The following is a 144,179-nucleotide window of genomic DNA, read 5'->3' as shown; positions in this document are numbered from 1 at the left end:
GCACCATGTGATTACACAGAGACTGCACCATGTGATTACAAAGAGACTGCACCATGTGATTACACACAGACTGCAGCATGTGATTACACAGTGACTGCACCAGCTGATTACACAGTGACTGCACCAGGTGATTACACCGAGACTGCGTCATGTGATTACACAGAGACTGCACCATGTGATTACACAGTGATACTGCACTATCTCATTAAACAGAGACTGCACCATGTGATTACACAGATTCTGCACCATGTGATTTCACAGGGAGACTGCACCATGTGATTACATAGAGACTGCACCATTTGTTTAGACAGAGAGACTGCACCATGTGATTACACAGGGATACTGCACCATGTGATTACACAGATACTGCACCATGTGATTACACAGAGACTGCACCATGTGATTACACAGGGAGACTGCACCATGTTATTACACAGGGAGACTGCACCATGTTATTACACAGAGAGACTGCACCATGTCATTACACAGGGAGACTGCACCATGTGATTACACAGAGACTGCACCATGTGATTACACAGAGACTGTATCATTTGATTATACATAGACTGCACCATGTGATTACATAGAGGCTGCACCATGTAATTACATAGAGACGGCACCATGTGATTACACAGAGACTGCACCATGTGATTACACAGAGAGACTGCACCATATGATTACATAGAGAGACTGCAGCATGTGATTACATAGAGACTGCACCATGTGATTACATAGAGTCTGCTTCATGTGATTACACAGAGAGACTGCAGCATGTGATTACATAGAGTCTGCTTCATGTGATTACACAGAGAGACTGCAGCATGTGTTTACATAGAGACTGCACCATGTGATTACACAGAGACTGCACCATGTGATTACACAGAGAGACTGCATCATGTGATTACACAGAGTGACTCCACCATGTGATTAAACAGAGAGACTGCATCATGTGATTACACAGAGACTGCAATATTATTTGTACACAGAGACTGCACCATGAAATTACACAGAGATTGCACCATGTGATTACACAGAGACTAAACCATGCGATTACACTGAGACTGCACCATGTGATTACACAGAGACTAAACCATGTGATTACACTGAGACTGCACCATGTGATTACACCGAGAGACTGCACAATGTGATTACACAGAGACTGCACCATGTGATTACAGAGAGAGACTGCACCATGTGATTTCAAAGAGACTGCACCATGTGATTACACAGAGACTGCACCATGTGATTACACAGAGATTGCACCATGTGATTACACAGAGAGACTGCACCATGTGTTTACACAGAGAGACTGCACCATGTGATTACACAGAGAGACTGCACCATGTTATTACACAGAGAGACTGCACCATGTGTTTACACAGAGGGACTGCAACATGTGATTAAACAGAGAGACTGCACCATGAGATTACAAAGAGACTGAACCATGTGATTACACAGAGACTGCACCATGTGATTAGACAGAGATACTGCACCATGTGATTACATAGAGACTGCACCATTTGTTTAAACAGAGAGACTGCACCATGCGATTACAAAGAGACTGCACCATGTGATTACACAGAGACTGCACCATGTGATTACACAGTGATACTGCACTATCTCATTAAACAGAGACTGCACCATGTGATTACACAGATTCTGCACCATGTGATTTCACAGGGAGACTGCACCATGTGATTACATAGAGACTGCACCATTTGTTTAGACAGAGAGACTGCACCATGTGATTACACAGGGATACTGCACCATGTGATTACACAGATACTGCACCATGTGATTACACAGAGACTGCACCATGTGATTACACAGGGAGACTGCACCATGTTATTACACAGGGAGACTGCACCATGTTATTACACAGAGAGACTGCACCATGTCATTACACAGGGAGACTGCACCATGTGATTACACAGAGACTGCACCATGTGATTACACAGAGACTGTATCATTTGATTATACATAGACTGCACCATGTGATTACATAGAGTCTGCTTCATGTGATTACACAGAGAGACTGCAGCATGTGTTTACATAGACACTGCACCATGTGATTACACAGAGACTGCACCATGTGATTACACAGAGAGACTGCATCATGTGATTACACAGAGTGACTCCACCATGTGATTAAACAGAGAGACTGCATCATGTGATTACACAGAGACTGCAATATTATTTGTACACAGAGACTGCACCATGAAATTACACAGAGACTGCACCTTGTGATTTCACAGATAGACTGCACCATGTGATTACACAGAGATTGCACCATGTGATTACACAGAGACTGCATCACGTGATTACACAGAGACTTCACCATGTGATTACACACAGATTGCACCATGTGATTATTCAGAGGGACTGCACCATATGATTAGACAGGGAGACTGCATCAATTGATTGCACAGAGACTGCAGCATGTGATTCCACAGAGAATGCACCATGTGATTAGACATATACTGCACCATGTGATTACCCAGAGACTGCACTATCTGATTACAAATAGGGTCTGCACCATGTGATTATGCAGAGATTGTATCATGTGATTATTCAGAGAGACTGCACCATGTGATTACACAGAGAGACTGCAACATGTGATTACACTGGGACTGCACCATGTGATTACAAAGAGACTGAACCATGTGATTACACACTGACTGCACCATGTGATTACACAGAGACTGCACCATGTGATTACACAGATAATGCACCATGTGGTTACACAGAGACTGCACCATGTGATTACACAGTGAGACTGCACCATGTGATTACACAGAGAGACTAAACCACGTGAATGCAAAGGGAGTTTAAATCAAGTGATTACACAGGGAGACTAAACCATGTGATTACACAGATACTGCACCATGTGATTACACAGAGACTACACCATGTCATTACACAGCTACTGCACCATGTGATTACACGTAGACTGCACCATGTGATTACACAGAGACTGCAGCATGTGATTACACAGAGAGACTGCACCATGTAATTACATAGATACTGCACCATGTGATTACACAGAGACTGCACCATGTGATTACACAGAAACTGCACCATGTGATTACACAGAGACTGGACTATGTGATTACACAGATACTGCACCATGTGATTACACAGTCTGCACCATGTGATTAGACAGACACTGCACGATTTGTTTACACAGGGAGACTGCACCATGTGATTACACAGAGAGACTGCACCATGTGATTGCACAGAGACTGCATCATGTGATAACACACAGAAACTGCACCATGTGATTACACAGATACTGCACCATGTGATTACATGGAGACTGCACCATGTGATTATTCAGTGAAACTGCACCATGTGATTACATAGAGACTGCACCATGTGATTACATGGAGACTGCACCATGTGATTATTCAGGGAAACTGCACCATGTGATTACATGGAGCCTGCACCAGGTGATTAAATAGAGACTGCATCATGTGATTACACAGAGAGACTGCACCATGTGATTACATAGAGAGACTGCACCATGTGATTACATAGAGAGACTGCACCATGTGATTATGCAGGGACTGCATCATGTGATTACACAGAGAGACTGCACCAGGTGATTAAACAGAGAGACTGCACCAAGTGATTACCTAGAGACTGCACCATGTGATTACACAGAGACTGTACCATGTGATTACACAAAGACTGCACCATGTGATTACACAGAGACTGTACCATGTGATTACACAGAGACTGAACCATGTGATTATACAGAGACTGCACCATGTGATTACACAGAGACTGCACCATGTGATTACACAGAGACTTCACCATGTGATTACACATAGACTGCACCATGTGATTACACGGAAAGAGTGCACCATGTAATTACACAGATAATGCACATGTGATTACACAGAGAGACTGCACCATATGATTACACAGATAATGCACCATGTGATTACACATAGACTGCACCATGTGATTACACAGAGGAACTGCACCATGTGATTTCACTGATACTGCACCATGTGATTACACAGAGACTTCACCGTGTGATTACATGGAGACTACACCATGTGATTACACAGATACTGCACCATGTGATTACACAGAGACTGCACCAGGTGATTACACAGAGACTGCATCATGTGATTACACAGAGTGACTGCACCATGTGATAACACAGAGACTGCACCATGTGATTACACAGAGAGTCTGCACCATGTGATTACACAGAGACTGCGCCATGTGATTATACAGAGAGACTGCATCATGTGATTACACAGAGACTGCACCATGTGATTATACAGAGAGACTGCACCATGTGATTACACAGAGACTGCACCATTTGATTACACAGGGAGACTGCACCATGTGATTACACAGAGAGACTGCAACATGTGATTACACAGAGACTGCACCATCTGATTACACAGAGACTGCACCATCTGATTACACAGAGACTGCACCAGGTGATTACACAGAGAGTGCACCATCTGATTGCACAGAAACTGCAACATGTGATTACACAGAGAGACTGCACCATGTGATTACACAGGGAGACTGAACCATGTGAATTGAAAGGGAGATAAAATCAAGTGATTGCAAAGAGACACTGCACCATTTGATTATTCAGGGAAACTGCACCATGTGATTACACAGAGACTGCAACATGTGATTACACAGATACTGCATCATGTGATTACACAGAGACTGCACCATGTGCTAACACAGAGACTGCACCATGTGATTACACAGAGACTGCACCATGTGATTATACAGAGACTGCACCATGTGATTACACAGAGACTGCACCATGTGATTACACAGAGACTGCACCAGGTGATTACACAGATACTGCATCATGTGATTACACAGAGACTGCACCATGTGATTACACAGAGACTGCACCATGTGCTAACACAGAGACTGCACCATGTGATTACACAGAGACTGCACCATGTGATTACACAGAGACTGCACCAGGTGATTACACAGATACTGCATCATGTGATTACACAGAGACTGCACCATGTGCTAACACAGAGACTGCACCATGTGATGACACAGATACTGCATCATTTGTTTACACAGAGACTGCACCATGTGATTACACAGAGACTGCACCATGTGATTACACAAATAATGCACCATGTGATTATTCAGAGAGAATGCAACATGTGAATACACAGAGAATGCACCATGTGATTAGACATATACTGCACCATGTGATTACACAGAGAGACTGCACCATGTGATTACAAAGAGATTGCACCATGTGATTATTCAGAGAGACTGCACCATGTGATTACGCAGAGACTGCACCATGTGATTACACAGAGACTGCACAATGTGATTACACAGAGACGGCATCATGTGATTACACAGAGACTGCACAATGTGATTACACAGAGACTGCACCATATGTTTCGACAGAGAGACTGCACCATGTGATTACACAGAGAGACTGCACCATGTGATTAGACAGGGAGACTGCACCAAGATATTACAACGAGACTGCACCATGTGATTACACAGAGACGGCACCATGTGATTACACAAAGACTCCACAATGTGATTACACAGAGACTGCACCGTATGATTAGACAGAGTTGCACAATGTGATTACACAGAGACGGCACCATGTGATTACACAGAGACTGCACCATGTGATTACACAAAGACTTCACCGTGTGATTACACAGAGAGACTGCACCATGTGATTACACTGGGAGACTGCACCATGTGATTACACAGGGAGACTGCACCATGTGATTACACAGAGACGGCACCATGTGATTACACAAAGACTGCACAATGTGATTACACAGAGCCTGCACCGTGTGATTAGACAGAGACTGCACAATGTGATTACACAGAGACTGCACCATGTGATTACACAGAGACTGCACGATGTGATTACACAAAGACTTCACCGTGTGATTACACAAAGAGACTGCACCATGTGATTACACTGGGAAACTGCACCATGTGATTACACAGGGAGACTGCACCATGTGATTACACAGAGATTGCACCATCTGATTACACAGGGAGACTGCACCATGTGATTACACAGAGACTGCATTGTGTGATTATCCAGAGACGGCACCATGTGATTGCAAAGAGACGGCACCATGTGATTATACAGGGAGACTGCTCCATGAGATTACGCGGAGACTGCACCATGTGATTACACAGAGAAACTGCAACGTGATTACACAGAGTCTGCACCATGTGATTACACAGAGACAGCACCATGTGATTATTCAGAGACTGCACCATGTTTTTAAACAGAGAGACTGGACCATGCGATTACACATAGAGACTGCACCATGTAATTACAGTGAGCGACTGCACCATGTGATTACACAGAGACTGCACCATGTGATTACACAGTGAGACTGCACCATGTGATTACACAATGAGACAGCACCATGTGATTTTGCAGGGAGACTGCACCATGTGATTACACAGAGAGACTGCACCATGTGATTACACAGTGAGACTGCACCATGTGATTACACAATGAGACAGCACCATGTGATTTCGCAGGGAGACTGCACCATGTGATTACACAGAGAGACTGCACCATGTGATTACACAGTGAGACTGCACCATGTGATTACACAGAGACGGCACCAAGTGATTACACAGCGACTGCACCATGTGATTACACAGAGGCTGCACCATGTGATTACACAGAGAGACTGCACCATGTGATTACACAGAGACTGCAACAAGTGGTTACACAGAGACTACACCATGTGATTACACAGAGACTGCACCATGTGATTACACAGTGAGACTGCACCATGTGATTACTCAATGAGACAGTACCATGTGATTTCGCAGGGAGACTGCACCATATGATTACACAGAGACTGCACCATGTGATTTCACAGAGAGACTTCACCGCGTGATTACACAGAGAGACTGCACCAAGTGATTACACAGAGACTGCACCATGTGATTACACAGAGACTGCACCGCGTGATTACACAGAGACTGCACCGCGTGATTACAATGAGAGACTGCACCCTATGATTGTACTGATACTGCACCATGTGATTACACAGTGACTGAACCATGTGATTACACAGAGACTGCACCATGTGATTACACCGGGAGACTGCACCATTTGATTACACGGAGACTGCACCATTTGATTACACAGGGAGACTGCACCATGTGATTACACAGAGACTGCAACATGTGATTGCACAGAGAGACTGCACCATGTGATTACACAGAGACTGCACCATCTGATTACACAGAGACTGCAACATGTGATTACACAGAGACTGCACCATGTGATTACACAGAGACTGCACCATGTGCTAACACAGAGACTGCACCATGTGATTACACAGAGACTGCACCATGTGATTACACAGAGACTGCACCAGGTGATTACACAGATACTGCATCATGTGATTACACAGAGACTGCACCATGTGCTAACACAGAGACTGCACCATGTGATGACACAGATACTGCATCATTTGTTTACACAGAGACTGCACCATGTGATTACACAGAGACTGCACCATGTGATTACACAAATAATGCACCATGTGATTATTCAGAGAGAATGCAACATGTGAATACACAGAGAATGCGCCATGTGATTAGACATATACTGCACCATGTGATTACACAGAGAGACTGCACCATGTGATTACAAAGAGATTGCACCATGTGATTATTCAGAGAGACTGCACCATGTGATTACGCAGAGACTGCACCATGTGATTACACAGAGACTGCACAATGTGATTACACAGAGACGGCATCATGTGATTACACAGAGACTGCACAATGTGATTACACAGAGACTGCACCATATGTTTCGACAGAGAGACTGCACCATGTGATTACACAGAGAGACTGCACCATGTGATTAGACAGGGAGACTGCACCAAGATATTACAACGAGACTGCACCATGTGATTACACAGAGACGGCACCATGTGATTACACAAAGACTCCACAATGTGATTACACAGAGACTGCACCGTATGATTAGACAGAGTTGCACAATGTGATTACACAGAGACGGCACCATGTGATTACACAGAGACTGCACCATGTGATTACACAAAGACTTCACCGTGTGATTACACAGAGAGACTGCACCATGTGATTACACTGGGAGACTGCACCATGTGATTACACAGGGAGACTGCACCATGTGATTACACAGAGACGGCACCATGTGATTACACAAAGACTGCACAATGTGATTACACAGAGCCTGCACCGTGTGATTAGACAGAGACTGCACAATGTGATTACACAGAGACTGCACCATGTGATTACACAGAGACTGCACGATGTGATTACACAAAGACTTCACCGTGTGATTACACAAAGAGACTGCACCATGTGATTACACTGGGAAACTGCACCATGTGATTACACAGGGAGACTGCACCATGTGATTACACAGAGATTGCACCATCTGATTACACAGGGAGACTGCACCATGTGATTACACAGAGACTGCATTGTGTGATTATCCAGAGACGGCACCATGTGATTGCAAAGAGACGGCACCATGTGATTATACAGGGAGACTGCTCCATGAGATTACGCGGAGACTGCACCATGTGATTACACAGAGAAACTGCAACGTGATTACACAGAGTCTGCACCATGTGATTACACAGAGACAGCACCATGTGATTATTCAGAGACTGCACCATGTTTTTAAACAGAGAGACTGGACCATGCGATTACACATAGAGACTGCACCATGTAATTACAGTGAGCGACTGCACCATGTGATTACACAGAGACTGCACCATGTGATTACACAGTGAGACTGCACCATGTGATTACACAATGAGACAGCACCATGTGATTTTGCAGGGAGACTGCACCATGTGATTACACAGAGAGACTGCACCATGTGATTACACAGTGAGACTGCACCATGTGATTACACAATGAGACAGCACCATGTGATTTCGCAGGGAGACTGCACCATGTGATTACACAGAGAGACTGCACCATGTGATTACACAGTGAGACTGCACCATGTGATTACACAGAGACGGCACCAAGTGATTACACAGCGACTGCACCATGTGATTACACAGAGGCTGCACCATGTGATTACACAGAGAGACTGCACCATGTGATTACACAGAGACTGCAACAAGTGGTTACACAGAGACTACACCATGTGATTACACAGAGACTGCACCATGTGATTACACAGTGAGACTGCACCATGTGATTACTCAATGAGACAGTACCATGTGATTTCGCAGGGAGACTGCACCATATGATTACACAGAGACTGCACCATGTGATTTCACAGAGAGACTTCACCGCGTGATTACACAGAGAGACTGCACCAAGTGATTACACAGAGACTGCACCATGTGATTACACAGAGACTGCACCGCGTGATTACACAGAGACTGCACCGCGTGATTACAATGAGAGACTGCACCCTATGATTGTACTGATACTGCACCATGTGATTACACAGTGTCTGCACCATGTGATTACACAGAGACTGCACCATGTGATTACACCGGGAGACTGCACCATTTGATTACACGGAGACTGCACCATTTGATTACACAGGGAGACTGCACCATGTGATTACACAGAGACTGCAACATGTGATTGCACAGAGAGACTGCACCATGTGATTACACAGAGACTGCACCATCTGATTACACAGAGACTGCAACATGTGATTGCACAGAGAGACTGCACCATGTGATTACACAGAGACTGCACCATGTGATTACACAGAGAGACTGCACCATGTGATTTCACAGAGAGACTGCAGCATGTTTTTAAACAGAGAGACTGCACCATGTGATTGCACAGAAACTGCACCATGTGATTACACAGAGACTGCACCATGTGATTTCGCAGGGAGACTGCACCATGTGATTAAACAGAGATACTGCACTATGTGATTACACAGAGATTGCACCATGTGATTATTCAGAGACTGCACCATGTGATTACACGGAGAGATTGCGACATGTGATTGAACAGAGAAGCTGCACCAGTTGATTACACAGAGACTGCATCATGTGATTAGACAGAGACTGCACCATGTGATTACATAGAGACTGCACCCTGTGATTACACAGGGACTGCATCATGTGATTACACAGAGTGACTGCACCATGTGATTACACAGAGAGACTGCACCATGTGATTAGACAGGGAGACTGCATCATATTATTACACAGAGACTGTGCCATGTGATTTTGCAGGGAGACTGCACCATCAGATTACGAAGAGACTGCAACATGTGATTACACAGATACTGCACCATCTGATTACACAGAGACTGCACCAAGTGATTACACAGAGAATGCACCTGGTGATTACACAGATACTGCACCATCTGATTACACAGAGACTGCACCATGAGATTACACAGAGACTGCACCAGGTGATTACACAGATACTGCACCATGTGATTATACAGCGAATGCACCAGCTGATTACACAGATACTGCACCATCTGATTACACAGAGAATGCACCATGTGATTACACAGAGACTGCACCATGTGATTACACAGGGAGACTGCACCATGTGATTACACAGTGAGACTGCACCATGTGATTTCACAGAGACTGCACCATGTGATTACAAACAGACTGAACCATGTGATTACACAGAGACTGCAGCATGTGATTACACAGAGACTGCACCATGTGATTACACACATATTACACCATGTGATTATTCATAGAGACTGCAGCATGTGATTGCACAGCGACTGCACCATGTGATTACACACAGATTGCTCCATGTGATTAATCAGAGAGACTGCACCATGTGATTACACAGAGACAGCACCATGTGATTACACACAGATTGCACCATGTGATTATTCAGAGAGACTGCACCATGTGATTAGACAAGGAGACTGCATCATGTTATTGCACAGTGACTGCACCATGTGATTTCGCAGGGAGACTGCACCATCTGATTACACAGAGGCTGCACCATCAGATTACACAGCGATTGCACCATGTGATTACACAGTGAGACTGCACCATGTGATTACACAGAGAGAATGCACCATGTGATTGCACTGATACTGCACCATGTGATTACACAGAGACTGCACCTTGTGATTACACAGAGTCTGCGCCATGTGATTACACAGTGAGACTGCACCATGTGATTACACAGAGAGAATGCACCATGTGATTGCACTGATACTGCACCATGTGATTACACAGAGACTGCACCTTGTGATTACACAGAGTCTGCGCCATGTGATTACACAGAGACTGCACCATGTGATTACACAGAGACTGCACCATGTGATTACACAGTGACTGCACCATGTGATTACACTGAGACTGCACCATGTGATTACACAGAGACTGCACCATGTGATTATACAGAGACTGCACCATGTGATTACACAGAGACTGCACCATGTGATTACACAGAGACTGCACCATGTGATTACACAGAGACTGCACCATGTGATTACACAGAGATTGCACCATGTGATTACACAGAGACGGTACCATGTCATTACACAGAGACTGCACCATGTGATTTCACAGAGACTGCACCATGTGATTACACAGAGTGACTGCACCATGTGATTACACAGAGACTGCACCATCTGATTACACAGAGTGACTGCACCATGTGATTACACAGAGAGACCGCACCAGGTTATTACACAGAGAGACTGCACCATGTGATTACACAGAGACTGCCTCATGTGATTACACAGAGAGACTGCACCATGTGAATTCAAAGGGAGATTAAATCAAGTGATTACACAGAGACTGCACCTTGTGATGACACAGATACTGCACCATCTGATTACATAGGGAGACTGCACCATATGATTAAACAGATACTGCACCATGTGACTACACAGAGACTCCAGCATGTGATTACACAGGGAGACTGCACCATGTGATTATTCAGAGAGACTGCACAATGTGCTTACACAGAGTGACTGCACCATGTGATTACAGAGAGACTAAATCACGTGAATTCAAAGGGAGATTAAATCAAGTGGTTCCACAGAGACTGCACCATGTGATTACACAGAGACTGCATCATGTGATTACACAGAGACTGCACCATGTGATTACACAGAGAGACTGCACCATGTGATTACACAGTGAGACTGCACCATGTGATTACACAGAGACAGCACCATGTGATTACACACAGATTGCACCATGTGATTATTCAGAGAGACTGCACCATCTGATTACAACGAGACTGCATCATGTGATTACACAGAGACTGCAGCGTGTGATTACACAGAGACTGCACCATGTGATTACACACTGATTGCACCATGTGATTATTCAGAGAGACTGCAGCATGTGATTACACAGAGACTGCACCATGTGATTACACAGAGACATCACCATGTGATTACACACAGATTGCACCATGTGATTATTCAGAGAGACTGCACCATGTGATAAGACATGGAGACTGCATCATGTTCTTACACAGAGACTGCACCATCTGATTACACAGAGACTGCACCATGTGATTACACAGCGAGAATACACCATGTGATTGCACTGATACAGCACCATGTGATTACACAGGGAGACTGCACCATGTGAATACACAGCGACTGCACCATGTGATTACACAGAGACGGTACCATGTGATTACATAGAGATTGCACCATGTGATTACACAGTGACTACACCATGTGATTACACAGAGACTGCACCATGTGATTACACAGAGGATGCACCATGTGATTACACAGAGACTGCACCATGCGATTACACAGAGAGACTGCACCATGTGATTACACAGAGACTGCCTCATGTGATTACACAGACAGACTGCACCATGTGAATTCAAACGGAGATTAAATCAAATGATTACACCATGTGATTACACAGAGACTGCACCATCTGATTACATAGGGAGACTGCACCATATGATTAAACAGATACTGCAGCATGTGATTATACAGGGAGACTGCACCATGTGACTACACAGAGACTGCACCATGTGATTACACAGAGACTCCACCATGTGATTACAGAGAGACTATACCATGTGAATTCAAAGGGACATTAAATCAAGTGATTGCACAGAGACTGCACCATGTGATTACACAATGACTGCATCATGTGATTACACAGAGAGACTTCACCATGTGATTACACAGAGAGACTGCACCATGTGATTACACAGTGAGACTGCACCATGTGAGTACACAGATAGTCTGCACCATGTGATTACAAAGAGAGACTGCACCATGTGATTACAGAGAGAGACTGCACCATGAGATTACACAGAGACTGCACCATGTGATTACACAGAGACTGCACCATGTGATTTCGCAGGGAGACTGCACCATGTGATTAAACAGAGATACTGCACCATGAAATTACACAGAGATTGCAACATGTGATTACACAGTGACTGCACCATGTGATTACACAGAGATGGTACCATGTGATTACATAGAGATTGCACCATGTGATTACACAGTGACAGCACCATGTGATTACACAGAGACTGCACCATGTGATTACACAGAGGCTGCACCATGTGATTACACAGAGACTGCACCATGCGATTACACAGAGTGACTGCACCATGTGATTACACAGAGACTGCACCATGTGATTACACAGAGACTGCACCAGGTGATTACACAGATACTGCATCATGTGATTACACAGAGACTGCAGCATGTGATTACACAGAGACTGCACCATGTGATTACACAGAGACTGCACCATGTGCTAACACAGAGACTGCACCATGTGATTACACAGAGACTGCACCATGTGATTACACAGAGACTGCACCAGGTGATTACACAGAGACTGCACCATGTGATTACACAGAGACTGCACCATGTGCTAACACAGAGACTGCAGAATGTGATTACACAGAAAGACTGCACCATGTGATTACACAGAGACTGCCTCATGTGATTACACAGACAGACTGCACCATGTGAATTCAAACGGAGATTAAATCAAGTGATTACACCATGTGATTACACAGAGAGTACACCATGTGATTACACAGAGACTGCACCATCTGATTACATAGGGAGACTGCACCATATGATTAAACAGATACTGCAGCATGTGATTATACAGGGAGACTGCACCATGTGACTACACAGAGACTGCAACATGTGATTACACAGAGAGACTGCACCATGTGATTACACAGAGAGACTGCACCATGTGATTACACAGTGAGACTGCACCATGTGAGTACACAGATAGTCTGCACCATGTGATTACAAAGAGAGACTGCACCATGTGATTACAGAGAGAGACTGCACCATGTGATTACACAGTGAGACTGCACCATGTGAGTACACAGATAGTCTGCACCATGTGATTACACAGAGAGACTGCACCATGTGATTACACAGAGAGACTGCACCATCTGATTACACAGAGACTGCATCATGTTATTACACAGTGACTGCACCATGTGATTACACAGAGACTGCACCATCTGATTACAACGAGACTGCATCATGTGATTACACAGAGACTGCAGTGTGTGATTACACAGAGACTGCACCATGTGATTACACAGAGAGACTGCACCATGTGATTACACAGAGACTGCACCATGTGATTACACAGAGACTCCACCATGTCATTACACAGGGAGACTGCACCATGTGATTATGCAGAGAGAATGCACCATGTGTTTACACAGAGACGGCACCAAGTGATTACACAGAGACTGCACCATGTGATTACACAGAGACGGCACCCAGTGATTACACAGAGACTGCACCATGTGATTACACAGAGACTGCAACAAGTGATTACACTGAGACTGCACCATGTGATTACACAGAGACTGCACCATGTGATTACACAGAGACTGCACCATGTGATTACACAGAGACTGCACCATGTGATTACACAGAGACTGCACCGCGTGATTACACAGAGAGACTGCACCATATGATTGTACTGATACTGCACCATGTGATTACACAGTGACTGCACCATGTGATTACACAGAGAGACTGCACCATATGATTGTACTGATACTGCACCATGTGATTACACAGTGACTACACCATGTGATTACACATAGACTGCACCATGTGATTACACCGGGAGACTGCACCATTTGATTACACGGAGACTGCACCATTTGATTACACAGGGAGACTGCACCATGTGATTACACAGTGAGACTGGAACATGTGATTACACAATGACTGCACCATGTGATTAAATAGGGCCTGCACCATGTGATTACACAGAGAGACTGCACCATGTGATTACACAGAGACTGCACCATGTGATTTCACAAAGAGACTGCACAATGTGATTACACAGAGATTGCACCATGTGATTACACAGAGACTAAACCATGTGATTACACTGAAACTGCACCATGTGATTACACAGAGACTAAACCATGTGATTACACTGAGACTGCACCATGTGATTACACCGAGAGACTGCACAATGTGATTACACAGAGACTGCACCATGTGATTACAGAGAGAGACTGCACCATGTGATTTCAAAGAGACTGCACCATGTGATTACACAGAGACTGCACCATGTGATTACACAGAGATTGCACCATGTGATTACACAGAGAGACTGCACCATGTGTTTACACAGAGAGACTGCACCATGTGATTACACAGAGAGACTGCACCATGTTATTACACAGAGAGACTGCACCATGTGTTTACACAGAGGGACTGCAACATGTGATTAAACAGAGAGACTGCACCATGAGATTACAAAGAGACTGAACCATGTGATTACACAGAGTCTGCACCATGTGATTAGACAGAGATACTGCACCATGTGATTACATAGAGACTGCACCATTTGTTTAAACAGAGAGACTGCACCATGCGATTACAAAGAGACTGCACCATGTGATTACACAGAGACTGCACCATGTGATTACAAAGAGACTGCACCATGTGATTACACACAGACTGCAGCATGTGATTACACAGTGACTGCACCAGCTGATTACACAGTGACTGCACCAGGTGATTACACCGAGACTGCGTCATGTGATTACACAGAGACTGCACCATGTGATTTCACAGGGAGACTGCACCATGTGATTACATAGAGACTGCACCATTTGTTTAGACAGAGAGACTGCACCATGTGATTACACAGGGATACTGCACCATGTGATTACACAGATACTGCACCATGTGATTACACAGAGACTGCACCATGTGATTACACAGGGAGACTGCACCATGTTATTACACAGGGAGACTGCACCATGTTATTACACAGAGAGACTGCACCATGTCATTACACAGGGAGACTGCACCATGTGATTACACAGAGACTGCACCATGTGATTACACAGAGACTGTAACATTTGATTATACATAGACTGCACCATGTGATTACATAGAGGCTGCACCATGTAATTACATAGAGACGGCACCATGTGATTACACAGAGACTGCACCATGTGATTACACAGAGAGACTGCACCATATGATTACATAGAGAGACTGCAGCATGTGATTACATAGAGACTGCACCATGTGATTACATAGAGTCTGCTTCATGTGATTACACAGAGAGACTGCAGCATGTGTTTACATAGAGACTGCACCATGTGATTACACAGAGACTGCACCATGTGATTACACAGAGAGACTGCATCATGTGATTACACAGAGTGACTCCACCATGTGATTAAACAGAGAGACTGCATCATGTGATTACACAGAGACTGCAATATTTTTTCTACACAGAGACTGCACCATGAAATTACACAGAGACTGCACCTTGTGATTTCACAGATAGACTGCACCATGTGATTACACAGAGATTGCACCATGTGATTACACAGAGACTGCATCACGTGATTACACAGAGACTTCACCATGTGATTACACACAGATTGCACCATGTGATTATTCAGAGGGACTGCACCATATGATTAGACAGGGAGACTGCATCAAGTGATTGCACAGAGACTGCAGCATGTGATTCCACAGAGAATGCACCATGTGATTAGACATATACTGCACCATGTGATTACCCAGAGACTGCACTATCTGATTACAAATAGGGTCTGCACCATGTGATTACGCAGAGATTGTACCATGTGATTATTCAGAGAGACTGCACCATGTGATTACACGGAGACTGCAACATTTGAGCACACAGCGACTGCACCATGTGATTACACAGAGACTGCACCATGTGATTACATAGAGTCTGCACCATGTGATTAGACAGAGATACTGCACCATGTGATTACACAGTGACTGCAACATGTGATTTCACAGGGAGACTGCACCATGTGATTACATAGAGATTGCACCATGTGATTACACAGTGACTGCACCGTCTGATTACAAAGAGGGTGTGCACCATATGATTACACAGAGACTGCACCATGTGATTACACAGTGACTGCACCATCTGATTACAAAGAGGGTGTGCACCATATGATTACACAGAGACTGCACCATGTGATTACACAGAGAGACTGCACCATGTGATTACACAGAGATTGCACCATGTGATTACACAGTGACTGCACCTTCTGATTACAAAGAAGGTGTTCACCATATGATTACACAGAGACTGCACCATGTCATTACAAAGAAACTACACCATGTGATTACACAGTGACAGCACCTTGTGATTACAAAGAGACTGAACCATGTGATTACACACAGACTGCAGCATGTGATTACACAGTGACTGCACCAGGTAATTACACTTTGACTGCAGCGGGTGATTACACAGTGACTGCAGCAGGTGATTACACAGTGACTGCAGCACGTGATTACACAGTGACTGCACCATGTGATTACACAGTGACTGCACCATGTGATTACGCATATTCTGCACCATGTGATTACATAGAGACTGCACCATTTGTTTAGACAGAGAGACTGCACCATGGGATTAAACAGATACTGCACCATGTGATTACACAAAGATCGCAACATGTGATTATTCAGAGGGACTGCACCATGTGATTATTCAGAGAGATTGCACCACGTTTTAAAACAGAGAGACAGCACCATGTGATTACACAGAGACTGCACGATGTGATTACACAGAGATTGCACCATGTGATTATTCAGAGAGACTGCACCATGTGATTACACAGAGTGACTGCACCATGCGATTACACAGTGAGACTGCAACATGTGATTAAACAGAGAGACTGGACCATGTGATTACACAATGAGACTGCAACATGTGATTAAACAGAGAGACTGCACCATGTGATTACACAGAGACTGCACCATGTAATTACACAGAGAGACTGCAACATGTGATTACACAGAGAGACTGCAACATGTGATTACACAGAGACTGCACCATGTGATTACACAGAGACTGCACCATGTGATTACACACAGTGACTGCATCATGTGATTACACAGAGACGGCACCATGTGATTATACAGAGTGACTGCATCATGTGATTACACAGAAACTGCACCATGTGATTACACAATGACTGCACCATGTGATTAAATAGAGCCTGCACCATGTGATTACACAGAGAGACTGCACCATGTGATTACACAGAGACTGCACCATGTGATTTCACAATGAGACTGCACAATGTGATTATACAGAGATTGCACCATGTGATTACACAGAGACTAAACCATGCGATTACACTGAGACTGCACCATGTGATTACACAGAGACTAAACCATGTGATTACACTGAGACTGCACCATGTGATTACACCGAGAGACTGCACAATGTGATTACACAGAGACTGCACCATGTGATTACAGAGAGAGACTGCACCATGTGATTTCAAAGAGACTGCACCATGTGATTACACAGAGACTGCACCATGTGATTACACAGAGATTGCACCATGTGATTACACAGAGAGACTGCACCATGTGTTTACACAGAGAGACTGCACCATGTGATTACACAGAGAGACTGCACCATGTTATTACACAGAGAGACTGCACCATGTGTTTACACAGAGGGACTGCAACATGTGATTAAACAGAGAGACTGCACCATGAGATTACAAAGAGACTGAACCATGTGATTACACAGAGACTGCACCATGTGATTAGACAGAGATACTGCACCATGTGATTACATAGAGACTGCACCATTTGTTTAAACAGAGAGACTGCAGCATGTGTTTACATAGACACTGCACCATGTGATTACACAGAGACTGCACCATGTGATTACACAGAGAGACTGCATCATGTGATTACACAGAGTGACTCCACCATGTGATTAAACAGAGAGACTGCATCATGTGATTACACAGAGACTGCAATATTATTTGTACACAGAGACTGCACCATGAAATTACACAGAGACTGCACCTTGTGATTTCACAGATAGACTGCACCATGTGATTACACAGAGATTGCACCATGTGATTACACAGAGACTGCATCACGTGATTACACAGAGACTTCACCATGTGATTACACACAGATTGCACCATGTGATTATTCAGAGGGACTGCACCATATGATTAGACAGGGAGACTGCATCAAGTGATTGCACAGAGACTGCAGCATGTGATTCCACAGAGAATGCACCATGTGATTAGACATATACTGCACCATGTGATTACCCAGAGACTGCACTATCTGATTACAAATAGGGTCTGCACCATGTGATTATGCAGAGATTGTATCATGTGATTATTCAGAGAGACTGCACCATGTGATTACACAGAGAGACTGCAACATGTGATTACACTGGGACTGCACCATGTGATTACAAAGAGACTGAACCATGTGATTACACACTGACTGCACCATGTGATTACACAGAGACTGCACCATGTGATTACACAGATAATGCACCATGTGATTACACAGAGACTGCACCATGTGATTACACAGTGAGACTGCACCATGTGATTACACAGAGAGACTAAACCACGTGAATGCAAAGGGAGTTTAAATCAAGTGATTACACAGGGAGACTAAACCATGTGATTACACAGATACTGCACCATGTGATTACACAGAGACTACACCATGTCATTACACAGCTACTGCACCATGTGATTACACGTAGACTGCACCATGTGATTACACAGAGACTGCAGCATGTGATTACACAGAGAGACTGCACCATGTAATTACATAGATACTGCACCATGTGATTACACAGAGACTGCACCATGTGATTACACAGAAACTGCACCATGTGATTACACAGAGACTGGACTATGTGATTACACAGATACTGCACCATGTGATTACACAGTCTGCACCATGTGATTAGACAGACACTGCACGATTTGTTTACACAGGGAGACTGCACCATGTGATTACACAGAGAGACTGCACCATGTGATTGCACAGAGAGTGCATCATGTGATAACACACAGAAACTGCACCATGTGATTACACAGATACTGCACCATGTGATTACATGGAGACTGCACCATGTGATTATTCAGAGAAACTGCACCATGTGATTACATAGAGACTGCACCATGTGATTACATGGAGACTGCACCATGTGATTATTCAGGGAAACTGCACCATGTGATTACATAGAGACTGCATCATGTGATTACACAGAGAGACTGCACCATGTGATTACATAGAGAGACTGCACCATGTGATTACATAGAGAGACTGAACCATGTGATTACGCAGGGACTGCATCATGTGATTACACAGAGAGACTGCACCAGGTGATTAAACAGAGAGACTGCACCAAGTGATTACCTAGAGACTGCACCATGTGATTACACAGAGACTGTACCATGTGATTACACAAAGACTGCACCATGTGATTACACAGAGACTGTACCATGTGATTACACAGAGACTGAACCATGTGATTATACAGAGACTGCACCATGTGATTACACAGAGACTTCACCATGTGATTACACATAGACTGCACCATGTGATTACACAGAGAGTTCACCATGTGATTACACATAGACTGCACCATGTGATTACACGGAAAGAGTGCACCATGTAATTACACAGATAATGCACATGTGATTACACAGAGAGACTGCACCATATGATTACACAGATAATGCACCATGTGATTACACATAGACTGCACCATGTGATTACACAGAGGAACTGCACCATGTGATTTCACTGATACTGCACCATGTGATTACACAGAGACTGCACCATGTGATTACACAGGGAGACTGCACCATGTTATTACACAGGGAGACTGCACCATGTTATTACACAGAGAGACTGCACCATGTCATTACACAGGGAGACTGCACCATGTGATTACACAGAGACTGCACCATGTGATTACACAGAGACTGTAACATTTGATTATACATAGACTGCACCATGTGATTACACAGGGAGACTGCACCATGTTATTACACAGGGAGACTGCACCATGTTATTACACAGAGAGACTGCACCATGTGATTACACAGGGATACTGCACCATGTGATTACACAGATACTGCACCATGTGATTACACAGAGACTGCACCATGTGATTACACAGGGAGACTGCACCATGTTATTACACAGGGAGACTGCACCATGTTATTACACAGAGAGACTGCACCATGTCATTACACAGGGAGACTGCACCATGTGATTACACAGAGACTGCACCATGTGATTACACAGAGACTGTAACATTTGATTATACATAGACTGCACCATGTGATTACATAGAGGCTGCACCATGTAATTACATAGAGACGGCACCATGTGATTACACAGAGACTGCACCATGTGATTACACAGAGAGACTGCACCATATGATTACATAGAGAGACTGCAGCATGTGATTACATAGAGACTGCACCATGTGATTACATAGAGTCTGCTTCATGTGATTACACAGAGAGACTGCAGCATGTGTTTACATAGAGACTGCACCATGTGATTACACAGAGACTGCACCATGTGATTACACAGAGAGACTGCATCATGTGATTACACAGAGTGACTCCACCATGTGATTAAACAGAGAGACTGCATCATGTGATTACACAGAGACTGCAATATTTTTTCTACACAGAGACTGCACCATGAAATTACACAGAGACTGCACCTTGTGATTTCACAGATAGACTGCACCATGTGATTACACAGAGATTGCACCATGTGATTACACAGAGACTGCATCACGTGATTACACAGAGACTTCACCATGTGATTACACACAGATTGCACCATGTGATTATTCAGAGGGACTGCACCATATGATTAGACAGGGAGACTGCATCAAGTGATTGCACAGAGACTGCAGCATGTGATTCCACAGAGAATGCACCATGTGATTAGACATATACTGCACCATGTGATTACCCAGAGACTGCACTATCTGATTACAAATAGGGTCTGCACCATGTGATTACGCAGAGATTGTACCATGTGATTATTCAGAGAGACTGCACCATGTGATTACACGGAGACTGCAACATTTGAGCACACAGCGACTGCACCATGTGATTACACAGAGACTGCACCATGTGATTACATAGAGTCTGCACCATGTGATTAGACAGAGATACTGCACCATGTGATTACACAGTGACTGCAACATGTGATTTCACAGGGAGACTGCACCATGTGATTACATAGAGATTGCACCATGTGATTACACAGTGACTGCACCGTCTGATTACAAAGAGGGTGTGCACCATATGATTACACAGAGACTGCACCATGTGATTACACAGTGACTGCACCATCTGATTACAAAGAGGGTGTGCACCATATGATTACACAGAGACTGCACCATGTGATTACACAGAGAGACTGCACCATGTGATTACACAGAGATTGCACCATGTGATTACACAGTGACTGCACCTTCTGATTACAAAGAAGGTGTTCACCATATGATTACACAGAGACTGCACCATGTCATTACAAAGAAACTACACCATGTGATTACACAGTGACAGCACCTTGTGATTACAAAGAGACTGAACCATGTGATTACACACAGACTGCAGCATGTGATTACACAGTGACTGCACCAGGTAATTACACTTTGACTGCAGCGGGTGATTACACAGTGACTGCAGCAGGTGATTACACAGTGACTGCAGCACGTGATTACACAGTGACTGCACCATGTGATTACACAGTGACTGCACCATGTGATTACGCATATTCTGCACCATGTGATTACATAGAGACTGCACCATTTGTTTAGACAGAGAGACTGCACCATGGGATTAAACAGATACTGCACCATGTGATTACACAAAGATCGCAACATGTGATTATTCAGAGGGACTGCACCATGTGATTATTCAGAGAGATTGCACCACGTTTTAAAACAGAGAGACAGCACCATGTGATTACACAGAGACTGCACGATGTGATTACACAGAGATTGCACCATGTGATTATTCAGAGAGACTGCACCATGTGATTACACAGAGTGACTGCACCATGCGATTACACAGTGAGACTGCAACATGTGATTAAACAGAGAGACTGGACCATGTGATTACACAATGAGACTGCAACATGTGATTAAACAGAGAGACTGCACCATGTGATTACACAGAGACTGCACCATGTAATTACACAGAGAGACTGCAACATGTGATTACACAGAGAGACTGCAACATGTGATTACACAGAGACTGCACCATGTGATTACACAGAGACTGCACCATGTGATTACACACAGTGACTGCATCATGTGATTACACAGAGACGGCACCATGTGATTATACAGAGTGACTGCATCATGTGATTACACAGAAACTGCACCATGTGATTACACAATGACTGCACCATGTGATTAAATAGAGCCTGCACCATGTGATTACACAGAGAGACTGCACCATGTGATTACACAGAGACTGCACCATGTGATTTCACAATGAGACTGCACAATGTGATTATACAGAGATTGCACCATGTGATTACACAGAGACTAAACCATGCGATTACACTGAGACTGCACCATGTGATTACACAGAGACTAAACCATGTGATTACACTGAGACTGCACCATGTGATTACACCGAGAGACTGCACAATGTGATTACACAGAGACTGCACCATGTGATTACAGAGAGAGACTGCACCATGTGATTTCAAAGAGACTGCACCATGTGATTACACAGAGACTGCACCATGTGATTACACAGAGATTGCACCATGTGATTACACAGAGAGACTGCACCATGTGTTTACACAGAGAGACTGCACCATGTGATTACACAGAGAGACTGCACCATGTTATTACACAGAGAGACTGCACCATGTGTTTACACAGAGGGACTGCAACATGTGATTAAACAGAGAGACTGCACCATGAGATTACAAAGAGACTGAACCATGTGATTACACAGAGACTGCACCATGTGATTAGACAGAGATACTGCACCATGTGATTACATAGAGACTGCACCATTTGTTTAAACAGAGAGACTGCAGCATGTGTTTACATAGACACTGCACCATGTGATTACACAGAGACTGCACCATGTGATTACACAGAGAGACTGCATCATGTGATTACACAGAGTGACTCCACCATGTGATTAAACAGAGAGACTGCATCATGTGATTACACAGAGACTGCAATATTATTTGTACACAGAGACTGCACCATGAAATTACACAGAGACTGCACCTTGTGATTTCACAGATAGACTGCACCATGTGATTACACAGAGATTGCACCATGTGATTACACAGAGACTGCATCACGTGATTACACAGAGACTTCACCATGTGATTACACACAGATTGCACCATGTGATTATTCAGAGGGACTGCACCATATGATTAGACAGGGAGACTGCATCAAGTGATTGCACAGAGACTGCAGCATGTGATTCCACAGAGAATGCACCATGTGATTAGACATATACTGCACCATGTGATTACCCAGAGACTGCACTATCTGATTACAAATAGGGTCTGCACCATGTGATTATGCAGAGATTGTATCATGTGATTATTCAGAGAGACTGCACCATGTGATTACACAGAGAGACTGCAACATGTGATTACACTGGGACTGCACCATGTGATTACAAAGAGACTGAACCATGTGATTACACACTGACTGCACCATGTGATTACACAGAGACTGCACCATGTGATTACACAGATAATGCACCATGTGATTACACAGAGACTGCACCATGTGATTACACAGTGAGACTGCACCATGTGATTACACAGAGAGACTAAACCACGTGAATGCAAAGGGAGTTTAAATCAAGTGATTACACAGGGAGACTAAACCATGTGATTACACAGATACTGCACCATGTGATTACACAGAGACTACACCATGTCATTACACAGCTACTGCACCATGTGATTACACGTAGACTGCACCATGTGATTACACAGAGACTGCAGCATGTGATTACACAGAGAGACTGCACCATGTAATTACATAGATACTGCACCATGTGATTACACAGAGACTGCACCATGTGATTACACAGAAACTGCACCATGTGATTACACAGAGACTGGACTATGTGATTACACAGATACTGCACCATGTGATTACACAGTCTGCACCATGTGATTAGACAGACACTGCACGATTTGTTTACACAGGGAGACTGCACCATGTGATTACACAGAGAGACTGCACCATGTGATTGCACAGAGAGTGCATCATGTGATAACACACAGAAACTGCACCATGTGATTACACAGATACTGCACCATGTGATTACATGGAGACTGCACCATGTGATTATTCAGAGAAACTGCACCATGTGATTACATAGAGACTGCACCATGTGATTACATGGAGACTGCACCATGTGATTATTCAGGGAAACTGCACCATGTGATTACATAGAGACTGCATCATGTGATTACACAGAGAGACTGCACCATGTGATTACATAGAGAGACTGCACCATGTGATTACATAGAGAGACTGAACCATGTGATTACGCAGGGACTGCATCATGTGATTACACAGAGAGACTGCACCAGGTGATTAAACAGAGAGACTGCACCAAGTGATTACCTAGAGACTGCACCATGTGATTACACAGAGACTGTACCATGTGATTACACAAAGACTGCACCATGTGATTACACAGAGACTGTACCATGTGATTACACAGAGACTGAACCATGTGATTATACAGAGACTGCACCATGTGATTACACAGAGACTTCACCATGTGATTACACATAGACTGCACCATGTGATTACACAGAGAGTTCACCATGTGATTACACATAGACTGCACCATGTGATTACACGGAAAGAGTGCACCATGTAATTACACAGATAATGCACATGTGATTACACAGAGAGACTGCACCATATGATTACACAGATAATGCACCATGTGATTACACATAGACTGCACCATGTGATTACACAGAGGAACTGCACCATGTGATTTCACTGATACTGCACCATGTGATTACACAGAGACTTCACCGTGTGATTACATGGAGACTACACCATGTGATTACACAGATACTGCACCATGTGATTACACAGAGACTGCACCAGGTGATTACACAGAGACTGCATCATGTGATTACACAGAGTGACTGCACCATGTGATAACACAGAGACTGCACCATGTGATTACACAGAGAGTCTGCACCATGTGATTACACAGAGACTGCGCCATGTGATTATACAGAGAGACTGCATCATGTGATTACACAGAGACTGCACCATGTGATTATACAGAGAGACTGCACCATGTGATTACACAGAGACTGCACCATTTGATTACACAGGGAGACTGCACCATGTGATTACACAGAGAGACTGCAACATGTGATTACACAGAGACTGCACCATCTGATTACACAGAGACTGCACCATCTGATTACACAGAGACTGCACCAGGTGATTACACAGAGAGTGCACCATCTGATTGCACAGAAACTGCAACATGTGATTACACAGAGAGACTGCACCATGTGATTACACAGGGAGACTGAACCATGTGAATTGAAAGGGAGATAAAATCAAGTGATTGCAAAGAGACACTGCACCATTTGATTATTCAGGGAAACTGCACCATGTGATTACACAGAGACTGCAACATGTGATTACACAGATACTGCATCATGTGATTACACAGAGACTGCACCATGTGCTAACACAGAGACTGCACCATGTGATTACACAGAGACTGCACCATGTGATTATACAGAGACTGCACCATGTGATTACACAGAGACTGCACCATGTGATTACACAGAGACTGCACCAGGTGATTACACAGATACTGCATCATGTGATTACACAGAGACTGCACCATGTGATTACACAGAGACTGCACCATGTGATTACACAGAGACTGCACCATGTGCTAACACAGAGACTGCACCATGTGATTACACAGAGACTGCACCATGTGATTACACAGAGACTGCACCAGGTGATTACACAGATACTGTATCATGTGATTACACAGAGACTGCACCATGTGCTAACACAGAGACTGCACCATGTGATGACACAGATACTGCATCATTTGTTTACACAGAGACTGCACCATGTGATTACACAGAGACTGCACCATGTGATTACACAAATAATGCACCATGTGATTATTCAGAGAGAATGCAACATGTGAATACACAGAGAATGCACCATGTGATTAGACATATACTGCACCATGTGATTACACAGAGAGACTGCACCATGTGATTACAAAGAGATTGCACCATGTGATTATTCAGAGAGACTGCACCATGTGATTACGCAGAGACTGCACCATGTGATTACACAGAGACTGCACAATGTGATTACACAGAGACGGCATCATGTGATTACACAGAGACTGCACAATGTGATTACACAGAGACTGCACCATATGTTTCGACAGAGAGACTGCACCATGTGATTACACAGAGAGACTGCACCATGTGATTAGACAGGGAGACTGCACCAAGATATTACAACGAGACTGCACCATGTGATTACACAGAGACGGCACCATGTGATTACACAAAGACTCCACAATGTGATTACACAGAGACTGCACCGTATGATTAGACAGAGTTGCACAATGTGATTACACAGAGACGGCACCATGTGATTACACAGAGACTGCACCATGTGATTACACAAAGACTTCACCGTGTGATTACACAGAGAGACTGCACCATGTGATTACACTGGGAGACTGCACCATGTGATTACACAGGGAGACTGCACCATGTGATTACACAGAGACGGCACCATGTGATTACACAAAGACTGCACAATGTGATTACACAGAGACTGCACCGTGTGATTAGACAGAGACTGCACCGAGATATTACAACGAGACTGCACCATGTGATTACACAGAGACGGCACAATGTGATTACGCAAAGACTGCACAATGTGATTACACAGAGCCTGCACCGTGTGATTAGACAGAGACTGCACAATGTGATTACACAGAGACTGCACCATGTTATTACACAGAGACTGCACGATGTGATTACACAAAGACTTCACCGTGTGATTACACAAAGAGACTGCACCATGTGATTACACTGGGAAACTGCACCATGTGATTACACAGGGAGACTGCACCATGTGATTACACAGAGATTGCACCATCTGATTACACAGGGAGACTGCACCATGTGATTACACAGAGACTGCATTGTGTGATTATCCAGAGACGGCACCATGTGATTGCAAAGAGACGGCACCATGTGATTATACAGGGAGACTGCTCCATGAGATTACGCGGAGACTGCACCATGTGATTACACAGAGAAACTGCAACGTGATTACACAGAGTCTGCACCATGTGATTACACAGAGACAGCACCATGTGATTATTCAGAGACTGCACCATGTTTTTAAACAGAGAGACTGGACCATGCGATTACACATAGAGACTGCACCATGTAATTACAGTGAGCGACTGCACCATGTGATTACACAGAGACTGCACCATGTGATTACACAGTGAGACTGCACCATGTGATTACACAATGAGACAGCACCATGTGATTTTGCAGGGAGACTGCACCATGTGATTACACAGAGAGACTGCACCATGTGATTACACAGTGAGACTGCACCATGTGATTACACAATGAGACAGCACCATGTGATTTTGCAGGGAGACTGCACCATGTGATTACACAGAGAGACTGCACCATGTGATTACACAGTGAGACTGCACCATGTGATTACACAGAGACGGCACCAAGTGATTACACAGCGACTGCACCATGTGATTACACAGAGGCTGCACCGTGTGATTACACAGAGAGACTGCACCATGTGATTACACAGAGACTGCAACAAGTGGTTACACAGAGACTACACCATGTGATTACACAGAGACTGCACCATGTGATTACACAGTGAGACTGCACCATGTGATTACTCAATGAGACAGTACCATGTGATTGCAAAGAGACGGCACCATGTGATTGCAAAGAGACGGCACCATGTGATTATACAGGGAGACTGCTCCATGAGATTACGCGGAGACTGCACCATGTGATTACACAGAGAAACTGCAACGTGATTACACAGAGTCTGCACCATGTGATTACACAGAGACAGCACCATGTGATTATTCAGAGACTGCACCATGTTTTTAAACAGAGAGATTGGACCATGCGATTTCACATAGAGACTGCACCATGTAATTACAGTGAGCGACTGCACCATGTGATTACACAGAGACTGCACCATGTGATTACACAGTGAGACTGCACCATGTGATTACACAATGAGACAGCACCATGTGATTTTGCAGGGAGACTGCACCATGTGATTACACAGAGAGACTGCACCATGTGATTACACAGTGAGACTGCACCATGTGATTACACAATGAGACAGCACCATGTGATTTCGCAGGGAGACTGCACCATGTGATTACACAGAGAGACTGCACCATGTGATTACACAGTGAGACTGCACCATGTGATTACACAGAGACGGCACCAAGTGATTACACAGCGACTGCACCATGTGATTACACAGAGGCTGCACCATGTGATTACACAGAGAGACTGCACCATGTGATTACACAGAGACTGCAACAAGTGGTTACACAGAGACTACACCATGTGATTACACAGAGACTGCACCATGTGATTACACAGTGAGACTGCACCATGTGATTACTCAATGAGACAGTACCATGTGATTTCGCAGGGAGACTGCACCATATGATTACACAGAGACTGCACCATGTGATTTCACAGAGAGACTTCACCGCGTGATTACACAGAGAGACTGCACCAAGTGATTACACAGAGACTGCACCATGTGATTACACAGAGACTGCACCGCGTGATTACACAGAGACTGCACCGCGTGATTACAATGAGAGACTGCACCATATGATTGTACTGATACTGCACCATGTGATTACACAGTGACTGCACCATGTGATTACACAGAGACTGCACCATGTGATTACACCGGGAGACTGCACCATTTGATTACACGGAGACTGCACCATTTGATTACACAGGGAGACTGCACCATGTGATTACACAGAGACTGCAACATGTGATTGCACAGAGAGACTGCACCATGTGATTACACAGAGACTGCACCATCTGATTACACAGAGACTGCAACATGTGATTGCACAGAGAGACTGCACCATGTGATTACACAGAGACTGCACCATGTGATTACACAGAGAGACTGCACCATGTGATTTCACAGAGAGACTGCAGCATGTTTTTAAACAGAGAGACTGCACCATGTGATTGCACAGAAACTGCACCATGTGATTACACAGAGACTGCACCATGTGATTTCGCAGGGAGACTGCACCATGTGATTAAACAGAGATACTGCACTATGTGATTACACAGAGATTGCCCCATGTGATTATTCAGAGACTGCACCATGTGATTACATGGAGAGATTGCGACATGTGATTGAACAGAGAAGCTGCACCAGGTGATTACACAGAGACTGCATCATGTGATTAGACAGAGACTGCACCATGTGATTACATAGAGACTGCACCCTGTGATTACACAGGGACTGCATCATGTGATTACACAGAGTGACTGCACCATGTGATTACACAGAGAGACTGCACCATGTGATTACACAGAGAGACTGCACCATGTGATTAGACAGGGAGACTGCATCATATTATTACACAGAGACTGTGCCATGTGATTTTGCAGGGAGACTGCACCATCAGATTACGAAGAGACTGCAACATGTGATTACACAGATACTGCACCATCTGATTACACAGAGACTGCACCAAGTGATTACACAGAGAATGCACCTGGTGATTACACAGATACTGCACCATCTGATTACACAGAGACTGCACCATGAGATTACACAGAGACTGCACCAGGTGATTACACAGATACTGCACCATGTGATTATACAGCGAATGCACCAGCTGATTACACAGATACTGCACCATCTGATTACACAGAGAATGCACCATGTGATTACACAGAGACTGCACCATGTGATTACACAGGGAGACTGCACCATGTGATTACACAGTGAGACTGCACCATGTGATTTCACAGAGACTGCACCATGTGATTACAAACAGACTGAACCATGTGATTACACAGAGACTGCAGCATGTGATTACACAGAGACTGCACCATGTGATTACACACATATTACACCATGTGATTATTCATAGAGACTGCAGCATGTGATTGCACAGCGACTGCACCATGTGATTACACACAGATTGCTCCATGTGATTAATCAGAGAGACCGCACCATGTGATTACACAGAGACTGCACCATGTGATCACACAGAGACTGCACCATGTCATTTCAACGAGACTGCACCATGTGATTACACAGAGACAGCACCATGTGATTACACACAGATTGCACCATGTGATTATTCAGAGAGACTGCACCATGTGATTAGACAAGGAGACTGCATCATGTTATTGCACAGTGACTGCACCATGTGATTTCGCAGGGAGACTGCACCATCTGATTACACAGAGGCTGCACCATCTGATTACACAGCGATTGCACCATGTGATTACACAGTGAGACTGCACCATGTGATTACACAGAGAGAATGCACCATGTGATTGCACTGATACTGCACCATGTGATTACACAGAGACTGCACCTTGTGATTACACAGAGTCTGCACCATGTGATTACACAGAGAGATTGCACCATGTGATTACACAGAGACGGTACCATGTGATTACACAGTGACTGCACCATGTGATTACACTGAGACTGCACCATGTGATTACACAGAGACTGCACCATGTGATTACACAGGGAGACTGCACCATGTGTTTATTCAGAGAGACTGCACAATGTGCTTACACAGAGTGACTGCACCATGTGATTACAGAGAGACTAAATCACGTGAATTCAAAGGGAGATTAAATCAAGTGGTTCCACAGAGACTGCACCATGTGATTACACAGAGACTGCATCATGTGATTACACAGAGACTGCACCATGTGATTACACAGTGAGACTGCACCATGTGATTACACAGAGACAGCACCATGTGATTACACACAGATTGCACCATGTGATTATTCAGAGAGACTGCACCATCTGATTACAACGAGACTGCATCATGTGATTACACAGAGACTGCAGCGTGTGATTACACAGAGACTGCACCATGTGATTACACACTGATTGCACCATGTGATTATTCAGAGAGACTGCAGCATGTGATTACACAGAGACTGCACCATGTGATTACACAGAGACAGCACCATGTGATTACACACAGATTGCACCATGTGATTATTCAGAGAGACTGCACCATGTGATAAGACATGGAGACTGCATCATGTTCTTACACAGAGACTGCACCATCTGATTACACAGAGACTGCACCATGTGATTACACAGCGAGAATACACCATGTGATTGCACTGATACAGCACCATGTGATTACACAGGGAGACTGCACCATGTGAATACACAGCGACTGCACCATGTGATTACACAGAGACGGTGCCATGTGATTACATAGAGATTGCACCATGTGATTACACAGTGACTGCACCATGTGATTACACAGAGACTGCACCATGTGATTACACAGAGGATGCACCATGCGATTACACAGAGTGACTGCACCATGTGATTACACAGAGACTGCAGAATGTGATTACACAGAGAGACTGCACCATGTGATTACACAGAGACTGCCTCATGTGATTACACAGACAGACTGCACCATGTGAATTCAAACGGAGATTAAATCAAATGATTACACCATGTGATTACACAGAGACTGCAGCATCTGATTACATAGGGAGACTGCACCATATGATTAAACAGATACTGCAGCATGTGATTATACAGGGAGACTGCACCATGTGACTACACAGAGACTGCACCATGTGATTACACAGAGACTCCACCATGTGATTACAGAGAGACTATACCATGTGAATTCAAAGGGACATTAAATCAAGTGATTCCACAGAGACTGCACCATGTGATTACACAATGACTGCATCATGTGATTACACAGAGAGACTTCACCATGTGATTACACAGAGAGACTGCACCATGTGATTACACAGAGAGACTGCACCATGTGATTACACAGTGAGACTGCACCATGTGAGTACACAGAGAGACTGCAGCATGTTTTTAAACAGAGAGACTGCACCATGTGATTGCACAGAAACTGCACCATGTGATTACACAGAGACTGCACCATGTGATTTCGCAGGGAGACTGCACCATGTGATTAAACAGAGATACTGCACTATGTGATTACACAGAGATTGCACCATGTGATTATTCAGAGACTGCACCATGTGATTACACGGAGAGATTGCGACATGTGATTGAACAGAGAAGCTGCACCAGTTGATTACACAGAGACTGCATCATGTGATTAGACAGAGACTGCACCATGTGATTACATAGAGACTGCACCCTGTGATTACACAGGGACTGCATCATGTGATTACACAGAGTGACTGCACCATGTGATTACACAGAGAGACTGCACCATGTGATTAGACAGGGAGACTGCATCATATTATTACACAGAGACTGTGCCATGTGATTTTGCAGGGAGACTGCACCATCAGATTACGAAGAGACTGCAACATGTGATTACACAGATACTGCACCATCTGATTACACAGAGACTGCACCAAGTGATTACACAGAGAATGCACCATGCGATTACACAGAGTGACTGCACCATGTGATTACACAGAGACTGCAGAATGTGATTACACAGAGAGACTGCACCATGTGATTACACAGAGACTGCCTCATGTGATTACACAGACAGACTGCACCATGTGAATTCAAACGGAGATTAAATCAAATGATTACACCATGTGATTACACAGAGACTGCACCATCTGATTACATAGGGAGACTGCACCATATGATTAAACAGATACTGCAGCATGTGATTATACAGGGAGACTGCACCATGTGACTACACAGAGACTGCACCATGTGATTACACAGAGACTCCACCATGTGATTACAGAGAGACTATACCATGTGAATTCAAAGGGACATTAAATCAAGTGATTCCACAGAGACTGCACCATGTGATTACACAATGACTGCATCATGTGATTACACAGAGAGACTTCACCATGTGATTACACAATGAGACTGCACCATGTGAGTACACAGATAGTCTGCACCATGTGATTACAAAGAGAGACTGCACCATGTGATTACAGAGAGAGACTGCACCATGAGATTACACAGAGACTGCACCATGTGATTACACAGAGACTGCACCATGTGATTTCGCAGGGAGACTGCACCATGTGATTAAACAGAGATACTGCACCATGAAATTACACAGAGATTGCAACATGTGATTACACAGTGACTGCACCATGTGATTACACAGAGATGGTACCATGTGATTACATAGAGATTGCACCATGTGATTACACAGTGACAGCACCATGTGATTACACAGAGACTGCACCATGTGATTACACAGAGGCTGCACCATGTGATTACACAGAGACTGCACCATGCGATTACACAGAGTGACTGCACCATGTGATTACACAGAGACTGCACCATGTGATTACACAGAGACTGCACCAGGTGATTACACAGATACTGCATCATGTGATTACACAGAGACTGCAGCATGTGATTACACAGAGACTGCACCATGTGATTACACAGAGACTGCACCATGTGCTAACACAGAGACTGCACCATGTGATGACACAGAGACTGCACCATGTGATTACACAGAGACTGCACCAGGTGATTACACAGAGACTGCACCATGTGATTACACAGAGACTGCACCATGTGCTAACACAGAGACTGCAGAATGTGATTACACAGAAAGACTGCACCATGTGATTACACAGAGACTGCCTCATGTGATTACACAGACAGACTGCACCATGTGAATTCAAACGGAGATTAAATCAAGTGATTACACCATGTGATTACACAGAGAGTACACCATGTGATTACACAGAGACTGCACCATCTGATTACATAGGGAGACTGCACCATATGATTAAACAGATACTGCAGCATGTGATTATACAGGGAGACTGCACCATGTGACTACACAGAGACTGCACCATGTGATTACACAGAGAGACTTCACCATGTGATTACACAGAGAGACTGCACCATGTGATTACACAGAGAGACTGCACCATGTGATTACACAGAGAGACTGCACCATGTGAGTACACAGATAGTCTGCACCATGTGATTACAAAGAGAGACTGCACCATGTGATTACAGAGAGAGACTGCACCATGTGATTACACAGTGAGACTGCACCATGTGAGTACACAGATAGTCTGCACCATGTGATTACACAGAGAGACTGCACCATGTGATTACACAGAGAGACTGCACCATCTGATTACACAGAGACTGCATCATGTTATTACACAGTGACTGCACCATGTGATTACACAGAGACTGCACCATGTGATTTCGCAGGGAGACTGCACCATCTGATTACAACGAGACTGCATCATGTGATTACACAGAGACTGCAGTGTGTGATTACACAGAGACTGCACCATGTGATTACACACAGATTGCACCATGTGATTTCAAAGAGACTGCACCATGTGATTACACAGAGACAGCACCATGTGATTACACAGAGAGACTGCACCATGTGATTACACACAGATTGCACCATGTGATTATTCAGAAAGACTGCACCTTGTGATTATTCAGAGAGACTTCACCATGTGATTAGACATGGAGACTGCATTATGTTATTACACAGTGACTGCACCATGTGATTTTGCAGGGAGACTGCACCATCTGATTACACAGAGACTACACCATGTGATTACACAGAGACTGCACCATGTGATTACACAGAGACTGCACCATGCGATTATTCAGAGAGACTGCACCATGTGATTACACACAGATTGCACCATGTGATTATTCAGAGAGACTGCACCATGTGATTAGACATGGAGACTGCATCATGTTATTACACAGTGACTGCACCATGTGATTTCGCAGGGAGACTGCGCCATCTGATTACACAGAGACTGCACCATCTGATTACACAGAGAGAATGAACCATGTGATTGCACTGATACTGCACCATGTGGTTACACAGGGAGACTGAACCATGTGAATACACAGCGACTGCACCATGTGATTACACAGAGACTGCACCATGTGATTACACAGAGACTCCACCATGTGATTACACAGTGACTGCACCATGTGATTACACAGAAACGGTACCATGTGATTACACAGAGACTGCACCATGTGATTACACAGAGACTGCACCATGTGATTACACAGAGACTGCACCATGTGATTACACAGAGATTGCACCATGTGATTACAAAGAGACGGTACCATGTCATTACACAGTGACTGCACCATATGATTACACAGAGATGGTACTATGTGATTACACAGAGACTGCACCAAGTGATTACACAGAGACTGCACCATGCGATTACACAGAGTGACTGCACCATGGGATTACACATAGAGACCGCACCATGTTATTACACAGAGACTGCACCATGTGATTATACAGAGTGACTGCACCATGTGATGACACAGTGAGACCGCAACAGGTTATTACACAGATACTGCACCCTGTGATTACACAGAGAGACTGCACCATGTGATTACACAGAGACTGCCTCATGTGATTACACAGAGTAACTGCACCATGTGATTACACAGTGAGACTGCACCATGTGATTACACAGAGACGGCACCAAGTGATTACACAGCGACTGCACCATGTGATTACACAGAGGCTGCACCATGTGATTACACAGAGAGACTGCACCATGTGATTACACAGAGACTGCAACAAGTGGTTACACAGAGACTACACCATGTGATTACACAGAGACTGCACCATGTGATTACACAGTGAGACTGCACCATGTGATTACTCAATGAGACAGTACCATGTGATTTCGCAGGGAGACTGCACCATATGATTACACAGAGACTGCACCATGTGATTTCACAGAGAGACTTCACCGCGTGATTACACAGAGAGACTGCACCAAGTGATTACACAGAGACTGCACCATGTGATTACACAGAGACTGCACCGCGTGATTACACAGAGACTGCACCGCGTGATTACAATGAGAGACTGCACCATATGATTGTACTGATACTGCACCATGTGATTACACAGTGACTGCACCATGTGATTACACAGAGACTGCACCATGTGATTACACCGGGAGACTGCACCATTTGATTACACGGAGACTGCACCATTTGATTACACAGGGAGACTGCACCATGTGATTACACAGAGACTGCAACATGTGATTGCACAGAGAGACTGCACCATGTGATTACACAGAGACTGCACCATCTGATTACACAGAGACTGCAACATGTGATTGCACAGAGAGACTGCACCATGTGATTACACAGAGACTGCACCATGTGATTACACAGAGAGACTGCACCATGTGATTTCACAGAGAGACTGCAGCATGTTTTTAAACAGAGAGACTGCACCATGTGATTGCACAGAAACTGCACCATGTGATTACACAGAGACTGCACCATGTGATTTCGCAGGGAGACTGCACCATGTGATTAAACAGAGATACTGCACTATGTGATTACACAGAGATTGCACCATGTGATTATTCAGAGACTGCACCATGTGATTACACGGAGAGATTGCGACATGTGATTGAACAGAGAAGCTGCACCAGGTGATTGCACAGAGACTGCATCATGTGATTAGACAGAGACTGCACCATGTGATTACATAGAGACTGCACCCTGTGATTACACAGGGACTGCATCATGTGATTACACAGAGTGACTGCACCATGTGATTACACAGAGAGACTGCACCATGTGATTACACAGGGAGACTGCACCATGTGATTAGACAGGGAGACTGCATCATATTATTACACAGAGACTGTGCCATGTGATTTTGCAGGGAGACTGCACCATCAGATTACGAAGAGACTGCAACATGTGATTACACAGATACTGCACCATCTGATTACACAGAGACTGCACCAAGTGATTACACAGAGAATGCACCTGGTGATTACACAGATACTGCACCATCTGATTACACAGAGACTGCACCATGAGATTACACAGAGACTGCACCAGGTGATTACACAGATACTGCACCATGTGATTATACAGCGAATGCACCAGCTGATTACACAGATACTGCACCATCTGATTACACAGAGAATGCACCATGTGATTACACAGAGACTGCACCATGTGATTACACAGGGAGACTGCACCATGTGATTACACAGTGAGACTGCACCATGTGATTTCACAGAGACTGCACCATGTGATTACAAACAGACTGAACCATGTGATTACACAGAGACTGCAGCATGTGATTACACAGAGACTGCACCATGTGATTACACACATATTACACCATGTGATTATTCATAGAGACTGCAGCATGTGATTGCACAGCGACTGCACCATGTGATTACACACAAATTGCTCCATGTGATTAATCAGAGAGACTGCACCATGTGATTACACAGAGACTGCACCATGTGATCACACAGAGACTGCACCATGTCATTTCAACGAGACTGCACCATGTGATTACACAGAGACAGCACCATGTGATTACACACAGATTGCACCATGTGATTATTCAGAGAGACTGCACCATGTGATTAGACAAGGAGACTGCATCATGTTATTGCACAGTGACTGCACCATGTGATTTCGCAGGGAGACTGCACCATCTGATTACACAGAGGCTGCACCATCTGATTACACAGCGATTGCACCATGTGATTACACAGTGAGACTGCACCATGTGATTACACAGAGAGAATGCACCATGTGATTGCACTGATACTGCACCATGTGATTACACAGAGACTGCACCTTGTGATTACACAGAGTCTGCACCATGTGATTACACAGAGAGATTGCACCATGTGATTACACAGAGACGGTACCATGTGATTACACAGTGACTGCACCATGTGATTACACTGAGACTGCACCATGTGATTACACAGAGACTGCACCATGTGATTATACAGAGACTGCACCATGTGATTACACAGAGACTGCACCATGTGATTACACAGAGACGGTACCATGTGATTACACAGAGACTGCACCATGTGATTACACAGAGACTGCACCATGTGATTACACAGAGATTGCACCATGTGATTACACAGAGACGGTACCATGTCATTACACAGAGACTGCACCATGTGATTTCACAGAGACTGCACCATGTGATTACACAGAGTGACTGCACCATGTGATTACACAGAGACTGCACCATCTGATTACACAGAGTGACTGCACCATGTGATTACACAGAGAGACCGCACCAGGTTATTACACAGAGAGACTGCACCATGTGATTACACAGAGACTGCCTCATGTGATTACACAGAGAGACTGCACCATGTGAATTCAAAGGGAGATTAAATCAAGTGATTACACAGAGACTGCACCTTGTGATGACACAGATACTGCACCATCTGATTACATAGGGAGACTGCACCATATGATTAAACAGATACTGCACCATGTGACTACACAGAGACTGCACCATGTGATTACACAGAGACTCCAGCATGTGATTACACAGGGAGACTGCACCATGTGATTATTCAGAGAGACTGCACAATGTGCTTACACAGAGTGACTGCACCATGTGATTACAGAGAGACTAAATCACGTGAATTCAAAGGGAGATCAAATCAAGTGGTTCCACAGAGACTGCACCATGTGATTACACAGAGACTGCATCATGTGATTACACAGAGACTGCACCATGTGATTACACAGAGAGACTGCACCATGTGATTACACAGTGAGACTGCACCATGTGATTACACAGAGACAGCACCATGTGATTACACACAGATTGCACCATGTGATTATTCAGAGAGACTGCACCATCTGATTACAACGAGACTGCATCATGTGATTACACAGAGACTGCAGCGTGTGATTACACAGAGACTGCACCATGTGATTACACACTGATTGCACCATGTGATTATTCAGAGAGACTGCAGCATGTGATTACACAGAGACTGCACCATGTGATTACACAGAGACAGCACCATGTGATTACACACAGATTGCACCATGTGATTATTCAGAGAGACTGCACCATGTGATAAGACATGGAGACTGCATCATGTTCTTACACAGAGACTGCACCATCTGATTACACAGAGACTGCACCATGTGATTACACAGCGAGAATACACCATGTGATTGCACTGATACAGCACCATGTGATTACACAGGGAGACTGCACCATGTGAATACACAGCGACTGCACCATGTGATTACACAGAGACGGTGCCATGTGATTACATAGAGATTGCACCATGTGATTACACAGTGACTGCACCATGTGATTACACAGAGACTGCACCATGTGATTACACAGAGGATGCACCATGTGATTACACAGAGACTGCACCATGCGATTACACAGAGTGACTGCACCATGTGATTACACAGAGACTGCCTCATGTGATTACACAGACAGACTGTACCATGTGAATTCAAACGGAGATTAAATCAAATGATTACACCATGTGATTACACAGAGACTGCACCATCTGATTACATAGGGAGACTGCACCATATGATTAAACAGATACTGCAGCATGTGATTATACAGGGAGACTGCACCATGTGACTACACAGAGACTGCACCATGTGATTACACAGAGACTCCACCATGTGATTACAGAGAGACTATACCATGTGAATTCAAAGGGACATTAAATCAAGTGATTCCACAGAGACTGCACCATGTGATTACACAATGACTGCATCATGTGATTACACAGAGAGACTTCACCATGTGATTACACAGAGAGACTGCACCATGTGATTACACAGAGAGACTGCACCATGTGATTACACAGTGAGACTGCACCATGTGAGTACACAGATAGTCTGCACCATGTGATTACAAAGAGAGACTGCACCATGTGATTACAGAGAGAGACTGCACCATGAGATTACACAGAGACTGCACCATGTGATTACACAGAGACTGCACCATGTGATTTCGCAGGGAGACTGCACCGTGTGATTAAACAGAGATACTGCACCATGAAATTACACCGAGATTGCAACATGTGATTACACAGTGACTGCACCATGTGATTACACAGAGATGGTACCATGTGATTACATAGAGATTGCACCATGTGATTACACAGTGACAGCACCATGTGATTACACAGAGACTGCACCATGTGATTACACAGAGGCTGCACCATGTGATTACACAGAGACTGCACCATGCGATTACACAGAGTGACTGCACCATGTGATTACACAGAGACTGCACCATGTGATTACACAGAGACTGCACCAGGTGATTACACAGATACTGCATCATGTGATTACACAGAGACTGCACCATGTGATTACACAGAGACTGCACCATGTGATTACACAGAGACTGCACCATGTGCTAACACAGAGACTGCACCATGTGATGACACAGAGACTGCACCATGTGATTACACAGAGACTGCACCAGGTGATTACACAGAGACTGCACCATGTGATTACACAGAGACTGCACCATGTGCTAACACAGAGACTGCAGAATGTGATTACACAGAAAGACTGCACCATGTGATTACACAGAGACTGCCTCATGTGATTACACAGACAGACTGCACCATGTGAATTCAAACGGAGATTAAATCAAGTGATTACACCATGTGATTACACAGAGAGTACACCATGTGATTACACAGAGACTGCACCATCTGATTACATAGGGAGACTGCACCATATGATTAAACAGATACTGCAGCATGTGATTATACAGGGAGACTGCACCATGTGACTACACAGAGACTGCACCATGTGATTACACAGAGAGACTGCACCATGTGATTACACAGAGAGACTGCACCATGTGATTACACAGTGAGACTGCACCATGTGAGTACACAGATAGTCTGCACCATGTGATTACAAAGAGAGACTGCACCATGTGATTACAGAGAGAGACTGCACCATGTGATTACACAGTGAGACTGCACCATGTGAGTACACAGATAGTCTGCACCATGTGATTACACAGAGAGACTGCACCATGTGATTACACAGAGAGACTGCACCATCTGATTACACAGAGACTGCATCATGTTATTACACAGTGACTGCACCATGTGATTACACAGAGACTGCACCATGTGATTTCGCAGGGAGACTGCACCATCTGATTACAACGAGACTGCATTATGTGATTACACAGAGACTGCAGTGTGTGATTACTCAGAGACTGCACCATGTGATTACACACAGATTGCACCATGTGATTTCAAAGAGACTGCACCATGTGATTACACAGAGACAGCACCATGCGATTACACAGAGAGACTGCACCATGTGATTACACACAGATTGCACCATGTGATTATTCAGAGAGACTGCACCTTGTGATTATTCAGAGAGACTTCACCATGTGATTAGACATGGAGACTGCATTATGTTATTACACAGTGACTGCACCATGTGATTTTGCAGGGAGACTGCACCATCTGATTACACAGAGACTACACCATGTGATTACACAGAGACTGCACCATGTGATTACACAGAGACTGCACCATGCGATTATTCAGAGAGACTGCACCATGTGATTACACACAGATTGCACCATGTGATTATTCAGAGAGACTGCACCATGTGATTAGACATGGAGACTGCATCATGTTATTACACAGTGACTGCACCATGTGATTTCGCAGGGAGACTGCGCCATCTGATTACACAGAGACTGCACCATCTGATTACACAGAGAGAATGAACCATGTGATTGCACTGATACTGCACCATGTGGTTACACAGGGAGACTGAACCATGTGAATACACAGCGACTGCACCATGTGATTACACAGAGACTGCACCATGTGATTACACAGAGACTCCACCATGTGATTACACAGTGACTGCACCATGTGATTACACAGAAACGGTACCATGTGATTACACAGAGACTGCACCATGTGATTACACAGAGACTGCACCATGTAATTACACAGAGACTGCACCATGTGATTACACAGACATTGCACCATGTAATTACAAAGAGACGGTACCATGTCATTACACAGTGACTGCACCATGTGATTACACAGAGATGGTACCATGTGATTACATAGAGATTGCACCATGTGATTACACAGTGACAGCACCATGTGATTACACAGAGACTGCACTATGTGATTACACAGATACTGCACCATGTGATTACACTGAGACTGCACCATGTGATTACACAGTTACTGCACCATGTGATTAGACAGAGACTGCACCATGTGATTACACAGGGAGACTGTACCAAGTGATTACACAGAGACTGCACCTAGTGATTAGACAGACACTGCACGATGTGTTTACACAGGGAGACTGCACCATGTGATTACACAGAGAGCCTGCACCATGTGATTGCACAGAGACTGCATCATGTGATAACACACAGAAACTGCACCATGTGATTACACAGATACTGCACCATGTGATTACATGGAGACTGCACCATGTGATTATTCAGGGAAACTGCACCATGTGATTACATAGAGACTGCACCATGTGATTACATGGAGACTGCACCATGTGATTATTCAGGGAAACTGCACCATGTGATTACATAGAGCCTGCATCATGTGATTATACAGAGAGACTGCACCATGTGATTACATAGAGAGACTGCACCATGTGATTACACAGGGACTGCATCATGTGATTACACAGAGAGACTGCACCAGGTGATTAAACAGAGAGACTGCACCAAGTGATTACCTAGAGACTGCACCATGTGATTACACAGAGACTGCACCATGTGATTACACAGAGACTGCACCATGTGATTACACAGAGACTGCACCATGTGATTATTCAGTGAAACTGCACCATGTGATTACACAGAGACTGCACCATGTGATTACACAGAGACTGCACCATGTGATTACACACGGTGACTGCACCATGAGATTACACGAAGACAGCACCATGTGATTACAAAGAGACTGAACCATGTGATTACACAGTGACTGCACCAGGTGATTACACAGATACTGCGTCCTGTGATTACGCAGAGACTGCACCATGTGATTAGACAGAGATACTGCACCATGTGATTACACAGTGACTGCAACATGTGATTTCACAGGGAGACTGCACCATGTGATTACATAGAGATTGCACCATGTGATTACACAGTGACTGCACCGTCTGATTACAAAGAGGGTGTGCACCATATGATTACACAGAGACTGCACCATGTGATTACACAGTGACTGCACCATCTGATTACAAAGAGGGTGTGCACCATATGATTACACAGAGACTGCACCATGTGATTACACAGAGAGACTGCACCATGTGATTACACAGAGATTGCACCATGTGATTACACAGTGACTGCACCTTCTGATTACAAAGAAGGTGTTCACCATATGATTACACAGAGACTGCACCATGTCATTACAAAGAAACTACACCATGTGATTACACGGTGACAGCACCTTGTGATTACAAAGAGACTGAACCATGTGATTACACACAGACTGCAGCATGTGATTACACAGTGACTGCACCAGGTAATTACACTTTGACTGCAGCGGGTGATTACACAGTGACTGCAGCAGGTGATTACACAGTGATTGCAGCACGTGATTACACAGTGACTGCACCATGTGATTACACAGTGACTGCACCATGTGATTACGCATATTCTGCACCATGTGATTACATAGAGACTGCACCATTTGTTTAGACAGAGAGACTGCACCATGGGATTACACAGATACTGCACCATGTGATTACACAAAGATCGCAACATGTGATTATTCAGAGGGACTGCACCATGTGATTATTCAGAGAGATTGCACCACGTTTTAAAACAGAGAGACAGCACCATGTGATTACACAGAGACTGCACGATGTGATTACACAGAGATTGCACCATGTGATTATTCAGAGAGACTGCACCATGTGATTACACAGAGTGACTGCACCATGCGATTCCACAGTGAGACTGCAACATGTGATTAAACAGAGAGACTGGACCATGTGATTACACAATGAGACTGCAACATGTGATTAAACAGAGAGACTGCACCATGTGATTACACAGAGACTGCACCATGTAATTACACAGAGAGACTGCAACATGTGATTACACAGAGAGACTGCAACATGTGATTACACAGAGACTGCACCATGTGATTACACAGAGACTGCACCATGTGATAACACAGAGACTGCACCATGTGATTACACACAGTGACTGCATCATGTGATTACACAGAGACGGCACCATGTGATTACACAGAGTGACTGCATCATGTGATTACACAGAAACTGCACCATGTGATTACACAATGACTGCACCATGTGATTAAATAGAGCCTGCACCATGTCATTACACAGAGAGACTGCACCATGTGATTACACAGAGACTGCACCATGTGATTTCACAAAGAGACTGCACAATGTGATTACACAGAGACTGCACCATGTGATTACACAGAGACTGCACCATGTGATTTCACAATGAGACTGCACAATGTGATTATACAGAGACTGCACAATGTGATTACACAGAGATTGCACCATGTGATTACACAGAGACTAAACCATGTAATTACACTGAGACTGCACCATGTGATTACACCGAGAGACTGCACAATGTGATTACACAGAGACTGCACCATGTGATTATACAGAGACTGCACCATGTGATTACACAGAGACTTCACCATGTGATTACACATAGACTGCACCATGTGATTACACAGAGATTGCACCATGTGTTTACACAGAGAGACTGCACCATGTGTTTACACAGAGAGACTGCACCATGTGATTACACAGAGAGACTGCACCATGTGTTTACACAGAGAGACTGCACCATGTGATTACACAGAGAGACTGCACCATGTTATTACACAGAGAGACTGCACCATGTGTTTACACAGAGGGACTGCAACATGTGATTAAACAGAGAGACTGCACCATGAGATTACAAAGAGACTGAACCATGTGATTACACAGAGACTGCACCATGTGATTAGACAGAGATACTGCACCATGTGATTACATAGAGACTGCACCATTTGTTTAAACAGAGAGACTGCACCATGCGATTACAAAGAGACTGCACCATGTGATTACACAGAGACTGCACCATGTGATTACAAAGAGACTGCACCATGTGATTACACACAGACTGCAGCATGTGATTGCACAGTGACTGCACCAGCTGATTACACAGTGACTGCACCAGGTGATTACACCGAGACTGCGTCATGTGATTACACAGAGACTGCACCATGTGATTACACAGAAACTGCACCATGTGATTACACAGAGACTGCACTATGTGATTACACAGATACTGCACCATGTGATTACACAGACCGCACCATGTGATTACACAGTTACTGCACCATGTGATTAGAGAGACACTGCACGATTTGTTTACACAGGGAGACTGCACCATGTGATTACGCAGAGAGACTGCACCATGTGATTGCACAGAGACTGCATCATGTGATAACACAGAGACTGCACCATGTGATTACACAGAGAGACTGCACCATGTGATTGCACAGAGACTGCATCATGTGATAACACAGAAACTGCACCATGTGATTACACAGATACTGCACCATGTGATTACATGGAGACTGCACCATGTGATTATTCAGAGAAACTGCACCATGTGATTACATAGAGACTGCACCATGTGATTACATGGAGACTGCACCATGTGATTATTCAGGGAAACTGCACCATGTGATTACATAGAGCCTGCACCAGGTGATTAAATAGAGACTGCATCATGTGATTACACAGAGAGACTGCACCATGTGATTACATAGAGAGACTGCACCATGTGATTACATAGAGAGACTGCATCATGTGATTACACAGAGAGACTGCACCAGGTGATTAAACAGAGAGACTGCACCAAGTGATTACCTAGAGACTGCACCATGTGATTACACAGAGACTGTACCATGTGATTACACAAAGACTGCACCATGTGATTACACAGAGACTGTACCATGTGATTACACAGAGACTGCACCATGTGATTATACAGAGACTGCACCATGTGATTACACAGAGACTGCACCATGTGATTACACATAGACTGCACCATGTGATTACACAGAGAGTTCACCATGTGATTACACATAGACTGCACCATGTGATTACACGGAAAGAGTGCACCATGTAATTACACAGATAATGCACATGTGATTACACAGAGAGACTGCACCATATGATTACACAGATAATGCACCATGTGATTACACATAGACTGCACCATGTGATTACACAGAGGAAATGCACCTTGTGATTTCACTGATACTGCACCATGTGATTACACAGAGACTTCACCGTGTGATTACATGGAGACTACACCATGTGATTACACAGATACTGCACCATGTGATTACACAGAGACTGCACCAGGTGATTACACAGAGACTGCATCATGTGATTACACAGAGTGACTGCACCATGTGATAACACAGAGACTGCACCATGTGATTACACCGAGAGTCTGCACCATGTGATTACACAGAGACTGCGCCATGTGATTATACAGAGAGACTGCATCATGTGATTACACAGAGACTGCACCATGTGATTATACAGAGAGACTGCACAATGTGATTACACAGAGACTGCTCCATGTGATTACACAGTGAGACTGCACCATGTGATTACACAGAGAGACTGCTCCATGTGATTACACAGAGACTGCACCATGTGATTACACAGAGAGACTGCACCATGTGATTACACAGAGAGACTGCACCATGTGATTACACAGAGAGACTGCACCATGTGATTACACAGAGACTGCTCCATGTGATTTCACAGTGAGACTGCACCATGTGATTACACAGAGAGATTGCACCATGTGATTACACAGAGAGACTGCACCATGTGATTACACAGAGACTGCTCCATGTGATTACACAGAGACTGCTCCATGTGATTACACAGAGACTGCACCATGTGATTACACAGAGAGACTACTCCATGTGATTACACAGAGAGACTGCACCAAGTGATTACACAGAGAGACTGCACCATGTGATTACACAGAGACTGCACCATGTGATTACACAGAGAGACTGCACCAAGTGATTGCACAGAGAGACGGCACCATGTGATTACACAGAGAGACTGCACCAAGTGATTGCACAGAGAGACTGCACCATGTGATTACACAGAGAGACTGCACCCTGTGATTACACAGAGAGACTGCACCAAGTGATTAGAAAGAGACTGAACCATGTGATTACACAGAGAGACTGCACCATGTGATTACACAGAGAGACTGCACCATGTGATTACACAGAGAGACTGCACCATGTGATTGAACAGAGAGACGGCACCATGTGATTTGAAAGGGACTGAACCATGTGATTACACAGAGACTGCACCATGTGATTACACAGAGACTGCACCATGTGATTACATAGAGACGGCACCATGTGATTACACAGAGACTGCACCATGTGATTACATAGAGACTGCATCATGTGATTACACAGAGAGACTGCACCATGTGATTACATAGAGACTGCACCATGTGATTACATAGAGATTACATCATATGATTACATAGAGACTGCATCTTGTGATTACACAGAGAGACTGCACCATGTGATTACATAGAGACTGCACCAGTTGATTACATAGAGACTGCACCATGTGATTACATAGAGACTGCACCATGTGACTAGAAAGAGAGACTGCAACATGTGATTACACAGAGACTGCACCAGGTGATTACACAGAGACTGCATCATGTGATTACACAGAGTGACTGCACCATGTGATTACACAGAGATTGCATCATGTGATTACACAGATTGACTGCACCATGTGATTATACATAGAGACTGCACCGTCTGATCACACAGAGAGACTGCACCATCTGATTACACAGAGAGTCTGCATCATGAGATTAGACCGAGACTGCACCATGTGATTACACAGAGAGACTGCACCGTGTGATTACACAGAGAGACTGCACCATTTGATTATTCAGAGAGACTGAACCATGTGATTGCAAAGAGACTGAATCATGTGATTATACAGAGACTGCACCATGTGATCACACAGAGACTGCACCATGTGATTACACAGAGACGGCACCATGTGATTACACAAAGCGACTGCACAATGTGATTACACAGAGACTGCACCATTGTAATTACATAGAGACTGCACCATGTGATTACACAGAGACTGCACCATGTGATTACATAGAGACTGCACCATGTATTTACATAGAGACTGCACCATGTGATTACACAGTGACTGCACCATGTGATTACACAGAGACTGCACCATGTGATTACGTAGAGACTGCACCATGTGATTACATAGAGACTGCATCATGTGATTACACAGAGAGACTGCACCATGTGATTACATAGAGACTGCAACATGTGATTACATAGAGACTGCACCAGGAGATTACATAGAGACTGCATCATGTGATTACACAGAGAGACTGCACCATGTGATTACATAGAGACTGCACCATGCAATTACATAGAGACTGCACCATGTGATTACACAGAGACTGCACCATGTGATTACATAGAGACTGCACCATGTGATTACATAGAGACTGTATCATGTGATTACACAGAGAGACTGCACAATGTGATTACACAGAGAGACTGCACCATGTGATTTCACAGGGTGACTGCACCTTCTGATTACACAGAGACACTGCTACACATGATTACACAGAGAGACTGCACCATGTAATTATTCAGAGAGACTGCACCATGTGATTACACATAGAGACTGCACCATGAGATTACACAGAGACTGCACCAGGTGATTACACAGAGACTGCATCATGTGATTACAAAGACTGACTGCACCATGTGATTATACAGAGAGACTGCACCATGTGATTACACAGAGATTGCATCATGTGATTACACAGAGAGTCTGCACCATGTGATTAGACAGGGAGATTGCATCATGTGATTACACAGAGACTGCACCATGTGATTACACAGAGACTGCAACATGTGATTATACAGAGACTGCACCATGTGATTACACAGAGAGACTGCATCATGTGATTACATAGAGAGACTGCTCCATGTGATTACACAGAGACTGCTCCATGTGATTATACAGAGAGACTGCACCATGTGATTACACAGAGATACTGCTCCATGTGATTACACAGAGAGACTGCTCCATGTGATTACACAGAGACTGCTCCATGTGATTATACAGAGAGACTGCACCATGTGATTACACAGAGACTGCACCATGTGATTACACAGAGACTGCACCATGTGATTAAACAGAGAGACTGCACCATGTGATTACACAATGCGACTTCACAATGTGATTACACAGAGACTGCACCATGTGATTAGATATAGACTGCACCATGTAATTACATAGAGACTGCACCATGTGATTACACAGAGATTGCACCATCTGATTACACAGAGATTGCATCATGTGATTACACAGAGACTGCACCATGTGATTACACAGATAATGCACCATGTTATTACACAGAGACTGCACCATGTGATTACACAGTGAGACTGCACCATGTGATTACACAGAGAGACTAAACCACGTGAATGCAAAGGGAGTTTAAATCAAGTGATTACACAGGGAGACTGCACCATGTGATTACACAGATACTGCACCATGTGATTACACAGAGACTGCACTATGTGATTACACAGATACTGCACCATGTGATTACACTGAGACTGCACCATGTGATTACACAGTTACTGCACCATGTGATTAGACAGAGACTGCACCATGTGATTACACAGGGAGACTGTACCAAGTGATTACACAGAGACTGCACCTAGTGATTAGACAGACACTGCACGATGTGTTTACACAGGGAGACTGCACCATGTGATTACACAGAGAGCCTGCACCATGTGATTGCACAGAGACTGCATCATGTGATAACACACAGAAACTGCACCATGTGATTACACAGATACTGCACCATGTGATTACATGGAGACTGCACCATGTGATTATTCAGGGAAACTGCACCATGTGATTACATAGAGACTGCACCATGTGATTACATGGAGACTGCACCATGTGATTATTCAGGGAAACTGCACCATGTGATTACATAGAGCCTGCACCAGGTGATTACATAGAGACTGCATCATGTGATTACACAGAGAGACTGCACCATGTGATTACATAGAGAGACTGCACCATGTGATTACACAGAGACTGCACCATGTGATTATACAGAGACTGCACCATGTGATTACACAGAGACTGCACCATGTGATTACACAGAGACTGCACCATGTGATTGCACAGAGAGACTGCACCATGTGATTACATAGAGACTGCATCATGTGATTACACAAAGACTGTACCATGTGATTACACAGAGACTGCAACGTGTGATTATACAGAGACTGTACCAGCTGATTACAAAGAGTGACTGCATCATGTGATTGCACAGAGACAGCACCATGTGATTGCACAGAGATTGCACCTTGTGATTAGTCAGAGAGACTGCACCATGTGATTATACAGTGACTGCACCATCTGATTACAAAGAGATTGCACCATGTGATTACACAGAAAGACTAAACCACGTGAATTCAAAGGGAGATTAAATCAAGTGATTACACAGGGAGACTGCACCATGTGATTACACAGATACTGCACCATGTGATTACACAGAGAGACTGCACCATTTGATTATTCAGTGAAACTGCACCATGTGATTACACAGAGACTGCACCATGTGATTACACACGGTGACTGCACCATGAGATTACACGAAGACAGCACCATGTGATTACAAAGAGACTGAACCATGTGATTACACAGAGACTGCACCATGTGATTACACAGTGACTGCACCAGGTGATTACACAGATACTGCGTCCTGTGATTACGCAGAGACTGCACCATGTGATTAGACAGAGATACTGCACCATGTGATTACACAGTGACTGCAACATGTGATTTCACAGGGAGACTGCACCATGTGATTACATAGAGATTGCACCATGTGATTACACAGTGACTGCACCGTTTGATTACAAAGAGGGTGTGCACCATACGATTACACAGAGACTGCACCATGTGATTACACAGTGACTGCACCATCTGATTACAAAGAGGGTGTGCACCATATGATTACACAGAGACTGCACCATGTGATTACACAGAGAGACTGCACCATGTGATTACACAGAGATTGCACCATGTGATTACACAGTGACTGCACCTTCTGATTACAAAGAAGGTGTTCACCATATGATTACACAGAGACTGCACCATGTCATTACAAAGAAACTACACCATGTGATTACACAGTGACAGCACCTTGTGATTACAAAGAGACTGAACCATGTGATTACACACAGACTGCAGCATGTGATTACACAGTGACTGCACCAGGTAATTACACTTTGACTGCAGCGGGTGATTACACAGTGACTGCAGCAGGTGATTACACAGTGACTGCAGCACGTGATTACACAGTGACTGCACCATGTGATTACACAGTGACTGCACCATGTGATTATGCATATTCTGCACCATGTGATTACATAGAGACTGCACCATTTGTTTAGACAGAGAGACTGCACCATGGGATTACACAGATACTGCACCATGTGATTACACAAAGATCGCAACATGTGATTATTCAGAGGGACTGCACCATGTGATTATTCAGAGAGATTGCACCACGTTTTAAAACAGAGAGACAGCACCATGTGATTACACAGAGACTGCACGATGTGATTACACAGAGATTGCACCATGTGATTATTCAGAGAGACTGCACCATGTGATTACACAGAGTGACTGCACCATGCGATTCCACAGTGAGACTGCAACATGTGATTAAACAGAGAGACTGGACCATGTGATTACACAATGAGACTGCAACATGTGATTAAACAGAGAGACTGCACCATGTGATTACACAGAGACTGCACCATGTGATTACACAGAGATTGCACCATGTGATTACACAGAGAGACTGCACCATGTGTTTACACAGAGAGACTGCACCATGTGATTACACAGAGAGACTGCACCATGTTATTACACAGAGAGACTGCACCATGTGTTTACACAGAGGGACTGCAACATGTGATTAAACAGAGAGACTGCACCATGAGATTACAAAGAGACTGAACCATGTGATTACACAGAGACTGCACCATGTGATTAGACAGAGATACTGCACCATGTGATTACATAGAGACTGCACCATTTGTTTAAACAGAGAGACTGCACCATGCGATTACAAAGAGACTGCACCATGTGATTACACAGAGACTGCACCATGTGATTACAAAGAGACTGCACCATGTGATTACACACAGACTGCAGCATGTGATTACACAGTGACTGCACCAGCTGATTACACAGTGACTGCACCAGGTGATTACACCGAGACTGCGTCATGTGATTACACAGAGACTGCACCATGTGATTACACAGTGATACTGCACTATCTCATTAAACAGAGACTGCACCATGTGATTACACAGATTCTGCACCATGTGATTTCACAGGGAGACTGCACCATGTGATTACATAGAGACTGCACCATTTGTTTAGACAGAGAGACTGCACCATGTGATTACACAGGGATACTGCACCATGTGATTACACAGATACTGCACCATGTGATTACACAGAGACTGCACCATGTGATTACACAGGGAGACTGCACCATTTTATTACACAGGGAGACTGCACCATGTTATTACACAGAGAGACTGCACCATGTCATTACACAGGGAGACTGCACCATGTGATTACACAGAGACTGCACCATGTGATTACACAGAGACTGTATCATTTGATTATACATAGACTGCACCATGTGATTACATAGAGGCTGCACCATGTAATTACATAGAGACGGCACCATGTGATTACACAGAGACTGCACCATGTGATTACACAGAGAGACTGCACCATATGATTACATAGAGAGACTGCAGCATGTGATTACATAGAGACTGCACCATGTGATTACATAGAGTCTGCTTCATGTGATTACACAGAGAGACTGCAGCATGTGATTACATAGAGTCTGCTTCATGTGATTACACAGAGAGACTGCAGCATGTGTTTACATAGAGACTGCACCATGTGATTACACAGAGACTGCACCATGTGATTACACAGAGAGACTGCATCATGTGATTACACAGAGTGACTCCACCATGTGATTAAACAGAGAGACTGCATCATGTGATTACACAGAGACTGCAATATTATTTGTACACAGAGACTGCACCATGAAATTACACAGAGACTGCACCTTGTGATTTCACAGATAGACTGCACCATGTGATTACACAGAGATTGCACCATGTGATTACACAGAGACTGCATCACGTGATTACACAGAGACTTCACCATGTGATTATACACAGATTGCACCATGTGATTATTCAGAGGGACTGCACCATATGATTAGACAGGGAGACTGCATCAAGTGATTGCACAGAGACTGCAGCATGTGATTCCACAGAGAATGCACCATGTGATTAGACATATACTGCACCATGTGATTACCCAGAGACTGCACTATCTGATTACAAATAGGGTCTGCACCATGTGATTACGCAGAGATTGTACCATGTGATTATTCAGAGAGACTGCACCATGTGATTACACGGAGACTGCAACATTTGAGCACACAGCGACTGCACCATGTGATTACACAGAGACTGCACCATGTGATTACATAGAGTCTGCACCATGTGATTAGACAGAGATACTGCACCATGTGATTACACAGTGACTGCAACATGTGATTTCACAGGGAGACTGCACCATGTGATTACATAGAGATTGCACCATGTGATTACACAGTGACTGCACCGTCTGATTACAAAGAGGGTGTGCACCATATGATTACACAGAGACTGCACCATGTGATTACACAGTGACTGCACCATCTGATTACAAAGAGGGTGTGCACCATATGATTACACAGAGACTGCACCATGTGATTACACAGAGAGACTGCACCATGTGATTACACAGAGATTGCACCATGTGATTACACAGTGACTGCACCTTCTGATTACAAAGAAGGTGTTCACCATATGATTACACAGAGACTGCACCATGTCATTACAAAGAAACTACACCATGTGATTACACAGTGACAGCACCTTGTGATTACAAAGAGACTGAACCATGTGATTACACACAGACTGCAGCATGTGATTACACAGTGACTGCACCAGGTAATTACACTTTGACTGCAGCGGGTGATTACACAGTGACTGCAGCAGGTGATTACACAGTGACTGCAGCACGTGATTACACAGTGACTGCACCATGTGATTACACAGTGACTGCACCATGTGATTACGCATATTCTGCACCATGTGATTACATAGAGACTGCACCATTTGTTTAGACAGAGAGACTGCACCATGGGATTACACAGATACTGCACCATGTGATTACACAAAGATCGCAACATGTGATTATTCAGAGGGACTGCACCATGTGATTATTCAGAGAGATTGCACCACGTTTTAAAACAGAGAGACAGCACCATGTGATTACACAGAGACTGCACGATGTGATTACACAGAGATTGCACCATGTGATTATTCAGAGAGACTGCACCATGTGATTACACAGAGTGACTGCACCATGCGATTCCACAGTGAGACTGCAACATGTGATTAAACAGAGAGACTGGACCATGTGATTACACAATGAGACTGCAACATGTGATTAAACAGAGAGACTGCACCATGTGATTACACAGAGACTGCACCATGTAATTACACAGAGAGACTGCAACATGTGATTATACAGAGAGACTGCAACATGTGATTACACAGAGACTGCACCATGTGATTACACAGAGACTGCACCATGTGATTACACAGAGACTGCACCATGTGATTACACACAGTGACTGCATCATGTGATTACACAGAGACGGCACCATGTGATTACACAGAGTGACTGCATCATGTGATTACACAGAAACTGCACCATGTGATTACACAATGACTGCACCATGTGATTAAATAGAGCCTGCACCATGTGATTACACAGAGAGACTGCACCATGTGATTACACAGAGACTGCACCATGTGATTTCACAAAGAGACTGCACAATGTGATTACACAGAGAGTGCACCATGTGATTACACAGAGACTGCACCATGTGATTTCACAATGAGACTGCACAATGTGATTATACAGAGACTGCACAATGTGATTACAAAGAGACTGCACCATGTGATTACACAGAGACTGCACCATGTGATTACAAAGAGACTGCACCATGTGATTACACACAGACTGCAGCATGTGATTACACAGTGACTGCACCAGCTGATTACACAGTGACTGCACCAGGTGATTACACCGAGACTGCGTCATGTGATTACACAGAGACTGCACCATGTGATTACACAGTGATACTGCACTATCTCATTAAACAGAGACTGCACCATGTGATTACACAGATTCTGCACCATGTGATTTCACAGGGAGACTGCACCATGTGATTACATAGAGACTGCACCATTTGTTTAGACAGAGAGACTGCACCATGTGATTACACAGGGATACTGCACCATGTGATTACACAGATACTGCACCATGTGATTACACAGAGACTGCACCATGTGATTACACAGGGAGACTGCACCATGTTATTACACAGGGAGACTGCACCATGTTATTACACAGAGAGACTGCACCATGTCATTACACAGGGAGACTGCACCATGTGATTACACAGAGACTGCACCATGTGATTACACAGAGACTGTATCATTTGATTATACATAGACTGCACCATGTGATTACATAGAGGCTGCACCATGTAATTACATAGAGACGGCACCATGTGATTACACAGAGACTGCACCATGTGATTACACAGAGAGACTGCACCATATGATTACATAGAGAGACTGCAGCATGTGATTACATAGAGACTGCACCATGTGATTACATAGAGTCTGCTTCATGTGATTACACAGAGAGACTGCAGCATGTGATTACATAGAGTCTGCTTCATGTGATTACACAGAGAGACTGCAGCATGTGTTTACATAGAGACTGCACCATGTGATTACACAGAGACTGCACCATGTGATTACACAGAGAGACTGCATCATGTGATTACACAGAGTGACTCCACCATGTGATTAAACAGAGAGACTGCATCATGTGATTACACAGAGACTGCAATATTATTTGTACACAGAGACTGCACCATGAAATTACACAGAGACTGCACCTTGTGATTTCACAGATAGACTGCACCATGTGATTACACAGAGATTGCACCATGTGATTACACAGAGACTGCATCACGTGATTACACAGAGACTTCACCATGTGATTATACACAGATTGCACCATGTGATTATTCAGAGGGACTGCACCATATGATTAGACAGGGAGACTGCATCAAGTGATTGCACAGAGACTGCAGCATGTGATTCCACAGAGAATGCACCATGTGATTAGACATATACTGCACCATGTGATTACCCAGAGACTGCACTATCTGATTACAAATAGGGTCTGCACCATGTGATTACGCAGAGATTGTACCATGTGATTATTCAGAGAGACTGCACCATGTGATTACACGGAGACTGCAACATTTGAGCACACAGCGACTGCACCATGTGATTACACAGAGACTGCACCATGTGATTACATAGAGTCTGCACCATGTGATTAGACAGAGATACTGCACCATGTGATTACACAGTGACTGCAACATGTGATTTCACAGGGAGACTGCACCATGTGATTACATAGAGATTGCACCATGTGATTACACAGTGACTGCACCGTCTGATTACAAAGAGGGTGTGCACCATATGATTACACAGAGACTGCACCATGTGATTACACAGTGACTGCACCATCTGATTACAAAGAGGGTGTGCACCATATGATTACACAGAGACTGCACCATGTGATTACACAGAGAGACTGCACCATGTGATTACACAGAGATTGCACCATGTGATTACACAGTGACTGCACCTTCTGATTACAAAGAAGGTGTTCACCATATGATTACACAGAGACTGCACCATGTCATTACAAAGAAACTACACCATGTGATTACACAGTGACAGCACCTTGTGATTACAAAGAGACTGAACCATGTGATTACACACAGACTGCAGCATGTGATTACACAGTGACTGCACCAGGTAATTACACTTTGACTGCAGCGGGTGATTACACAGTGACTGCAGCAGGTGATTACACAGTGACTGCAGCACGTGATTACACAGTGACTGCACCATGTGATTACACAGTGACTGCACCATGTGATTACGCATATTCTGCACCATGTGATTACATAGAGACTGCACCATTTGTTTAGACAGAGAGACTGCACCATGGGATTACACAGATACTGCACCATGTGATTACACAAAGATCGCAACATGTGATTATTCAGAGGGACTGCACCATGTGATTATTCAGAGAGATTGCACCACGTTTTAAAACAGAGAGACAGCACCATGTGATTACACAGAGACTGCACGATGTGATTACACAGAGATTGCACCATGTGATTATTCAGAGAGACTGCACCATGTGATTACACAGAGTGACTGCACCATGCGATTCCACAGTGAGACTGCAACATGTGATTAAACAGAGAGACTGGACCATGTGATTACACAATGAGACTGCAACATGTGATTAAACAGAGAGACTGCACCATGTGATTACACAGAGACTGCACCATGTAATTACACAGAGAGACTGCAACATGTGATTATACAGAGAGACTGCAACATGTGATTACACAGAGACTGCACCATGTGATTACACAGAGACTGCACCATGTGATTACACAGAGACTGCACCATGTGATTACACACAGTGACTGCATCATGTGATTACACAGAGACGGCACCATGTGATTACACAGAGTGACTGCATCATGTGATTACACAGAAACTGCACCATGTGATTACACAATGACTGCACCATGTGATTAAATAGAGCCTGCACCATGTGATTACACAGAGAGACTGCACCATGTGATTACACAGAGACTGCACCATGTGATTTCACAAAGAGACTGCACAATGTGATTACACAGAGAGTGCACCATGTGATTACACAGAGACTGCACCATGTGATTTCACAATGAGACTGCACAATGTGATTATACAGAGACTGCACAATGTGATTACAAAGAGACTGCACCATGTGATTACACAGAGACTGCACCATGTGATTACAAAGAGACTGCACCATGTGATTACACACAGACTGCAGCATGTGATTACACAGTGACTGCACCAGCTGATTACACAGTGACTGCACCAGGTGATTACACCGAGACTGCGTCATGTGATTACACAGAGACTGCACCATGTGATTACACAGTGATACTGCACTATCTCATTAAACAGAGACTGCACCATGTGATTACACAGATTCTGCACCATGTGATTTCACAGGGAGACTGCACCATGTGATTACATAGAGACTGCACCATTTGTTTAGACAGAGAGACTGCACCATGTGATTACACAGGGATACTGCACCATGTGATTACACAGATACTGCACCATGTGATTACACAGAGACTGCACCATGTGATTACACAGGGAGACTGCACCATGTTATTACACAGGGAGACTGCACCATGTTATTACACAGAGAGACTGCACCATGTCATTACACAGGGAGACTGCACCATGTGATTACACAGAGACTGCACCATGTGATTACACAGAGACTGTATCATTTGATTATACATAGACTGCACCATGTGATTACATAGAGGCTGCACCATGTAATTACATAGAGACGGCACCATGTGATTACACAGAGACTGCACCATGTGATTACACAGAGAGACTGCACCATATGATTACATAGAGAGACTGCAGCATGTGATTACATAGAGACTGCACCATGTGATTACATAGAGTCTGCTTCATGTGATTACACAGAGAGACTGCAGCATGTGATTACATAGAGTCTGCTTCATGTGATTACACAGAGAGACTGCAGCATGTGTTTACATAGAGACTGCACCATGTGATTACACAGAGACTGCACCATGTGATTACACAGAGAGACTGCATCATGTGATTACACAGAGTGACTCCACCATGTGATTAAACAGAGAGACTGCATCATGTGATTACACAGAGACTGCAATATTATTTGTACACAGAGACTGCACCATGAAATTACACAGAGATTGCACCATGTGATTACACAGAGACTAAACCATGCGATTACACTGAGACTGCACCATGTGATTACACAGAGACTAAACCATGTGATTACACTGAGACTGCACCATGTGATTACACCGAGAGACTGCACAATGTGATTACACAGAGACTGCACCATGTGATTACAGAGAGAGACTGCACCATGTGATTTCAAAGAGACTGCACCATGTGATTACACAGAGACTGCACCATGTGATTACACAGAGATTGCACCATGTGATTACACAGAGAGACTGCACCATGTGTTTACACAGAGAGACTGCACCATGTGATTACACAGAGAGACTGCACCATGTTATTACACAGAGAGACTGCACCATGTGTTTACACAGAGGGACTGCAACATGTGATTAAACAGAGAGACTGCACCATGAGATTACAAAGAGACTGAACCATGTGATTACACAGAGACTGCACCATGTGATTAGACAGAGATACTGCACCATGTGATTACATAGAGACTGCACCATTTGTTTAAACAGAGAGACTGCACCATGCGATTACAAAGAGACTGCACCATGTGATTACACAGAGACTGCACCATGTGATTACACAGTGATACTGCACTATCTCATTAAACAGAGACTGCACCATGTGATTACACAGATTCTGCACCATGTGATTTCACAGGGAGACTGCACCATGTGATTACATAGAGACTGCACCATTTGTTTAGACAGAGAGACTGCACCATGTGATTACACAGGGATACTGCACCATGTGATTACACAGATACTGCACCATGTGATTACACAGAGACTGCACCATGTGATTACACAGGGAGACTGCACCATGTTATTACACAGGGAGACTGCACCATGTTATTACACAGAGAGACTGCACCATGTCATTACACAGGGAGACTGCACCATGTGATTACACAGAGACTGCACCATGTGATTACACAGAGACTGTATCATTTGATTATACATAGACTGCACCATGTGATTACATAGAGTCTGCTTCATGTGATTACACAGAGAGACTGCAGCATGTGTTTACATAGACACTGCACCATGTGATTACACAGAGACTGCACCATGTGATTACACAGAGAGACTGCATCATGTGATTACACAGAGTGACTCCACCATGTGATTAAACAGAGAGACTGCATCATGTGATTACACAGAGACTGCAATATTATTTGTACACAGAGACTGCACCATGAAATTACACAGAGACTGCACCTTGTGATTTCACAGATAGACTGCACCATGTGATTACACAGAGATTGCACCATGTGATTACACAGAGACTGCATCACGTGATTACACAGAGACTTCACCATGTGATTACACACAGATTGCACCATGTGATTATTCAGAGGGACTGCACCATATGATTAGACAGGGAGACTGCATCAATTGATTGCACAGAGACTGCAGCATGTGATTCCACAGAGAATGCACCATGTGATTAGACATATACTGCACCATGTGATTACCCAGAGACTGCACTATCTGATTACAAATAGGGTCTGCACCATGTGATTATGCAGAGATTGTATCATGTGATTATTCAGAGAGACTGCACCATGTGATTACACAGAGAGACTGCAACATGTGATTACACTGGGACTGCACCATGTGATTACAAAGAGACTGAACCATGTGATTACACACTGACTGCACCATGTGATTACACAGAGACTGCACCATGTGATTACACAGATAATGCACCATGTGGTTACACAGAGACTGCACCATGTGATTACACAGTGAGACTGCACCATGTGATTACACAGAGAGACTAAACCACGTGAATGCAAAGGGAGTTTAAATCAAGTGATTACACAGGGAGACTAAACCATGTGATTACACAGATACTGCACCATGTGATTACACAGAGACTACACCATGTCATTACACAGCTACTGCACCATGTGATTACACAGAGACTGCAGCATGTGATTACACAGAGAGACTGCACCATGTAATTACATAGATACTGCACCATGTGATTACACAGAGACTGCACCATGTGATTACACAGAAACTGCACCATGTGATTACACAGAGACTGGACTATGTGATTACACAGATACTGCACCATGTGATTACACAGTCTGCACCATGTGATTAGACAGACACTGCACGATTTGTTTACACAGGGAGACTGCACCATGTGATTACACAGAGAGACTGCACCATGTGATTGCACAGAGACTGCATCATGTGATAACACACAGAAACTGCACCATGTGATTACACAGATACTGCACCATGTGATTACATGGAGACTGCACCATGTGATTATTCAGTGAAACTGCACCATGTGATTACATAGAGACTGCACCATGTGATTACATGGAGACTGCACCATGTGATTATTCAGGGAAACTGCACCATGTGATTACATGGAGCCTGCACCAGGTGATTAAATAGAGACTGCATCATGTGATTACACAGAGAGACTGCACCATGTGATTACATAGAGAGACTGCACCATGTGATTACATAGAGAGACTGCACCATGTGATTACGCAGGGACTGCATCATGTGATTACACAGAGAGACTGCACCAGGTGATTAAACAGAGAGACTGCACCAAGTGATTACCTAGAGACTGCACCATGTGATTACACAGAGACTGTACCATGTGATTACACAAAGACTGCACCATGTGATTACACAGAGACTGTACCATGTGATTACACAGAGACTGAACCATGTGATTATACAGAGACTGCACCATGTGATTACACAGAGACTTCACCATGTGATTACACATAGACTGCACCATGTGATTACACAGAGAGTTCACCATGTGATTACACATAGACTGCACCATGTGATTACACGGAAAGAGTGCACCATGTAATTACACAGATAATGCACATGTGATTACACAGAGAGACTGCACCATATGATTACACAGATAATGCACCATGTGATTACACATAGACTGCACCATGTGATTACACAGAGGAACTGCACCATGTGATTTCACTGATACTGCACCATGTGATTACACAGAGACTTCACCGTGTGATTACATGGAGACTACACCATGTGATTACACAGATACTGCACCATGTGATTACACAGAGACTGCACCAGGTGATTACACAGAGACTGCATCATGTGATTACACAGAGTGACTGCACCATGTGATAACACAGAGACTGCACCATGTGATTACACAGAGAGTCTGCACCATGTGATTACACAGAGACGGCGCCATGTGATTATACAGAGAGACTGCATCATGTGATTACACAGAGACTGCACCATGTGATTATACAGAGAGACTGCACCATGTGATTACACAGAGACTGCACCATTTGATTACACAGGGAGACTGCACCATGTGATTACACAGAGAGACTGCAACATGTGATTACACAGAGACTGCACCATCTGATTACACAGAGACTGCACCATCTGATTACACAGAGACTGCACCAGGTGATTACACAGAGAGTGCACCATCTGATTGCACAGAAACTGCAACATGTGATTACACAGAGAGACTGCACCATGTGATTACACAGGGAGACTGAACCATGTGAATTGAAAGGGAGATAAAATCAAGTGATTGCAAAGAGACACTGCACCATTTGATTATTCAGGGAAACTGCACCATGTGATTACACAGAGACTGCAACATGTGATTACACAGATACTGCATCATGTGATTACACAGAGACTGCACCATGTGCTAACACAGAGACTGCACCATGTGATTACACAGAGACTGCACCATGTGATTATACAGAGACTGCACCATGTGATTACACAGAGACTGCACCATGTGATTACACAGAGACTGCACCAGGTGATTACACAGATACTGCATCATGTGATTACACAGAGACTGCACCATGTGATTACACAGAGACTGCACCATGTGCTAACACAGAGACTGCACCATGTGATTACACAGAGACTGCACCATGTGATTACACAGAGACTGCACCAGGTGATTACACAGATACTGCATCATGTGATTACACAGAGACTGCACCATGTGCTAACACAGAGACTGCACCATGTGATGACACAGATACTGCATCATTTGTTTACACAGAGACTGCACCATGTGATTACACAGAGACTGCACCATGTGATTACACAAATAATGCACCATGTGATTATTCAGAGAGAATGCAACATGTGAATACACAGAGAATGCACCATGTGATTAGACATATACTGCACCATGTGATTACACAGAGAGACTGCACCATGTGATTACAAAGAGATTGCACCATGTGATTATTCAGAGAGACTGCACCATGTGATTACACAGAGACGGCATCATGTGATTACACAGAGACTGCACAATGTGATTACACAGAGACTGCACCATATGTTTCGACAGAGAGACTGCACCATGTGATTACACAGAGAGACTGCACCATGTGATTAGACAGGGAGACTGCACCAAGATATTACAACGAGACTGCACCATGTGATTACACAGAGACGGCACCATGTGATTACACAAAGACTCCACAATGTGATTACACAGAGACTGCACCGTATGATTAGACAGAGTTGCACAATGTGATTACACAGAGACGGCACCATGTGATTACACAGAGACTGCACCATGTGATTACACAAAGACTTCACCGTGTGATTACACAGAGAGACTGCACCATGTGATTACACTGGGAGACTGCACCATGTGATTACACAGGGAGACTGCACCATGTGATTACACAGAGACGGCACCATGTGATTACACAAAGACTGCACAATGTGATTACACAGAGCCTGCACCGTGTGATTAGACAGAGACTGCACAATGTGATTACACAGAGACTGCACCATGTGATTACACAGAGACTGCACGATGTGATTACACAAAGACTTCACCGTGTGATTACACAAAGAGACTGCACCATGTGATTACACTGGGAAACTGCACCATGTGATTACACAGGGAGACTGCACCATGTGATTACACAGAGATTGCACCATCTGATTACACAGGGAGACTGCACCATGTGATTACACAGAGACTGCATTGTGTGATTATCCAGAGACGGCACCATGTGATTGCAAAGAGACGGCACCATGTGATTATACAGGGAGACTGCTCCATGAGATTACGCGGAGACTGCACCATGTGATTACACAGAGAAACTGCAACGTGATTACACAGAGTCTGCACCATGTGATTACACAGAGACAGCACCATGTGATTATTCAGAGACTGCACCATGTTTTTAAACAGAGAGACTGGACCATGCGATTACACATAGAGACTGCACCATGTAATTACAGTGAGCGACTGCACCATGTGATTACACAGAGACTGCACCATGTGATTACACAGTGAGACTGCACCATGTGATTACACAATGAGACAGCACCATGTGATTTTGCAGGGAGACTGCACCATGTGATTACACAGAGAGACTGCACCATGTGATTACACAGTGAGACTGCACCATGTGATTACACAATGAGACAGCACCATGTGATTTCGCAGGGAGACTGCACCATGTGATTACACAGAGAGACTGCACCATGTGATTACACAGTGAGACTGCACCATGTGATTACACAGAGACGGCACCAAGTGATTACACAGCGACTGCACCATGTGATTACACAGAGGCTGCACCATGTGATTACACAGAGAGACTGCACCATGTGATTACACAGAGACTGCAACAAGTGGTTACACAGAGACTACACCATGTGATTACACAGAGACTGCACCATGTGATTACACAGTGAGACTGCACCATGTGATTACTCAATGAGACAGTACCATGTGATTTCGCAGGGAGACTGCACCATATGATTACACAGAGACTGCACCATGTGATTTCACAGAGAGACTTCACCGCGTGATTACACAGAGAGACTGCACCAAGTGATTACACAGAGACTGCACCATGTGATTACACAGAGACTGCACCGCGTGATTACACAGAGACTGCACCGCGTGATTACAATGAGAGACTGCACCCTATGATTGTACTGATACTGCACCATGTGATTACACAGTGACTGCACCATGTGATTACACAGAGACTGCACCATGTGATTACACCGGGAGACTGCACCATTTGATTACACGGAGACTGCACCATTTGATTACACAGGGAGACTGCACCATGTGATTACACAGAGACTGCAACATGTGATTGCACAGAGAGACTGCACCATGTGATTACACAGAGACTGCACCATCTGATTACACAGAGACTGCAACATGTGATTGCACAGAGAGACTGCACCATGTGATTACACAGAGACTGCACCATGTGATTACACAGAGAGACTGCACCATGTGATTTCACAGAGAGACTGCAGCATGTTTTTAAACAGAGAGACTGCACCATGTGATTGCACAGAAACTGCACCATGTGATTACACAGAGACTGCACCATGTGATTTCGCAGGGAGACTGCACCATGTGATTAAACAGAGATACTGCACTATGTGATTACACAGAGATTGCACCATGTGATTATTCAGAGACTGCACCATGTGATTACACGGAGAGATTGCGACATGTGATTGAACAGAGAAGCTGCACCAGTTGATTACACAGAGACTGCATCATGTGATTAGACAGAGACTGCACCATGTGATTACATAGAGACTGCACCCTGTGATTACACAGGGACTGCATCATGTGATTACACAGAGTGACTGCACCATGTGATTACACAGAGAGACTGCACCATGTGATTAGACAGGGAGACTGCATCATATTATTACACAGAGACTGTGCCATGTGATTTTGCAGGGAGACTGCACCATCAGATTACGAAGAGACTGCAACATGTGATTACACAGATACTGCACCATCTGATTACACAGAGACTGCACCAAGTGATTACACAGAGAATGCACCTGGTGATTACACAGATACTGCACCATCTGATTACACAGAGACTGCACCATGAGATTACACAGAGACTGCACCAGGTGATTACACAGATACTGCACCATGTGATTATACAGCGAATGCACCAGCTGATTACACAGATACTGCACCATCTGATTACACAGAGAATGCACCATGTGATTACACAGAGACTGCACCATGTGATTACACAGGGAGACTGCACCATGTGATTACACAGTGAGACTGTACCATGTGATTTCACAGAGACTGCACCATGTGATTACAAACAGACTGAACCATGTGATTACACAGAGACTGCAGCATGTGATTACACAGAGACTGCACCATGTGATTACACAGAGACTGCACCATGTGCTAACACAGAGACTGCACCATGTGATTACACAGAGACTGCACCATGTGATTACACAGAGACTGCACCAGGTGATTACACAGATACTGCATCATGTGATTACACAGAGACTGCACCATGTGCTAACACAGAGACTGCACCATGTGATGACACAGATACTGCATCATTTGTTTACACAGAGACTGCACCATGTGATTACACAGAGACTGCACCATGTGATTACACAAATAATGCACCATGTGATTATTCAGAGAGAATGCAACATGTGAATACACAGAGAATGCACCATGTGATTAGACATATACTGCACCATGTGATTACACAGAGAGACTGCACCATGTGATTACAAAGAGATTGCACCATGTGATTATTCAGAGAGACTGCACCATGTGATTACACAGAGACGGCATCATGTGATTACACAGAGACTGCACAATGTGATTACACAGAGACTGCACCATATGTTTCGACAGAGAGACTGCACCATGTGATTACACAGAGAGACTGCACCATGTGATTAGACAGGGAGACTGCACCAAGATATTACAACGAGACTGCACCATGTGATTACACAGAGACGGCACCATGTGATTACACAAAGACTCCACAATGTGATTACACAGAGACTGCACCGTATGATTAGACAGAGTTGCACAATGTGATTACACAGAGACGGCACCATGTGATTACACAGAGACTGCACCATGTGATTACACAAAGACTTCACCGTGTGATTACACAGAGAGACTGCACCATGTGATTACACTGGGAGACTGCACCATGTGATTACACAGGGAGACTGCACCATGTGATTACACAGAGACGGCACCATGTGATTACACAAAGACTGCACAATGTGATTACACAGAGCCTGCACCGTGTGATTAGACAGAGACTGCACAATGTGATTACACAGAGACTGCACCATGTGATTACACAGAGACTGCACGATGTGATTACACAAAGACTTCACCGTGTGATTACACAAAGAGACTGCACCATGTGATTACACTGGGAAACTGCACCATGTGATTACACAGGGAGACTGCACCATGTGATTACACAGAGATTGCACCATCTGATTACACAGGGAGACTGCACCATGTGATTACACAGAGACTGCATTGTGTGATTATCCAGAGACGGCACCATGTGATTGCAAAGAGACGGCACCATGTGATTATACAGGGAGACTGCTCCATGAGATTACGCGGAGACTGCACCATGTGATTACACAGAGAAACTGCAACGTGATTACACAGAGTCTGCACCATGTGATTACACAGAGACAGCACCATGTGATTATTCAGAGACTGCACCATGTTTTTAAACAGAGAGACTGGACCATGCGATTACACATAGAGACTGCACCATGTAATTACAGTGAGCGACTGCACCATGTGATTACACAGAGACTGCACCATGTGATTACACAGTGAGACTGCACCATGTGATTACACAATGAGACAGCACCATGTGATTTTGCAGGGAGACTGCACCATGTGATTACACAGAGAGACTGCACCATGTGATTACACAGTGAGACTGCACCATGTGATTACACAATGAGACAGCACCATGTGATTTCGCAGGGAGACTGCACCATGTGATTACACAGAGAGACTGCACCATGTGATTACACAGTGAGACTGCACCATGTGATTACACAGAGACGGCACCAAGTGATTACACAGCGACTGCACCATGTGATTACACAGAGGCTGCACCATGTGATTACACAGAGAGACTGCACCATGTGATTACACAGAGACTGCAACAAGTGGTTACACAGAGACTACACCATGTGATTACACAGAGACTGCACCATGTGATTACACAGTGAGACTGCACCATGTGATTACACAGAGTGACTGCACCATGTGATTACACAGAGACTGCACCATCTGATTACACAGAGTGACTGCACCATGTGATTACACAGAGAGACCGCACCAGGTTATTACACAGAGAGACTGCACCATGTGATTACACAGAGACTGCCTCATGTGATTACACAGAGAGACTGCACCATGTGAATTCAAAGGGAGATTAAATCAAGTGATTACACAGAGACTGCACCTTGTGATGACACAGATACTGCACCATCTGATTACATAGGGAGACTGCACCATATGATTAAACAGATACTGCACCATGTGACTACACAGAGACTGCACCATGTGATTACACAGAGACTCCAGCATGTGATTACACAGGGAGACTGCACCATGTGATTATTCAGAGAGACTGCACAATGTGCTTACACAGAGTGACTGCACCATGTGATTACAGAGAGACTAAATCACGTGAATTCAAAGGGAGATTAAATCAAGTGGTTCCACAGAGACTGCACCATGTGATTACACAGAGACTGCATCATGTGATTACACAGAGACTGCACCATGTGATTACACAGAGAGACTGCACCATGTGATTACACAGTGAGACTGCACCATGTGATTACACAGAGACAGCACCATGTGATTACACACAGATTGCACCATGTGATTATTCAGAGAGACTGCACCATCTGATTACAACGAGACTGCATCATGTGATTACACAGAGACTGCAGCGTGTGATTACACAGAGACTGCACCATGTGATTACACACTGATTGCACCATGTGATTATTCAGAGAGACTGCAGGATGTGATTACACAGAGACTGCACCATGTGATTACACAGAGACAGCACCATGTGATTACACACAGATTGCACCATGTGATTATTCAGAGAGACTGCACCATGTGATAAGACATGGAGACTGCATCATGTTCTTACACAGAGACTGCACCATCTGATTACACAGAGACTGCACCATGTGATTACACAGCGAGAATACACCATGTGATTGCACTGATACAGCACCATGTGATTACACAGGGAGACTGCACCATGTGAATACACAGCGACTGCACCATGTGATTACACAGAGACGGTACCATGTGATTACATAGAGATTGCACCATGTGATTACACAGTGACTACACCATGTGATTACACAGAGACTGCACCATGTGATTACACAGAGGATGCACCATGTGATTACACAGAGACTGCACCATGCGATTACACAGAGAGACTGCACCATGTGATTACACAGAGACTGCCTCATGTGATTACACAGACAGACTGCACCATGTGAATTCAAACGGAGATTAAATCAAATGATTACACCATGTGATTACACAGAGACTGCACCATCTGATTACATAGGGAGACTGCACCATATGATTAAACAGATACTGCAGCATGTGATTATACAGGGAGACTGCACCATGTGACTACACAGAGACTGCACCATGTGATTACACAGAGACTCCACCATGTGATTACAGAGAGACTATACCATGTGAATTCAAAGGGACATTAAATCAAGTGATTGCACAGAGACTGCACCATGTGATTACACAATGACTGCATCATGTGATTACACAGAGAGACTTCACCATGTGATTACACAGAGAGACTGCACCATGTGATTACACAGTGAGACTGCACCATGTGAGTACACAGATAGTCTGCACCATGTGATTACAAAGAGAGACTGCACCATGTGATTACAGAGAGAGACTGCACCATGAGATTACACAGAGACTGCACCATGTGATTACACAGAGACTGCACCATGTGATTTCGCAGGGAGACTGCACCATGTGATTAAACAGAGATACTGCACCATGAAATTACACAGAGATTGCAACATGTGATTACACAGTGACTGCACCATGTGATTACACAGAGATGGTACCATGTGATTACATAGAGATTGCACCATGTGATTACACAGTGACAGCACCATGTGATTACACAGAGACTGCACCATGTGATTACACAGAGGCTGCACCATGTGATTACACAGAGACTGCACCATGCGATTACACAGAGTGACTGCACCATGTGATTACACAGAGACTGCACCATGTGATTACACAGAGACTGCACCAGGTGATTACACAGATACTGCATCGTGTGATTACACAGAGACTGCAGCATGTGATTACACAGAGACTGCACCATGTGATTACACAGAGACTGCACCATGTGCTAACACAGAGACTGCACCATGTGATTACACAGAGACTGCACCATGTGATTACACAGAGACTGCACCAGGTGATTACACAGAGACTGCACCATGTGATTACACAGAGACTGCACCATGTGCTAACACAGAGACTGCAGAATGTGATTACACAGAAAGACTGCACCATGTGATTACACAGAGACTGCCTCATGTGATTACACAGACAGACTGCACCATGTGAATTCAAACGGAGATTAAATCAAGTGATTACACCATGTGATTACACAGAGAGTACACCATGTGATTACACAGAGACTGCACCATCTGATTACATAGGGAGACTGCACCATATGATTAAACAGATACTGCAGCATGTGATTATACAGGGAGACTGCACCATGTGACTACACAGAGACTGCAACATGTGATTACACAGAGAGACTGCACCATGTGATTACACAGAGAGACTGCACCATGTGATTACACAGTGAGACTGCACCATGTGAGTACACAGATAGTCTGCACCATGTGATTACAAAGAGAGACTGCACCATGTGATTACAGAGAGAGACTGCACCATGTGATTACACAGTGAGACTGCACCATGTGAGTACACAGATAGTCTGCACCATGTGATTACACAGAGAGACTGCACCATGTGATTACACAGAGAGACTGCACCATCTGATTACACAGAGACTGCATCATGTTATTACACAGTGACTGCACCATGTGATTACACAGAGACTGCACCATCTGATTACAACGAGACTGCATCATGTGATTACACAGAGACTGCAGTGTGTGATTACACAGAGACTGCACCATGTGATTACACAGAGAGACTGCACCATGTGATTACACAGAGACTGCACCATGTGATTACACAGAGACTCCACCATGTCATTACACAGGGAGACTGCACCATGTGATTATGCAGAGAGAATGCACCATGTGTTTACACAGAGACGGCACCAAGTGATTACACAGAGACTGCACCATGTGATTACACAGAGACTGCAACAAGTGATTACACTGAGACTGCACCATGTGATTACACAGAGACTGCACCATGTGATTACACAGAGACTGCACCATGTGATTACACAGAGACTGCACCATGTGATTACACAGAGACTGCACCGCGTGATTACACAGAGAGACTGCACCATATGATTGTACTGATACTGCACCATGTGATTACACAGTGACTGCACCATGTGATTACACAGAGAGACTGCACCATATGATTGTACTGATACTGCACCATTTGATTACACGGAGACTGCACCATTTGATTACACAGGGAGACTGCACCATGTGATTACACAGTGAGACTGGAACATGTGATTACACAATGACTGCACCATGTGATTAAATAGGGCCTGCACCATGTGATTACACAGAGAGACTGCACCATGTGATTACACAGAGACTGCACCATGTGATTTCACAAAGAGACTGCACAATGTGATTACACAGAGACTGCACAATGTGATTACACAGAGATTGCACCATGTGATTACACAGAGACTAAACCATGTGATTACACTGAAACTGCACCATGTGATTACACAGAGACTAAACCATGTGATTACACTGAGACTGCACCATGTGATTACACCGAGAGACTGCACAATGTGATTACACAGAGACTGCACCATGTGATTACAGAGAGAGACTGCACCATGTGATTTCAAAGAGACTGCACCATGTGATTACACAGAGACTGCACCATGTGATTACACAGAGATTGCACCATGTGATTACACAGAGAGACTGCACCATGTGTTTACACAGAGAGACTGCACCATGTGATTACACAGAGAGACTGCACCATGTTATTACACAGAGAGACTGCACCATGTGTTTACACAGAGGGACTGCAACATGTGATTAAACAGAGAGACTGCACCATGAGATTACAAAGAGACTGAACCATGTGATTACACAGAGTCTGCACCATGTGATTAGACAGAGATACTGCACCATGTGATTACATAGAGACTGCACCATTTGTTTAAACAGAGAGACTGCACCATGCGATTACAAAGAGACTGCACCATGTGATTACACAGAGACTGCACCATGTGATTACAAAGAGACTGCACCATGTGATTACACACAGACTGCAGCATGTGATTACACAGTGACTGCACCAGCTGATTACACAGTGACTGCACCAGGTGATTACACCGAGACTGCGTCATGTGATTACACAGAGACTGCACCATGTGATTTCACAGGGAGACTGCACCATGTGATTACATAGAGACTGCACCATTTGTTTAGACAGAGAGACTGCACCATGTGATTACACAGGGATACTGCACCATGTGATTACACAGATACTGCACCATGTGATTACACAGAGACTGCACCATGTGATTACACAGGGAGACTGCACCATGTTATTACACAGGGAGACTGCACCATGTTATTACACAGAGAGACTGCACCATGTCATTACACAGGGAGACTGCACCATGTGATTACACAGAGACTGCACCATGTGATTACACAGAGACTGTAACATTTGATTATACATAGACTGCACCATGTGATTACATAGAGGCTGCACCATGTAATTACATAGAGACGGCACCATGTGATTACACAGAGACTGCACCATGTGATTACACAGAGAGACTGCACCATATGATTACATAGAGAGACTGCAGCATGTGATTACATAGAGACTGCACCATGTGATTACATAGAGTCTGCTTCATGTGATTACACAGAGAGACTGCAGCATGTGTTTACATAGAGACTGCACCATGTGATTACACAGAGACTGCACCATGTGATTACACAGAGAGACTGCATCATGTGATTACACAGAGTGACTCCACCATGTGATTAAACAGAGAGACTGCATCATGTGATTACACAGAGACTGCAATATTTTTTCTACACAGAGACTGCACCATGAAATTACACAGAGACTGCACCTTGTGATTTCACAGATAGACTGCACCATGTGATTACACAGAGATTGCACCATGTGATTACACAGAGACTGCATCACGTGATTACACAGAGACTTCACCATGTGATTACACACAGATTGCACCATGTGATTATTCAGAGGGACTGCACCATATGATTTGACAGGGAGACTGCATCAAGTGATTGCACAGAGACTGCAGCATGTGATTCCACAGAGAATGCACCATGTGATTAGACATATACTGCACCATGTGATTACCCAGAGACTGCACTATCTGATTACAAATAGGGTCTGCACCATGTGATTACGCAGAGATTGTACCATGTGATTATTCAGAGAGACTGCACCATGTGATTACACGGAGACTGCAACATTTGAGCACACAGCGACTGCACCATGTGATTACACAGAGACTGCACCATGTGATTACATAGAGTCTGCACCTTGTGATTAGACAGAGATACTGCACCATGTGATTACACAGTGACTGCAACATGTGATTTCACAGGGAGACTGCACCATGTGATTACATAGAGATTGCACCATGTGATTACACAGTGACTGCACCGTCTGATTACAAAGAGGGTGTGCACCATATGATTACACAGAGACTGCACCATGTGATTACACAGTGACTGCACCATCTGATTACAAAGAGGGTGTGCACCATATGATTACACAGAGACTGCACCATGTGATTACACAGAGAGACTGCACCATGTGATTACACAGAGATTGCACCATGTGATTACACAGTGACTGCACCTTCTGATTACAAAGAAGGTGTTCACCATATGATTACACAGAGACTGCACCATGTCATTACAAAGAAACTACACCATGTGATTACACAGTGACAGCACCTTGTGATTACAAAGAGACTGAACCATGTGATTACACACAGACTGCAGCATGTGATTACACAGTGACTGCACCAGGTAATTACACTTTGACTGCAGCGGGTGATTACACAGTGACTGCAGCAGGTGATTACACAGTGACTGCAGCACGTGATTACACAGTGACTGCAGCACGTGATTACACAGTGACTGCACCATGTGATTACACAGTGACTGCACCATGTGATTACGCATATTCTGCACCATGTGATTACATAGAGACTGCACCATTTGTTTAGACAGAGAGACTGCACCATGGGATTAAACAGATACTGCACCATGTGATTACACAAAGATCGCAACATGTGATTATTCAGAGGGACTGCACCATGTGATTATTCAGAGAGATTGCACCACGTTTTAAAACAGAGAGACAGCACCATGTGATTACACAGAGACTGCACGATGTGATTACACAGAGATTGCACCATGTGATTATTCAGAGAGACTGCACCATGTGATTACACAGAGTGACTGCACCATGCGATTACACAGTGAGACTGCAACATGTGATTAAACAGAGAGACTGGACCATGTGATTACACAATGAGACTGCAACATGTGATTAAACAGAGAGACTGCACCATGTGATTACACAGAGACTGCACCATGTAATTACACAGAGAGACTGCAACATGTGATTACACAGAGAGACTGCAACATGTGATTACACAGAGACTGCACCATGTGATTACACAGAGACTGCACCATGTGATTACACACAGTGACTGCATCATGTGATTACACAGAGACGGCACCATGTGATTATACAGAGTGACTGCATCATGTGATTACACAGAAACTGCACCATGTGATTACACAATGACTGCACCATGTGATTAAATAGAGCCTGCACCATGTGATTACACAGAGAGACTGCACCATGTGATTACACAGAGACTGCACCATGTGATTTCACAATGAGACTGCACAATGTGATTATACAGAGATTGCACCATGTGATTACACAGAGACTAAACCATGCGATTACACTGAGACTGCACCATGTGATTACACAGAGACTAAACCATGTGATTACACTGAGACTGCACCATGTGATTACACCGAGAGACTGCACAATGTGATTACACAGAGACTGCACCATGTGATTACAGAGAGAGACTGCACCATGTGATTTCAAAGAGACTGCACCATGTGATTACACAGAGACTGCACCATGTGATTACACAGAGATTGCACCATGTGATTACACAGAGAGACTGCACCATGTGTTTACACAGAGAGACTGCACCATGTGATTACACAGAGAGACTGCACCATGTTATTACACAGAGAGACTGCACCATGTGTTTACACAGAGGGACTGCACCATGTGATTAAACAGAGAGACTGCACCATGAGATTACAAAGAGACTGAACCATGTGATTACACAGAGACTGCACCATGTGATTAGACAGAGATACTGCACCATGTGATTACATAGAGACTGCACCATTTGTTTAAACAGAGAGACTGCAGCATGTGTTTACATAGACACTGCACCATGTGATTACACAGAGACTGCACCATGTGATTACACAGAGAGACTGCATCATGTGATTACACAGAGTGACTCCACCATGTGATTAAACAGAGAGACTGCATCATGTGATTACACAGAGACTGCAATATTATTTGTACACAGAGACTGCACCATGAAATTACACAGAGACTGCACCTTGTGATTTCACAGATAGACTGCACCATGTGATTACACAGAGATTGCACCATGTGATTACACAGAGACTGCATCACGTGATTACACAGAGACTTCACCATGTGATTACACACAGATTGCACCATGTGATTATTCAGAGGGACTGCACCATATGATTAGACAGGGAGACTGCATCAAGTGATTGCACAGAGACTGCAGCATGTGATTCCACAGAGAATGCACCATGTGATTAGACATATACTGCACCATGTGATTACCCAGAGACTGCACTATCTGATTACAAATAGGGTCTGCACCATGTGATTATGCAGAGATTGTATCATGTGATTATTCAGAGAGACTGCACCATGTGATTACACAGAGAGACTGCAACATGTGATTACACTGGGACTGCACCATGTGATTACAAAGAGACTGAACCATGTGATTACACACTGACTGCACCATGTGATTACACAGAGACTGCACCATGTGATTACACAGATAATGCACCATGTGATTACACAGAGACTGCACCATGTGATTACACAGTGAGACTGCACCATGTGATTACACAGAGAGACTAAACCACGTGAATGCAAAGGGAGTTTAAATCAAGTGATTACACAGGGAGACTAAACCATGTGATTACACAGATACTGCACCATGTGATTACACAGAGACTACACCATGTCATTACACAGCTACTGCACCATGTGATTACACGTAGACTGCACCATGTGATTACACAGAGACTGCAGCATGTGATTACACAGAGAGACTGCACCATGTAATTACATAGATACTGCACCATGTGATTACACAGAGACTGCACCATGTGATTACACAGAAACTGCACCATGTGATTACACAGAGACTGGACTATGTGATTACACAGATACTGCACCATGTGATTACACAGTCTGCACCATGTGATTAGACAGACACTGCACGATTTGTTTACACAGGGAGACTGCACCATGTGATTACACAGAGAGACTGCACCATGTGATTGCACAGAGAGTGCATCATGTGATAACACACAGAAACTGCACCATGTGATTACACAGATACTGCACCATGTGATTACATGGAGACTGCACCATGTGATTATTCAGAGAAACTGCACCATGTGATTACATAGAGACTGCACCATGTGATTACATGGAGACTGCACCATGTGATTATTCAGGGAAACTGCACCATGTGATTACATAGAGACTGCATCATGTGATTACACAGAGAGACTGCACCATGTGATTACATAGAGAGACTGCACCATGTGATTACATAGAGAGACTGAACCATGTGATTACGCAGGGACTGCATCATGTGATTACACAGAGAGACTGCACCAGGTGATTAAACAGAGAGACTGCACCAAGTGATTACCTAGAGACTGCACCATGTGATTACACAGAGACTGTACCATGTGATTACACAAAGACTGCACCATGTGATTACACAGAGACTGTACCATGTGATTACACAGAGACTGAACCATGTGATTATACAGAGACTGCACCATGTGATTACACAGAGACTTCACCATGTGATTACACATAGACTGCACCATGTGATTACACAGAGAGTTCACCATGTGATTACACATAGACTGCACCATGTGATTACACGGAAAGAGTGCACCATGTAATTACACAGATAATGCACATGTGATTACACAGAGAGACTGCACCATATGATTACACAGATAATGCACCATGTGATTACACATAGACTGCACCATGTGATTACACAGAGGAACTGCACCATGTGATTTCACTGATACTGCACCATGTGATTACACAGAGACTTCACCGTGTGATTACATGGAGACTACACCATGTGATTACACAGATACTGCACCATGTGATTACACAGAGACTGCACCAGGTGATTACACAGAGACTGCATCATGTGATTACACAGAGTGACTGCACCATGTGATAACACAGAGACTGCACCATGTGATTACACAGAGAGTCTGCACCATGTGATTACACAGAGACTGCGCCATGTGATTATACAGAGAGACTGCATCATGTGATTACACAGAGACTGCACCATGTGATTATACAGAGAGACTGCACCATGTGATTACACAGAGACTGCACCATTTGATTACACAGGGAGACTGCACCATGTGATTACACAGAGAGACTGCAACATGTGATTACACAGAGACTGCACCATCTGATTACACAGAGACTGCACCATCTGATTACACAGAGACTGCACCAGGTGATTACACAGAGAGTGCACCATCTGATTGCACAGAAACTGCAACATGTGATTACACAGAGAGACTGCACCATGTGATTACACAGGGAGACTGAACCATGTGAATTGAAAGGGAGATAAAATCAAGTGATTGCAAAGAGACACTGCACCATTTGATTATTCAGGGAAACTGCACCATGTGATTACACAGAGACTGCAACATGTGATTACACAGATACTGCATCATGTGATTACACAGAGACTGCACCATGTGCTAACACAGAGACTGCACCATGTGATTACACAGAGACTGCACCATGTGATTATACAGAGACTGCACCATGTGATTACACAGAGACTGCACCATGTGATTACACAGAGACTGCACCAGGTGATTACACAGATACTGCATCATGTGATTACACAGAGACTGCACCATGTGATTACACAGAGACTGCACCATGTGATTACACAGAGACTGCACCATGTGCTAACACAGAGACTGCACCATGTGATTACACAGAGACTGCACCATGTGATTACACAGAGACTGCACCAGGTGATTACACAGATACTGCATCATGTGATTACACAGAGACTGCACCATGTGCTAACACAGAGACTGCACCATGTGATGACACAGATACTGCATCATTTGTTTACACAGAGACTGCACCATGTGATTACACAGAGACTGCACCATGTGATTACACAAATAATGCACCATGTGATTATTCAGAGAGAATGCAACATGTGAATACACAGAGAATGCACCATGTGATTAGACATATACTGCACCATGTGATTACACAGAGAGACTGCACCATGTGATTACAAAGAGATTGCACCATGTGATTATTCAGAGTGACTGCACCATGTGATTACGCAGAGACTGCACCATGTGATTACACAGAGACTGCACAATGTGATTACACAGAGACGGCATCATGTGATTACACAGAGACTGCACAATGTGATTACACAGAGACTGCACCATATGTTTCGACAGAGAGACTGCACCATGTGATTACACAGAGAGACTGCACCATGTGATTAGACAGGGAGACTGCACCAAGATATTACAACGAGACTGCACCATGTGATTACACAGAGACGGCACCATGTGATTACACAAAGACTCCACAATGTGATTACACAGAGACTGCACCGTATGATTAGACAGAGTTGCACAATGTGATTACACAGAGACGGCACCATGTGATTACACAGAGACTGCACCATGTGATTACACAAAGACTTCACCGTGTGATTACACAGAGAGACTGCACCATGTGATTACACTGGGAGACTGCACCATGTGATTACACAGGGAGACTGCACCATGTGATTACACAGAGACGGCACCATGTGATTACACAAAGACTGCACAATGTGATTACACAGAGACTGCACCGTGTGATTAGACAGAGACTGCACCGAGATATTACAACGAGACTGCACCATGTGATTACACAGAGACGGCACAATGTGATTACGCAAAGACTGCACAATGTGATTACACAGAGCCTGCACCGTGTGATTAGACAGAGACTGCACAATGTGATTACACAGAGACTGCACCATGTGATTACACAGAGACTGCACGATGTGATTACACAAAGACTTCACCGTGTGATTACACAAAGAGACTGCACCATGTGATTACACTGGGAAACTGCACCATGTGATTACACAGGGAGACTGCACCATGTGATTACACAGAGATTGCACCATCTGATTACACAGGGAGACTGCACCATGTGATTACACAGAGACTGCATTGTGTGATTATCCAGAGACGGCACCATGTGATTGCAAAGAGACGGCACCATGTGATTATACAGGGAGACTGCTCCATGAGATTACGCGGAGACTGCACCATGTGATTACACAGAGAAACTGCAACGTGATTACACAGAGTCTGCACCATGTGATTACACAGAGACAGCACCATGTGATTATTCAGAGACTGCACCATGTTTTTAAACAGAGAGACTGGACCATGCGATTACACATAGAGACTGCACCATGTAATTACAGTGAGCGACTGCACCATGTGATTACACAGAGACTGCACCATGTGATTACACAGTGAGACTGCACCATGTGATTACACAATGAGACAGCACCATGTGATTTTGCAGGGAGACTGCACCATGTGATTACACAGAGAGACTGCACCATGTGATTACACAGTGAGACTGCACCATGTGATTACACAATGAGACAGCACCATGTGATTTTGCAGGGAGACTGCACCATGTGATTACACAGAGAGACTGCACCATGTGATTACACAGTGAGACTGCACCATGTGATTACACAGAGACGGCACCAAGTGATTACACAGCGACTGCACCATGTGATTACACAGAGGCTGCACCGTGTGATTACACAGAGAGACTGCACCATGTGATTACACAGAGACTGCAACAAGTGGTTACACAGAGACTACACCATGTGATTACACAGAGACTGCACCATGTGATTACACAGTGAGACTGCACCATGTGATTACTCAATGAGACAGTACCATGTGATTGCAAAGAGACGGCACCATGTGATTGCAAAGAGACGGCACCATGTGATTATACAGGGAGACTGCTCCATGAGATTACGCGGAGACTGCACCATGTGATTACACAGAGAAACTGCAACGTGATTACACAGAGTCTGCACCATGTGATTACACAGAGACAGCACCATGTGATTATTCAGAGACTGCACCATGTTTTTAAACAGAGAGATTGGACCATGCGATTTCACATAGAGACTGCACCATGTAATTACAGTGAGCGACTGCACCATGTGATTACACAGAGACTGCACCATGTGATTACACAGTGAGACTGCACCATGTGATTACACAATGAGACAGCACCATGTGATTTTGCAGGGAGACTGCACCATGTGATTACACAGAGAGACTGCACCATGTGATTACACAGTGAGACTGCACCATGTGATTACACAATGAGACAGCACCATGTGATTTCGCAGGGAGACTGCACCATGTGATTACACAGAGAGACTGCACCATGTGATTACACAGTGAGACTGCACCATGTGATTACACAGAGACGGCACCAAGTGATTACACAGCGACTGCACCATGTGATTACACAGAGGCTGCACCATGTGATTACACAGAGAGACTGCACCATGTGATTACACAGAGACTGCAACAAGTGGTTACACAGAGACTACACCATGTGATTACACAGAGACTGCACCATGTGATTACACAGTGAGACTGCACCATGTGATTACTCAATGAGACAGTACCATGTGATTTCGCAGGGAGACTGCACCATATGATTACACAGAGACTGCACCATGTGATTTCACAGAGAGACTTCACCGCGTGATTACACAGAGAGACTGCACCAAGTGATTACACAGAGACTGCACCATGTGATTACACAGAGACTGCACCGCGTGATTACACAGAGACTGCACCGCGTGATTACAATGAGAGACTGCACCATATGATTGTACTGATACTGCACCATGTGATTACACAGTGACTGCACCATGTGATTACACAGAGACTGCACCATGTGATTACACCGGGAGACTGCACCATTTGATTACACGGAGACTGCACCATTTGATTACACAGGGAGACTGCACCATGTGATTACACAGAGACTGCAACATGTGATTGCACAGAGAGACTGCACCATGTGATTACACAGAGACTGCACCATCTGATTACACAGAGACTGCAACATGTGATTGCACAGAGAGACTGCACCATGTGATTACACAGAGACTGCACCATGTGATTACACAGAGAGACTGCACCATGTGATTTCACAGAGAGACTGCAGCATGTTTTTAAACAGAGAGACTGCACCATGTGATTGCACAGAAACTGCACCATGTGATTACACAGAGACTGCACCATGTGATTTCGCAGGGAGACTGCACCATGTGATTAAACAGAGATACTGCACTATGTGATTACACAGAGATTGCCCCATGTGATTATTCAGAGACTGCACCATGTGATTACACGGAGAGATTGCGACATGTGATTGAACAGAGAAGCTGCACCAGGTGATTACACAGAGACTGCATCATGTGATTAGACAGAGACTGCACCATGTGATTACATAGAGACTGCACCCTGTGATTACACAGGGACTGCATCATGTGATTACACAGAGTGACTGCACCATGTGATTACACAGAGAGACTGCACCATGTGATTAGACAGGGAGACTACATATTATTACACAGAGACTGTGCCATGTGATTTTGCAGGGAGACTGCACCATCAGATTACGAAGAGACTGCAACATGTGATTACACAGATACTGCACCATCTGATTACACAGAGACTGCACCATGAGATTACACAGAGACTGCACCAGGTGATTACACAGATACTGCACCATGTGATTATACAGCGAATGCACCAGCTGATTACACAGATACTGCACCATCTGATTACACAGAGAATGCACCATGTGATTACACAGAGACTGCACCATGTGATTACACAGGGAGACTGCACCATGTGATTACACAGTGAGACTGCACCATGTGATTTCACAGAGACTGCACCATGTGATTACAAACAGACTGAACCATGTGATTACACAGAGACTGCAGCATGTGATTACACACATATTACACCATGTGATTATTCATAGAGACTGCAGCATGTGATTGCACAGCGACTGCACCATGTGATTACACACAGATTGCTCCATGTGATTAATCAGAGAGACTGCACCATGTGATTACACAGAGACTGCACCATGTGATCACACAGAGACTGCACCATGTCATTTCAACGAGACTGCACCATGTGATTACACAGAGACAGCACCATGTGATTACACACAGATTGCACCATGTGATTATTCAGAGAGACTGCACCATGTGATTAGACAAGGAGACTGCATCATGTTATTGCACAGTGACTGCACCATGTGATTTCGCAGGGAGAATGCACCATCTGATTACACAGAGGCTGCACCATCTGATTACACAGCGATTGCACCATGTGATTACACAGTGAGACTGCACCATGTGATTACACAGAGAGAATGCACCATGTGATTGCACTGATACTGCACCATGTGATTACACAGAGACTGCACCTTGTGATTACACAGAGTCTGCACCATGTGATTACACAGAGAGATTGCACCATGTGATTACACAGAGACGGTACCATGTGATTACACAGTGACTGCACCATGTGATTACACTGAGACTGCACCATGTGATTACACAGAGACTGCACCATGTGATTATACAGAGACTGCACCATGTGATTACATAGAGAGACTGCACCATGTGATTACAGAGAGAGACTGCACCATGTGATTTCAAAGAGACTGCACCATGTGATTACACAGAGACTGCACCATGTGATTACACAGAGATTGCACCATGTGATTACACAGAGAGACTGCACCATGTGTTTACACAGAGAGACTGCACCATGTGATTACACAGAGAGACTGCACCATGTTATTACACAGAGAGACTGCACCATGTGTTTACACAGAGGGACTGCAACATGTGATTAAACAGAGAGACTGCACCATGAGATTACAAAGAGACTGAACCATGTGATTACACAGAGACTGCACCATGTGATTAGACAGAGATACTGCACCATGTGATTACATAGAGACTGCACCATTTGTTTAAACAGAGAGACTGCAGCATGTGTTTACATAGACACTGCACCATGTGATTACACAGAGACTGCACCATGTGATTACACAGAGAGACTGCATCATGTGATTACACAGAGTGACTCCACCATGTGATTAAACAGAGAGACTGCATCATGTGATTACACAGAGACTGCAATATTATTTGTACACAGAGACTGCACCATGAAATTACACAGAGACTGCACCTTGTGATTTCACAGATAGACTGCACCATGTGATTACACAGAGATTGCACCATGTGATTACACAGAGACTGCATCACGTGATTACACAGAGACTTCACCATGTGATTACACACAGATTGCACCATGTGATTATTCAGAGGGACTGCACCATATGATTAGACAGGGAGACTGCATCAAGTGATTGCACAGAGACTGCAGCATGTGATTCCACAGAGAATGCACCATGTGATTAGACATATACTGCACCATGTGATTACCCAGAGACTGCACTATCTGATTACAAATAGGGTCTGCACCATGTGATTATGCAGAGATTGTATCATGTGATTATTCAGAGAGACTGCACCATGTGATTACACAGAGAGACTGCAACATGTGATTACACTGGGACTGCACCATGTGATTACAAAGAGACTGAACCATGTGATTACACACTGACTGCACCATGTGATTACACAGAGACTGCACCATGTGATTACACAGATAATGCACCATGTGATTACACAGAGACTGCACCATGTGATTACACAGTGAGACTGCACCATGTGATTACACAGAGAGACTAAACCACGTGAATGCAAAGGGAGTTTAAATCAAGTGATTACACAGGGAGACTAAACCATGTGATTACACAGATACTGCACCATGTGATTACACAGAGACTACACCATGTCATTACACAGCTACTGCACCATGTGATTACACGTAGACTGCACCATGTGATTACACAGAGACTGCAGCATGTGATTACACAGAGAGACTGCACCATGTAATTACATAGATACTGCACCATGTGATTACACAGAGACTGCACCATGTGATTACACAGAAACTGCACCATGTGATTACACAGAGACTGGACTATGTGATTACACAGATACTGCACCATGTGATTACACAGTCTGCACCATGTGATTAGACAGACACTGCACGATTTGTTTACACAGGGAGACTGCACCATGTGATTACACAGAGAGACTGCACCATGTGATTGCACAGAGAGTGCATCATGTGATAACACACAGAAACTGCACCATGTGATTACACAGATACTGCACCATGTGATTACATGGAGACTGCACCATGTGATTATTCAGAGAAACTGCACCATGTGATTACATAGAGACTGCACCATGTGATTACATGGAGACTGCACCATGTGATTATTCAGGGAAACTGCACCATGTGATTACATAGAGACTGCATCATGTGATTACACAGAGAGACTGCACCATGTGATTACATAGAGAGACTGCACCATGTGATTACATAGAGAGACTGAACCATGTGATTACGCAGGGACTGCATCATGTGATTACACAGAGAGACTGCACCAGGTGATTAAACAGAGAGACTGCACCAAGTGATTACCTAGAGACTGCACCATGTGATTACACAGAGACTGTACCATGTGATTACACAAAGACTGCACCATGTGATTACACAGAGACTGTACCATGTGATTACACAGAGACTGAACCATGTGATTATACAGAGACTGCACCATGTGATTACACAGAGACTTCACCATGTGATTACACATAGACTGCACCATGTGATTACACAGAGAGTTCACCATGTGATTACACATAGACTGCACCATGTGATTACACGGAAAGAGTGCACCATGTAATTACACAGATAATGCACATGTGATTACACAGAGAGACTGCACCATATGATTACACAGATAATGCACCATGTGATTACACATAGACTGCACCATGTGATTACACAGAGGAACTGCACCATGTGATTTCACTGATACTGCACCATGTGATTACACAGAGACTTCACCGTGTGATTACATGGAGACTACACCATGTGATTACACAGATACTGCACCATGTGATTACACAGAGACTGCACCAGGTGATTACACAGAGACTGCATCATGTGATTACACAGAGTGACTGCACCATGTGATAACACAGAGACTGCACCATGTGATTACACAGAGAGTCTGCACCATGTGATTACACAGAGACTGCGCCATGTGATTATACAGAGAGACTGCATCATGTGATTACACAGAGACTGCACCATGTGATTATACAGAGAGACTGCACCATGTGATTACACAGAGACTGCACCATTTGATTACACAGGGAGACTGCACCATGTGATTACACAGAGAGACTGCAACATGTGATTACACAGAGACTGCACCATCTGATTACACAGAGACTGCACCATCTGATTACACAGAGACTGCACCAGGTGATTACACAGAGAGTGCACCATCTGATTGCACAGAAACTGCAACATGTGATTACACAGAGAGACTGCACCATGTGATTACACAGGGAGACTGAACCATGTGAATTGAAAGGGAGATAAAATCAAGTGATTGCAAAGAGACACTGCACCATTTGATTATTCAGGGAAACTGCACCATGTGATTACACAGAGACTGCAACATGTGATTACACAGATACTGCATCATGTGATTACACAGAGACTGCACCATGTGCTAACACAGAGACTGCACCATGTGATTACACAGAGACTGCACCATGTGATTATACAGAGACTGCACCATGTGATTACACAGAGACTGCACCATGTGATTACACAGAGACTGCACCAGGTGATTACACAGATACTGCATCATGTGATTACACAGAGACTGCACCATGTGATTACACAGAGACTGCACCATGTGATTACACAGAGACTGCACCATGTGCTAACACAGAGACTGCACCATGTGATTACACAGAGACTGCACCATGTGATTACACAGAGACTGCACCAGGTGATTACACAGATACTGCATCATGTGATTACACAGAGACTGCACCATGTGCTAACACAGAGACTGCACCATGTGATGACACAGATACTGCATCATTTGTTTACACAGAGACTGCACCATGTGATTACACAGAGACTGCACCATGTGATTACACAAATAATGCACCATGTGATTATTCAGAGAGAATGCAACATGTGAATACACAGAGAATGCACCATGTGATTAGACATATACTGCACCATGTGATTACACAGAGAGACTGCACCATGTGATTACAAAGAGATTGCACCATGTGATTATTCAGAGAGACTGCACCATGTGATTACGCAGAGACTGCACCATGTGATTACACAGAGACTGCACAATGTGATTACACAGAGACGGCATCATGTGATTACACAGAGACTGCACAATGTGATTACACAGAGACTGCACCATATGTTTCGACAGAGAGACTGCACCATGTGATTACACAGAGAGACTGCACCATGTGATTAGACAGGGAGACTGCACCAAGATATTACAACGAGACTGCACCATGTGATTACACAGAGACGGCACCATGTGATTACACAAAGACTCCACAATGTGATTACACAGAGACTGCACCGTATGATTAGACAGAGTTGCACAATGTGATTACACAGAGACGGCACCATGTGATTACACAGAGACTGCACCATGTGATTACACAAAGACTTCACCGTGTGATTACACAGAGAGACTGCACCATGTGATTACACTGGGAGACTGCACCATGTGATTACACAGGGAGACTGCACCATGTGATTACACAGAGACGGCACCATGTGATTACACAAAGACTGCACAATGTGATTACACAGAGACTGCACCGTGTGATTAGACAGAGACTGCACCGAGATATTACAACGAGACTGCACCATGTGATTACACAGAGACGGCACAATGTGATTACGCAAAGACTGCACAATGTGATTACACAGAGCCTGCACCGTGTGATTAGACAGAGACTGCACAATGTGATTACACAGAGACTGCACCATGTGATTACACAGAGACTGCACGATGTGATTACACAAAGACTTCACCGTGTGATTACACAAAGAGACTGCACCATGTGATTACACTGGGAAACTGCACCATGTGATTACACAGGGAGACTGCACCATGTGATTACACAGAGATTGCACCATCTGATTACACAGGGAGACTGCACCATGTGATTACACAGAGACTGCATTGTGTGATTATCCAGAGACGGCACCATGTGATTGCAAAGAGACGGCACCATGTGATTATACAGGGAGACTGCTCCATGAGATTACGCGGAGACTGCACCATGTGATTACACAGAGAAACTGCAACGTGATTACACAGAGTCTGCACCATGTGATTACACAGAGACAGCACCATGTGATTATTCAGAGACTGCACCATGTTTTTAAACAGAGAGACTGGACCATGCGATTACACATAGAGACTGCACCATGTAATTACAGTGAGCGACTGCACCATGTGATTACACAGAGACTGCACCATGTGATTACACAGTGAGACTGCACCATGTGATTACACAATGAGACAGCACCATGTGATTTTGCAGGGAGACTGCACCATGTGATTACACAGAGAGACTGCACCATGTGATTACACAGTGAGACTGCACCATGTGATTACACAATGAGACAGCACCATGTGATTTTGCAGGGAGACTGCACCATGTGATTACACAGAGAGACTGCACCATGTGATTACACAGTGAGACTGCACCATGTGATTACACAGAGACGGCACCAAGTGATTACACAGCGACTGCACCATGTGATTACACAGAGGCTGCACCGTGTGATTACACAGAGAGACTGCACCATGTGATTACACAGAGACTGCAACAAGTGGTTACACAGAGACTACACCATGTGATTACACAGTGAGACTGCACCATGTGATTACTCAATGAGACAGTACCATGTGATTGCAAAGAGACGGCACCATGTGATTGCAAAGAGACGGCACCATGTGATTATACAGGGAGACTGCTCCATGAGATTACGCGGAGACTGCACCATGTGATTACACAGAGAAACTGCAACGTGATTACACAGAGTCTGCACCATGTGATTACACAGAGACAGCACCATGTGATTATTCAGAGACTGCACCATGTTTTTAAACAGAGAGATTGGACCATGCGATTTCACATAGAGACTGCACCATGTAATTACAGTGAGCGACTGCACCATGTGATTACACAGAGACTGCACCATGTGATTACACAGTGAGACTGCACCATGTGATTACACAATGAGACAGCACCATGTGATTTTGCAGGGAGACTGCACCATGTGATTACACAGAGAGACTGCACCATGTGATTACACAGTGAGACTGCACCATGTGATTACACAATGAGACAGCACCATGTGATTTTGCAGGGAGACTGCACCATGTGATTACACAGAGAGACTGCACCATGTGATTACACAGTGAGACTGCACCATGTGATTACACAGAGACGGCACCAAGTGATTACACAGCGACTGCACCATGTGATTACACAGAGGCTGCACCATGTGATTACACAGAGAGACTGCACCATGTGATTACACAGAGACTGCAACAAGTGGTTACACAGAGACTACACCATGTGATTACACAGAGACTGCACCATGTGATTACACAGTGAGACTGCACCATGTGATTACTCAATGAGACAGTACCATGTGATTTCGCAGGGAGACTGCACCATATGATTACACAGAGACTGCACCATGTGATTTCACAGAGAGACTTCACCGCGTGATTACACAGAGAGACTGCACCAAGTGATTACACAGAGACGGCACCATGTGATTACACAGAGACTGCACCGCGTGATTACACAGAGACTGCACCGCGTGATTACAATGAGAGACTGCACCATATGATTGTACTGATACTGCACCATGTGATTACACAGTGACTGCACCATGTGATTACACAGAGACTGCACCATGTGATTACACCGGGAGACTGCACCATTTGATTACACGGAGACTGCACCATTTGATTACACAGGGAGACTGCACCATGTGATTACACAGAGACTGCAACATGTGATTGCACAGAGAGACTGCACCATGTGATTACACAGAGACTGCACCATCTGATTACACAGAGACTGCAACATGTGATTGCACAGAGAGACTGCACCATGTGATTACACAGAGACTGCACCATGTGATTACACAGAGAGACTGCACCATGTGATTTCACAGAGAGACTGCAGCATGTTTTTAAACAGAGAGACTGCACCATGTGATTGCACAGAAACTGCACCATGTGATTACACAGAGACTGCACCATGTGATTTCGCAGGGAGACTGCACCATGTGATTAAACAGAGATACTGCACTATGTGATTACACAGAGATTGCCCCATGTGATTATTCAGAGACTGCACCATGTGATTACACGGAGAGATTGCGACATGTGATTGAACAGAGAAGCTGCACCAGGTGATTACACAGAGACTGCATCATGTGATTAGACAGAGACTGCACCATGTGATTACATAGAGACTGCACCCTGTGATTACACAGGGACTGCATCATGTGATTACACAGAGTGACTGCACCATGTGATTACACAGAGAGACTGCACCATGTGATTAGACAGGGAGACTACATATTATTACACAGAGACTGTGCCATGTGATTTTGCAGGGAGACTGCACCATCAGATTACGAAGAGACTGCAACATGTGATTACACAGATACTGCACCATCTGATTACACAGAGACTGCACCATGAGATTACACAGAGACTGCACCAGGTGATTACACAGATACTGCACCATGTGATTATACAGCGAATGCACCAGCTGATTACACAGATACTGCACCATCTGATTACACAGAGAATGCACCATGTGATTACACAGAGACTGCACCATGTGATTACACAGGGAGACTGCACCATGTGATTACACAGTGAGACTGCACCATGTGATTTCACAGAGACTGCACCATGTGATTACAAACAGACTGAACCATGTGATTACACAGAGACTGCAGCATGTGATTACACACATATTACACCATGTGATTATTCATAGAGACTGCAGCATGTGATTGCACAGCGACTGCACCATGTGATTACACACAGATTGCTCCATGTGATTAATCAGAGAGACTGCACCATGTGATTACACAGAGACTGCACCATGTGATCACACAGAGACTGCACCATGTCATTTCAACGAGACTGCACCATGTGATTACACAGAGACAGCACCATGTGATTACACACAGATTGCACCATGTGATTATTCAGAGAGACTGCACCATGTGATTAGACAAGGAGACTGCATCATGTTATTGCACAGTGACTGCACCATGTGATTTCGCAGGGAGAATGCACCATCTGATTACACAGAGGCTGCACCATCTGATTACACAGCGATTGCACCATGTGATTACACAGTGAGACTGCACCATGTGATTACACAGAGAGAATGCACCATGTGATTGCACTGATACTGCACCATGTGATTACACAGAGACTGCACCTTGTGATTACACAGAGTCTGCACCATGTGATTACACAGAGAGATTGCACCATGTGATTACACAGAGACGGTACCATGTGATTACACAGTGACTGCACCATGTGATTACACTGAGACTGCACCATGTGATTACACAGAGACTGCACCATGTGATTATACAGAGACTGCACCATGTGATTACACAGAGACTGCACCATGTGATTACACAGAGACGGTACCATGTGATTACACAGAGACTGCACCATGTGATTACACAGAGACTGCACCATGTGATTACACAGAGACTGCACCATGTGATTACACAGAGACTGCACCATGTGATTACACAGAGAGTTCACCATGTGATTACACATAGACTGCACCATGTGATTACACGGAAAGAGTGCACCATGTAATTACACAGATAATGCACATGTGATTACACAGAGAGACTGCACCATATGATTACACAGATAATGCACCATGTGATTACACATAGACTGCACCATGTGATTACACAGAGGAACTGCACCATGTGATTTCACTGATACTGCACCATGTGATTACACAGAGACTTCACCGTGTGATTACATGGAGACTACACCATGTGATTACACAGATACTGCACCATGTGATTACACAGAGACTGCACCAGGTGATTACACAGAGACTGCATCATGTGATTACACAGAGTGACTGCACCATGTGATTACACAGAGACTGCGCCATGTGATTATACAGAGAGACTGCATCATGTGATTACACAGAGACTGCGCCATGTGATTATACAGAGAGACTGCATCATGTGATTACACAGAGACTGCACCATGTGATTATACAGAGAGACTGCACCATGTGATTACACAGAGACTGCACCATTTGATTACACAGGGAGACTGCACCATGTGATTACACAGAGAGACTGCAACATGTGATTACACAGAGACTGCACCATCTGATTACACAGAGACTGCACCATCTGATTACACAGAGACTGCACCAGGTGATTACACAGAGAGTGCACCATCTGATTGCACAGAAACTGCAACATGTGATTACACAGAGAGACTGCACCATGTGATTACACAGGGAGGCTGAACCATGTGAATTGAAAGGGAGATAAAATCAAGTGATTGCAAAGAGACACTGCACCATTTGATTATTCAGGGAAACTGCACCATGTGATTACACAGAGACTGCAACATGTGATTACACAGATACTGCATCATGTGATTACACAGAGACTGCACCATGTGCTAACACAGAGACTGCACCATGTGATTACACAGAGACTGCACCATGTGATTATACAGAGACTGCACCATGTGATTACACAGAGACTGCACCATGTGATTACACAGAGACTGCACCAGGTGATTACACAGATACTGCATCATGTGATTACACAGAGACTGCACCATGTGATTACACAGAGACTGCACCATGTGCTAACACAGAGACTGCACCATGTGATTACACAGAGACTGCACCATGTGATTACACAGAGACTGCACCAGGTGATTACACAGATACTGCATCATGTGATTACACAGAGACTGCACCATGTGCTAACACAGAGACTGCACCATGTGATGACACAGATACTGCATCATTTGTTTACACAGAGACTGCACCATGTGATTACACAGAGACTGCACCATGTGATTACACAAATAATGCACCATGTGATTATTCAGAGAGAATGCAACATGTGAATACACAGAGAATGCACCATGTGATTAGACATATACTGCACCATGTGATTACACAGAGAGACTGCACCATGTGATTACAAAGAGATTGCACCATGTGATTATTCAGAGAGACTGCACCATGTGATTACGCAGAGACTGCACCATGTGATTACACAGAGACTGCACAATGTGATTACACAGAGACGGCATCATGTGATTACTCAATGAGACAGTACCATGTGATTTCGCAGGGAGACTGCACCATATGATTACACAGAGACTGCACCATGTGATTTCACAGAGAGACTTCACCGCGTGATTACACAGAGAGACTGCACCAAGTGATTACACAGAGACGGCACCATGTGATTACACAGAGACTGCACCGCGTGATTACACAGAGACTGCACCGCGTGATTACAATGAGAGACTGCACCATATGATTGTACTGATACTGCACCATGTGATTACACAGTGACTGCACCATGTGATTACACAGAGACTGCACCATGTGATTACACCGGGAGACTGCACCATTTGATTACACGGAGACTGCACCATTTGATTACACAGGGAGACTGCACCATGTGATTACACAGAGACTGCAACATGTGATTGCACAGAGAGACTGCACCATGTGATTACACAGAGACTGCACCATCTGATTACACAGAGACTGCAACATGTGATTGCACAGAGAGACTGCACCATGTGATTACACAGAGACTGCACCATGTGATTACACAGAGAGACTGCACCATGTGATTTCACAGAGAGACTGCAGCATGTTTTTAAACAGAGAGACTGCACCATGTGATTGCACAGAAACTGCACCATGTGATTACACAGAGACTGCACCATGTGATTTCGCAGGGAGACTGCACCATGTGATTAAACAGAGATACTGCACTATGTGATTACACAGAGATTGCCCCATGTGATTATTCAGAGACTGCACCATGTGATTACACGGAGAGATTGCGACATGTGATTGAACAGAGAAGCTGCACCAGGTGATTACACAGAGACTGCATCATGTGATTAGACAGAGACTGCACCATGTGATTACATAGAGACTGCACCCTGTGATTACACAGGGACTGCATCATGTGATTACACAGAGTGACTGCACCATGTGATTACACAGAGAGACTGCACCATGTGATTAGACAGGGAGACTACATATTATTACACAGAGACTGTGCCATGTGATTTTGCAGGGAGACTGCACCATCAGATTACGAAGAGACTGCAACATGTGATTACACAGATACTGCACCATCTGATTACACAGAGACTGCACCATGAGATTACACAGAGACTGCACCAGGTGATTACACAGATACTGCACCATGTGATTATACAGCGAATGCACCAGCTGATTACACAGATACTGCACCATCTGATTACACAGAGAATGCACCATGTGATTACACAGAGACTGCACCATGTGATTACACAGGGAGACTGCACCATGTGATTACACAGTGAGACTGCACCATGTGATTTCACAGAGACTGCACCATGTGATTACAAACAGACTGAACCATGTGATTACACAGAGACTGCAGCATGTGATTACACACATATTACACCATGTGATTATTCATAGAGACTGCAGCATGTGATTGCACAGCGACTGCACCATGTGATTACACACAGATTGCTCCATGTGATTAATCAGAGAGACTGCACCATGTGATTACACAGAGACTGCACCATGTGATCACACAGAGACTGCACCATGTCATTTCAACGAGACTGCACCATGTGATTACACAGAGACAGCACCATGTGATTACACACAGATTGCACCATGTGATTATTCAGAGAGACTGCACCATGTGATTAGACAAGGAGACTGCATCATGTTATTGCACAGTGACTGCACCATGTGATTTCGCAGGGAGACTGCACCATCTGATTACACAGAGGCTGCACCATCTGATTACACAGCGATTGCACCATGTGATTACACAGTGAGACTGCACCATGTGATTACACAGAGAGAATGCACCATGTGATTGCACTGATACTGCACCATGTGATTACACAGAGACTGCACCTTGTGATTACACAGAGTCTGCACCATGTGATTACACAGAGAGATTGCACCATGTGATTACACAGAGACGGTACCATGTGATTACACAGTGACTGCACCATGTGATTACACTGAGACTGCACCATGTGATTACACAGAGACTGCACCATGTGATTACACAGAGACTGCACCATGTGATTACACAGAGACGGTACCATGTGATTACACAGAGACTGCACCATGTGATTACACAGAGACTGCACCATGTGATTACACAGAGACTGCACCATGTGATTACACAGAGACTGCACCATGTGATTACACAGAGACTTCACCATGTGATTACACATAGACTGCACCATGTGATTACACGGAAAGAGTGCACCATGTAATTACACAGATAATGCACATGTGATTACACAGAGAGACTGCACCATATGATTACACAGATAATGCACCATGTGATTACACATAGACTGCACCATGTGATTACACAGAGGAACTGCACCATGTGATTTCACTGATACTGCACCATGTGATTACACAGAGACTTCACCGTGTGATTACATGGAGACTACACCATGTGATTACACAGATACTGCACCATGTGATTACACAGAGACTGCACCAGGTGATTACACAGAGACTGCATCATGTGATTACACAGAGTGACTGCACCATGTGATAACACAGAGACTGCACCATGTGATTACACAGAGAGTCTGCACCATGTGATTACACAGAGACTGCGCCATGTGATTATACAGAGAGACTGCATCATGTGATTACACAGAGACTGCACCATGTGATTATACAGAGAGACTGCACCATGTGATTACACAGAGACTGCACCATTTGATTACACAGGGAGACTGCACCATGTGATTACACAGAGAGACTGCAACATGTGATTACACAGAGACTGCACCATCTGATTACACAGAGACTGCACCATCTGATTACACAGAGACTGCACCAGGTGATTACACAGAGAGTGCACCATCTGATTGCACAGAAACTGCAACATGTGATTACACAGAGAGACTGCACCATGTGATTACACAGGGAGACTGAACCATGTGAATTGAAAGGGAGATAAAATCAAGTGATTGCAAAGAGACACTGCACCATTTGATTATTCAGGGAAACTGCACCATGTGATTACACAGAGACTGCAACATGTGATTACACAGATACTGCATCATGTGATTACACAGAGACTGCACCATGTGCTAACACAGAGACTGCACCATGTGATTACACAGAGACTGCACCATGTGATTATACAGAGACTGCACCATGTGATTACACAGAGACTGCACCATGTGATTACACAGAGACTGCACCAGGTGATTACACAGATACTGCATCATGTGATTACACAGAGACTGCACCATGTGATTACACAGAGACTGCACCATGTGCTAACACAGAGACTGCACCATGTGATTACACAGAGACTGCACCATGTGATTACACAGAGACTGCACCAGGTGATTACACAGATACTGCATCATGTGATTACACAGAGACTGCACCATGTGCTAACACAGAGACTGCACCATGTGATGACACAGATACTGCATCATTTGTTTACACAGAGACTGCACCATGTGATTACACAGAGACTGCACCATGTGATTACACAAATAATGCACCATGTGATTATTCAGAGAGAATGCAACATGTGAATACACAGAGAATGCACCATGTGATTAGACATATACTGCACCATGTGATTACACAGAGAGACTGCACCATGTGATTACAAAGAGATTGCACCATGTGATTATTCAGAGAGACTGCACCATGTGATTACGCAGAGACTGCACCATGTGATTACACAGAGACTGCACAATGTGATTACACAGAGACGGCATCATGTGATTACACAGAGACTGCACAATGTGATTACACAGAGACTGCACCATATGTTTCGACAGAGAGACTGCACCATGTGATTACACAGAGAGACTGCACCATGTGATTAGACAGGGAGACTGCACCAAGATATTACAACGAGACTGCACCATGTGATTACACAGAGACGGCACCATGTGATTACACAAAGACTCCACAATGTGATTACACAGAGACTGCACCGTATGATTAGACAGAGTTGCACAATGTGATTACACAGAGACGGCACCATGTGATTACACAGAGACTGCACCATGTGATTACACAAAGACTTCACCGTGTGATTACACAGAGAGACTGCACCATGTGATTACACTGGGAGACTGCACCATGTGATTACACAGGGAGACTGCACCATGTGATTACACAGAGACGGCACCATGTGATTACACAAAGACTGCACAATGTGATTACACAGAGACTGCACCGTGTGATTAGACAGAGACTGCACCGAGATATTACAACGAGACTGCACCATGTGATTACACAGAGACGGCACAATGTGATTACACAAAGACTGCACAATGTGATTACACAGAGCCTGCACCGTGTGATTAGACAGAGACTGCACAATGTGATTACACAGAGACTGCACCATGTGATTACACAGAGACTGCACGATGTGATTACACAAAGACTTCACCGTGTGATTACACAAAGAGACTGCACCATGTGATTACACTGGGAAACTGCACCATGTGATTACACAGGGAGACTGCACCATGTGATTACACAGAGAGACTGCACCATGTGATTACAAAGAGATTGCACCATGTGATTATTCAGAGAGACTGCACCATGTGATTACGCAGAGACTGCACCATGTGATTACACAGAGACTGCACAATGTGATTACACAGAGACGGCATCATGTGATTACACAGAGACTGCACAATGTGATTACACAGAGACTGCACCATATGTTTCGACAGAGAGACTGCACCATGTGATTACACAGAGAGACTGCACCATGTGATTAGACAGGGAGACTGCACCAAGATATTACAACGAGACTGCACCATGTGATTACACAGAGACGGCACCATGTGATTACACAAAGACTCCACAATGTGATTACACAGAGACTGCACCGTATGATTAGACAGAGTTGCACAATGTGATTACACAGAGACGGCACCATGTGATTACACAGAGACTGCACCATGTGATTACACAAAGACTTCACCGTGTGATTACACAGAGAGACTGCACCATGTGATTACACTGGGAGACTGCACCATGTGATTACACAGGGAGACTGCACCATGTGATTACACAGAGACGGCACCATGTGATTACACAAAGACTGCACAATGTGATTACACAGAGACTGCACCGTGTGATTAGACAGAGACTGCACCGAGATATTACAACGAGACTGCACCATGTGATTACACAGAGACGGCACAATGTGATTACACAAAGACTGCACAATGTGATTACACAGAGCCTGCACCGTGTGATTAGACAGAGACTGCACAATGTGATTACACAGAGACTGCACCATGTGATTACACAGAGACTGCACGATGTGATTACACAAAGACTTCACCGTGTGATTACACAAAGAGACTGCACCATGTGATTACACTGGGAAACTGCACCATGTGATTACACAGGGAGACTGCACCATGTGATTACACAGAGATTGCACCATCTGATTACACAGGGAGACTGCACCATGTGATTACACAGAGACTGCATTGTGTGATTATCCAGAGACGGCACCATGTGATTGCAAAGAGACGGCACCATGTGATTATACAGGGAGACTGCTCCATGAGATTACGCGGAGACTGCACCATGTGATTACACAGAGAAACTGCAACGTGATTACACAGAGTCTGCACCATGTGATTACACAGAGACAGCACCATGTGATTATTCAGAGACTGCACCATGTTTTTAAACAGAGAGACTGGACCATGCGATTACACATAGAGACTGCACCATGTAATTACAGTGAGCGACTGCACCATGTGATTACACAGAGACTGCACCATGTGATTACACAGTGAGACTGCACCATGTGATTACACAATGAGACAGCACCATGTGATTTTGCAGGGAGACTGCACCATGTGATTACACAGAGAGACTGCACCATGTGATTACACAGTGAGACTGCACCATGTGATTACACAATGAGACAGCACCATGTGATTTTGCAGGGAGACTGCACCATGTGATTACACAGAGAGACTGCACCATGTGATTACACAGTGAGACTGCACCATGTGATTACACAGAGACGGCACCAAGTGATTACACAGCGACTGCACCATGTGATTACACAGAGGCTGCACCATGTGATTACACAGAGAGACTGCACCATGTGATTACACAGAGACTGCAACAAGTGGTTACACAGAGACTACACCATGTGATTACACAGAGACTGCACCATGTGATTACACAGTGAGACTGCACCATGTGATTACTCAATGAGACAGTACCATGTGATTTCGCAGGGAGACTGCACCATATGATTACACAGAGACTGCACCATGTGATTTCACAGAGAGACTTCACCGCGTGATTACACAGAGAGACTGCACCAAGTGATTACACAGAGACTGCACCATGTGATTACACAGAGACTGCACCGCGTGATTACACAGAGACTGCACCGCGTGATTACAATGAGAGACTGCACCATATGATTGTACTGATACTGCACCATGTGATTACACAGTGACTGCACCATGTGATTACACAGAGACTGCACCATGTGATTACACCGGGAGACTGCACCATTTGATTACACGGAGACTGCACCATTTGATTACACAGGGAGACTGCACCATGTGATTACACAGAGACTGCAACATGTGATTGCACAGAGAGACTGCACCATGTGATTACACAGAGACTGCACCATCTGATTACACAGAGACTGCAACATGTGATTGCACAGAGAGACTGCACCATGTGATTACACAGAGACTGCACCATGTGATTACACAGAGAGACTGCACCATGTGATTTCACAGAGAGACTGCAGCATGTTTTTAAACAGAGAGACTGCACCATGTGATTGCACAGAAACTGCACCATGTGATTACACAGAGACTGCACCATGTGATTTCGCAGGGAGACTGCACCATGTGATTAAACAGAGATACTGCACTATGTGATTACACAGAGATTGCCCCATGTGATTATTCAGAGACTGCACCATGTGATTACACGGAGAGATTGCGACATGTGATTGAACAGAGAAGCTGCACCAGGTGATTACACAGAGACTGCATCATGTGATTAGACAGAGACTGCACCATGTGATTACATAGAGACTGCACCCTGTGATTACACAGGGACTGCATCATGTGATTACACAGAGTGACTGCACCATGTGATTACACAGAGAGACTGCACCATGTGATTACACAGAGAGACTGCACCATGTGATTAGACAGGGAGACTGCATCATATTATTACACAGAGACTGTGCCATGTGATTTTGCAGGGAGACTGCACCATCAGATTACGAAGAGACTGCAACATGTGATTACACAGATACTGCACCATCTGATTACACAGAGACTGCACCAAGTGATTACACAGAGAATGCACCTGGTGATTACACAGATACTGCACCATCTGATTACACAGAGACTGCACCATGAGATTACACAGAGACTGCACCAGGTGATTACACAGATACTGCACCATGTGATTATACAGCGAATGCACCAGCTGATTACACAGATACTGCACCATCTGATTACACAGAGAATGCACCATGTGATTACACAGAGACTGCACCATGTGATTACACAGGGAGACTGCACCATGTGATTACACAGTGAGACTGCACCATGTGATTTCACAGAGACTGCACCATGTGATTACAAACAGACTGAACCATGTGATTACACAGAGACTGCAGCATGTGATTACACAGAGACTGCACCATGTGATTACACACATATTACACCATGTGATTATTCATAGAGACTGCAGCATGTGATTGCACAGCGACTGCACCATGTGATTACACACAGATTGCTCCATGTGATTAATCAGAGAGACCGCACCATGTGATTACACAGAGACTGCACCATGTGATCACACAGAGACTGCACCATGTCATTTCAACGAGACTGCACCATGTGATTACACAGAGACAGCACCATGTGATTACACACAGATTGCACCATGTGATTATTCAGAGAGACTGCACCATGTGATTAGACAAGGAGACTGCATCATGTTATTGCACAGTGACTGCACCATGTGATTTCGCAGGGAGACTGCACCATCTGATTACACAGAGGCTGCACCATCTGATTACACAGCGATTGCACCATGTGATTACACAGTGAGACTGCACCATGTGATTACACAGAGAGAATGCACCATGTGATTGCACTGATACTGCACCATGTGATTACACAGAGACTGCACCTTGTGATTACACAGAGTCTGCACCATGTGATTACACAGAGAGATTGCACCATGTGATTACACAGAGACGGTACCATGTGATTACACAGTGACTGCACCATGTGATTACACTGAGACTGCACCATGTGATTACACAGAGACTGCACCATGTGATTACACAGGGAGACTGCACCATGTGATTATTCAGAGAGACTGCACAATGTGCTTACACAGAGTGACTGCACCATGTGATTACAGAGAGACTAAATCACGTGAATTCAAAGGGAGATTAAATCAAGTGGTTCCACAGAGACTGCACCATGTGATTACACAGAGACTGCATCATGTGATTACACAGAGACTGCACCATGTGATTACACAGTGAGACTGCACCATGTGATTACACAGAGACAGCACCATGTGATTACACACAGATTGCACCATGTGATTATTCAGAGAGACTGCACCATCTGATTACAACGAGACTGCATCATGTGATTACACAGAGACTGCAGCGTGTGATTACACAGAGACTGCACCATGTGATTACACACTGATTGCACCATGTGATTATTCAGAGAGACTGCAGCATGTGATTACACAGAGACTGCACCATGTGATTACACAGAGACAGCACCATGTGATTACACACAGATTGCACCATGTGATTATTCAGAGAGACTGCACCATGTGATAAGACATGGAGACTGCATCATGTTCTTACACAGAGACTGCACCATCTGATTACACAGAGACTGCACCATGTGATTACACAGCGAGAATACACCATGTGATTGCACTGATACAGCACCATGTGATTACACAGGGAGACTGCACCATGTGAATACACAGCGACTGCACCATGTGATTACACAGAGACGGTGCCATGTGATTACATAGAGATTGCACCATGTGATTACACAGTGACTGCACCATGTGATTACACAGAGACTGCACCATGTGATTACACAGAGGATGCACCATGCGATTACACAGAGTGACTGCACCATGTGATTACACAGAGACTGCAGAATGTGATTACACAGAGAGACTGCACCATGTGATTACACAGAGACTGCCTCATGTGATTACACAGACAGACTGCACCATGTGAATTCAAACGGAGATTAAATCAAATGATTACACCATGTGATTACACAGAGACTGCACCATCTGATTACATAGGGAGACTGCACCATATGATTAAACAGATACTGCAGCATGTGATTATACAGGGAGACTGCACCATGTGACTACACAGAGACTGCACCATGTGATTACACAGAGACTCCACCATGTGATTACAGAGAGACTATACCATGTGAATTCAAAGGGACATTAAATCAAGTGATTCCACAGAGACTGCACCATGTGATTACACAATGACTGCATCATGTGATTACACAGAGAGACTTCACCATGTGATTACACAGAGAGACTGCACCATGTGATTACACAGAGAGACTGCACCATGTGATTACACAGTGAGACTGCACCATGTGAGTACACAGAGAGACTGCAGCATGTTTTTAAACAGAGAGACTGCACCATGTGATTGCACAGAAACTGCACCATGTGATTACACAGAGACTGCACCATGTGATTTCGCAGGGAGACTGCACCATGTGATTAAACAGAGATACTGCACTATGTGATTACACAGAGATTGCACCATGTGATTATTCAGAGACTGCACCATGTGATTACACGGAGAGATTGCGACATGTGATTGAACAGAGAAGCTGCACCAGTTGATTACACAGAGACTGCATCATGTGATTAGACAGAGACTGCACCATGTGATTACATAGAGACTGCACCCTGTGATTACACAGGGACTGCATCATGTGATTACACAGAGTGACTGCACCATGTGATTACACAGAGAGACTGCACCATGTGATTAGACAGGGAGACTGCATCATATTATTACACAGAGACTGTGCCATGTGATTTTGCAGGGAGACTGCACCATCAGATTACGAAGAGACTGCAACATGTGATTACACAGATACTGCACCATCTGATTACACAGAGACTGCACCAAGTGATTACACAGAGAATGCACCATGCGATTACACAGAGTGACTGCACCATGTGATTACACAGAGACTGCAGAATGTGATTACACAGAGAGACTGCACCATGTGATTACACAGAGACTGCCTCATGTGATTACACAGACAGACTGCACCATGTGAATTCAAACGGAGATTTAATCAAATGATTACACCATGTGATTACACAGAGACTGCACCATCTGATTACATAGGGAGACTGCACCATATGATTAAACAGATACTGCAGCATGTGATTATACAGGGAGACTGCACCATGTGACTACACAGAGACTGCACCATGTGATTACACAGAGACTCCACCATGTGATTACAGAGAGACTATACCATGTGAATTCAAAGGGACATTAAATCAAGTGATTCCACAGAGACTGCACCATGTGATTACACAATGACTGCATCATGTGATTACACAGAGAGACTTCACCATGTGATTACACAGAGAGACTGCACCATGTGATTACACAGAGAGACTGCACCATGTGATTACACAGTGAGACTGCACCATGTGAGTACACAGATAGTCTGCACCATGTGATTACAAAGAGAGACTGCACCATGTGATTACAGAGAGAGACTGCACCATGAGATTACACAGAGACTGCACCATGTGATTACACAGAGACTGCACCATGTGATTTCGCAGGGAGACTGCACCATGTGATTAAACAGAGATACTGCACCATGAAATTACACAGAGATTGCAACATGTGATTACACAGTGACTGCACCATGTGATTACACAGAGATGGTACCATGTGATTACATAGAGATTGCACCATGTGATTACACAGTGACAGCACCATGTGATTACACAGAGACTGCACCATGTGATTACACAGAGGCTGCACCATGTGATTACACAGAGACTGCACCATGCGATTACACAGAGTGACTGCACCATGTGATTACACAGAGACTGCACCATGTGATTACACAGAGACTGCACCAGGTGATTACACAGATACTGCATCATGTGATTACACAGAGACTGCACCATGTGATTACACAGAGACTGCACCATGTGATTACACAGAGACTGCACCATGTGCTAACACAGAGACTGCACCATGTGATGACACAGAGACTGCACCATGTGATTACACAGAGACTGCACCAGGTGATTACACAGAGACTGCACCATGTGATTACACAGAGACTGCACCATGTGCTAACACAGAGACTGCAGAATGTGATTACACAGAAAGACTGCACCATGTGATTACACAGAGACTGCCTCATGTGATTACACAGACAGACTGCACCATGTGAATTCAAACGGAGATTAAATCAAGTGATTACACCATGTGATTACACAGAGAGTACACCATGTGATTACACAGAGACTGCACCATCTGATTACATAGGGAGACTGCACCATATGATTAAACAGATACTGCAGCATGTGATTATACAGGGAGACTGCACCATGTGACTACACAGAGACTGCACCATGTGATTACACAGAGAGACTTCACCATGTGATTACACAGAGAGACTGCACCATGTGATTACACAGAGAGACTGCACCATGTGATTACACAGAGAGACTGCACCATGTGAGTACACAGATAGTCTGCACCATGTGATTACAAAGAGAGACTGCACCATGTGATTACAGAGAGAGACTGCACCATGTGATTACACAGTGAGACTGCACCATGTGAGTACACAGATAGTCTGCACCATGTGATTACACAGAGAGACTGCACCATGTGATTACACAGAGAGACTGCACCATCTGATTACACAGAGACTGCATCATGTTATTACACAGTGACTGCACCATGTGATTACACAGAGACTGCACCATGTGATTTCGCAGGGAGACTGCACCATCTGATTACAACGAGACTGCATCATGTGATTACACAGAGACTGCAGTGTGTGATTACACAGAGACTGCACCATGTGATTACACACAGATTGCACCATGTGATTTCAAAGAGACTGCACCATGTGATTACACAGAGACAGCACCATGTGATTACACAGAGAGACTGCACCATGTGATTACACACAGATTGCACCATGTGATTATTCAGAAAGACTGCACCTTGTGATTATTCAGAGAGACTTCACCATGTGATTAGACATGGAGACTGCATTATGTTATTACACAGTGACTGCACCATGTGATTTTGCAGGGAGACTGCACCATCTGATTACACAGAGACTACACCATGTGATTACACAGAGACTGCACCATGTGATTACACAGAGACTGCACCATGCGATTATTCAGAGAGACTGCACCATGTGATTACACACAGATTGCACCATGTGATTATTCAGAGAGACTGCACCATGTGATTAGACATGGAGACTGCATCATGTTATTACACAGTGACTGCACCATGTGATTTCGCAGGGAGACTGCGCCATCTGATTACACAGAGACTGCACCATCTGATTACACAGAGAGAATGAACCATGTGATTGCACTGATACTGCACCATGTGGTTACACAGGGAGACTGAACCATGTGAATACACAGCGACTGCACCATGTGATTACACAGAGACTGCACCATGTGATTACACAGAGACTCCACCATGTGATTACACAGTGACTGCACCATGTGATTACACAGAAACGGTACCATGTGATTACACAGAGACTGCACCATGTGATTACACAGAGACTGCACCATGTGATTACACAGAGACTGCACCATGTGATTACACAGAGATTGCACCATGTGATTACAAAGAGACGGTACCATGTCATTACACAGTGACTGCACCATATGATTACACAGAGATGGTACTATGTGATTACACAGAGACTGCACCAAGTGATTACACAGAGACTGCACCATGCGATTACACAGAGTGACTGCACCATGGGATTACACATAGAGACCGCACCATGTTATTACACAGAGACTGCACCATGTGATTATACAGAGTGACTGCACCATGTGATGACACAGTGAGACCGCAACAGGTTATTACACAGATACTGCACCCTGTGATTACACAGAGAGACTGCACCATGTGATTACACAGAGACTGCCTCATGTGATTACACAGAGTAACTGCACCATGTGATTACACAGTGAGACTGCACCATGTGATTACACAGAGACGGCACCAAGTGATTACACAGCGACTGCACCATGTGATTACACAGAGGCTGCACCATGTGATTACACAGAGAGACTGCACCATGTGATTACACAGAGAGTCTGCACCATGTGATTACACAGAGACTGCAACAAGTGGTTACACAGAGACTACACCATGTGATTACACAGAGACTGCACCATGTGATTACACAGTGAGACTGCACCATGTGATTACTCAATGAGACAGTACCATGTGATTTCGCAGGGAGACTGCACCATATGATTACACAGAGACTGCAGCATGTGATTTCACAGAGAGACTTCACCGCGTGATTACACAGAGAGACTGCACCAAGTGATTACACAGAGACTGCACCATGTGATTACACAGAGACTGCACCGCGTGATTACACAGAGACTGCACCGCGTGATTACAATGAGAGACTGCACCATATGATTGTACTGATACTGCACCATGTGATTACACAGTGACTGCACCATGTGATTACACAGAGACTGCACCATGTGATTACACCGGGAGACTGCACCATTTGATTACACGGAGACTGCACCATTTGATTACACAGGGAGACTGCACCATGTGATTACACAGAGACTGCAACATGTGATTGCACAGAGAGACTGCACCATGTGATTACACAGAGACTGCACCATCTGATTACACAGAGACTGCAACATGTGATTGCACAGAGAGACTGCACCATGTGATTACACAGAGACTGCACCATGTGATTACACAGAGAGACTGCACCATGTGATTTCACAGAGAGACTGCAGCATGTTTTTAAACAGAGAGACTGCACCATGTGATTGCACAGAAACTGCACCATGTGATTACACAGAGACTGCACCATGTGATTTCGCAGGGAGACTGCACCATGTGATTAAACAGAGATACTGCACTATGTGATTACACAGAGATTGCACCATGTGATTATTCAGAGACTGCACCATGTGATTACACGGAGAGATTGCGACATGTGATTGAACAGAGAAGCTGCACCAGGTGATTACACAGAGACTGCATCATGTGATTAGACAGAGACTGCACCATGTGATTACATAGAGACGGCACCCTGTGATTACACAGGGACTGCATCATGTGATTACACAGAGTGACTGCACCATGTGATTACACAGAGAGACTGCACCATGTGATTACACAGGGAGACTGCACCATGTGATTAGACAGGGAGACTGCATCATATTATTACACAGAGACTGTGCCATGTGATTTTGCAGGGAGACTGCACCATCAGATTACGAAGAGACTGCAACATGTGATTACACAGATACTGCACCATCTGATTACACAGAGACTGCACCAAGTGATTACACAGAGAATGCACCTGGTGATTACACAGATACTGCACCATCTGATTACACAGAGACTGCACCATGAGATTACACAGAGACTGCACCAGGTGATTACACAGATACTGCACCATGTGATTATACAGCGAATGCACCAGCTGATTACACAGATACTGCACCATCTGATTACACAGAGAATGCACCATGTGATTACACAGAGACTGCACCATGTGATTACACAGGGAGACTGCACCATGTGATTACACAGTGAGACTGCACCATGTGATTTCACAGAGACTGCACCATGTGATTACAAACAGACTGAACCATGTGATTACACAGAGACTGCAGCATGTGATTACACAGAGACTGCACCATGTGATTACACACATATTACACCATGTGATTATTCATAGAGACTGCAGCATGTGATTGCACAGCGACTGCACCATGTGATTACACACAAATTGCTCCATGTGATTAATCAGAGAGACTGCACCATGTGATTACACAGAGACTGCACCATGTGATTAGACAAGGAGACTGCATCATGTTATTGCACAGTGACTGCACCATGTGATTTCGCAGGGAGACTGCACCATCTGATTACACAGAGGCTGCACCATCTGATTACACAGCGATTGCACCATGTGATTACACAGTGAGACTGCACCATGTGATTACACAGAGAGAATGCACCATGTGATTGCACTGATACTGCACCATGTGATTACACAGAGACTGCACCTTGTGATTACACAGAGTCTGCACCATGTGATTACACAGAGAGATTGCACCATGTGATTACACAGAGACGGTACCATGTGATTACACAGTGACTGCACCATGTGATTACACTGAGACTGCACCATGTGATTACACAGAGACTGCACCATGTGATTATACAGAGACTGCACCATGTGATTACACAGAGACTGCACCATGTGATTACACAGAGACGGTACCATGTGATTACACAGAGACTGCACCATGTGATTACACAGAGACTGCACCATGTGATTACACAGAGATTGCACCATGTGATTACACAGAGACGGTACCATGTCATTACACAGAGACTGCACCATGTGATTTCACAGAGACTGCACCATGTGATTACACAGAGTGACTGCACCATGTGATTACACAGAGACTGCACCATCTGATTACACAGAGTGACTGCACCATGTGATTACACAGAGAGACCGCACCAGGTTATTACACAGAGAGACTGCACCATGTGATTACACAGAGACTGCCTCATGTGATTACACAGAGAGACTGCACCATGTGAATTCAAAGGGAGATTAAATCAAGTGATTACACAGAGACTGCACCTTGTGATGACACAGATACTGCACCATCTGATTACATAGGGAGACTGCACCATATGATTAAACAGATACTGCACCATGTGACTACACAGAGACTGCACCATGTGATTACACAGAGACTCCAGCATGTGATTACACAGGGAGACTGCACCATGTGATTATTCAGAGAGACTGCACAATGTGCTTACACAGAGTGACTGCACCATGTGATTACAGAGAGACTAAATCACGTGAATTCAAAGGGAGATCAAATCAAGTGGTTCCACAGAGACTGCACCATGTGATTACACAGAGACTGCATCATGTGATTACACAGAGACTGCACCATGTGATTACACAGAGAGACTGCACCATGTGATTACACAGTGAGACTGCACCATGTGATTACACAGAGACAGCACCATGTGATTACACACAGATTGCACCATGTGATTATTCAGAGAGACTGCACCATCTGATTACAACGAGACTGCATCATGTGATTACACAGAGACTGCAGCGTGTGATTACACAGAGACTGCACCATGTGATTACACACTGATTGCACCATGTGATTATTCAGAGAGACTGCAGCATGTGATTACACAGAGACTGCACCATGTGATTACACAGAGACAGCACCATGTGATTACACACAGATTGCACCATGTGATTATTCAGAGAGACTGCACCATGTGATAAGACATGGAGACTGCATCATGTTCTTACACAGAGACTGCACCATCTGATTACACAGAGACTGCACCATGTGATTACACAGCGAGAATACACCATGTGATTGCACTGATACAGCACCATGTGATTACACAGGGAGACTGCACCATGTGAATACACAGCGACTGCACCATGTGATTACACAGAGACGGTGCCATGTGATTACATAGAGATTGCACCATGTGATTACACAGTGACTGCACCATGTGATTACAAAGAGACTGCACCATGTGATTACACAGAGGATGCACCATGCGATTACACAGAGTGACTGCACCATGTGATTACACAGAGACTGCAGAATGTGATTACACAGAGAGACTGCACCATGTGATTACACAGAGACTGCCTCATGTGATTACACAGACAGACTGCACCATGTGAATTCAAACGGAGATTAAATCAAATGATTACACCATGTGATTACACAGAGACTGCACCATCTGATTACATAGGGAGACTGCACCATATGATTAAACAGATACTGCAGCATGTGATTATACAGGGAGACTGCACCATGTGACTACACAGAGACTGCACCATGTGATTACACAGAGACTCCACCATGTGATTACAGAGAGACTATACCATGTGAATTCAAAGGGACATTAAATCAAGTGATTCCACAGAGACTGCACCATGTGATTACACAATGACTGCATCATGTGATTACACAGAGAGACTTCACCATGTGATTACACAGAGAGACTGCACCATGTGATTACACAGAGAGACTGCACCATGTGATTACACAGTGAGACTGCACCATGTGAGTACACAGAGAGACTGCAGCATGTTTTTAAACAGAGAGACTGCACCATGTGATTGCACAGAAACTGCACCATGTGATTACACAGAGACTGCACCATGTGATTTCGCAGGGAGACTGCACCATGTGATTAAACAGAGATACTGCACTATGTGATTACACAGAGATTGCACCATGTGATTATTCAGAGACTGCACCATGTGATTACACGGAGAGATTGCGACATGTGATTGAACAGAGAAGCTGCACCAGTTGATTACACAGAGACTGCATCATGTGATTAGACAGAGACTGCACCATGTGATTACATAGAGACTGCACCCTGTGATTACACAGGGACTGCATCATGTGATTACACAGAGTGACTGCACCATGTGATTACACAGAGAGACTGCACCATGTGATTAGACAGGGAGACTGCATCATATTATTACACAGAGACTGTGCCATGTGATTTTGCAGGGAGACTGCACCATCAGATTACGAAGAGACTGCAACATGTGATTACACAGATACTGCACCATCTGATTACACAGAGACTGCACCAAGTGATTACACAGAGAATGCACCATGCGATTACACAGAGTGACTGCACCATGTGATTACACAGAGACTGCAGAATGTGATTACACAGAGAGACTGCACCATGTGATTACACAGAGACTGCCTCATGTGATTACACAGACAGACTGCACCATGTGAATTCAAACGGAGATTTAATCAAATGATTACACCATGTGATTACACAGAGACTGCACCATCTGATTACATAGGGAGACTGCACCATATGATTAAACAGATACTGCAGCATGTGATTATACAGGGAGACTGCACCATGTGACTACACAGAGACTGCACCATGTGATTACACAGAGACTCCACCATGTGATTACAGAGAGACTATACCATGTGAATTCAAAGGGACATTAAATCAAGTGATTCCACAGAGACTGCACCATGTGATTACACAATGACTGCATCATGTGATTACACAGAGAGACTTCACCATGTGATTACACAGAGAGACTGCACCATGTGATTACACAGAGAGACTGCACCATGTGATTACACAGTGAGACTGCACCATGTGAGTACACAGATAGTCTGCACCATGTGATTACAAAGAGAGACTGCACCATGTGATTACAGAGAGAGACTGCACCATGAGATTACACAGAGACTGCACCATGTGATTACACAGAGACTGCACCATGTGATTTCGCAGGGAGACTGCACCATGTGATTAAACAGAGATACTGCACCATGAAATTACACAGAGATTGCAACATGTGATTACACAGTGACTGCACCATGTGATTACACAGAGATGGTACCATGTGATTACATAGAGATTGCACCATGTGATTACACAGTGACAGCACCATGTGATTACACAGAGACTGCACCATGTGATTACACAGAGGCTGCACCATGTGATTACACAGAGACTGCACCATGCGATTACACAGAGTGACTGCACCATGTGATTACACAGAGACTGCACCATGTGATTACACAGAGACTGCACCAGGTGATTACACAGATACTGCATCATGTGATTACACAGAGACTGCACCATGTGATTACACAGAGACTGCACCATGTGATTACACAGAGACTGCACCATGTGCTAACACAGAGACTGCACCATGTGATGACACAGAGACTGCACCATGTGATTACACAGAGACTGCACCAGGTGATTACACAGAGACTGCACCATGTGATTACACAGAGACTGCACCATGTGCTAACACAGAGACTGCAGAATGTGATTACACAGAAAGACTGCACCATGTGATTACACAGAGACTGCCTCATGTGATTACACAGACAGACTGCACCATGTGAATTCAAACGGAGATTAAATCAAGTGATTACACCATGTGATTACACAGAGAGTACACCATGTGATTACACAGAGACTGCACCATCTGATTACATAGGGAGACTGCACCATATGATTAAACAGATACTGCAGCATGTGATTATACAGGGAGACTGCACCATGTGACTACACAGAGACTGCACCATGTGATTACACAGAGAGACTTCACCATGTGATTACACAGAGAGACTGCACCATGTGATTACACAGAGAGACTGCACCATGTGATTACACAGAGAGACTGCACCATGTGAGTACACAGATAGTCTGCACCATGTGATTACAAAGAGAGACTGCACCATGTGATTACAGAGAGAGACTGCACCATGTGATTACACAGTGAGACTGCACCATGTGAGTACACAGATAGTCTGCACCATGTGATTACACAGAGAGACTGCACCATGTGATTACACAGAGAGACTGCACCATCTGATTACACAGAGACTGCATCATGTTATTACACAGTGACTGCACCATGTGATTACACAGAGACTGCACCATGTGATTTCGCAGGGAGACTGCACCATCTGATTACAACGAGACTGCATCATGTGATTACACAGAGACTGCAGTGTGTGATTACACAGAGACTGCACCATGTGATTACACACAGATTGCACCATGTGATTTCAAAGAGACTGCACCATGTGATTACACAGAGACAGCACCATGTGATTACACAGAGAGACTGCACCATGTGATTACACACAGATTGCACCATGTGATTATTCAGAAAGACTGCACCTTGTGATTATTCAGAGAGACTTCACCATGTGATTAGACATGGAGACTGCATTATGTTATTACACAGTGACTGCACCATGTGATTTTGCAGGGAGACTGCACCATCTGATTACACAGAGACTACACCATGTGATTACACAGAGACTGCACCATGTGATTACACAGAGACTGCACCATGCGATTATTCAGAGAGACTGCACCATGTGATTACACACAGATTGCACCATGTGATTATTCAGAGAGACTGCACCATGTGATTAGACATGGAGACTGCATCATGTTATTACACAGTGACTGCACCATGTGATTTCGCAGGGAGACTGCGCCATCTGATTACACAGAGACTGCACCATCTGATTACACAGAGAGAATGAACCATGTGATTGCACTGATACTGCACCATGTGGTTACACAGGGAGACTGAACCATGTGAATACACAGCGACTGCACCATGTGATTACACAGAGACTGCACCATGTGATTACACAGAGACTCCACCATGTGATTACACAGTGACTGCACCATGTGATTACACAGAAACGGTACCATGTGATTACACAGAGACTGCACCATGTGATTACACAGAGACTGCACCATGTGATTACACAGAGACTGCACCATGTGATTACAAAGAGACGGTACCATGTCATTACACAGTGACTGCACCATATGATTACACAGAGATGGTACTATGTGATTACACAGAGACTGCACCAAGTGATTACACAGAGACTGCACCATGCGATTACACAGAGTGACTGCACCATGGGATTACACATAGAGACCGCACCATGTTATTACACAGAGACTGCACCATGTGATTATACAGAGTGACTGCACCATGTGATGACACAGTGAGACCGCAACAGGTTATTACACAGATACTGCACCCTGTGATTACACAGAGAGACTGCACCATGTGATTACACAGAGACTGCCTCATGTGATTACACAGAGTAACTGCACCATGTGATTACACAGTGAGACTGCACCATGTGATTACACAGAGACGGCACCAAGTGATTACACAGCGACTGCACCATGTGATTACACAGAGGCTGCACCATGTGATTACACAGAGAGACTGCACCATGTGATTACACAGAGAGTCTGCACCATGTGATTACACAGAGACTGCAACAAGTGGTTACACAGAGACTACACCATGTGATTACACAGAGACTGCACCATGTGATTACACAGTGAGACTGCACCATGTGATTACTCAATGAGACAGTACCATGTGATTTCGCAGGGAGACTGCACCATATGATTACACAGAGACTGCAGCATGTGATTTCACAGAGAGACTTCACCGCGTGATTACACAGAGAGACTGCACCAAGTGATTACACAGAGACTGCACCATGTGATTACACAGAGACTGCACCGCGTGATTACACAGAGACTGCACCGCGTGATTACAATGAGAGACTGCACCATATGATTGTACTGATACTGCACCATGTGATTACACAGTGACTGCACCATGTGATTACACAGAGACTGCACCATGTGATTACACCGGGAGACTGCACCATTTGATTACACGGAGACTGCACCATTTGATTACACAGGGAGACTGCACCATGTGATTACACAGAGACTGCAACATGTGATTGCACAGAGAGACTGCACCATGTGATTACACAGAGACTGCACCATCTGATTACACAGAGACTGCAACATGTGATTGCACAGAGAGACTGCACCATGTGATTACACAGAGACTGCACCATGTGATTACACAGAGAGACTGCACCATGTGATTTCACAGAGAGACTGCAGCATGTTTTTAAACAGAGAGACTGCACCATGTGATTGCACAGAAACTGCACCATGTGATTACACAGAGACTGCACCATGTGATTTCGCAGGGAGACTGCACCATGTGATTAAACAGAGATACTGCACTATGTGATTACACAGAGATTGCACCATGTGATTATTCAGAGACTGCACCATGTGATTACACGGAGAGATTGCGACATGTGATTGAACAGAGAAGCTGCACCAGGTGATTACACAGAGACTGCATCATGTGATTAGACAGAGACTGCACCATGTGATTACATAGAGACGGCACCCTGTGATTACACAGGGACTGCATCATGTGATTACACAGAGTGACTGCACCATGTGATTACACAGAGAGACTGCACCATGTGATTACACAGGGAGACTGCACCATGTGATTAGACAGGGAGACTGCATCATATTATTACACAGAGACTGTGCCATGTGATTTTGCAGGGAGACTGCACCATCAGATTACGAAGAGACTGCAACATGTGATTACACAGATACTGCACCATCTGATTACACAGAGACTGCACCAAGTGATTACACAGAGAATGCACCTGGTGATTACACAGATACTGCACCATCTGATTACACAGAGACTGCACCATGAGATTACACAGAGACTGCACCAGGTGATTACACAGATACTGCACCATGTGATTATACAGCGAATGCACCAGCTGATTACACAGATACTGCACCATCTGATTACACAGAGAATGCACCATGTGATTACACAGAGACTGCACCATGTGATTACACAGGGAGACTGCACCATGTGATTACACAGTGAGACTGCACCATGTGATTTCACAGAGACTGCACCATGTGATTACAAACAGACTGAACCATGTGATTACACAGAGACTGCAGCATGTGATTACACAGAGACTGCACCATGTGATTACACACATATTACACCATGTGATTATTCATAGAGACTGCAGCATGTGATTGCACAGCGACTGCACCATGTGATTACACACAAATTGCTCCATGTGATTAATCAGAGAGACTGCACCATGTGATTACACAGAGACTGCACCATGTGATCACACAGAGACTGCACCATGTCATTTCAACGAGACTGCACCATGTGATTACACAGAGACAGCACCATGTGATTACACACAGATTGCACCATGTGATTATTCAGAGAGACTGCACCATGTGATTAGACAAGGAGACTGCATCATGTTATTGCACAGTGACTGCACCATGTGATTTCGCAGGGAGACTGCACCATCTGATTACACAGAGGCTGCACCATCTGATTACACAGCGATTGCACCATGTGATTACACAGTGAGACTGCACCATGTGATTACACAGAGAGAATGCACCATGTGATTGCACTGATACTGCACCATGTGATTACACAGAGACTGCACCTTGTGATTACACAGAGTCTGCACCATGTGATTACACAGAGAGATTGCACCATGTGATTACACAGAGACGGTACCATGTGATTACACAGTGACTGCACCATGTGATTACACTGAGACTGCACCATGTGATTACACAGAGACTGCACCATGTGATTATACAGAGACTGCACCATGTGATTACACAGAGACTGCACCATGTGATTACACAGAGACGGTACCATGTGATTACACAGAGACTGCACCATGTGATTACACAGAGACTGCACCATGTGATTACACAGAGATTGCACCATGTGATTACACAGAGACGGTACCATGTCATTACACAGAGACTGCACCATGTGATTTCACAGAGACTGCACCATGTGATTACACAGAGTGACTGCACCATGTGATTACACAGAGACTGCACCATCTGATTACACAGAGTGACTGCACCATGTGATTACACAGAGAGACCGCACCAGGTTATTACACAGAGAGACTGCACCATGTGATTACACAGAGACTGCCTCATGTGATTACACAGAGAGACTGCACCATGTGAATTCAAAGGGAGATTTAATCAAGTGATTACACAGAGACTGCACCTTGTGATGACACAGATACTGCACCATCTGATTACATAGGGAGACTGCACCATATGATTAAACAGATACTGCACCATGTGACTACACAGAGACTGCACCATGTGATTACACAGAGACTCCAGCATGTGATTACACAGGGAGACTGCACCATGTGATTATTCAGAGAGACTGCACAATGTGCTTACACAGAGTGACTGCACCATGTGATTACAGAGAGACTAAATCACGTGAATTCAAAGGGAGATCAAATCAAGTGGTTCCACAGAGACTGCACCATGTGATTACACAGAGACTGCATCATGTGATTACACAGAGACTGCACCATGTGATTACACAGAGAGACTGCACCATGTGATTACACAGTGAGACTGCACCATGTGATTACACAGAGACAGCACCATGTGATTACACACAGATTGCACCATGTGATTATTCAGAGAGACTGCACCATCTGATTACAACGAGACTGCATCATGTGATTACACAGAGACTGCAGCGTGTGATTACACAGAGACTGCACCATGTGATTACACACTGATTGCACCATGTGATTATTCAGAGAGACTGCAGCATGTGATTACACAGAGACTGCACCATGTGATTACACAGAGACAGCACCATGTGATTACACACAGATTGCACCATGTGATTATTCAGAGAGACTGCACCATGTGATAAGACATGGAGACTGCATCATGTTCTTACACAGAGACTGCACCATCTGATTACACAGAGACTGCACCATGTGATTACACAGCGAGAATACACCATGTGATTGCACTGATACAGCACCATGTGATTACACAGGGAGACTGCACCATGTGAATACACAGCGACTGCACCATGTGATTACACAGAGACGGTGCCATGTGATTACATAGAGATTGCACCATGTGATTACACAGTGACTGCACCATGTGATTACAAAGAGACTGCACCATGTGATTACACAGAGGATGCACCATGTGATTACACAGAGACTGCACCATGCGATTACACAGAGTGACTGCACCATGTGATTACACAGAGACTGCCTCATGTGATTACACAGACAGACTGTACCATGTGAATTCAAACGGAGATTAAATCAAATGATTACACCATGTGATTACACAGAGACTGCACCATCTGATTACATAGGGAGACTGCACCATATGATTAAACAGATACTGCAGCATGTGATTATACAGGGAGACTGCACCATGTGACTACACAGAGACTGCACCATGTGATTACACAGAGACTCCACCATGTGATTACAGAGAGACTATACCATGTGAATTCAAAGGGACATTAAATCAAGTGATTCCACAGAGACTGCACCATGTGATTACACAATGACTGCATCATGTGATTACACAGAGAGACTTCACCATGTGATTACACAGAGAGACTGCACCATGTGATTACACAGAGAGACTGCACCATGTGATTACACAGTGAGACTGCACCATGTGAGTACACAGATAGTCTGCACCATGTGATTACAAAGAGAGACTGCACCATGTGATTACAGAGAGAGACTGCACCATGAGATTACACAGAGACTGCACCATGTGATTACACAGAGACTGCACCATGTGATTTCGCAGGGAGACTGCACCGTGTGATTAAACAGAGATACTGCACCATGAAATTACACCGAGATTGCAACATGTGATTACACAGTGACTGCACCATGTGATTACACAGAGATGGTACCATGTGATTACATAGAGATTGCACCATGTGATTACACAGTGACAGCACCATGTGATTACACAGAGACTGCACCATGTGATTACACAGAGGCTGCACCATGTGATTACACAGAGACTGCACCATGCGATTACACAGAGTGACTGCACCATGTGATTACACAGAGACTGCACCATGTGATTACACAGAGACTGCACCAGGTGATTACACAGATACTGCATCATGTGATTACACAGAGACTGCACCATGTGATTACACAGAGACTGCACCATGTGATTACACAGAGACTGCACCATGTGCTAACACAGAGACTGCACCATGTGATGACACAGAGACTGCACCATGTGATTACACAGAGACTGCACCAGGTGATTACACAGAGACTGCACCATGTGATTACACAGAGACTGCACCATGTGCTAACACAGAGACTGCAGAATGTGATTACACAGAAAGACTGCACCATGTGATTACACAGAGACTGCCTCATGTGATTACACAGACAGACTGCACCATGTGAATTCAAACGGAGATTAAATCAAGTGATTACACCATGTGATTACACAGAGAGTACACCATGTGATTACACAGAGACTGCACCATCTGATTACATAGGGAGACTGCACCATATGATTAAACAGATACTGCAGCATGTGATTATACAGGGAGACTGCACCATGTGACTACACAGAGACTGCACCATGTGATTACACAGAGAGACTGCACCATGTGATTACACAGAGAGACTGCACCATGTGATTACACAGTGAGACTGCACCATGTGAGTACACAGATAGTCTGCACCATGTGATTACAAAGAGAGACTGCACCATGTGATTACAGAGAGAGACTGCACCATGTGATTACACAGTGAGACTGCACCATGTGAGTACACAGATAGTCTGCACCATGTGATTACACAGAGAGACTGCACCATGTGATTACACAGAGAGACTGCACCATCTGATTACACAGAGACTGCATCATGTTATTACACAGTGACTGCACCATGTGATTACACAGAGACTGCACCATGTGATTTCGCAGGGAGACTGCACCATCTGATTACAACGAGACTGCATTATGTGATTACACAGAGACTGCAGTGTGTGATTACTCAGAGACTGCACCATGTGATTACACACAGATTGCACCATGTGATTTCAAAGAGACTGCACCATGTGATTACACAGAGACAGCACCATGCGATTACACAGAGAGACTGCACCATGTGATTACACACAGATTGCACCATGTGATTATTCAGAGAGACTGCACCTTGTGATTATTCAGAGAGACTTCACCATGTGATTAGACATGGAGACTGCATTATGTTATTACACAGTGACTGCACCATGTGATTTTGCAGGGAGACTGCACCATCTGATTACACAGAGACTACACCATGTGATAACACAGAGACTGCACCATGTGATTACACAGAGACTGCACCATGCGATTATTCAGAGAGACTGCACCATGTGATTACACACAGATTGCACCATGTGATTATTCAGAGAGACTGCACCATGTGATTAGACATGGAGACTGCATCATGTTATTACACAGTGACTGCACCATGTGATTTCGCAGGGAGACTGCGCCATCTGATTACACAGAGACTGCACCATCTGATTACACAGAGAGAATGAACCATGTGATTGCACTGATACTGCACCATGTGGTTACACAGGGAGACTGAACCATGTGAATACACAGCGACTGCACCATGTGATTACACAGAGACTGCACCATGTGATTACACAGAGACTCCACCATGTGATTACACAGTGACTGCACCATGTGATTACACAGAAACGGTACCATGTGATTACACAGAGACTGCACCATGTGATTACACAGAGACTGCACCATGTGATTACACAGAGACTGCACCATGTGATTACACAGAGATTGCACCATGTAATTACAAAGAGACGGTACCATGTCATTACACAGTGACTGCACCATGTGATTACACAGAGATGGTACCATGTGATTACATAGAGATTGCACCATGTGATTACACAGTGACAGCACCATGTGATTACACAGAGACTGCACCATGTGATTACACAGAGGCTGCACCATGTGATTACACAGAGACTGCACCATGCGATTACACAGAGTGACTGCACCATGTGATTACACAGAGACTGCACCATGTGATTACACAGAGACTGCACCAGGTGATTACACAGATACTGCATCATGTGATTACACAGAGACTGCACCATGTGATTACACAGAGACTGCACCATGTGATTACACAGAGACTGCACCATGTGCTAACACAGAGACTGCACCATGTGATGACACAGAGACTGCACCATGTGATTACACAGAGACTGCACCAGGTGATTACACAGAGACTGCACCATGTGATTACACAGAGACTGCACCATGTGCTAACACAGAGACTGCAGAATGTGATTACACAGAAAGACTGCACCATGTGATTACACAGAGACTGCCTCATGTGATTACACAGACAGACTGCACCATGTGAATTCAAACGGAGATTAAATCAAGTGATTACACCATGTGATTACACAGAGAGTACACCATGTGATTACACAGAGACTGCACCATCTGATTACATAGGGAGACTGCACCATATGATTAAACAGATACTGCAGCATGTGATTATACAGGGAGACTGCACCATGTGACTACACAGAGACTGCACCATGTGATTACACAGAGAGACTGCACCATGTGATTACACAGAGAGACTGCACCATGTGATTACACAGTGAGACTGCACCATGTGAGTACAAAGAGAGACTGCACCATGTGATTACAAAGAGAGACTGCACCATGTGATTACAGAGAGAGACTGCACCATGTGATTACACAGTGAGACTGCACCATGTGAGTACACAGATAGTCTGCACCATGTGATTACACAGTGAGACTGCACCATGTGAGTACACAGATAGTCTGCACCATGTGATTACACAGAGAGACTGCACCATGTGATTACACAGAGAGACTGCACCATCTGATTACACAGAGACTGCACCATCTGATTACACAGAGAGAATGAACCATGTGATTGCACTGATACTGCACCATGTGGTTACACAGGGAGACTGAACCATGTGAATACACAGCGACTGCACCATGTGATTACACAGAGACTGCACCATGTGATTACACAGAGACTCCACCATGTGATTACACAGTGACTGCACCATGTGATTACACAGAAACGGTACCATGTGATTACACAGAGACTGCACCATGTGATTACACAGAGACTGCACCATGTGATTACACAGAGACTGCACCATGTGATTACACAGAGATTGCACCATGTAATTACAAAGAGACGGTACCATGTCATTACACAGTGACTGCACCATGTGATTACACAGAGATGGTACCATGTGATTACATAGAGATTGCACCATGTGATTACACAGTGACAGCACCATGTGATTACACAGAGACTGCACCATGTGATTACACAGAGGCTGCACCATGTGATTACACAGAGACTGCACCATGCGATTACACAGAGTGACTGCACCATGTGATTACACAGAGACTGCACCATGTGATTACACAGAGACTGCACCAGGTGATTACACAGATACTGCATCATGTGATTACACAGAGACTGCACCATGTGATTACACAGAGACTGCACCATGTGATTACACAGAGACTGCACCATGTGCTAACACAGAGACTGCACCATGTGATGACACAGAGACTGCACCATGTGATTACACAGAGACTGCACCAGGTGATTACACAGAGACTGCACCATGTGATTACACAGAGACTGCACCATGTGCTAACACAGAGACTGCAGAATGTGATTACACAGAAAGACTGCACCATGTGATTACACAGAGACTGCCTCATGTGATTACACAGACAGACTGCACCATGTGAATTCAAACGGAGATTAAATCAAGTGATTACACCATGTGATTACACAGAGAGTACACCATGTGATTACACAGAGACTGCACCATCTGATTACATAGGGAGACTGCACCATATGATTAAACAGATACTGCAGCATGTGATTATACAGGGAGACTGCACCATGTGACTACACAGAGACTGCACCATGTGATTACACAGAGAGACTGCACCATGTGATTACACAGAGAGACTGCACCATGTGATTACACAGTGAGACTGCACCATGTGAGTACAAAGAGAGACTGCACCATGTGATTACAAAGAGAGACTGCACCATGTGATTACAGAGAGAGACTGCACCATGTGATTACACAGTGAGACTGCACCATGTGAGTACACAGATAGTCTGCACCATGTGATTACACAGAGAGACTGCACCATGTGATTACACAGAGAGACTGCACCATCTGATTACACAGAGACTGCATCATGTTATTACACAGTGACTGCACCATGTGATTACACAGAGACTGCACCATGTGATTTCGCAGGGAGACTGCACCATCTGATTACAACGAGACTGCATCATGTGATTACACAGAGACTGCAGTGTGTGATTACACAGAGACTGCACCATGTGATTACACACAGATTGCACCATGTGATTTCAAAGAGACTGCACCATGTGATTACACAGAGACAGCACCATGTGATTACACAGAGAGACTGCACCATGTGATTACACACAGATTGCACCATGTGATTATTCAGAAAGACTGCACCTTGTGATTATTCAGAGAGACTTCACCATGTGATTAGACATGGAGACTGCATTATGTTATTACACAGTGACTGCACCATGTGATTTTGCAGGGAGACTGCACCATCTGATTACACAGAGACTACACCATGTGATTACACAGAGACTGCACCATGTGATTACACAGAGACTGCACCATGCGATTATTCAGAGAGACTGCACCATGTGATTACACACAGATTGCACCATGTGATTATTCAGAGAGACTGCACCATGTGATTAGACATGGAGACTGCATCATGTTATTACACAGTGACTGCACCATGTGATTTCGCAGGGAGACTGCGCCATCTGATTACACAGAGACTGCACCATCTGATTACACAGAGAGAATGAACCATGTGATTGCACTGATACTGCACCATGTGGTTACACAGGGAGACTGAACCATGTGAATACACAGCGACTGCACCATGTGATTACACAGAGACTGCACCATGTGATTACACAGAGACTCCACCATGTGATTACACAGTGACTGCACCATGTGATTACACAGAAACGGTACCATGTGATTACACAGAGACTGCACCATGTGATTACACAGAGACTGCACCATGTGATTACACAGAGACTGCACCATGTGATTACACAGAGATTGCACCATGTGATTACAAAGAGACGGTACCATGTCATTACACAGTGACTGCACCATATGATTACACAGAGATGGTACTATGTGATTACACAGAGACTGCACCAAGTGATTACACAGAGACTGCACCATGCGATTACACAGAGTGACTGCACCATGGGATTACACATAGAGACCGCACCATGTTATTACACAGAGACTGCACCATGTGATTATACAGAGTGACTGCACCATGTGATGACACAGTGAGACCGCAACAGGTTATTACACAGATACTGCACCCTGTGATTACACAGAGAGACTGCACCATGTGATTACACAGAGACTGCCTCATGTGATTACACAGAGTAACTGCACCATGTGATTACACAGTGAGACTGCACCATGTGATTACACAGAGACGGCACCAAGTGATTACACAGCGACTGCACCATGTGATTACACAGAGGCTGCACCATGTGATTACACAGAGAGACTGCACCATGTGATTACACAGAGACTGCAACAAGTGGTTACACAGAGACTACACCATGTGATTACACAGAGACTGCACCATGTGATTACACAGTGAGACTGCACCATGTGATTACTCAATGAGACAGTACCATGTGATTTCGCAGGGAGACTGCACCATATGATTACACAGAGACTGCACCATGTGATTTCACAGAGAGACTTCACCGCGTGATTACACACAGAGACTGCTCCGCGTGATTACACAGAGACTGCACCGCGTGATTACAATGAGAGACTGCACCATATGATTGTACTGATACTGCACCATGTGATTACACAGAGAGACTGCACCATGTGATTACACAGTGAGACTGCACCATGTGATTACACAATGAGACAGCACCATGTGATTTTGCAGGGAGACTGCACCATGTGATTACACAGAGAGACTGCACCATGTGATTACACAGTGAGACTGCACCATGTGATTACACAGAGACGGCACCAAGTGATTACACAGCGACTGCACCATGTGATTACACAGAGGCTGCACCATGTGATTACACAGAGAGACTGCACCATGTGATTACACAGAGACTGCAACAAGTGGTTACACAGAGACTACACCATGTGATTACACAGAGACTGCACCATGTGATTACACAGTGAGACTGCACCATGTGATTACTCAATGAGACAGTACCATGTGATTTCGCAGGGAGACTGCACCATATGATTACACAGAGACTGCAGCATGTGATTTCACAGAGAGACTTCACCGCGTGATTACACAGAGAGACTGCACCAAGTGATTACACAGAGACTGCACCATGTGATTACACAGAGACTGCACCGCGTGATTACACAGAGACTGCACCGCGTGATTACAATGAGAGACTGCACCATATGATTGTACTGATACTGCACCATGTGATTACACAGTGACTGCACCATGTGATTACACAGAGACTGCACCATGTGATTACACCGGGAGACTGCACCATTTGATTACACGGAGACTGCACCATTTGATTACACAGGGAGACTGCACCATGTGATTACACAGAGACTGCAACATGTGATTGCACAGAGAGACTGCACCATGTGATTACACAGAGACTGCACCATCTGATTACACAGAGACTGCAACATGTGATTGCACAGAGAGACTGCACCATGTGATTACACAGAGACTGCACCATGTGATTACACAGAGAGACTGCACCATGTGATTTCACAGAGAGACTGCAGCATGTTTTTAAACAGAGAGACTGCACCATGTGATTGCACAGAAACTGCACCATGTGATTACACAGAGACTGCACCATGTGATTTCGCAGGGAGACTGCACCATGTGATTAAACAGAGATACTGCACTATGTGATTACACAGAGATTGCACCATGTGATTATTCAGAGACTGCACCATGTGATTACACGGAGAGATTGCGACATGTGATTGAACAGAGAAGCTGCACCAGGTGATTACACAGAGACTGCATCATGTGATTAGACAGAGACTGCACCATGTGATTACATAGAGACTGCACCCTGTGATTACACAGGGACTGCATCATGTGATTACACAGAGTGACTGCACCATGTGATTACACAGAGAGACTGCACCATGTGATTACACAGGGAGACTGCACCATGTGATTAGACAGGGAGACTGCATCATATTATTACACAGAGACTGTGCCATGTGATTTTGCAGGGAGACTGCACCATCAGATTACGAAGAGACTGCAACATGTGATTACACAGATACTGCACCATCTGATTACACAGAGACTGCACCAAGTGATTACACAGAGAATGCACCTGGTGATTACACAGATACTGCACCATCTGATTACACAGAGACTGCACCATGAGATTACACAGAGACTGCACCAGGTGATTACACAGATACTGCACCATGTGATTATACAGCGAATGCACCAGCTGATTACACAGATACTGCACCATCTGATTACACAGAGAATGCACCATGTGATTACACAGAGACTGCACCATGTGATTACACAGGGAGACTGCACCATGTGATTACACAGTGAGACTGCACCATGTGATTTCACAGAGACTGCACCATGTGATTACAAACAGACTGAACCATGTGATTACACAGAGACTGCAGCATGTGATTACACAGAGACTGCACCATGTGATTACACACATATTACACCATGTGATTATTCATAGAGACTGCAGCATGTGATTGCACAGCGACTGCACCATGTGATTACACACAAATTGCTCCATGTGATTAATCAGAGAGACTGCACCATGTGATTACACAGAGACTGCACCATGTGATCACACAGAGACTGCACCATGTCATTTCAACGAGACTGCACCATGTGATTACACAGAGACAGCACCATGTGATTACACACAGATTGCACCATGTGATTATTCAGAGAGACTGCACCATGTGATTAGACATGGAGACTGCATCATGTTATTACACAGTGACTGCACCATGTGATTTCGCAGGGAGACTGCGCCATCTGATTACACAGAGACTGCACCATCTGATTACACAGAGAGAATGAACCATGTGATTGCACTGATACTGCACCATGTGGTTACACAGGGAGACTGAACCATGTGAATACACAGCGACTGCACCATGTGATTACACAGAGACTGCACCATGTGATTACACAGAGACTCCACCATGTGATTACACAGTGACTGCACCATGTGATTACACAGAAACGGTACCATGTGATTACACAGTGACTGCACCATGTGATTACACAGAAACGGTACCATGTGATTACACAGAGACTGCACCATGTGATTACACAGAGACTGCACCATGTGATTACACAGAGACTGCACCATGTGATTACACAGAGATTGCACCATGTGATTACAAAGAGACGGTACCATGTCATTACACAGTGACTGCACCATATGATTACACAGAGATGGTACTATGTGATTACACAGAGACTGCACCAAGTGATTACACAGAGACTGCACCATGCGATTACACAGAGTGACTGCACCATGGGATTACACATAGAGACCGCACCATGTTATTACACAGAGACTGCACCATGTGATTATACAGAGTGACTGCACCATGTGATGACACAGTGAGACCGCAACAGGTTATTACACAGATACTGCACCCTGTGATTACACAGAGAGACTGCACCATGTGATTACACAGAGACTGCCTCATGTGATTACACAGAGTAACTGCACCATGTGATTACACAGTGAGACTGCACCATGTGATTACACAGAGACGGCACCAAGTGATTACACAGCGACTGCACCATGTGATTACACAGAGGCTGCACCATGTGATTACACAGAGAGACTGCACCATGTGATTACACAGAGACTGCAACAAGTGGTTACACAGAGACTACACCATGTGATTACACAGAGACTGCACCATGTGATTACACAGTGAGACTGCACCATGTGATTACTCAATGAGACAGTACCATGTGATTTCGCAGGGAGACTGCACCATATGATTACACAGAGACTGCACCATGTGATTTCACAGAGAGACTTCACCGCGTGATTACACACAGAGACTGCTCCGCGTGATTACACAGAGACTGCACCGCGTGATTACAATGAGAGACTGCACCATATGATTGTACTGATACTGCACCATGTGATTACACAGTGACTGCACCATGTGATTACACAGAGACTGCACCATGTGATTACACCGGGAGACTGCACCATTTGATTACACGGAGACTGCACCATTTGATTACACAGGGAGACTGCACCATGTGATTACACAGAGACTGCAACATGTGATTGCACAGAGAGACTGCACCATGTGATTACACAGAGACTGCACCATCTGATTACACAGAGACTGCAACATGTGATTGCACAGAGAGACTGCACCATGTGATTACACAGAGACTGCACCATGTGATTACACAGAGAGACTGCACCATGTGATTTCACAGAGAGACTGCAGCATGTTTTTAAACAGAGAGACTGCACCATGTGATTGCACAGAAACTGCACCATGTGATTACACAGAGACTGCACCATGTGATTTCGCAGGGAGACTGCACCATGTGATTAAACAGAGATACTGCACTATGTGATTACACAGAGATTGCACCATGTGATTATTCAGAGACTGCACCATGTGATTACACGGAGAGATTGCGACATGTGATTGAACAGAGAAGCTGCACCAGGTGATTACACAGAGACTGCATCATGTGATTAGACAGAGACTGCACCATGTGATTACATAGAGACTGCACCCTGTGATTACACAGGGACTGCATCATGTGATTACACAGAGTGACTGCACCATGTGATTACACAGAGAGACTGCACCATGTGATTACACAGGGAGACTGCACCATGTGATTAGACAGGGAGACTGCATCATATTATTACACAGAGACTGTGCCATGTGATTTTGCAGGGAGACTGCACCATCAGATTACGAAGAGACTGCAACATGTGATTACACAGATACTGCACCATCTGATTACACAGAGACTGCACCAAGTGATTACACAGAGAATGCACCTGGTGATTACACAGATACTGCACCATCTGATTACACAGAGACTGCACCATGAGATTACACAGAGACTGCACCAGGTGATTACACAGATACTGCACCATGTGATTATACAGCGAATGCACCAGCTGATTACACAGATACTGCACCATCTGATTACACAGAGAATGCACCATGTGATTACACAGAGACTGCACCATGTGATTACACAGGGAGACTGCACCATGTGATTACACAGTGAGACTGCACCATGTGATTTCACAGAGACTGCACCATGTGATTACAAACAGACTGAACCATGTGATTACACAGAGACTGCAGCATGTGATTACACACATATTACACCATGTGATTATTCATAGAGACTGCAGCATGTGATTGCACAGCGACTGCACCATGTGATTACACACAAATTGCTCCATGTGATTAATCAGAGAGACTGCACCATGTGATTACACAGAGACTGCACCATGTGATCACACAGAGACTGCACCATGTCATTTCAACGAGACTGCACCATGTGATTACACAGAGACAGCACCATGTGATTACACACAGATTGCACCATGTGATTATTCAGAGAGACTGCACCATGTGATTAGACAAGGAGACTGCATCATGTTATTGCACAGTGACTGCACCATGTGATTTCGCAGGGAGACTGCACCATCTGATTACACAGAGGCTGCACCATCTGATTACACAGCGATTGCACCATGTGATTACACAGTGAGACTGCACCATGTGATTACACAGAGAGAATGCACCATGTGATTGCACTGATACTGCACCATGTGATTACACAGAGACTGCACCTTGTGATTACACAGAGTCTGCACCATGTGATTACACAGAGAGATTGCACCATGTGATTACACAGAGACGGTACCATGTGATTACACAGTGACTGCACCATGTGATTACACTGAGACTGCACCATGTGATTACACAGAGACTGCACCATGTGATTATACAGAGACTGCACCATGTGATTACACAGAGACTGCACCATGTGATTACACAGAGACGGTACCATGTGATTACACAGAGACTGCACCATGTGATTACACAGAGACTGCACCATGTGATTACACAGAGATTGCACCATGTGATTACACAGAGACGGTACCATGTGATTACACAGAGACTGCACCATGTGATTACACAGAGACTGCACCATGTGATTACACAGAGACTGCACCATGTGATTTCACAGAGATTGCACCATGTGATTACACAGAGTGACTGCACCATGTGATTACACAGAGACTGCACCATCTGATTACACAGAGTGACTGCACCATGTGATTACACAGAGAGACCGCACCAGGTTATTACACAGAGAGACTGCACCATGTGATTACACAGAGACTGCCTCATGTGATTACACAGAGAGACTGCACCTTGTGAATTCAAAGGGAGATTAAATCAAGTGATTACACAGAGACTGCACCTTGTGATGACACAGATACTGCACCATCTGATTACATAGGGAGACTGCACCATATGATTAAACAGATACTGCACCATGTGACTACACAGAGACTGCACCATGTGATTACACAGAGACTCCAGCATGTGATTACACGGGGAGACTGCACCATGTGATTATTCAGAGAGACTGCACAATGTGCTTACACAGAGTGACTGCACCATGTGATTACAGAGAGACTAAATCACGTGAATTCAAAGGGAGATTAAATCAAGTGGTTCCACAGAGACTGCACCATGTGATTACACAGAGACTGCATCATGTGATTACACAGAGACTGCACCATGTGATTACACAGAGAGACTGCACCATGTGATTACACAGTGAGACTGCACCATGTGATTACACAGAGACAGCACCATGTGATTACACACAGATTGCACCATGTGATTATTCAGAGAGACTGCACCATCTGATTACAACGAGACTGCATCATGTGATTACACAGAGACTGCAGCGTGTGATTACACAGAGACTGCACCATGTGATTACACACTGATTGCACCATGTGATTATTCAGAGAGACTGCAGCATGTGATTACACAGAGACTGCACCATGTGATTACACAGAGACAGCACCATGTGATTACACACAGATTGCACCATGTGATTATTCAGAGAGACTGCACCATGTGATAAGACATGGAGACTGCATCATGTTCTTACACAGAGACTGCACCATCTGATTACACAGAGACTGCACCATGTGATTACACAGCGAGAATACACCATGTGATTGCACTGATACAGCACCATGTGATTACACAGGGAGACTGCACCATGTGAATACACAGCGACTGCACCATGTGATTACACAGAGACGGTGCCATGTGATTACAGAGATTGCACCATGTGATTACACAGTGACTGCACCATGTGATTACACAGAGACTGCACCATCTGATTACACAGAGGATGCACCATGTGATTACACAGAGACTGCACCATGCGATTACACAGAGTGACTGCACCATGTGATTACACAGAGACTGCCTCATGTGATTACACAGACAGACTGCACCATGTGAATTCAAACGGAGATTAAATCAAATGATTACACCATGTGATTACACAGAGACTGCACCATCTGATTACATAGGGAGACTGCACCATATGATTAAACAGATACTGCAGCATGTGATTATACAGGGAGACTGCACCATGTGACTACACAGAGACTGCACCATGTGATTACACAGAGACTGCACCATGTGATTACACAGAGAGACTGCACCATGTGATTACACAGTGAGACTGCACCATGTGATTACACAGAGACAGCACCATGTGATTACACACAGATTGCACCATGTGATTATTCAGAGAGACTGCACCATCTGATTACAACGAGACTGCATCATGTGATTACACAGAGACTGCAGCGTGTGATTACACAGAGACTGCACCATGTGATTACACACTGATTGCACCATGTGATTATTCAGAGAGACTGCAGCATGTGATTACACAGAGACTGCACCATGTGATTACACAGAGACAGCACCATGTGATTACACACAGATTGCACCATGTCATTATTCAGAGAGACTGCACCATGTGATAAGACATGGAGACTGCATCATGTTCTTACACAGAGACTGCACCATCTGATTACACAGAGACTGCACCATGTGATTACACAGCGAGAATACACCATGTGATTGCACTGATACAGCACCATGTGATTACACAGGGAGACTGCACCATGTGAATACACAGCGACTGCACCATGTGATTACACAGAGACGGTGCCATGTGATTACAGAGATTGCACCATGTGATTACACAGTGACTGCACCATGTGATTACACAGAGACTGCACCATGTGATTACACAGAGGATGCACCATCTGATTACACAGAGACTGCACCATGTGATTACACAGCGAGAATACACCATGTGATTGCACTGATACAGCACCATGTGATTACACAGGGAGACTGCACCATGTGAATACACAGCGACTGCACCATGTGATTACACAGAGACGGTGCCATGTGATTACAGAGATTGCACCATGTGATTACACAGTGACTGCACCATGTGATTACACAGAGGATGCACCATGTGATTACACAGAGACTGCACCATGCGATTACACAGAGTGACTGCACCATGTGATTACACAGAGACTGCCTCATGTGATTACACAGACAGACTGCACCATGTGAATTCAAACGGAGATTAAATCAAATGATTACACCATGTGATTACACAGAGACTGCACCATCTGATTACATAGGGAGACTGCACCATATGATTAAACAGATACTGCAGCATGTGATTATACAGGGAGACTGCACCATGTGACTACACAGAGACTGCACCATGTGATTACACAGAGACTCCACCATGTGATTACAGAGAGACTATACCATGTGAATTCAAAGGGACATTAAATCAAGTGATTCCACAGAGACTGCACCATGTGATTACACAATGACTGCATCATGTGATTACACAGAGAGACTTCACCATGTGATTACACAGAGAGACTGCACCATGTGATTACACAGAGAGACTGCACCATGTGATTACACAGTGAGACTGCACCATGTGAGTACACAGATAGTCTGCACCATGTGATTACAAAGAGAGACTGCACCATGAGATTACACAGAGACTGCACCATGTGATTACACAGAGACTGCACCATGTGATTTCGCAGGGAGACTGCACCATGTGATTAAACAGAGATACTGCACCATGAAATTACACCGAGATTGCAACATGTGATTACACAGTGACTGCACCATGTGATTACACAGAGATGGTACCATGTGATTACATAGAGATTGCACCATGTGATTACACAGTGACAGCACCATGTGATTACACAGAGACTGCACCATGTGATTACACAGAGGCTGCACCATGTGATTACACAGAGACTGCACCATGCGATTACACAGAGTGACTGCACCATGTGATTACACAGAGACTGCACCATGTGATTACACAGAGACTGCACCAGGTGATTGCACAGATACTGCATCATGTGATTACACAGAGACTGCACCATGTGATTACACAGAGACTGCACCATGTGATTACACAGAGACTGCACCATGTGCTAACACAGAGACTGCACCATGTGATGACACAGAGACTGCACCATGTGATTACACAGAGACTGCACCAGGTGATTACACAGAGACTGCACCATGTGATTACACAGAGACTGCACCATGTGCTAACACAGAGACTGCAGAATGTGATTACACAGAAAGACTGCACCATGTGATTACACAGAGACTGCCTCATGTGATTACACAGACAGACTGCACCATGTGAATTCAAACGGAGATTAAATCAAGTGATTACACCATGTGATTACACAGAGAGTACACCATGTGATTACACAGAGACTGCACCATCTGATTACATAGGGAGACTGCACCATATGATTAAACAGATACTGCAGCATGTGATTATACAGGGAGACTGCACCATGTGACTACACAGAGACTGCACCATGTGATTACACAGAGAGACTGCACCATGTGATTACACAGAGAGACTGCACCATGTGATTACACAGTGAGACTGCACCATGTGAGTACACAGATAGTCTGCACCATGTGATTACAAAGAGAGACTGCACCATGTGATTACAGAGAGAGACTGCACCATGTGATTACACAGTGAGACTGCACCATGTGAGTACACAGATAGTCTGCACCATGTGATTACACAGAGAGACTGCACCATGTGATTACACAGAGAGACTGCACCATCTGATTACACAGAGACTGCATCATGTTATTACACAGTGACTGCACCATGTGATTACACAGAGACTGCACCATGTGATTTCGCAGGGAGACTGCACCATCTGATTACAACGAGACTGCATCATGTGATTACACAGAGACTGCAGTGTGTGATTACACAGAGACTGCACCATGTGATTACACACAGATTGCACCATGTGATTTCAAAGAGACTGCACCATGTGATTACACAGAGACAGCACCATGTGATTTCACAGAGAGACTGCACCATGTGATTACACACAGATTGCACCATGTGATTATTCAGAAAGACTGCACCTTGTGATTATTCAGAGAGACTTCACGATGTGATTAGACATGGAGACTGCATTATGTTATTACACAGTGACTGCACCATGTGATTTCGCAGGGAGACTGCACCATCTGATTACACAGAGACTACACCATGTGATTACACAGAGACTGCACCATGTGATTACACAGAGACTGCACCATGCGATTATTCAGAGAGACTGCACCATGTGATTACACACAGATTGCACCATGTGATTATTCAGAGAGACTGCACCATGTGATTAGACATGGAGACTGCATCATGTTATTACACAGTGACTGCACCATGTGATTTCGCAGGGAGACTGCGCCATCTGATTACACAGAGACTGCACCATCTGATTACACAGAGAGAATGAACCATGTGATTGCACTGATACTGCACCATGTGGTTACACAGGGAGACTGAACCATGTGAATACACAGCGACTGCACCATGTGATTACACAGAGACTGCACCATGTGATTACACAGAGACTCCACCATGTGATTACACAGTGACTGCACCATGTGATTACACAGAAACGGTACCATGTGATTACACAGAGACTGCACCATGTGATTACACAGAGACTGCACCATGTGATTACACAGAGACTGCACCATGTGATTACACAGAGATTGCACCATGTGATTACAAAGAGACGGTACCATGTCATTACACAGTGACTGCACCATGTGATTACACAGAGATGGTACCATGTGATTACATAGAGATTGCACCATGTGATTACACAGTGACAGCACCATGTGATTACACAGAGACTGCACCATGTGATTACACAGAGACTGCACCAGGTGATTACACAGATACTGCACCATGTGATTACACAGAGACTGCACCAGGTGATTACACAGATACTGCATCATGTGATTACACAGAGACTGCACCATGTGATTACACAGAGACTGCACCATGTGATTACACAGAGACTGCACCATGTGCTAACACAGAGACTGCACCATGTGATGACACAGAGACTGCACCATGTGATTACACAGAGACTGCACCAGGTGATTACACAGAGACTGCACCATGTGATTACACAGAGACTGCACCATGTGCTAACACAGAGACTGCAGAATGTGATTACACAGAAAGACTGCACCATGTGATTACACAGAGACTGCCTCATGTGATTACACAGACAGACTGCACCATGTGAATTCAAACGGAGATTAAATCAAGTGATTACACCATGTGATTACACAGAGAGTACACCATGTGATTACACAGAAACTGCACCATCTGATTACATAGGGAGACTGCACCATATGATTAAACAGATACTGCAGCATGTGATTATACAGGGAGACTGCACCATGTGACTACACAGAGACTGCACCATGTGATTACACAGAGAGACTGCACCATGTGATTACACAGAGAGACTGCACCATGTGAGTACACAGATAGTCTGCACCATGTGATTACAAAGAGAGATTGCACCATGTGATTACACAGTGAGACTGCACCATGTGAGTACACAGATAGTCTGCACCATGTGATTACAAAGAGAGACTGCACCATGTGATTACAGAGAGAGACTGCACCATGTGATTACACAGTGAGACTGCACCATGTGAGTACACAGATAGTCTGCACCATGTGATTACACAGAGAGACTGCACCATGTGATTACACAGAGAGACTGCACCATCTGATTACACAGAGACTGCATCATGTTATTACACAGTGACTGCACCATGTGATTACACAGAGACTGCACCATGTGATTTCGCAGGGAGACTGCACCATCTGATTACAACGAGACTGCATCATGTGATTACACAGAGACTGCAGTGTGTGATTACACAGAGACTGCACCATGTGATTACACACAGATTGCACCATGTGATTTCAAAGAGACTGCACCATGTGATTACACAGAGACAGCACCATGTGATTACACAGAGAGACTGCACCATATGATTACACAGAGACTGCACCATGTGATTACACAGAGACTGCATCGCGTGATTACGCAGAGAGACTGCACCATATGATTGTACTGATACTGCACCATGTGATTACACAGTGACTGCACCATGTGATTACACAGAGAGACTGCACCATATGATTGTACTGATACTGCACCATGTGATTACACAGTGACTACACCATGTGATTACACATAGACTGCACCATGTGATTACACCGGGAGACTGCACCATTTGATTACACGGAGACTGCACCATTTGATTACACAGGGAGACTGCACCATGTGATTACACAGAGAGACTGCAACATGTGATTACACAATGACTGCACCATGTGATTAAATAGAGCCTGCACCATGTGATTACACAGAGAGACTGCACCATGTGATTACACAGAGACTGCACCATGTGATTTCACAAAGAGACTGCACAATGTGATTACACAGAGATTGCACCATGTGATTACACAGAGACTAAACCATGTGATTACACTGAAACTGCACCATGTGATTACACAGAGACTAAACCATGTGATTACACTGAGACTGCACCATGTGATTACACCGAGAGACTGCACAATGTGATTACACAGAGACTGCACCATGTGATTACAGAGAGAGACTGCACCATGTGATTTCAAAGAGACTGCACCATGTGATTACACAGAGACTGCACCATGTGATTACACAGAGATTGCACCATGTGATTACACAGAGAGACTGCACCATGTGTTTACACAGAGAGACTGCACCATGTGATTACACAGAGAGACTGCACCATGTTATTACACAGAGAGACTGCACCATGTGTTTACACAGAGGGACTGCAACATGTGATTAAACAGAGAGACTGCACCATGAGATTACAAAGAGACTGAACCATGTGATTACACAGAGACTGCACCATGTGATTAGACAGAGATACTGCACCATGTGATTACATAGAGACTGCACCATTTGTTTAAACAGAGAGACTGCACCATGCGATTACAAAGAGACTGCACCATGTGATTACACAGAGACTGCACCATGTGATTACAAAGAGACTGCACCATGTGATTACACACAGACTGCAGCATGTGATTACACAGTGACTGCACCAGCTGATTACACAGTGACTGCACCAGGTGATTACACCGAGACTGCGTCATGTGATTACACAGAGACTGCACCATGTGATTACACAGTGATACTGCACTATCTCATTAAACAGAGACTGCACCATGTGATTACACAGATTCTGCACCATGTGATTTCACAGGGAGACTGCACCATGTGATTACATAGAGACTGCACCATTTGTTTAGACAGAGAGACTGCACCATGTGATTACACAGGGATACTGCACCATGTGATTACACAGATACTGCACCATGTGATTACACAGAGACTGCACCATGTGATTACACAGGGAGACTGCACCATGTTATTACACAGGGAGACTGCACCATGTTATTACACAGAGAGACTGCACCATGTCATTACACAGGGAGACTGCACCATGTGATTACACAGAGACTGCACCATGTGATTACACAGAGACTGTATCATTTGATTATACATAGACTGCACCATGTGATTACATAGAGGCTGCACCATGTAATTACATAGAGACGGCACCATGTGATTACACAGAGACTGCACCATGTGATTACACAGAGAGACTGCACCATATGATTACATAGAGAGACTGCAGCATGTGATTACATAGAGACTGCACCATGTGATTACATAGAGTCTGCTTCATGTGATTACACAGAGAGACTGCAGCATGTGATTACATAGAGTCTGCTTCATGTGATTACACAGAGAGACTGCAGCATGTGTTTACATAGAGACTGCACCATGTGATTACACAGAGACTGCACCATGTGATTACACAGAGAGACTGCATCATGTGATTACACAGAGTGACTCCACCATGTGATTAAACAGAGAGACTGCATCATGTGATTACACAGAGACTGCAATATTATTTGTACACAGAGACTGCACCATGAAATTACACAGAGACTGCACCTTGTGATTTCACAGATAGACTGCACCATGTGATTACACAGAGATTGCACCATGTGATTACACAGAGACTGCATCACGTGATTACACAGAGACTTCACCATGTGATTACACACAGATTGCACCATGTGATTATTCAGAGGGACTGCACCATATGATTAGACAGGGAGACTGCATCAAGTGATTGCACAGAGACTGCAGCATGTGATTCCACAGAGAATGCACCATGTGATTAGACATATACTGCACCATGTGATTACCCAGAGACTGCACTATCTGATTACAAATAGGGTCTGCACCATGTGATTACGCAGAGATTGTACCATGTGATTATTCAGAGAGACTGCACCATGTGATTACACGGAGACTGCAACATTTGAGCACACAGCGACTGCACCATGTGATTACACAGAGACTGCACCATGTGATTACATAGAGTCTGCACCATGTGATTAGACAGAGATACTGCACCATGTGATTACACAGTGACTGCAACATGTGATTTCACAGGGAGACTGCACCATGTGATTACATAGAGATTGCACCATGTGATTACACAGTGACTGCACCGTCTGATTACAAAGAGGGTGTGCACCATATGATTACACAGAGACTGCACCATGTGATTACACAGTGACTGCACCATCTGATTACAAAGAGGGTGTGCACCATATGATTACACAGAGACTGCACCATGTGATTACACAGAGAGACTGCACCATGTGATTACACAGAGATTGCACCATGTGATTACACAGTGACTGCACCTTCTGATTACAAAGAAGGTGTTCACCATATGATTACACAGAGACTGCACCATGTCATTACAAAGAAACTACACCATGTGATTACACAGTGACAGCACCTTGTGATTACAAAGAGACTGAACCATGTGATTACACACAGACTGCAGCATGTGATTACACAGTGACTGCACCAGGTAATTACACTTTGACTGCAGCGGGTGATTACACAGTGACTGCAGCAGGTGATTACACAGTGACTGCAGCACGTGATTACACAGTGACTGCACCATGTGATTACACAGTGACTGCACCATGTGATTACGCATATTCTGCACCATGTGATTACATAGAGACTGAACCATTTCTTTAGACAGAGAGACTGCACCATGGGATTACACAGATACTGCACCATGTGATTACACAAAGATCGCAACATGTGATTATTCAGAGGGACTGCACCATGTGATTATTCAGAGAGATTGCACCACGTTTTAAAACAGAGAGACAGCACCATGTGATTACACAGAGACTGCACGATGTGATTACACAGAGATTGCACCATGTGATTACACAGAGTGACTGCACCATGCGATTACACAGTGAGACTGCAACATGTGATTAAACAGAGAGACTGGACCATGTGATTACACAATGAGACTGCAACATGTGATTAAACAGAGAGACTGCACCATGTGATTACACAGAGACTGCACCATGTAATTACACAGAGAGACTGCAACATGTGATTACACAGAGAGACTGCAACATGTGATTACACAGAGACTGCACCATGTGATTACACAGAGACTGCACCATGTGATTACACACAGTGACTGCATCATGTGATTACACAGAGACGGCACCATGTGATTACACAGAGTGACTGCATCATGTGATTACACAGAAACTGCACCATGTGATTACACAACGACTGCACCATGTGATTAAATAGAGCCTGCACCATGTGATTACACAGAGAGACTGCACCATGTGATTACACAGAGACTGCACCATGTGATTTCACAAAGAGACTGCACAATGTGATTACACAGAGACAGCACCATGTGATTACACAGAGACTGCACCATGTGATTTCACAATGAGACTGCACAATGTGATTATACAGAGACTGCACAATGTGATTACACAGAGATTGCACCATGTGATTACACAGAGACTAAACCATGTGATTACACTGAGACTGCACCATGTGATTACACCGAGAGACTGCACAATGTGATTACACAGAGACTGCACCATCTGATTACAGAGAGAGACTGCACCATGTGATTTCAAAGAGACTGCACCATGTGATTACACAGAGACTGCACCATGTGATTACACAGAGATTGCACCATGTGATTACACAGAGAGACTGCACCATGTGATTACGCAGAGATTGTACCATGTGATTATTCAGAGAGACTGCACCATGTGATTACACGGAGACTGCAACATTTGAGCACACAGCGACTGCACCATGTGATTACACAGAGACTGCACCATGTGATTACATAGAGTCTGCACCATGTGATTAGACAGAGATACTGCACCATGTGATTACACAGTGACTGCAACATGTGATTTCACAGGGAGACTGCACCATGTGATTACATAGAGATTGCACCATGTGATTACACAGTGACTGCACCGTCTGATTACAAAGAGGGTGTGCACCATATGATTACACAGAGACTGCACCATGTGATTACACAGTGACTGCACCATCTGATTACAAAGAGGGTGTGCACCATATGATTACACAGAGACTGCACCATGTGATTACACAGAGAGACTGCACCATGTGATTACACAGAGATTGCACCATGTGATTACACAGTGACTGCACCTTCTGATTACAAAGAAGGTGTTCACCATATGATTACACAGAGACTGCACCATGTCATTACAAAGAAACTACACCATGTGATTACACAGTGACAGCACCTTGTGATTACAAAGAGACTGAACCATGTGATTACACACAGACTGCAGCATGTGATTACACAGTGACTGCACCAGGTAATTACACTTTGACTGCAGCGGGTGATTACACAGTGACTGCAGCAGGTGATTACACAGTGACTGCAGCACGTGATTACACAGTGACTGCACCATGTGATTACACAGTGACTGCACCATGTGATTACGCATATTCTGCACCATGTGATTACATAGAGACTGAACCATTTCTTTAGACAGAGAGACTGCACCATGGGATTACACAGATACTGCACCATGTGATTACACAAAGATCGCAACATGTGATTATTCAGAGGGACTGCACCATGTGATTATTCAGAGAGATTGCACCACGTTTTAAAACAGAGAGACAGCACCATGTGATTACACAGAGACTGCACGATGTGATTACACAGAGATTGCACCATCTGATTACAGAGAGAGACTGCACCATGTGATTTCAAAGAGACTGCACCATGTGATTAGACATATACTGCACCATGTGATTACCCAGAGACTGCACTATCTGATTACAAATAGGGTCTGCACCATGTGATTACGCAGAGATTGTACCATGTGATTATTCAGAGAGACTGCACCATGTGATTACACGGAGACTGCAACATTTGAGCACACAGCGACTGCACCATGTGATTACACAGAGACTGCACCATGTGATTACATAGAGTCTGCACCATGTGATTAGACAGAGATACTGCACCATGTGATTACACAGTGACTGCAACATGTGATTTCACAGGGAGACTGCACCATGTGATTACATAGAGATTGCACCATGTGATTACACAGTGACTGCACCGTCTGATTACAAAGAGGGTGTGCACCATATGATTACACAGAGACTGCACCATGTGATTACACAGTGACTGCACCATCTGATTACAAAGAGGGTGTGCACCATATGATTACACAGAGACTGCACCATGTGATTACACAGAGAGACTGCACCATGTGATTACACAGAGATTGCACCATGTGATTACACAGTGACTGCACCTTCTGATTACAAAGAAGGTGTTCACCATATGATTACACAGAGACTGCACCATGTCATTACAAAGAAACTACACCATGTGATTACACAGTGACAGCACCTTGTGATTACAAAGAGACTGAACCATGTGATTACACACAGACTGCAGCATGTGATTACACAGTGACTGCACCAGGTAATTACACTTTGACTGCAGCGGGTGATTACACAGTGACTGCAGCAGGTGATTACACAGTGACTGCAGCACGTGATTACACAGTGACTGCACCATGTGATTACACAGTGACTGCACCATGTGATTACGCATATTCTGCACCATGTGATTACATAGAGACTGAACCA

The sequence above is a fragment of the Cetorhinus maximus genome, chromosome 27, assembly GCF_964194155.1.
Source record: "Cetorhinus maximus chromosome 27, sCetMax3.hap1.1, whole genome shotgun sequence".
Taxonomy (NCBI): domain Eukaryota; kingdom Metazoa; phylum Chordata; class Chondrichthyes; order Lamniformes; family Cetorhinidae; genus Cetorhinus; species Cetorhinus maximus.
The sequence above is the reverse complement of the archived record's forward strand: the minus strand, read 5'-3'. Positions refer to the sequence as shown.